Genomic DNA, 130305 nt, shown 5'->3' with positions numbered 1-130305 from the left:
TCAGTTTGCGATGTTTCCTTAAATAAGATTAAACGTAAGGGCACAGAGACGGACTGACGGCTGGCTTGGGAGAAAAGGATGGGAAGATTGCAGACCCATCACAACTTGTGTAACCCGCTTTTAACACATCTTCAGGTTTAATATGCTGAGAACCTCAGAAAATGGAAATGGTCTATGGTTTTTCTAGACGTTTATAGGTCCTGGTCTTGGTCTTCCGTTTGTTTGGAGGCCCAAAGGCTGAATCTTGGGATGGAAAAAAACTAGAATCAGCCGGTGTATCGCTTATCCCAGGAACCAGCATTATTTCCTCCTGCCACTTGGAAGGAGAAAAGAGGAGTCCGAGTTTGGTGTTTGCCTGAGTTTAGTATTCTCCAGTTCTTCAACCCCCAGATCTACGTAAGAGAATTTTACTTATATTTTGAAGGCCACATGTTCCAAACAATGACCTTAAAATGTAGTTATAGGAACGGTATGTGAGCAAAAGAGCTACTCCAATAAAGGTGCTAAAAGGTAAAGAGAAGGGGCGCCTGGGTGGCTCAGTCGGTTAAACGTCTGCCTTCCGCTCAGGTCAGGATCCCAGGGTCCTGGGATGGAGCCCCACCAAGGGCTCCCTGCTCCGCGGGGAGCTTGCTTCTCCCGCTCCTTCAACCCTGCTTGTCCAATGATTGATAGATAGATAGATAGATAGATGGATGATAAATAGATATAGACAGACAGAGAGTAAAGAGAAGGTAATGGAGGGGCGCCGGGGTGGTTCAGTCCCTGGAGTATCTGCCTTCGGCTCAGGTCATGATCTCAGGGGTCCTGGGATCAGCTCCACATGGGGCTCCCTGCTCAGCAGCGAGTCTGCTTCTCCCTCTCCCTGTGATCTCTCTCGCTCTCACTCTCTCTCAAATACATAAAAATCTTTAAAAAAAGAGAGAGGGCAAAGGTAATGGAGCTTTGAGTTAGGAGGAACTGCTTTCATCTAGAATGGACAGGGAAAGAGGTACGACTTGAGCTGGACCTGGTAGATACGCAGGATTTCTATAGTCGGAGAGTTGGAGGAGGGTTGAACGCTTCATTAGCTGAGGGAACAGCATAGGCAAAGACAGGAAAATGGGTAGCGTGTGTTTAGGCTGGAGTGTTTTTAAAGATTTTATTTCTTTGGCTGGAGGAAGGTGTCAAAGAGTGTTTTGGCCAGAGAAAGGTATCTAAGAAAGTGATGGGAGTCAGTTCCAGGGTTGGGTTAGGGGCAGGCCTTGAAGGACGAGCCAAGGAGTCTGCAGGGAGATGGTTTAGATTTTAGATTTGGATTTTAGATTATTTTAGTATTATTCCAGGGAGGTCTGAAAGACAGAGAGACTATGAGGCCGGTTAGGAAGCCACTTCTTGGAGGTGATTTAAGGGCAGGGTTAGGGAATGGCAGCATGTATAGAAACAAAAGCATTAAATGTTGACGCTGAAGAATGGTCCGTTGGACTCAGGAGGCTAGGGAAAGAGAGGAATCAAAGCCAACACTGGGAGTGTGAGCCTGAGTGACTGGAGGTGAACTGTATAGCCCCCCAAAAAAGAGGGAATTCAAACTTGGCTGATCCTGGGGATCCTGTCTGGGCCCAAGACAGGGCAGGACTCGAGATCCTGCTAAGAGTCCTGTTGGGGATTTTTTTCCTAAAGCATAATGTTCTTCAGAGGAGGAAGCAAGGGGCACCTGGGTGGCTCAGTCAGTTAAGATCATGATCCCAGGACCCTGGGCTAGAGCCCCAAGCAGAGCTCCCTGCTCAGCGGGGAGCCTGCTTCTGCCTCTCCCTCTGCCCCTCCCCCTGCTTGTGCTCTCTCTCTCTCTCTCAAAGAAATAAAATCTTTAAAAAAGAAAAAAAAAAAGGAAGCAAAGGACAAACCCCAAGGAGTATCTTTCCCCCCCCAATTTAAAAGCAGTCACTGTTGATTAACTGACCAGATTACAAAAATAATCACTGTAGAGACCTCAGGTCATCCTTCTAATAAGCCCGCCAATCTGGTCTTCCCTGTTGCCAACATCTCCACCTTCTACAAAATGGGTGGTCTTTTTCTTCATTCCACTCCTGGAAATGATCATCTGAAGGGCCCCAGGAAGTTGTTTGCTTCTCTGAAGTATTTTCCAACACTTCCAAGTGAAGATCTCATGAATTAGATCCTTCATGCAGATAATGCCATATTTACCAAGAGATGGAGAAACCCAAGTGTTATCTGTCAGGGCAATTGGCTGCTTGTTGATTCGGCCATAACCACACTTGTGGATTTGTTCATTTTCTAACTTAAGGTTCAGGTACCTCCTGGGCAATATATGGTTCCACAAGTGAAAAGTGAAAAGGAGGCTTTTTAATAACGTGTGTATGTTATGTTTTCAATAAAGAATCACCTAAATGGAGGCACCTGGCTGGCTCAGTTGATAGAGCATGTGCCTCTTGATCTCGGGCTTATGAGTTCAAGCCCCACATTGGGAATAGAGCTTACTTAAAATCACGTAAATGTCCGCTTTGTGTTTAGCTTTAAAAAATAAAATGTTTAAAACTCAACATAGGGGTGCGTGGGATGCTCAGTCATTAAGCAACTGCCTCAGGCTCAGGTCATGGTCCCAGGGTCCTGGGATCGAGCCCCACATCGGGCTCCCTGCTTCTCCCTCTCCCACTACCCCTGCTTGTGTTCCCCCTCTTGCTATGTCTCTGTCAAATAAATAAATAAAATCTTTAAAAAATAAATAAAATGAAAAAAATAAAACTCACCATAAACAAAATTGTTGACCAATCCATCCTTCCTATCCAATTGCTGCTTATAACTTAATTTGCCCCTCCCCCCTTTCTGCAAAGTCACCCTCACCCTTGCTTATCCCCACCTTCCCTTGCTTGAAAGAGAAAGGGGGGGACACAGCCAGAAGGAGCACCCTATGTTCCTATTCAGTTCTTTCTCACTGGTTAGGCTAGTAACCAGCCTCCAACCCGAAGCTCTCTAGGGACCCACCAATAATCACCTTATTAGCATAAACTCAGGTGTGGCTGAAAGGGGCTCCTTATGAACAACAAAAGACACTCCTGGGGCACTTGGGTGGCACAGTTGGTGAAGCGTCTGATTCTTGATTTCGGCTCAGGTTGTGATCTCAGGGTCCTGGGACCAAGCCCAGCATCAGGCTCCGCATTCGGTGTGGCGTGTGCTTGAGATTCTCTCTCTCCCTCTGCCCCGCCCCTGCTCTCGCTCTCTTCCTCTCTCAAAATAAATAAATAAAATCTTTTAAAAAATAAAAAGACGCTCCTATCGCTCATGGAAATTCCAAGGATTTTAAGAGCTGTGGCACCAGGAACCCAGAACAATGACTGATTTTTATTATACTACCATTCCCTCATAGAGATTCCTACCACCAGCCTCAGGCAGAAGCTGACTTTATTTCTGTTACTACAGATTTCTCTTTTCTAGAGCTTCATATAAATAGAACCATATCGTATATAGTGTTTTGTGTCTGGCTTCTTTCTCTGAACAAATTCTTCTGAGATCCTCATTTATACAGTAACATTTATCACGAATTTGTTCCTTTTACTTGCTGAGTAGTATTCCATTGTACGAGCATGCCAGTTTATCCATTCACCAAGGAACAGTTATCTGGGCTGTTTCCAATTTGGGACTGTATGGTATAAAACTGCTATAGACTCTTTGTACAGATATATCTTTTAATGTTCTCTCAATAACCCAACATCCTCCATTTTTCTTGGTTTACTGCCACAGTTGGTAATTTCGTCTTCCTGTTGCTGCCCAAGCTGTGGAATAAGGTTTTGTTGAAATCTTGCACATCAGAAAAATCTCTTGGGGGCGCCTGGGTGGCTCAGTCGGTTGAGTGACTGCCTTCGGCTCAGGTCATGATCCTGGAGTCCCGGGATCAAGTCCCGCATCGGGCTCCCTGCTCGGCGGGGAGTCTGCTTCTCCCTCTGACCCTCCCCCCTCTCATGCTCTCTCTCTCTCTCAAAATAAATAAATAAATAAAATCTTAAAAAAAAAAAAGAAAAATCTCTTGGGGCGCCTGCGTGGCTCAGTCGATTAAGCATCTGTCTTCGGCTCAGGTCATGATCTCAGGGTCCTAGAATCGAGCCCCGCATCAGGCTCCCCATTCAGTGGGGAGTCTGCTTCTCCCTCTCCCTCTGCTGCTGACCCCACTTGTGCTCACTTGCTCTCTCTCAAGTAAATAAATAAAACCTTTTTAAAAAATCTATTTATGGGGCGCCTGGGTTGCTCAGTCAGTGAAGCATCTGCCTTTGGATCGGGTCATGATCCCAGGGTCCTGGGATCAAGCCCCACGTCTGGCTCCTTGCTCAGTGGGGAGCCTGCTTCTCCCTCTCCCCCCTGCTCATGTTCTCTCTCGCAAATAAGTAAATAAAATCTATAAAAATACAAATAATAAATAAATAAATTAAAAAATCTATTTATTCTACCCTCACGTAGGTTTTTTTTTATTTGATCGACATATAATTTACATACCATAAAGTTAGCCCATTGTCAGTAAATGATTCAGTGATTTTTAGCCATTACCACAATCCAAGTTTATGATATATCAGCCTTTGTACGCATTTGCAGTCAACTCCCAGCCAACCCCAGGTAATCGCTGAACAGCTTTCTCCCTTTATTGATCTCCCTTTTCTAGAGAGGTCATATAAGTGGAATCATATTGGAGGGGAATGCGGTAACTGGGTGGTGGGCATTAAGGAGGGCACGTGACGTGATGAGCACTGGGTGTTATAGGCAACTGATAAATTACTGAACACTACATCTGAAACTAATGATGTATTATATGTTGGCTAATTAAGTTTAAATTAAAAAATTAAAATAATAAAAATTTAAAAAAATAAGTGGAATCATACAATATGCAGTCATGGAATCTGACTTCTTTCACAAAGCATAATGTTCTTGCAGTTCATTCATGCAGCAGCATGTATAGGAATTCATCCCTGTTCATTGCTGAATAATATTCCATTGCAAGGATATGCCACAATTTATCTATCCATTGAACAGCTGATGGACCTTTCAACTGTTTCCAGGTTGGGGCTATCATAGGTAATGCTGCTAGGAACATCGGGATATGAGTATTTATACAAACATTTCTATTTCTCTTGGGTACTACGTAGGAGTAGAACCACTGGCTTATGTGGTAAATTTATGTTTAGCTTTAGAAGGAATTGCCCAGTTGTTTTCCAAAGTAGTTGTTCTACTTCACATTCCCACGCCGGAAGGTTTCGGTTCTTCACAGCATCAACAACACTTGCTATGGTCTGTCTTTTTTGTTGCAGCCATTCTAGTGGGTGTGTAGGAGCATCTGGCTGTGGTTTGTTCCAAATTCAGTGAGCCCCCTCTGGCAGCGAAACTGTTGGGTGGTACGGCCTGCCCAGTCGTGGTCGGCTGCCCTGCTGCCCAGGCTGGGGGACCGTGAGCAGCCCCGGGCAAGAATGCCACAGACTCTCTGTTCTCACCCAGAGTTCAGTGGTTTGTCATGGATAAATGCTTCTCAATTTCTCCTTTGCTTTTGGTCAATTTCCAGAACCCTAAATGGTTTTTTGGATTTCTTTTTTCCTCCAACCTTATCATCGTTTTCTGGAGAGAGAATTGTTGATCTCCTCACTTCACCAGGCTGCTATGCTCACATACTTTTAGTTGAAGATTTTTTTCCTCTATGTGTCTTCCCTAGACATTGCTTTTTTTCTGTTTTCTTGCATTGGCCTCTATGTTTTACATTGCACGGGATATTTATTTGCCTTGTCTGCACATTAGAATCACTTGGAAACTTTTAAAAATCCCAGTGCCCAAGCTGTACCCGTGGAACATCACATCAGAATCTCTAGGGGGGAGAGCACAGCCATTTGAAACTCAAAATAATTAAAAGTCAGTGAAAAATGAAAATGTCAACAAGTTTTTAAAAAAGAAAAAAAATAGAAATTAATAAAGTGTAAAGAAAAAAAAAAACCAGGGGCACCTGGCTGGCTCAGCTGGACAGCATGTAACTCTTGATCTCAGGGTCGTGAGTTCAAGTCCCACATTGGGTGTAGAGATTACCTAAAAATAGACAAACCTAAAAAAAAAAAAAAAGCAACCTACGCTCCTGTGTTTCCCCTTTACTCACACCAGTACCATACCCATAACCCTTATGACACCAGATGTGTGGGGGTTTTTCCCACACCAAGCAATTCTATGACACCAGCTGGGTGCCCTACAATTTAACTCAATCCTGACACCATCTACCTGGAGATAGCTAGCGTCAGATCCCACCAGTGAAAGGCTCAGTCTATGAGACTGACCACACTTCAGATGCCAATCACAAGTAGTGGGTCCCCAGGTTACCCACAATGTCTGTCCAACTTGGCTCCAGATCAGAGGCTCTTGCGACCTCCTCTTGGATTTGATTATTTGCTAGAACAGCTCGCAGAACTTGGGGGAGATACTTATTTATGTTTACCAACTTATGAAAAGATATGACCAAGGATACAGATGAACAACCAGATAAAAGGATACATCGGGCAAGGTCTAGGAGGGTCCCAAGCAAAGACACTTCCATCCTGTGGTGTTGGGGGTATGTCATCCTTCCTGCACACAGATGTGTTCACCAACCTGGAAGCTCTCTGAACTCCATACTTTGCAGGTTTTTAGGGAGGCTTCATCAGAAAAGGCATGATCGATGGTTAACTCCATTTCCAGCCCCTCTTCCCTCTCAGGAGAATGGGGGATGGGGCTGAAAGTTCCAAGCTTCTAATCATGGCTTGGTCCTTCTGGGGACCAGCCCCCAGCCAGCAGCCCACCAACACCTACCTCGTTAGAACAAAAGACACTGCTGTTACCGAGGAAATTCCAAGGGACTTGGAAGGTCTGTATCAAAAATAAGGGTCAAAGACCAAATATGACAGCAAAAGATGCACCTAGTACTGTTACCACTTAGTAAATTAGAAGGGTTTTAGAAGTCCTGTGTCCGGAATTGGGGGGTGCAGTAGAGAGAGTATATAGATTTTCTTTTTTTTCTGAAGATTTTATTTATTTGAGAGAGAGAGACAGAGATAGCGACAGAGAGCACAAGCAGGGAGGAGAGAGAGAAGCAGGCTCTCCACCGAGTAGGGAGGCGGACGTGGGGCTCAATCCCAGGACCCTGAGATCATGACCTGATCCAAAGGCAGACGCCCAACCGACTGAGCCACCCAGGTGCCCCTAGAGTATATAGATTTTCTATTATCTCAAGATACTGATAGAGAAGGGAGACTTCTTTTTTTAAGTGGTTTTTTTTTTAAGATTTTATTTATTTATTTGACAGAGAAAGACACAGCGAGAGAGATAACACAAGCACGGGGAGGGAGAGGGAGAAGCAGGCTTCCCGCGGAGCAGGGAGCCCGATGCCGGGCTCGATCCCAGGACCCTGGGATCATGACCTGAGCCGAAGGCAGACGCCTAATGACTGAGCCACCCAGGCGCCCCGAGAATGGAGACCTCTTGCTTATAGTAGAATGTGGAGAGCCAACTCACTAATATGAAGTTAGTGCTAGCATAGGAAAAGCACCACTTTGCAAACATAATGGTAAAGATTGGCTCAGGCAAGAATCACCACCAGAGGGGGCACCTGGGTGGCTCAGTCGTGAAGCATCGCTTCAGCTCAGGTCATGATCCCAGGGTCCTGGGATCAAGCCCCGCATCGGGCTCCCTGCTCGGCCGGAAGCCTGCTTTTCCCTCTCCCACTCCCCCTGCTTGTGTTCCTCTCTCCCTGTGTGTCTCTGTCAAATAAATAAATAAAATCTTAAAAAAAAAAAATCACCACCAGAGGCTAAATCTGGGGGGAAATTTTGACGAGGAACAGGATATTTACGTGGTGTTAGAGTGTCTGCCCACAGTACAGAAGGCTCCCTTGCAAAACTTAAATGTCTCTAGATGGGCTCCTGTACTGAAAAGGCTATTAACAGGCATTATAAGTAGGTGGACAATATTGAAATATGGAGGGTCGATTAAAGTAATTTGTAGTGAAATAAACTCATAAGGGTGATAACTGTACTCTGGTCATATAAGATAATACACACAAGTATTTAGGGGCAAAGGGCCATGATATATGTAAATGGCTCAGAAATGATAAAGGAAATAGGGTAAAATGTTGACTGTAAGGGAATCTGGATAAAGGGTATAGAGGTTGGACACTGGGGAGGGTATGTGCTGTGGGGAGCGCTGTCTATTGTGTAAGACTGTCACAGACCTGTACCCCCAAACAAATAATATGTTATATATTAATAATAAAAATAATAAATAAATAAAATAAAGGGTATACAGGTGTTCCATGTACAATTTTTATTTTATTTTATTACTTTTTCTGAGAGAGGGAGAGCACACACAAGCAGGGGTGAGGGAGGAAGGGCAGATGGAGAGGGAGAGAGAATCTTAAGCAGGCTCCACACCCAGCGAGGAGCTCAACCCAGGGCTTGATCTCACAACCCTAAGATCAGGACCCAAGGTGAAATCAAGAGTCAGTCTCTTAACCGACTGAGCCTCCCAGGTACCGCTCCCTGGACAATTTCCAACTTTACAACTTAAAAAAAAGCCAGGCTTTCACAATCCAACACAATTGTTCAGAGCCTATTTTGGGGGTTGAAAGCCCAGAAAGCTGTTCTGTTTTCTGCAGAAAGCCTCACTTTCATTTAGGTGATAACAGGTACCTGTGTAAAAGAGAACTATTTAGGACAAAAACTATACGGGGCTAAAATTCCAAAATATTAACCCACCTCACCATTTTGTTCAAATGCCTAGAAACATAAACTTAACATACATTCATTGATCTCCAACTTTCAAATATAAAAGCATGATAAACGTATAAGTTACCTATTAATCACAAATATTCAAATTCACATTTAAGTAGGATAACAAAAAAAAATTTTTTTTTTTCTGCTGAACATAAGTGCTATGTGCCCTGTGACCTGGTCCCAGTGCCCCAAGGCAAACGTGCTGGAGCCCAACTGGCACACGCTCAGTCTACTTTTGACTCTTCAGAAAGACTGCGATCTTCCCCTAACCAGCGGAGCTTGGTGTTCTCGTGCCTGCCTGCGCACCTTCCCCTCTCCTTAGCCTCCACCACTCAAGCCCAGATGTAGACTCTCGGGTTCCGTGGTGCTTCCTGGTTACAAGGTGGTTATCTAGGGCAGAGAGATTATGCATGAACATTTTTTTCCAGATCTCTTTATTAAAACAGAGAATTTAAACATGTTTTCGTAGACTACTTACAGATCCCAAAGAACATGCATGGAACTAATTTAAGGTACAATGGTTTTGGAGCAGCATGGGGAAGCGGGGCAGGAATCATAGCCATCTCTAGACCGCTACTGGGGCCAACCTGCGTGCTGCCCCCCACCCCACCGCTGTCACCGCCAAGCCCAAGAGGAAGGCTGGAGGAGAAGCTAAAGAAGAAAAAAGCCCAAGGGAAGGATGAGCCACAGAGCAGGTGGCACCTTTTCCTGTTTAATTTGTGCTTCGTAAAAAGGCAGAGTGAAGCATGTGCATTGTTTATAACTGTGTTCTATGTGTTCTGTACTATCTGAATGACTTTATAAAAAATTATTTATTTATTTATTTACTTATTTATTTTAGAGAGAGAGAGCATGGTGGGGAGGGGCAGAGGCAGAGGGAGAGAGAGAATCTCAAGCAGACTCCCCACCCAGTGCGGAGCCCAACGTGGGGCTCAATCCCACGACCCTGAGATCATGACCTGAGCAGAAACCAAGAGTCAGACGCTCAACCGACTGAGCCACCCCAGGCATCCCGGTACTATCTAAATGACTTCTATCAAATTTTATTATACAAAAGCAGAATTCTTTTTTTTATTCGCTATGTTAGCACAGAGAACGTCTCATTGTTTCAGGGAAGGGCAAATGTCACGAACAGTATCTCAGAAACCAAGTGAAATAGCCTTGGGGCAAAACAAGAGTTCACTTCCTTGGTTTTGGGAGTATTCTAGGTTGCCAAGAGAAGGGATCCAATCCACTGACATTCACAGTTGCTATGGCATTTGCCTGTGGTGTGAGGAAGTGAAAATTCATTTTTAGGTCCTCTTCTCCTTTCCTCTGTGCCCTTAGAATGAACTTTATGTCCTGAAACTCGGACCTGTCGGTACCTGGTTCTCCTTTACTGAAGGGCTCCAGGTCTAGTCTTTTTAGTGAGGACATCGACACAGAGTTTAATTCCTCAGAATCAAGGTCTGCTTGTGAAAGGAGTTAAGATGTTAATTGTTCATCATCTCTAAATTTTTCCCATTCATATCATCAAATAAAGACTTCCTTGGGTTTTATAGCTTTCTCCTTTTTTGTAAGGAAATAGGGGAAATTGAAAGTTACTGTAGACCATGGCCACCCATGACCTGCCTGAAATATTGAGATTATTAATGAAAATTAGCTTTAATAACACAGACAAATTTGGAGAGAGAGAGAATGAATCACTGGCTTGATTAAAATATTCCTGGGCTCTGATTCCGCGTCAATCAGACAACCTTCTGAGGGCTGATCTGAGCTCTCAAGTGTTCTCGTGATAGGAAGAGAGAGATTTGAACAGTGAGCATGAGGGTTTATTTGTGGAAACTGACATTCAAATTCTAAAATTAGGATGGAAATTCAATTATATGGAATTGCAAAGGACCTAGAAAACCAAAGCAATCTTTAAAGAATATTGCTGGAAGATGCACTCTATCAGATATTAAGACTTCCTGTAAGCTACAATAATTAAGAAAATACGATGTGGGGGCAAGAATAGATAAAGAGACCAATGGAAAGGAACAGAAAGCCCAGAAACACTCGGACAGTCACGAATGACAGGACTGAAACTAGGAAGAAGGCCTAGTCTTTTCTATAATTGCTGTTAGGTCAAATTGACATCTATATGGAAAAAAAAATTAACTCTCACCTCACACTAAAAACAAAAATTAACTCAAAAAAGGGGCACCTGGGTGGCACAGTCAGTTAAGAGTCTGACTCTTGGTTTCAGCTTAGGTTGTGATCTCAGGGTTGTGAGATCGAGCCCCGTGTTGGGCTCTGAATTCAGTGCAGAGTCTGCTTGAGACTCTCTCTCCCTCTCCCCCTGCCCCTCCCACTTGTGCCCTCTCTCTAAAATAAATAAATTAATCTTAAAAAAATCAACTCAAGGGGTGCTGGGGTGGCTGAGTTGGTTAAGTGTCTGCCTTCGGCTCAGGTCATGATCTCAAGGGTCCTGGAATTGAGCCCCATGTCAGGTTCCCAGCTCAGCGGGGAGTTTGCCTCTCCGCTCCCTCTGCCCCACCTCTCACCCGCTCATGCCCTCTCTCTCTCAAATAAATAAATAAAATATTTTTTAAAACATTAACTCAAGGGACGCCTGGGTGGCTCAGTCGTTAAGTGTCTGCCTTCGGCTCAGGTCATGATCCCAGGGTCCTGGGATCGAGCCCCGCATCAGGGTCCCTGCTCCACGGGAAGCCTGCTTCTCCCTCTCCCACTTCCCCTGCTTGTGTTCCCTCTCTCGCTCTCTGCCAAATAAATAAATAAATTCTAAAAAATAAAATAAAATAAAAATTAACTCAAAATGTAGCACAGACCTAAATGTAAAGCTAAAACCATAAAACTTCTAGAAGAAAACAGAGGAGAAAATCTTAGTGACCTTAGGTTTGGCAAAGAGTTCTTAAATATGATACAGAAAGCAGGAATTACGGGAGAGAAAACTGATAAGCTGGACTTTGTCAAAATTAAAAACTTTCACTTTGAAAGGCAAAGCCATAGAATGGGAGAAAATATTTGCAAAACATGTCCACCATATCCACATATCCGCTTTTATCTAGCATTACAGAACTCCTTATACTCAATAAGACAAACAATCCAGTTAAAAAAAAAAAGAATGGCAAAAGACCTTAATTTACCAAAGAGGGTAACAAATAAGCACATGAAGACATGGTCAACATCATTAGCCATCACGGAAATGATATTAAAACCACAATTTAGACATACCCACCAGAATGACGAAAATTAAAAAGGTTTACCATACAAGGTGTTGGCAAGTATGTGGAAGAACAGAAACTCTTTCACTGTTGTTGGGGGTGTGGTACAACCATTCCAGAAAAAGTCCGGTAGCGTCATAAAGAGGTAAACACACACCTACCATATGACCCAGCCATTCCACTCCTAGGTGTTTATTCAAGAGAAATGAAAGCATATGGCCACACGAAGACTTATACACACATATTCATAGTAGCTTAATTCGTAAAAGCCCCCAAACTGGAAACAACCCAAATTTCCATCAAATACACGCGAAAACAAACTGTAGTATTTCCATACAATGGGAAATATTCATCAATAAGGAAATTGTTGATGAGTGCGACCACATGGATGAATCTCAAAATAATTATGCTGCAAGAGGCTAGTGCCCAAAAAAGGACATACTAAATTATTCTATTTATATAAAATTCTAGAAAATACAAATGAATATGTAGTGATGAGAGCAAACTTCTGAAGGTAATGGATGTCTTCATTATCTTGATTTGGGTGATGATTTCATACATCAAGTTATACAAACATATCGAATTGTACATTATAAATATGTTATTTTTTTAAGATTTTACTTATTTATTTGATAGAGAGAGAGAGAGCAAGCACAAGTAGGCAGAGAGGCAAGCAGAGGGAGAGGGAGAAGCAGGCTCCCCACTGAGCAGGGAGCCCGACGCGGGGCTCGATCCCAGGACCCTGGGATCCTGACCTGAGCCGAAGGCAGCCGCTTAGCCAACTGAGCCACCCAGGCGCCCAAATAAATAAAATCTTAAAAAACAAAAAACTTTTTTTAAAATTTATTTGACAGAAAGAGCACAAGTAGGCAGAGCGGCAGGCAGAGGGAGAGGGAGAAGTAGGCTCCCCGCTGAGCAAGGAGCCCGAGATGCAGGGCTCGATACCCGGACCCGGAGATCATGACCTGAGCCGAAGGCACACGCTTAACCTGTTGAGCCACCCAGGGGCCCCTTCTATTTATTTTTATTATTTATTCTCTTCCTCCCACCTCTATGCTGTTGGGGCCCAACGGAGCCCCTTTCCTGCTGATGCATTCACCCCATATGTGCCTTAAGTGTTGGCTGACACCTCACAGCTGCCCCTGCCAATAACTGATGGGAAATGAGGGTGTGGGAGAGAAGGGAGAGGGTACAAAAGACTGGCTTTCCTGTGGTGCCTAACTCTGTGGTGCAATTTATGCAGTTACCTGTGGGATGGGGCTGAAGCTAGTTTCCACTTGAGGCCACTCTCCTGCTTACTTTATAGTTTCCCTGCCCTGTTTCTCTCACACCGTTCTCCTGAGAGCACTTCCCCAATAAATCACTCAAACAAGAATTCTCATCTCTGGCTCTGCTTCTGGGAACCTGACCCATAACACCCTAGGAAAGCTTCACGGGGGACTACCTTGTTCGTTCCCTTACATCAGATTCCTATCTCCAGCTCTGCAGAGCTGTGCCTGGAACACAGCAAACACTCTATACATGTGTTGCATGAATACAGGGAGAGCCCAGAGTCCGCTTTATGGCTAGACTGTAGGCACCCCTTCTGTCCTGGGCTAGTCTGGCCTGGAGGCATTGTGAGTCATAGCTGGTGGAGAGCAGCTGAGTGGTTCAGACATGGGGCCAGGCCTGGGACAGCTCAGCACCTCCAACACATCCTCCAGGTGAGGCACAACCTGCAGTGAGGATTACCGGGAAAAGGTCCTCTGGGAAGATGCAGCCTTACACGTGGGCCTGGCTGCACCCTCTTGGGCCCTCTTTGGGCTTTCAGAGATGTCACCCTGAGTCAGATCTAGGGGATAGTACCATCCCCTCGGCCCAGCTGTGTGCAAGAGGAATACGTGGGTATTGGATTGATGTAGGCATGACAGAGGGTTCTTTCCCTTTTCACCCTCCATGTGGGAGAAGAGGGAACATAGAGTCCTTTCCCCATAGAATAGAGTCAGCACTTCCAGGCTTTGGGGGAGACAGAGAATGAGACTTGTTATCTGTACTTCAGCTTCCTTGAGGATGTAGTCTGCTTGGGAGAAAAGTCACGTGTAGTCTGCATAACCCCTATGACCTCAAACCCCAAGCATTGGTCCAAGCCCAGGGCACGTGCCCCCAGAATGTCGCTGAGCATACTGAACTACTGTCATCTACACACACATCTGGGTTCCAAGCTGGACCAGTAGCATCTTGAGGGCGGCCACAGGCTAAGAACCCCTGCCCAGACCAGGCCTGGCCCAGGGCGCATTATGCCATTGGTTAGTTTAGATATCCTACCGAATACTTTTCTGAATCCAGAGCTAGCCCTGGTTTTGTAAACCAGCAGCGCCAGAATGAAGTTTAGGCCCTGGTCCCCTTTCCAGCTTCCTCTTGTATTCCCAGCCGAGTACCATACACCTACCGTACTCCAAGCTCTTCCTCACATCCCGAACATGCAAGCTGTGCCCGGCTCTTCACTCTACCTAGTGGCTCTCTCCCTTATCTACCCCCAATTCACCTAGCAAAGCCCTGCTTAACTTTTAAGTACCTGTCTCTACCAGTCCCAACTCCCGGGCCCCTAACCCCTTCCAGCAGCCCCGCCGAGGCTCAGAAAGCCAGGGTTGCGGTCCTTCATCTGCATATACGTCCCCTGCGCCTGACACAGAGTGGTCTTTGGGGAAGGTAGTTTCAGGAGACTTCTGTCAGCGCCAGTGTGCAGGGACGGGCTCCCCAGCGACCAGCAGCTGGTTAGCCCCTGGCGCCGACCTCAGAGCTAAGCTTTGTCCGCCGGTGTTCGCGGCCTGACGGGCCAGCCTGTCCAAGCAGGCTGCTCACCCGGACTCTTGCTCCCCAGCAGTGTCCCTGGCTCGCCTTCATCATTCCGGACGCCGGGACTCCGGAGGCAAGGGCGCAGCCCCGGTCGTCCACGTCCTCGAGGCTCGGCACCTGGCACCCGCGCACCCGACACGGCCCACTCGGCCCTCGCCCTGGAGGCCTTCAGGTGCCCCGCCTCGGGCCACGCCGGCCGCCTGTGGGAGCAGTTCCGGCAGTTCTGGGCCGACCACGTCTCGCGGCGCTTCTCGCCGCGGCGCCCGCCGCTGCGCCGCATCTCCTCCATGTCCACCTTCTACCTGCTGGACCACAGGACGCGCCAGGCCGAGCTGGGCCTCAGCTACGGCGCGCCGCGCACGCGCCTGAGCGACGAGGCCTTCGTGTTCCGTGGCGGCCGGTGGGCCGCCGAGGGGCTGCCGGTGCGGTCGCGGCCGCCGCTGTCCTCGCCGACCATCTCGGGCTGGAAGCGGCCGGTGCAGCGGGGCAAGAGCCAGGTGCTCCTGGAGGAGAACAACTACCTGAAGCTGCAGCAGGAACTGCTCATGGACATGCTGACTGAGACTACGGCGCGCATGCACCTGCTGGAGAAGAAGCTCGGCACCCAGGCCAGCCCGGCGGCCGCGGCGCGCGCCTGGCAGAGGAAGATGCGTAAACGCGAAGGCGCGAGCGGCGTGCTCATGATCGAGCCGCGCGCTCTGGAGTCGTTCTGACGCAATAAAGCCCGTGCGGCGCACGCGCGCTTCGCTCCTCGCCGCCGGCTCCGGCGCGTTCGTGGCCGGTGAAGTGGGCCGGGCCCCGGCTCCCGACTCGCGGGTAGGGACCGTCACTTAGTGCCCAGTGTGGACGGGTGACTCAGCCAGCAGCCGGTCCCGGGAGGGCGCGATAGGGCCGTGGAGGAAGGTGTTGTGTGTGCGGCCCGCTGGGAACGCGGGATGGGAAGCCAGGCTTGCAACAGGCAGTGCCAGCGGAGCGGGGCGGGGAAGGGGCGCGAGGATGGCAAAAAGGAGCAGGCAGGGGCATTCTTGGCCCAAGGGACCGAGGACCGAGTCTGGGGGCGGGGCAGCGAAACCTTGGGCGCTCAGTGATGGAGGGTGCGATGAGGCGGGCAGGCCGACGGGGCGGGAACCTTGCTCCTGGCTCCCCCCGCCCTGGTTTGGAGGCGCGGAGCGGACCAGAAGGGTTTCAGCCTGAGTCCAGAGTAAGTGTATCTTACTCGTCTTTCTCAAACCTGGGCTCAGCCTCTCCCGCCTGGCTGTGTGGCTTTTGGCGAGTCGCCTCTCTATTACAGGCCTCTCGCTTTTTCTCCTCCGTAGAATAAAGGGTTTGTCTGACCCAGGGTACAAACAAGCACTCTCCGGGACAAATCCTGTACACAGATAGGATTTGCTCCACCCACGTTGCTTAAAAATTTTGCATTCGTGGGCGCCTAGGTGGCTCAGTCGGTTGAGCGTCAGCCTTCGGCTCAGGTCAGGATCCCAGGGTCCTGGGATCGAGTCCCGTCTTGGGCTCCCTGCTCAGCGGGGAGTCTGCTTCTCCCTCTGACCCTCCCCCCTCTCATGCTCTCTCTCTCTCTCTCTCATTCTCTCTCTCAAATAAATAAATAAATAAAATCTTTAAAAAACTTTTTTGCATTCGTTACCAACATTTAAGAATTTGGAGATTTCACAGTAAAAATCCAGATTTCCTGTGTTCTCCTGAAAAAGAGACTTGGCCACCTTCTAGATCCCTTCTGGATCAGTGTTCTTTCCCAGGACGTGGGGAGTCCATTTCCCCAACCCCCATACACACAAGGCACTATATAAGGTGCTTTGGGGAGTGTACTGTACTTGTGGTGACACTGGTCCTTGCAATCTGTAACCTTTTCTTTCCCTGGAATATAGACAGTGCATTTCTGCATCCACTGAAACTTGAGACTGGGGACACATTTCTCAAGGGCCATATGACAGCTGTGAGAGAAGTGGGTGTCCTGACTCAGCCTTTGTTTGAGGCGTAGAGTAGGGATTACTAAACATCTGCTTTGTATAAAAATGTGTCCTTATTCATTCAAGCAGCAAAGCGATACAAAACAGGTCATGAGACACAAAATTGAAAAACATTTGAGCAGTGCTTTTTTGTATTTTAATAATTCTATATTTACATTAACCTAGATTAAACAAAGTATTTAAAATAGTTACGATGGTGAAATAAATTTTCCTTTTAAAATAACTAAGAAAGCGGAGGGCCTCGCTGGCTTAGTCGGAAGAGCAGAGTGACTCTTGATCTCAGGGTCGGGAGTTCGAGCCCCACATTGGGAGTAGAGATTACTTAAAAAATAAAATAAAATCTTGGGGCACCTGAGTGGCTCAGTTGGTTAAGCGTCTGCCTTTGGCTCAGGTCATGATCCCAGGGTCCTGGGATGGAGCCTCCCCCCGACCCTCAGCAGGGAGTCTGCTTCTCCCTCTCCCTCTCCCCCCCATGCTTTCTCTCTATCTCAACTAAATCTTAAAAAGAATAAATAAAAATAAAATCTTTAAATAAGATAACTAAGAAAAAATATATATACAGAAAAGGAAATGAGAAGGGATACACTAGAAAAAAATCAAACCCAAAAGAAGGGACTAATGGAGAAACCATACAAGTGAAAGAAGCTAGACACAAAGGACCATGTATTTTGGGATTCTGTTTATTTATTTATTTTTAAAGATTACACAAGCGGCCGGGGGCGGGGGGGGGGTGGGGAGGTCGGGGAGGGGCAGAGAGAGAAGCAGACTCCCCGCTGAGCAGAGAGCCCAAGACGGGACTCGATCCCAGAACCCTGGGATCATGACCTGAGCCGAAGGCTGATGCTCAACCGACTGAGCCACAGCACCCCTACATAATTCTGTTTATATAAAATATCCATAATAGGCAAATCCGTAGAGACAGGAAGCAGATTGGTGGTTACCAAGGACTGGGGGGAGTGGGAAGGAGCGAGGTACTGCTTGGCAGGTGAAGGGTTCCCCTTTAGACTGAATAAAAATGTTTTGGAACTGTTTGGTAATGGTGGCACAACAATGTGAATGTTCTAAAAGCCACGGAATCGTATACACTTTAGTGAGTTTTATGTTACGCAAATTTTAGACAATAAAAAAATGTAAAGGAAAGTGCTTTATATAAAAACATGGAGTAAAAACTATATGAGGTATGGGAAAATAGCCAAAATCGTAGCAGTGATCCAAGAATGCCTAAAGTTTAGGGAATATTGCTTTGGCCAGACTACTTGAAAATAAACAGTTCTAGAGTAAGGTATCTGTCCTGCTAGACCAGCAGCAGGCAGGCAGGGAGCCCCATGTTTAGGGAAAGGCATCCAAGTGGCTAAAGGGCCCGAAATAAATGGAGCAGGATGATATTTTGAGATATCTGACTTTGTTCTTTCTGCTGTGGAATTTCACCCCCTGACGAGGCAGCCAGGCTCATTGCCCCAGGGAAGGATGTGACAGAGCAGAAAGCAGCAACAAAGGACTCTTTGTGGGTTTCGCCTCCTACAGCTCAGAACTCTCTGGGTATCTAGAGCGCTGCAAAAAGTATTTTTGGGCTTGAAGAGGGAGGTCAAAAAGGTCACAGATTTGTCAACAGCAAGAGGGAAGATGAAGGGAAGTGGGAGTAGAGAACCTGGTAGATCTTCCATCTTGGAAAACCTAGCCTTCCTTGACCTGACCTGACTTTCCAGCTACTGCCCCATTTCTCTGCTTCCCTTTGTAACTAAACTCCAAAAAGTGGCTTGTATTCCCTGTCCTCAATTCCTCCCCTCCCTCTTCACTCTTAATACCCCTCGAGCTTGGGTTTCTCACCGCCCACTCTCCCCAGCCTGCTGTCCTCCCCAGCCCGACGCCATCACCCGCCAGGGTTACTGACTTTGTCCAAATCTCTGTCCTTGTCTTGGCCCATCAGCCGCATTTCTTGCAGTTGACGCCTCCTGCTCCTCCTGGAAACACCGTCTTCACCTGGCTTCCGAGGCACTACGTACGAGCTCCTGGGCACTATTTCCCTCCTCCCTCCCCATTCCTCCTCCTCGGTATCTGGCTGGTCCTGCTCTCACTTCCTTCAGATGTCTGCCTAAATATCACCTCTTCAGCGAGGTTTTTCCTGATGACTGTTTAAAGGAGTCCATCTTCTCCCTGGCCCAACCACAGCAGGACAATGGATCCTCCTTTCCCGTTTTGTTTTCTAGCATCCGTAACCACTTCGCATGCTATTTTATTGTCGGTCTCCTTTGCCCCCACCACTAGGACGTAAGCTCCTCGGGGCTTTTCATTCTGTTCTTTCCTGTATCTCATTGTAGAAAAGTCCTAATCAACACTTAGTAGGCCCTTTCCACATACTTCTAGAATGCACAAAGGTCTACAGCGGCAGGCACCTGAGTCCCAGGGAGCCGATGGTGTGTGGCCTTTGGTATTGTCCCAGATCTCTGATCCCTGCTAAGGCAAGAGAGGTGTACTAGATGTTTTGGAACTTTTGGTTCCATCCAATCAGCCCACCTCTGACTTCAGCCACAGCAAGGGTAGATGGCTCCGTGGACACTGTCAGTGCCTCATTTCCAGCGTCTACTGTGGCTTTCTCCTAAGCCTCAGGAGCTCTCTCAACCCCACAGGCCTAGCCTGGAAGTGCATGCGAGCAAATGCCTTCACCCCATAAGGGACGGGAGCCAAAACAGACTTTGTTGACTTTTCCGTCTGCCCTGTGTCACTCTCCTCACTCCCTCTCTCCCATTTCCTGGATTCATCTACCAAATCAACTGCACCCAAGTTCTAGGCTCAGGCTCAGCTTTTATGGGGATGCAAGCTAAAACAGTAGGGAGTAGCCCTAGAAGGGAGCCTGTGGGGAGAGGACTCTAGAACTATGGCTCATCCACCATTCAGAAGGCAACAGTGACCGCTCACCACCATTGGTCAGTGGTGGTGCTAACCCCTTGGGTCCTGGAGCATGAGACGCTTACCTTCGGTAGATTGGAATAAGGTAGAAGTGGAAGGGAGAGCTTGGCTTATGAAGTAGCTTTGGCACTTGAAAGATGGGAAGGCAGCTGTAGCTACTAGGATTATGGAGGTGGCTAGTTTTTCTAAACCTGCTTTAGAAACTTTGCTGAAAGAACATAAGGCTCAAGTGAACCTCCTTGACAGGGCATGATATGGAAGCCAGAAAGTCTCCTGAGGCAACGTAAGGAAATGCTCACTTTTGCAGCCAGGAAGCAGAGCATGCTGACAGCGAGGCCCACGATGTGATCCTAAGGGCTGCAGAGCTGCAGAGGAGACCTGTCATTCTCAGCAATTTTCCTGTGCTATAAAGTCAGGGTATCGAGGGGGGGTGCTCCTGAGGCCTGGCATGGGGATGTTTGGGTGGATATACCTAAGGATCTTGAGCCCCAGAGCCCCCGAATCCCCCTGGCCAGCAGCTGCTGCTTCCTTACCCCCTTTGATAGAGAAGAATGGCCTCGTTTTGCCCGGAGACCATGCAGAGATCACACCTGAGCCGATTGTCTTATGAAATGATGCTCATCACTCTCGAGATCACCTCCGCCCATTGCCTCCAGACCAACAACTAGAACTGGGTCTCCACTTAGCCTCAGCAGTGAAGTGCAGTCCCTACTCTAGGAGGAAATAGCTCATTTGGCCAAAAAGTTGCAGGAACGGTCTAACCACGGGACCTAAGGGCAGCACATGCAGGAGTGGATCCTAAGGGTACTAGATGGGGGTGGGATATATAATATTGGGTAGCGAGTTGATTGATAATGGGAGCATTTCCCATGACTCAAGACCTAAAGTCCTACCAAGAACACCCAGAGCTTATCCTAATGCCTCCAGAAGTTTGGACACATTGGTGGCCTCAGTCAATGAGCTGGAGATGCCAGAGTTGCCTTGGCTGAGTTTGGAAGAAGGAGCCCGAAGGCTCAGGGGAGTGGGGATCTTAGAGTGGGTTTATTACATAAAACCGGAAGATTCACCATTTGTTCCTTTTTTTTTTTAAGATTTTAAAAATTTATGTGAGAGAGACAGAGAGAGAGCGCGCGCGCGCGCACGAGCAGGGGGGAGGGGCAGAGGGAGAAGCAGGCTCTCCGCTGAGCAGGGAGTCCCACGAGGGGCTCATCCCGGGACCCCCCGGGATCATGACCTGAGCCAAAGTCAGACACTTAGCTGACTGAGCCACCCAGGTGCCCCTATTTGACTGTTCTTCGGCGGCTGCCCAGAGGATGGTCCCTCTGCTAAGGCAGTAGGGGATGAGACAGTGAAGGGGGCATTGAGTCATCTGGAAGCTGTTGGTGGCTGACCCCCATGGGCTAGAGTTGACAGCAGTTGATGCTGCCGTGGAGCTGGGTTTCCTAGTGTCATTGGAAATGAGGGGATTCTCGCATGGCATTAACTGTTCGGGTGACGATGACGTGATACCTAGAAGGGCATTCTTACCATGCCTTGCAGCAAGAAGGGGGTTCTTGCTCCTCAGAGCTCTCTGGCAATGCCATGGTATCCATAGGGGCAAAATACACGGGCAGCCAAAGGAGGCAGAGAGTGAGTGCTAGAATGGGGTTGGGGAGCAAGGACGAGAGACAGGCCTGCAGAGCTCTGACTTGCTGTTAAAATGCCTTTGTATCAGGTCAGTATTTAGACGTGTCCTAGGAAAAGCTCCACCACTGAAGTGAGGTTTCTACCACTGCAGGAGAGCGGCAGGTGTGACATACAAAGTAAGTTACAGAGAAACATTTTAAAACCACATCCCCTGCACCCCTGAAAATGTGGAGTGAGACATGTCCTGCCTACAAAGCCTAACAAGGAGACTGGGCAGCATGAGACGCTGAGAAATGTGACCGTAACGGACCGCCTTTGGCTATGTCTCAGTTCAGGCTGCTATCAAAATTCCATAGACTGGGTGGCTTTTACGCAACAGAAGTTGGCGGGAAGGTCAAGATCGGGGTGGCCCCGTGGCCGGGCAAGGGCTGTCTTGCAGATGACCCACTTCCCCTTGTGTCCTCACATGGTGGAACAGGGAAGCACGCTCTCTCACCACTCCTAATCCCATCATGAGGGCTCCATGTCACGATCTCCTCGAACTCTGATCTCCGGAGGCTCTACCTCTCGATGCCATCACATTGGGAGGTAGGGTTTTGCCATATGAATTTGGGGGAGTGGGGGAGACACAGTCCCTAACAGGAGGCAAATGCCAGAATCAGAAGCAGGCTCAGCCGGCAGCAGCGATGAGCCCCAGGACCTGCCCCTCAACCCACCCCACCGGCCCCGGTGACGGATGGCAGCTGGGCAGTGACTGGTCAACAGAAATGCCCAGGGGTTCCAGCTGAGCCAGAAGAGAAGAGGTCAGGGTATGGATGGTGGTGATGGTGGTACAACAGTGTCAGTGCCATTCACACCACTGAACTGTACACTGGAAAATAGTGGAGACAGTCCATTTTTTGTCCCAGGTATCGTCCCGCAATGAAGAGGAAGAACACATGGCTAGCGGCGACGGTACAGAGACAGGCCCAGAATGGAATAGCGGCAGAGCCGCGCAGAGGGAAAACAGACCGTGTCTGAGAAACAGTATCTGTCCGGAAGACAGCCTGCAATTCCCAGACGGACGTGCTTTCGAGAACATGTGTAGGATCACAGGGAGAGGAACAGAAGTGACTGCTGAGCGAGCGCAGATGCCGGTTCTGTGGGGGGGGGGGGGGGTTGCCCTGTGAGAGGGACTGTGCCTCCCGCTTCCGGAAGGCACCCAGCCGGCCCGGTGTTGCCCACACAACCAGCTGCTTGCCTGGTCTGTCTGGGAGCGAAGCCTCACACCAGCTTTCTACTTGTCCTGCTTCCATCCGGCTCCGTGCCACACAGCTGTCCCCGGTCACTTCACCCTCGCTCCAGCCTCCCCCGTCAGTTCTGACGCAGGCGAGACTCTGCTGCTCCGGGGGCGCTCCTAGCAGGGTGGACGCCCTCCCCCGAGCAGTCTGGGAGGCCCCCCGCGTGCAGCTCCTGGCCTGCCGCCCGTCCTCGGCGTGTCCTGAACCAGAACGAGCACGCTCAGAAGCCTGTGCCCAGGATGTCCCATGTGCACCTGCACACACGTGGCACAGGATTGCCACAGAAGCCTGTGCAGCCACAGGGGACTGCAGAGGGAGCAAAGGCCCACAGGACTCGTGCGGTCAGCAGGAACAGCACCGTCAGGGAGAGAGGAGGCCTCGCGGGGGGAGAGCAGGGTGGCCTAGGGCTGCCACTGGCACTGCTGTCCCTGGAGACACAGAGCAGGAGCCTTGGCCCCTGCCCCCTTGGGAGCCACCACCAGTGGCCCGTCTGTTGCTTTCTGTCCCCTCCTAATATATTTAACAATACTGTAATATCACCTACTCAGTCCGTTTCCAACTGGCCTGTGTGCTAGTTCTGATCAGCCAGGACTGAACAGAAGTCAGGGGACGAAGCCATGTCTCGGGGACTCCGTGGGCTCACCGGGGGTGGGCTGGGTGTGGACCCTTGAGACCCATGTCCTGGGGCTACGCCAGAAGGCGCGCAACTCTCCTGGGGAACGTGCAAGGCCGCTCAGTGGCTTGGGGGTGTGGATGACCATGCGGGGGGGGGGGGCCTTGCGTGGCCGGAGAAGTGAAAACAGATGGCACTGGGGGGCATGAACGCTCACATGCTGGGCAGGCCTCTGAAGACACACATCAACCGGTCACAATGTATGGGCATTAATTGGCTCCTGATTTTCAAACTAACTGAAACAAACAAAACCAAAACCACAAACCCCACCCCCCAACACATAAGACAACTGGGGAAAGATGGAAACAGACTATTTAATATTATAGAACTGTTAAATTTGTGTAGGCATGATGTATAAGGGTTACATTTTGTGTTTTTTAAAAATCCTTATCTTGGCGCCTGGGTGGCTCAGATGGTTAAGCGTCTGCCTTAGGCTCAGGTCATGATCCCAGGGTCCTGGGATCGAGCCCCGCATCGGGCTCCCTGCTCAGTGGGGAGCCTGCCTCTCCCTCTTCCCCTTCCCCTTTCTTGTGCGCTCTCTCAAATAAAATCTTTTTAAAAAATAAAAATAAAATAATAAAATCATTATCTTTTGGAAAGAATTAGTAGAATACTTACGGATGAAATGATAAGGTGTGTGGAATTTGTTTCCATGTGGTCTAGGATGTGGGCAGGGGAAGCGGGTAGGGGTACAGATGAAAAGATGCAGTCATAAGCTGGTACATGAGGGCTCGCCATACTTTTGTGTGGTGGATATTTTCCGTAATAAAATTTTTTTTCAAAAGGAAAAAAGAAGGGGCGCCTGGGTGGCTCAGTCGTGAAGCGTCTGCCTTCGGCTCAGGCCATGGTCCCAGGGTCCTGGAATCGAGCCCCGCATCGGGCTCCCTGCTCCACGGGAAGCCTGCTTCCTCCTCTCCCCCTCCCCCTGCTTGTGTCCCTTTCTCACTGTCTCTCTCTCTCTGTCAAATAAATAAATAAAATCTTTTAAAAAACCAACAACAAAAAAAATGCTGACACACACAAAAAAAAAAGGGAAAAAAGAGAAGCCTGAATTTTCCCTGGAACCATTAAAGAGATTTAATTAGTCATTACAAATCTCCCCGCAAAGAAACTACCAAGTCCAGCTGGCTTCATAGGCAGGCTCCACCAAACTGGCAAGGAACGGATCATCTCAACCATAAAAGAACAGACTCTTCCAGAGAACGGAAGGAGAGAACGTTTGTTCCTCAGCACATGGCCAGCGTAGCTGAGAGCAAACCGTGCGCCCAAGAAAGCCACAGGCCATTCTCACTAGGATGATGGAAGCAATTAAATTAGCTAGTAATAAAAAGATAATTGCAAAAAGCCCTGCAAATTATTAGCAAATCAATTTCAACAGCGTATTAAAATGACGATGTGTCATGATCAAGTTGTGTTTATTCCAGGAATACGGAGATGAATTAATGCTGGAGAATCTATAAACGTATCACACAAACAGATTAAAGAAAGAAAACCCATATAACAGATGCCAAAAAAGTATCTGATAGATATTCCACCTGAAAAAAAATTCTTACTAAAACCTAGAAATAGAAAGGAATTTCTAACTGAATAGAAGATATCGGGATGCCTGGCTGGCTCAGCCAGTGGAGCATGTGACTGTCCATCTTAGGATTGTGAATTTGAGGCCATGTTGGGTGTAGAGATTACTTAAAAATAAATCTTAAAAAAAAGATATTGTCTAAAAGCTTACATTCATTGTTTTAAAAATGTTAAGTATTGTTTTTTTTAAAGTATTTATTCATGAGAGACAGAGGGGGAGAGAGAGAGAGAGAGAGAGAGAGAGAAGCAGAGGGAGAAGCAGCCTCCCAAGGAGCAGGGAGCCCGATGCGGGACTCGATCCCAGGACCCTGGGATCATGACCTGAGCCGAAGGCAGACGCTTAACCGTCTGAGCCATCCAGGTGCCCTAAAAATGTTAAGTATTGTTTATCCTATTTTGTGAACAATTAACTGCCGATACTCAAAGTGTATAATTTACAGGCTCCTGGGTGGCTCAGTTGGTTGAATGTCTGACTCTTGATTTCGGCTCAGGTCTCGATCTCAGGGTCATGCAGTCGAGCCCGGCTTCGGGGTCCACACTCAGCGGGAAGTCTGCCTGAGAATCTCCTTCTCTCTCTCCCTCTGCCCTTCCTCCCGCACCTGTGCTCTCTCTAAAAATAAATAAATCTTAAAAAACAAAAACAAAAAACCAAAGTGTATAATGTGATGAGTTCCTATGTATCTACATACCCATGAGACCATCACCACGATCAAGACAATGAACATATTCATCACACCCCAAAGTTCCCTTATGCCTTAAGGGGCAACCCTGCCCTCCTCCCCCTGCCCCAGGGCACCACTGATCTGCTTTTCATTATTATAGATTAAATGTCATTTTCCAGAATTTTCTGCAAATGGAATCATACAGTATGTACTTTTTGAAAGCCTAATTTCTTTGACTCTGCGAAAGTACTTCAAGATTCATTTATGTTGTTAGGCACATCAGCGTGCCTTTCTACTAGTGAGTAGTAGCCCATCATGTGGAAATACCACAATGTATCCATTCCTCTGCTGTTGGAAATTTGGGTGTTCTCAGTTTGGGGTTATCATTTATTTTATTATTGTATTCTTTATTATAAATAAAGCTGCTATGAACATTTGTGTAAAAGTCTTTGTGTGGACATGTGTTTTCATTTCTCTTGGGTATGCTCCCCTGTTTCAATTTTTGAGGAAGTCAGACTATTTTCCAAAGCAGCCACACCATTTACATTGCCACTAGCAATGTGTGAGGGCTCCATCTTTTTCATAGCCTCATCAACACTTATTACTTTCTGGGGGTTTTTTGTTCATTTTGTTTGTTTTTTAATATACCCATCCTATGGAAGAAATCTCAAAAATCACCAACCCTCTTAGGGGCTCCTGGCTGGCTCAGTAGACTTGCAACTCCTGATCTCAGGGGTTATAAGTTTGAGCCCCACGTTGGGTGTAAAGATTACTTAAAAATAAAATCTTAATGGGGCACCTGGGTGGCGCAGTTGGTTAACTGTCTGACTCTTGGTTTTGGCTCAGGTCATGATCTCATGAGATCAAGCTCTGCATCAGGCTCTGCAATCAGCGTGGAGTCTGCTTGAGATTCTTTTTTTTTTTTTTTAAAGATTTTATTTATTTGACAGAGAGATACACAGCCAAAGAGGGAACACAAGCAGGGGGAGTGGGAGAGGGAGAAGCAGACTCCCTGCCGAGCAGGGAGCCCGATGTGGGGCTCGATCCCAGGATCATGAGATCATGACCTGAGCCGAAGGGAGACGCTTAACGACTGAGCCACCCAGGCGCCCGAGTCTGCTTGAGATTCTTGCTCCCTCTGCCCCTCCCCTCCCCTCCCTCTCTCTCTCAAATAAATAAATAAACCTTTAAAAAAAAAATCACTAGCCCTTCTAAGGCTATGCTTATGGAGATTGCAGAGAAATCAATCCAACAAACTCTATACTAATTAAAGTTTTCAAAAAATTGTGTACACATTTATACATTTCTGAATGCAGAAGTACGAAACAAGAGAGGTAGGGAGATGGGGCTCAGCGGGTTAAGCGTCGGCCTTCGGCTCAGATCATGATCCCCAGGTCCTGGGATTGAGCCCCACGTCACTGGGCTCCCTGCTCAGCAGGGAGTCTGCTTCTCCCTCTCCCTCTGCCTCTCCCCCCTGCTTGTGCGTGCTCTCTCTCTCTCTCTCAAATGAATAAATAAAATCTTAAAAAGAGAAGAAGGTAAGTATGGAGAGGTCCAGCTGCACCCTTGTCCCTTCTAGCCTGATCCTCCCCGCTAGGTAAATGTTTGTATTGATTTATTTATCCTTCCACTGTTTCTATTTGAAAATACAAGCATCTATATCTGTATTTCCTCCTTTTCTTGGATGCTGTAGCATACTGTGAAATCTGTAAAACCCCTTGCTGTCTTCACTTAGCGACATATTCCAGAAGTCACACCTCAGCAGGACCTAGAGATGCCCCTCGTTCTTTATTTTTTATTACAGATTTTACTTATTTTTGCAAGAGAACTTGTGAACAAGCGGGGGCAGGGGGTGGGGGGGTAGGGAGGGACAGGGAGAAGCAGACTCCCCACTGAGTAGGGAGCCCTATGTGGGACTTAATCCCAGGACCCCAGGATCATGACCTGATTCGAAGGCAGACGCTTAACCGACTGAGCCACCCAGGCGCCCCTACACCACATTTTGTTTATCCACTCATCTGTCAATGGACATGTGAGTTGCTTCCATCTTTTGGTTGTTGTGAATGGTGTGGATAGGCACATGGGTGTACAGTGACCCCTTTGAGACCCTGCTTCCAATTCTTTAGGGTATATACCCAATGGGATTGCTGGCTCAGATGGTACTTCCATGTCACACTATTTTAGGAATCCAAACCAAACTTTTCCATGGTGGCGGCATCATTTTACATTCTCATCAACAGTGCACAAGGGTCCCAGTTTCTCCGCATATTTGCCAACACTTGTTATTTTCTGTTTGGGTTTTTTTTTTTTAAGATTTCATTTATTTATTTGACACACAGAGAGAGAAAGCACAAGCAGGGGGAGCAGGAGAGGGAGAGAGAGAAGCAGACTCCCCGCTGAGCAGGGAGCCTGATGCAGGACTCGATCCCAGGATCCTGGGTCACGACCCGAGCCGAAGGCAGACAGTTAACCGACTGTGCCACCCAGGTGCCCTGTTTTGTTGTTTTTTTTTTTAACAGCCATTCTGGTGGGCATGAGGTGGTGATATCTCATTGTGCTTTTGTGTTTCCTGTCTTCTGCTCATATAATTAATACTGCAATAAAAAGCCTTGTGTATAAGGTAGGATGCTTAATCTTGCTCATGATAATAGAAATACAAAATAAAAATGCACTAAGATGTCATGTCTCACCTGTCAGATCAGCACAAACGCAAAGTTTGCAACTTCTCTGCTGGCAAGGCTATGGGGAAGCAGGCGCTCACTAAGTTGTTGGGAAATGCAAAATGGTACAACTGCTTCATACCAGGATCTTACAATATGTAGCAAAATTGCAGGTGCCTTTACCCTTTAACCAAGCAGTCCCACTTCCCAGAATCTATCTCAGACACACACCCTGGTAGAAACAACCCTGAGATGAAGAGTTTGGGTAGTTACTGTGGATGACTTCCTTAGGGTCCCCTTGTCCCCTTTGGGTCCCTTTCTCAGGCGGGCTTCTGAGATCACATGCGCCTCTTCAGCCTATTCATCCTGAGTCGAGCACCTGCAGGGAGAGCATCCTGAGGAGGCTTTGCACCTGTGCAACTGGACAGAATCTCCTGCAAGCCTGTGCTGGAGGAGGGGGGGTCTCAGGAGGCAATGGATAAATCCTTCTCTCCTCCTCGGGAGGATGGTTCTGAGACACAGTCCGTCTGTAAAGTGGCCCAGAATGTCCTGGGAGACAGAACCGGGAAGGACCACCTTGGTAATGCGGAGTGGTGTTAGCCTCTCTCTCCTCTCCTGGCCACACTCCTTACCCTGTCATCTCCTAAAGCCACTCCCCACAGGCTCTGCTTTCTGGGGAACCCAGGCCAAATCAGCTGTAGAACATGCACTCTCAATCAAATTAATACAAGCTTGCAGATGCGTCCAGCAGTATGTTTAGTGTTTAAAGAGCAGGGTTTAAAACGAAAAACAAAAGTCCTTACCCCGCCCCAGTGCAATTCCACAGAGGGAACCGGTGAAAATAGTTTCCAAGCTCTTTTTCAACGCACAAGCCAGCAGAGGACCTCGGCCTGAATCACCTCCCCAGGTGCGGCCCGCCCGCCCGCGTTCTCCGGGTTTCGGGGGGGGAATCGGGCGCCCCCTGCTGGTCACGCGAAGCCGGAGCCGGTGGTGCCTCCTAGAAAGGGCAACACCTTCCTTGACGAGGCTGGGGCGCGGGCGTGCTTTGCACGTTTCCCGCTCGCGAGGCTGCCTTGAGGTTCTCGGCAGCCCCCTCCCTGGAGTGGCTCACCAGCCAGGACCCCAAGCCCTCCCCCCGCAGCTGCCCCCCGTCCGTGAAGTACGCCTTCCACTGCCTTCCCAGGAGCTTGCAACTCTAGCGTTCCGTTTGGCCAGGTGCCCTCGGCTTCCTGACCGGCTGGAGCGCTGGAAGCACTTGGCGCTGGATTTGGACGTGGCCCAGAGTCCAGGTCCGCTCTGCCCACTTGCTGGATCTCTGTGCATCTCTCTGCGCCTGTTCCTTGGAGATTTGGGACTGCTGAGGGTCCCCAGCGGACAGAGATGGTGAAGCAACCAGGAAGGGGAGGAAGGGGGTTCTGACTCGGAAACCGTCCTTGAACCCAGCTGCCTGAACTTGTGTGTGCTCCCCATTCTCTTCCCGAAACCCAGGCCCCCAGCTCCTGACCGTCCCTCCCCACTGTGGTTCTTTCTAATCAGCTGGAAATTTCCCCCAGTGCCCTCCCTCCCACTGAGAGAGCCTGTCCTGCCCTTGGGCTTGACCATGGCCCGGGCTTTATCTTCCATGCTAGCCCAGGGCCACAGCGATGTCTTACGTTACTCAGACTCATTTGACTCAGTAATCACGCAACTCTACAATAATTATCTGTCAAATGCCAGGACCCAACAACTACGTCTTTTTTTTTTTTTTTTTTTTTTTGAGAGAGCAGTTGGGGGGAGGAGGGGCAGAGGGAGAGGGAGAAGCAGACTCCCAGCTGAGCGTGGAGCATGGGGCTCCATCCCAGGACCCTGAGATCATGACCCGAGCTGAAATCAGATGCTTAACAGACTGAGCCACCCAGGCGCCCCGCCAACAACGATGTCTTATCAGTTGGCAGAGTCAGCCCTGACTGAGGAAAACCCAGAGGAAGGATGTGGAAGGCGAGAAGGAAAGGGCTTTGGTGCAGAGTAGGCATTACCAGTGGGGCCAGTCTTTCTGGGGATGCTGCTGCCAGTCCCCTGGCTGACCGATTGATTGATTGGGCAGGTCCTGACCGAGATGAAGCCTTCAAAGGCTAAGTAGAAGGTATCGATGCTACCAAGCAGGTGCCCTATTTTTACTGCAAGAGGCATTTCCTCTTCGATGTGTGTATATAAACACAGACACCCCCTCCCCCCATCTAGGGTGGTCATTCCTATCGTTCATGGCAATTTCCAGGTCTTTTTCGAGGATGTTGGGAAAGTTTCATTCCCTGGCCTCTTGAAGAAAGGTTTCATTTCCTGGCCTCTTGACTTACTTGGTGAATGAGCTATGTGGTCTGAGCAGTGAGAAATCAACTTTGTGAAACCCCTGAGATGTGGGGTTGTTACTGTAGCATCACCTAGCCCATCCTGACTAATGGCATCCTAACTCCTTTCTGGAATAAAACAGAATACAAGCAAACTAGCAAACAGGCAGGCAGGTTATTTCCTTTGAGACCATGCATCCTGAGAATCTAGAATTTATTCTTGAACAACGAATGGCAGGGCAAGGTGTCCTCAAACCGAGGCTGGTCCTCCATGCATTCAGATGGAGCTGACCATGGTGTGAGCTTGTCTGCTATGGCCTGGAGGCCAAGGTCACAACCCTGCCGTTAGGACTGGGCTGTTCATTGTGCACACCTGCACTGCAGCCCTGGGAGTGGTAGGCTGGATATGGACTCTCTGAGCCTTCAGGGCATCTCACACCACTCCGGGGAGAGCCTGCCCCTCCCTGTGGAGCTCTCCCTGCCTCCAGCCCCATTAGTCAGCCTCTTCCCTATCCTGCGTGGTCTTCTGTCTCCTTTTCCCAAGGGGATGGTCAAGAGTCATCTCAGCCTTCGTGAACACTGCCATCTGCACCAACATGTGTGTAAGGGGAGAGGGGTAATGCGATGTGGGGGTAATATGCACACACTTCATAGGACTCAAAAGGGAAGAAAGTAACTTGTGTTTTTGACCCCCTGCTCTGAGCCCTATTTCTATTTTTTTTAAAGATTTTATTTATTTGACAGGAGAGAGAGAGAGAGCAGCAGAGGCAGAGGGAGAAGCAGACTCCCCGCTGAGCAGGGAGCCCGACGTGGGGGGCTCCATCCCAGGACCTACGATCATGACCTGAGCCGATGAAGGCAGACGCTTAATTGACTGAGCCACCCAGGCGCCCCTGAGCCCTGTTTCTACTGATGGCAAATAGCAAACTTGCTCTGTAATGGTGATGATCTCTGGATTTATTTTAGTCTCTTCTGGGTCTTCCATCTTTCAAATGTCCTTCCTTTCCCCCTGCCTCATCCTGCATCATCCCTGTTCCCGGCTTCTCTGCCACCAGAACCCTGAGTGTTTGGGTCCCACCCTTGCGGAGGGAGCCCCTTGCCCAGGTTCAGGGATCAATCCCAACTTGTTTAAGCCAATCCCAGCAGAGCCATCTCCCTGCCCTTGGTTGGCTGGGACTGAGCCCGAGACACAAATTCTGACCTCGAGTCAGAGGGGCGCTGTGGCATGCTGGAAAAAAGAAGCATAGGCAAAGAAATGGAATTTGTTATCCAAACCTTCCCCGAAAGAAAAATCCAGGTCCAGACAATGTCTCATATGAACACAGAGAATAGAAGAGAGGGAGGAACACTGACCATTCAATTCCTTTTCTGAGGCCAGCATAACCCAGGACAGAAAGCTGGCAAAGAGATTACAAAAGAAAGTCCGAGACCACTAGGCCAGGTGAATATGGACTTAAGCATCCTTGTCAAGTATTATTAGCAAATCAAACCCAATGTTATATGAAAAGATAACACGTCGTGACAAAGCAGGATTGATTTATTCCGGGAATGCAAGTTTGTTTTAATATTTGAAAATCGGCCAATGCATGCTTCTCTCACTCCGCATCTCTGCAGATTACAGAGCTGTAAGCACTTACTCAAAATCCTTACATGTATTTCACAAGGCAGTACTTTTTGGACTTTAGGAAATTATATGACACCCCCAGCAGGCTCTGAGGCAGCCCCTCCTAATCAAATGCATTAGTTAATGCTTTGCAGAAGAATAATAAAAATATTCTCTCAAAAACTAATGGTGTGGGGCACCTGGGTGGTGTATGGTGATTAACATAACATAACATAATAATAATAATAATAAAACAATTTGAAAAAAAAATTCTCACCAAGCAAGATGAGCCAAGACTGCAAATAGCCTCGGGGCACCTGGGTGGCTCAGATGGTTGAGCATCTGCCTTCAGCTCAGGTCATGACCCCAGGGTCCTGGGATCGAGCCCTACATCGGGCTCTCTCTCCCTCTCCCTCTACTGTTCCCCCTGCTTGGGCTCTCTCGCTCTCTCTGTCAAATAAATAAATAAAATCTTAAAAAAAAAAAGACTATAAATAGCCTCATATTAGCTCAGGCTAAAGTCCTACTGCTGAATGAATTGGCCTCAGATTTAACAAAGCCAAAACATCTGGTTTTCAAGACTTCGTGAAGTTGGGGTTGAAGATCAGGGATTTTGGATATGAACGGCTCTTTAATTTTAGCCAGCCCTTCTACTACTTTAATTTGCATTTCTCTGACTACTTGTGAGAGCTTTGGGCCGTTTATGTGTCTTGTTTTCTTACTGGTCTGTTAAAACTTACATGTTAGGGTTTTTGACTCTTTTTCTTTCACATTTTTTTTTTTTTTAAGTAGGCTCCACACCCAGCATGGAGCCCAACATGGGGCTTGAAGTCATGACCCTGAGATCAAGACCTGTGCTGATGGGGAACCTGGGTGGCTCAGTCAGTTAAGCATCTTCTTTTGGCTCAGGTCATGATCCCAGGGTCCTGGGATCGAGTCCCACATGGAGCCCCATATGGAACCCTACATTGGGCTCCCTGCTCAGCATGGAGTCTGCTTCTCCCTCTGCCCCTCCCCCTGCTTGTGTGCCATCTCTCTGATAAATAAATAAAAGCTTTAAAAAAAATCTTTCTTTTTTGTTCATCTCTTTTTTTCTTTGTTTCTTCTTTGTTTCTTAAATTCCACGTATGAGTGAAATCATATGGTGTTTGTCTTCCTCTGTCTAGTTTATTTCACTTGGCGTTATGCCCTTTAGGTCCATCCATGTGTTCACAAGTGGCAAGATTTCATCACTTCATACAGCTGAGTAAAATTCCATTATATAGATATATATCTATATATCATGTATAGATAGATAAATAGGTAGGTAGGCATATCTATATATACATCACTCGTCTCTACCCATTTATCTATTGAGAGATGGCTGGGTTGCTTCCATATCTTGGGCTATTGCAAATAAAGCTGCACTAAACATAGAGGAGCACATACCTTATTGAACTAGTGTTTTCGTTTTCCTTGGGATAATACCAAGTAGTGGACTTACTGGGTCATAGGGCAGTTCTATTTTTAACTTTTTGAGGAACCTGCATACTCTCTTCCAGAGGGGCTGCACCAGCTTGCATTCCCACCGACTGTGCACGAGGGTTCCTTTTTCTTCACATCCTCACCAACACTTATTTCTTGTCCTTTTTATTCTGACGGGTGTGAGGTGATAGCTCACTGTGGTTTTGATTTGTAGTTCCCTGATGATGAGTGATATTGAGTTCGTGTGTCTTTTGGCCATTTTTATGTCCTCTTTGGAAAAGTGTCTATTCAGGTCCTCTGCCCAGTTTTTAATTGGATGATGAGATGATGAGGATGATTATTATTACTGGTGTTGGGTTGTATAAATTCTTTATAAATTTTGGATATTGACCCTTTATTGGATATATCGTTTGCAAATATCTTCTTCCATTCAGTAGGTTGCCTTATCATTTTGTTGATGGTTTCTCTCACTGTGCAGAAGCTTTTTTTTTTAAGATCTTTATTTATTTTTTAAGATTTTATTTTTTTAAAAGATTTTATTTATTTATTTATTTGACAGAGAGAGACAGACACAGAGAGAGCACAAGCAGGGGGAGCTGCAGAGGGAGAGGAAGAAGCAGACTTCCCTCCCCCAGCAGGGAGCCCGACATGGGGTTCAATCCCAAGACCCTGGGATCATGACCTGAGCCGAGGGCACATGCTCAACGACTGAGCCACCCAGGCGCCCCTATTTTTTTTTTAAAGAAAACTCTACACCCAACATGGGGCTTGATCTCACAACCCCGAGATGAAGAGTCGCATGTGCCACCAACTGAGCCAGCCAGGCACCCCAGCAAAAGCTTTATATTTGGGTGTAGTTCCAATAATTTAATTTTGCTTTTGTTTCCCTTGCCTGAGGAGACATATCTAGAAAAATGTTTCTCTGGCCAATGTCAAAGAAATTATCACCTATGTTTTCTTGTAAGAATTTTATGGTTTCAGGTCATAATTGCATATTAGGGCTGTTGACTCTTGGTCTTTCACACATTTTATAAATATTTTCTAAGCTTATCATTTGCTTTATATATTTTCTTATTATCTTTTTTTTAGGAAAATTTAAAATTTGTGTGCAGTCAAATATATCTTTTCCTTTTGGCTTTCTGGTTTCTGGACTTACTTAGCAGGTTTTTTTCCACCCTAAAGTAAGGGAAATATTATTTTTTTCTACTAATGTTTTTTTTATTTAAATATTTATAATGAAATATTTAATGCATCAGAAAAGTATTTTGGTGTTTTGTGTTATTTTAAAGATTTTTATTTATGTATTTATTTTAGAGAGAGAGCACAAGCAGGGGGAGGAGCAGAGGGAGAGAGAGAATCTTAGGCAGACTCTGTGCTGAGCAGGGCTTGACGCGGGGCTTGATGCAGGGCTCGATCTCACGACCCCGAGATCATGACCTGAGCCGAAATCAAGAGTTGGACGCTTAACTGACTGAGCCATCTAAGTGCCCCAGGTATTTTGTGTTCTTTTATTTTATTATTTATTTATTTACTCTTATTTTTTTAAAGATTTTATTTATTCATTTGTGAGAGAGACAGAGAGAGAACAAGCAGAGGGAGAGGCAGAGGGAGAGGGAGAAGCAGACTCCCTGCTGAGCAAGGAGCCTGATGCGGGTCTCGATTCCAGGACCCTGGGATCATGACCTGAGCCGAAGGCAGACGCTTAACCATCTGAGCCACCCAGACGCCCACTTTTGTGTTATTTTAGAACATTGATTTCTCAACCACGGCCCAATTGACATTGGGGGACAGATAATTCTTTGCTGTGGGGGCTGTCTTGTGCATTGTTGGATGTTTAGTAGCAGTATCTCTGCCCCTATGCACTAGAGGCCAATAGCACCAACCCCAGTTGTGACAACCAAAATGTCACCAGATATTGCCAAATGTCTAATGGGAGCAAAATCCCCCTAGTTGAGAACCACTGGGTTGGAGTCCAGCTTTTGGGTTTTTTTCCCCATAAGCATGGCCAATAATGTCAGTACCATCCATCAAATTAATCATCGGGGCTCCTGGGTGGCCTAGTAGGTTAAGCATCTGAGTCTTGGTTTCAGCTCAGGTCATGATCTTGGGGTCGTGAGATCAGGTCCTGCGTCCAGCTCCAAGCTTAGTGTGGAGCCTGCTTGAGTTTTTCTCTCCCTCTCCCTCTGCCCCTCCCACTCGTGCTCTCCCTAAAATAGATAAATCTTTAAAAAGAATTAATCATCTCTTTTTTTCACCCAACAGATATGCCATCTTAGCCATATATTAATTTCCCATATATATTTGCAGGCTATTTCTGAGTTCTTGTCTATCTCGTGGCCTGTCCCACTCTACCACCATTCTTCCATTCTGAAAATTCTGGGATGTACCTAGGCATTTGTTCTTCCAGTTGAACTTTAAAATCACTTAAACCAGTTCTTTTTTTTTTTTTCAAAGATTTCATTTAGTTATTTGACAGAGAGACAGCGAGAGAGGGAACACAAGCAGGGGGAGTGGGAGAGGGAGAAGCAGACTCCCGCGGAGCAGGGATCCCGACGCGGGCCTCGATCCCAGGACCCTGGGATCATGACCTGAGCCGAGGGCAGACGCTTAACGACTGAGCCACCCAGGCGCCCCTCCTTTAAACCAGTTCTAGAGGTGCCTGGCCGGCTCAGACGGTAGAGCACGCAATTCTTGGTCTCAGGGTTGTGAGTTTGAGCCCCACATTGGGTGCAGAAACAACTTAAAAAAGAATCACTTAAGCCAATTCTTTTTTTTTTTTAAAGATTTTATTTATTTATTTGAGAGAGAGAGAGAGAGAGAAACAGCATGAGAGGGGAGAAGGTCAGAGGGAGAAGCAGGCTCCCCGCTGAGCCGGGAGCCGGATGTGGGACTCAATCCCGGGACTCCGGGATCATGACCTGAGCCGAAGGCAGTCGCTTAACCAACTGAGCCACCCAGGCGCCCTCACTTAAGCCAGTTCTAATTGCATTGTCTAGCTACACCCTCCAACACAATCTTAAAGAGGAGTGGGAACTCCTGTCTTGATCCAGATTTCAGTAGAAACAGCTTGGATATATCCATTTAGTTTGCTTTATAATTTTGGGTTCCGGTAAATAGTCTTTATCATATTTAAGTATATTCTTCTATTCCTTTTTAGCTTAGGACTTTATTAAGAAGAGATAGAGGATTCTATCAAGTGCTTTTCTCTCTCTTTTTTTTTTAAAGATTTTATTTACTTATTTGACAGAGAGAGACAGTGAGAGCAGGAACACAAGCAGGGGGAGTGGGAGAGGGAGAAGCAGGCTTCCCGCTGAGCAGGGAGCCCGATGCGGGACTCAATCCCAGGCCCTTGGGATCATGACCTGAGCCGAAGGCAGACGCCCAACAACCGAGCCACCCAGGCGCCCTTTTCTTTCTTTTTTTAATCAAGTGCTTTTCTGCGTATCCATGGATATAATCACAAGATTTTTCTCCTTGTTTTGCAAGAAAATGAATTATCCTTTTTATTTCCTGGAATACCACCCTGTATTGTTTTCCTGTTACTGCCATAACCGCAAGCAGCAAAATTACCACATAGTGGCTCAAACCAACACACATTTATTATCTTGTGTTCGAAGAAGAGTGTGCCCTCCCTTACTCTCCTCTGCACCGTGCTCTGCTTTCCACCCCTTCTGCTCCACCTAACCTGCTCTTGCTAAAGGCACTCATGAAGTCTGTGTTGCCAAATTCCAGGGTCTCTGTTTCTCTATCTTCTGAGTCCTCTCACTAGAATTTGATGCTGCGGACCACACTCTTCCACCTGAAACCCTGTGCTTCCATCTCTCTGGCCACTCATTTTCAGCCTCCTTTGCTGTCTTCCTTCCGCCTTTCCTTTCCTTTCCTTCCTCCTTCCTTCCCTCCTTTTTCTTTCTTCTTTTCCTTTCATTGACACAACCACCCAATCTTTAGCTTGTGCGATGCCGGGTGTTGGAATGGAATACCATTCTCAAGGGTAAGTCCCTTTATCCATCCCTAAGGTTTTAAATATCATCTATATCCAGTGACATCCAGATTTTTATATCCAGCCTAGATTACTCTTGTTGGCTTTAAGCTCATAAAACTCCAGCTGTTCATATGATATCTCCCCTTGGATATCTGGGAGGCATCTCGTATTGAATGCGTTCAAAATGGAGCTCCTGACATGGCCGCTCCTTTCTGCCTACCTCCAGGCCTCCTCATCTCGGCGAATGGCGCCTTCATCCACTCCCGGGCACTGACCTTCACATGTCCTTCTCCCTCTTCTTAACCTGTCTCTCCTGCAACACTGACTTGTTGATGCCTCTTACGGGCCAGGCACTCTGTCCCAGTGCTAGTGACGGAACCAACATTCTAGTGTGGGGAGCAGCCAAGGAAGAGTCATCACGTAAACAAATAAGATGATCACAGGGTGTAGAAGAATAGGAATGGTTCAAAGAGAGGAATTCGATGGAGAGAGTCCCAAAGAAGGAGCTGGTGATGGCGGTATCTGGGGGAGAGTGCTCTGGGCAGAGGAATCCCCGTGTGCAAAGGCCTGCCATGGAAAAGAGCAGAAAGGAGGTCAGTGCGGCTGGAGGGTAGGGAAGTGGGTGAAGAGGTCCTGCAAAGATGGGAGGTACGCAGGAGTCCCGTCAAAGACACGACTTAACTTGAAAGGCGTGAGAACCCCTGAAGGATTCAAAGCAGGGGAAGTTCCGTGATCCGATTTGCAGTTTTGGGTGAAAGATGACTCTGGACTGATAATGGGTAAGGGGTTCCTTTTCATGGGCGAGGACAATGTTCTAAACTTAGAAGGTGGTGATGGGGGCAGAACTTTGTGACTACACTAAAAAAATTGTGTGGTATGTGAATTATATCTCAGTAAAGCTGTTAGCAGGGAAAAAAAAAATCACTCTGCGTTGAGAGTGACTAAGCAAAGGACAGGAGAATAGCACAGGAGATCAACTGCCCTCATCAGATGACAGAGGGATGACAGAGACTGGGCCAGAGGGTGCCTGCCTATGGGTGCAAGGCAGGATGTGGTGAATGTCAGGTGGGGTGGGGGAGGAAGGAGGATTCCTTTATCAAACTATTGGCAGCCCAGCAGCAAGACAAATCTTTGAGGACATAAACTGGATCATGCTGCTGTGCAGCATGAGCCTTGAACCATGTCTGGCCTCAGGACTCTCAGGCTCAAAGCTGGGTTGTCTCTGCCAAATCACTCTGCCCTTAAGCAGACCCTCTCATCTGTCAAATCCCAATTTAAGTGCCACTCTCTCAGCAACTTGCTCTAACCCCAAATTACGTCGGGGACTCTTGCTGTCCTGCACAGCATGTGTCAGAATCTATCATCATGGACTGACTTGTAGACTTATTTTTTTTTAAATATTTTATTTATTTATTTGACAGAGAGAGACACAGCGAGAGAGGGAACGCAAACAGGGGGGAGAGCAAGAGGGAGAAGCAGGCTTCCCGCGGAGCAGGGAGCCCGATGTGGGACTCGATCCCAGGACCCTGGGATCATGACCTGAGCCGAAGGCAGATGCTTAACGACTGAGGCACCCAGGCGCTCCTTGTAGACTTATTTTTTTGTTCACCTCCCCCACTCAACTGCAAGCTCCTCCAGGGCAAGGATCTTTTCTCCTGTGATTATGCCTCCAGTGCTCAGCCTGGAGCATGGTGTATGGAATGCGCTGGAACATTTTTTGGGTGAATGAGTGTATGAAATGAATGCATATGTGAGAAGCTAGGGAGCAGTGGGTCAAAGAAACTTCTGAAAAGAGAACGAACATACAAAGACTCAAAAATGTAAGGGACTGGGGTACCCAGGTGGCTCAGTGGTTAAGTGTCTGCCTTCAGTTCGGGTCATGATCTCGGGGTGCTGGGATCGAGTCTCATGTCGGGTTCCCTGCTTGGCAGGGAGTCTGCTTTTCCCTCAACCCCTCTCCCCTCCTCATGCTCTCTCTCTCAAATAAATAAATAAAATCTTTTTTAAAAAATGTAAGAGATGAGGGGCGCCTGGGTGGCTCAGTCGGTGAAGCGACTGCCTTCGGCTCGGGCCAAGATCCTGGAGCCCGGGGATCGAGCCCCGCGTCGGGCTCCCGTCTCAGCGGGGAGCTTGCTTCTCCCTCTGACCCTCTCCCCTCTCACGCTGTTTCTCTCTCGCTTGCTCTCTAATAAATAAATAAATAAAATCTTAAAAAAAAACTGCTTAACATGGTCACTTTTTTGTTATGTATATTTTACCCCATTAAAAAATCTTTTTCAAAGATTTTATGTATTTATTCATTTTTATTTTTTTAAAAGATTTTATTTATTTATTAGAGAGAGAGCACACGAGAGGGGGGAGGTCAGAGGGTGAAGCAGACTCCCCGCTGAGCGGAGAGCCCAAGGCGGGACTCGATCCCCGGGCTCCAGGATCATGGCCCGAGCCGAAGGCAGTCGCTTAACCAACTGAGCCACCCAGGCGCCCACACAATAAAACATTTTTAAATGTTAGGAAGGACATTAACCATCAGTGCATTTTGAACACCTGGCTTAAGGATTCAGCCACAATGAGTGGCCTTCGGCCTTAAATGAGATGCGCCGAGAGAGCCGAAGGGGGCGTATTAGGATCCCGTTTCCGAGTCAGCGTCCGCGGGGCACCCCTACTCCTCCGGGAGAGCCAGGCCCCTCCCCCGGGACGCTCCGCCTCCGCCTTTGTTTCTGCTGCACCAAATACCCGAATGCTGAGCGGCTGGAGAGGTTCCCGAGCCCTCACGGAGCGTGGGAAGAGCGATCTCATTTAACACAACCGTGATCCCGCGGCTGCAGGGGCCTCGCCACGCGGTGTGGGGCCGGGATGCGCTTGGGAGCCGAGGCCCGGGCTCTAACCATTGGGCCGCCGGGGCGTTCGGTCTCCAGCTCCAAAATGGGGTCCCCGCCCCGGAGCGCGTCCGGGAGGCCGCTGGTGCTGAGGTGCTCCGAGGATGGGGAGAAACTCCTGTCCTGACGTTCTGTCCTACCACTCAGAGGACTGTGAAGTTTTCCATCTACAAATAAGTGCTGAGCATTAAAACGATGGAAAATACCGAGAAACAAAACAAGTCAACTCACCCATATGCTCGCACCATCTAAAGTCCCTGTGAGCATTTTGGATTATACCTTACACACACATTCTTTCTTCCTTCCTTCCTTTTCCTTTCTTCTTTCTTTCTTTCTTTTCTTTCTTCTTTCTTTCTTCCTTTCTTTTCTCTTTTCTAAGACTTTATTTGATAGAGAAAGCGAGAGAGCGAACACAAGCAGGGGGAGTGGCAGAGGGGGAGGCAGGCTTCCCGCTGAGCAGGGAGCCCGATGCGGGGCTGGTCCCAGTAGCCTGGGATCATGACCTGAGCAGAAGGCAGACACTCAACCGACTGAGCAACCCGGGCACCCCCACCCACCCACATTCTACACATGTGTGTAATTATACATATTTCAGAAAACTGAGCCATACTATTATTGTTTCATGAATTGGTTTTCACTCAACGAATATTGTAAACAGCTTTTCAAAACTATACCCCCAAATCACCATTTTTATTACTTTAAAAGAAAATTTAAAGATGATGGGGCGCCATTTCATGCTGCGATGAACATTCTTTTAATTTTTTTTTTTTTAAGGTAAAGCTCTATGGTAATGCCTGGGTGGCTCAGACGGTTGAGCGTCTGACTTGGGGTCAGGTCATGATCCCAGGGTTCTGGGATCGAGCCCCACATCGGGCTCCCTGCTCGGCGGGAAGCCTGCTTCTCCCTCTCCCGCTCCCCCTGCTTGTGTTACCTCTCTCACTGTGTCTCTCTCTGTCAAATAAATAAATAAAATCTTAAAAAAAAACAAAACAAAAACATAAAATGTCATAAATTTTTAAAAAATATTTTATTTATTTATTTGAGAGCGAGCATGAGCAGGGGGGATGAGCAAGGGGGAGGAAGAAGCAGACTCCCCGCTGAGCAGGGAGCCGGAAGTGGGACTTGATCCCAGGACCCCAGGATCATGACTTGAGCCAAAGGCAGACACCCAACTGACAGAGCCACCCAGGCGCCCCAGGATGTCATCCATTTTAAGACACATTTAGGTACCATTAAGAAAATAAATGCTGCCAATTAAACTATAACATGCCACTGGTTTTTAAGACACGTCCCTATTTTAGAGAGGTTAAACTGTGAAGAAATGTTATTTTAGAATTGATGAAAGAGATAGATGATGAATAAATACAATACATTATAACTGTATAAAATTTATTCTACCTCGCTAGTAATCAAACAGATGCACAAATTAGAGATACGGTTTTTCTCAGCAAGACATTAGCAAAGATTAGTGGAAAGGAAATTTCCAGTGCCAGGAAAACAAAGGATATGGAACCCTCACTCACCACAGAGAGGGTTGTGAAGTGCTATAAACCTTTATTAGTGGCCTTCAAAAGACTCAGATCCTTTTGTTGAATAATTTTACTTCTAGAAATTTATCCTAAGGAGATGATCTAGTCTTTCTATGATGATCGTACAATTACATTTAGTTTTTTAAGGATTTTATTTTTGAGTAATCTCTACACCCAGTGTGAGGCTAGAACCAACAACCCCAAGATCAAGACTCACATGCTCCACCAACTGAGCCAGCCAGGTGCCCCCATTCTCATTATGGAAGAAAATCCCAGGAAACTATAGAAAAAAATTAGGAAAAATAAACATCTTAGGAGTGTGGCCATATTGTTAAAAGGTCAAAACATGATTTTTTAACGCACTATCAAGGAGATTAGGGTTTTTTCCTCATCCGATCATAAACCAGTGTTCCTTGGTCATTTAATAAGACCAGAACTCTCAAGTGCTGTAACCTATTTTGTTTTTAAGGATTTTATTTATTTATTTGACAGAGATACAGCGAGTGAGGGAGCACAAGCAGGAGGAGTGGGGGAGGGAGAAGCAGGCTTCCCGCCGAGCAGGGCCCTGGGACCACGACCCGAGCCGAAGGCAGACGCTCAACGACTGAGCCACCCAGGCGCCCCTCAAGTGCTGTAACCTATTAAAAAGACACCTCTGAATGTTAATTATACCTCAATTAAAACAAAAAATTAGAAGAAGAAGAAGCCTCCTGGGAGGTGTCTGTGATATCCTGGAGAGAGCATCCAAAAGCAATAAGTGTTCTCCTTACTTTTGAATCACCCAGAGATAGACCTACTGTCTGGAAGATTTGGGAGTCCCACATCTTGGTGACTCCAGCCAAAATGCCATTTCGTCTAGCTCTGTTTTCACCTGAGGGCAGGCAGCATTATTAACCCTGCCTGTTCCTTCTGTGTCCTTCTCTCCCTCCCAGCCACTGAATTTTCCTTTACAAAAACAGCTCCTAGCGCTTCCTGTTGAAGACCCGCTACTGTCTTCCCCTTGCACTTGGAGTTAACCCCCTTGCCAAGACCTAAATGGCAGGTCAAGAGCATTTCAAGATCGGGCCCTTCCCTACCTCTGGGATCCTATCTAGGATCACCGTTACTCTTTACTCCATCGGTGTCTTTCTCTAGTTTTCCCAACCCTGTCAAAACTGTTTTCGGACTCCAGACCATTGCACTTCGGCAGGGACACGCTGCGCCCGCATCTTTCCGTGGCTGCATTCGGAGAGGCCTGCACTCACTTTCCCACGCTCCCTTATTGTTAACGTGTTTATGGCCTGTGTCCGTCAGGCTGGTGCCAGAGAGGACAGGCGGGTCGGTTTTCCGCAGTGCTGGTGGGAATCACGAACCTCACTCATCTCGTGCCACAGGCGCACACGGGGAGACCCGGGGTCATTTTCCCAGTGTCTCCACCTGGGAAATGGGTACAACTTGGCCTTGGAAGAATTGAGCCGGTTCAGACGAGAGGAGTCTGGCGCTCACGAGGCTCAGCGGGACGCGGCATCGGGCCACCCCTTCTCGTGCGAGCGCCCCGTGGCGTTCAGGGCCCGCCTACCCCGGGGCGCCGCAGCTGGGGTCGCGCGGGGTGCGAGTTCGTTAGGGCAAAAGCGGGGTACAGGACTGAGGTACGGGCACGGGGACCCCGCGCGGGCCCGGGCCCCAGGCCCGACGGTGGCAGGTAAAGGGAGTGGAGGCATACACGCCTCGGACGTGCTCCTGGTGTTGCAGCCCCCAGGAGAGACCCAGGTGGTCATGGGCTGGCTCTAGAGAGAAAAGGGGTACAGGAGGCGCCAAGGAGGGAAGCGGCTGTCCCTTCAGGTCGGCCCGGGGCGCGGATAATAGGCTAGGGAAGGGGTAGGAACACGGCCACCTCACCACAACCCAGAGCTCGGGACTGCCTTACATACGGTCCCTACGGGGAATTGATTGCCGCCATTCCCCTCCCCCACTCTGGCGGGTAAGGCGACTGAACGGTTTGGAAGGAAGACGCATGCGCATGAAACTAAATCGTAAACCGCGGAGGCTCCAAGTTCAATAAACGCGGGATGGCGCAGGCGCAAAAAAGCCCAAAGGGTCTATAGAGGTGGGAGGGGGAAGGAGCCCCAAACGCATGCGCATAATAGTGCGCTGGCTAGAGTGGGGGCCGGCTCATGAAATTGCGCATGCGTCTGAGCTCTGTGTGACGCAAGGGGGCGGTGCGGGCACCTAGCTGCGCGTGCGCAGAGCTTGTTCAAAGGGCCTTATTTAGGTTGCGCAGGCGCCTGCTGGCCATTTCTTCTCAGCCACGCCGAAGTCGTGTGTTCAGGTGAGTGTTTGTGGCTCTGTGTTTGCCGCCTAGCGGCCCCCGAGGATGCCATTTTCGGGAGGATTGCTTGCCTCGAGACCTCTGTAGAGCCTGGGGGGCCCTGGCAAGGTGCGGGCTGCCGCCTGGAGCCAGGAATAGTTCGCCGAGTAGCGGCGGGGCCGCCGAGGCCTGCAGGCCGCGTCGACTCTATTGTGTGAGATGTCGGAGGAGGCGGAGCGGAAGCGGCCGCCGCCATTTCCTTGCCTCCACGCTGGCGCTAGGCCAGGGCTCCCTCGGCTTGGGGCAATAGCACCTGGTGTCCAGAGCGGCTTCGGGGGCCTGGGTGCTGGCCGAAGGGGTGGTGAGTGTTGGAATCGCCGGGGTTCGGGCGTCCGCACGGGCTCGGCTCTTACTCGGGCCCCGCAGGCCGGCGGCCGCCTCGAGGGCGGAGGGCCGTTTAATTTGATCATTTCCTGGGTCTGACGCTCGTCTGCCGCCTTGCAGGCTGTCTCGACGCCAGGACCAACTAGGAGACGATGATGTTGGGCACCGAAGGCGGAGAGGGATTCGTGGTGAAGGTCCGGGGCTTGCCCTGGTCTTGCTCGGCAGACGAAGTGCAGCGTTTTTTTTCTGGTGAGTTTGAGGCGGAGGCGGGAGTTCGCCGTCGGGGCCGGCCGGCCGGCCGAGCCGGGAGGCGGGCGTGCCGGGGCGGGGCGGGCCGGGCCCGGGGCGCCCCCTGGTGGGGCGCGGGCGGAAGCCGTTCCCGCTGGGCTGCTCGCGCCTGACCGGCCGCTGTTACGCAATGGAAATTGCGAAAGCCCCGCCCGCCCTCCGAGCCCTCGAGAGGGGGGAAGGGGGCAGTGCGGCCTCTGGAGGGTTGTTTTATCTTCATTTACTCTAAGCACTAGTCTTTCTACGGCTGTCTTTTCGAAATGATAAATGGGATTTCGCTCATCTTGGGAAAATTGTCCAGTTAGCTGGGCAAACGATACGTTTTGCAAATCCTTAAAATAAACCGTTTATTTCCAATTTCGGTATGTCCTTGAAGCGGGGCTTTCCACTTCAGAAAGTTAAAATGTCACTTCTTAATTTCAGAAAATTTTCCTAATGAAGATTTGGTAATTGTGAAGAGTTCTTGCTCATCTAGTTCTTGATCTGGCTCACTTTACAGTTGAGGACACTGAAGCCCAGGGAAGTTCACTTGCCTATGTAGATTTTTTTCCAGTATGCAGGTTTCCTGAATAATTCCTACCAAAATGTCCTTGGTCTTAGTGTGAGTTCAGACTGATACAGATATATTTGGGAGAAATTTGCAGGTTTTGGAAGGACACTTGTAGGATTGACCTACTATCTGAATTTAGCATTGGTAACGGAAAACGACCTGTAAAACGAGAACCAAGTACACTGGAAGCCACCTTGCAGTGAGCAAGACTGGGTTTGGCTTCAGCTGTGCAACTTGGAGCATTTTAGCTTGCTAACATTGATCCCCTTTTAGGTGAGTATTGGCCCTGCAATTTGGATTCGCAGGAGAAATTGTATGTGGCTGCCAGTAAGGTAAAGCTATCAAGTGCCTCAGACCGAAACGTGAAACCAGACTCAGAAAATGGCATAAAATCAGAGTCCAGACTCAGTTTATGAGAGGTTACAAAGGATGTTCAATGGAGAGGACCTGGAGATAATTTTGTTAAGGAATTGCTTTGACTATTGGATTTTCTTGATGCAATGGGAAGGTGTCCAGAGAATAAGAAAGTTTGGGGGAAGATAAGTGCTTAAGTACTAGAAAGTGTCCCTGGGAATTGGTACTATGGGTCATTCTAGGCTTTGCAGAAGTTCTGCCTAGTAGTAGGGGAATACACAGGCGTTTCATCTGTATCACCCAGAGGTGGTTTTTTAGTTTTAAATTCTGTATTAACGGTTGTTTTCTTTCCAGACTGCAAAATTCAAAATGGGGCTCAAGGTATTCGTTTCATCTACACCAGAGAAGGCAGACCGAGTGGCGAGGCTTTTGTTGAACTTGAATCAGAAGATGAAGTCAAATTGGCCCTGAAAAAAGACAGAGAAACTATGGGACACAGATATGTTGAAGGTTTGATTTATGTTGCCCTAGTAACAGTAAATAAAATATTAAACACAGAGAGCTCTATCTTACCCCTTCTGAATTTTAGGTATTTGACCGCATGGAAATGGTCATCTAAGGGAGTTTATGGCAGCTCTTCCTAGATTATCTAAAGACCCAGGAAGTCTGAACTTTGTTCTCTAACTTTCCAAAATTGACTAATTCTAAGCACCTCTTTCAGTATTCAAGTCAAACAACGTTGAAATGGATTGGGTGTTGAAGCATACTGGTCCAAATAGTCCTGACACGGCCAATGATGGCTTTGTACGGCTTAGAGGACTCCCCTTTGGATGTAGCAAGGAAGAAATTGTTCAGTTCTTCTCAGGTATGTAGTTGTGTTTGATGCTGAGCAGTGAGTTCTGGCTAGCTTCTGGCAACATGGGATTTAATAGACCTTAAAGTCCAGTAGCTTAGATACTTAAACAGGTGTGAGTATGTGCAGATGAATTAAATGTTTTCTTCTTCCTGGAGACCTTCAAATAATTTAAGCCCATCTTAAAGGTGGAAATTCAGTCCTTCCAAAATGCTAAGTTTGCCTATATTTAGTTGTAGTTCTTCAGAGTAGATCTTTGAGGATTGTCCTCAACAGCTTAACTACTTTCCTCACAATGCTGTTCAGCAAAGTACCAAGTTAAAGGTAAGATTCTTTAATGTCAGATCAGTATCAGTTAGGTGGTTGTAATTGACGGCAAGTGCCTATGTGGTAAGACACCTTGGGTCATGGGCCCAGAAATGTCTCTAATGGTCTAATTCTCTTTGTGGAAAAAGAAAAAACACCACTTTTATGGTTGGTTTAGCCAGGGAATTATATAAACTTACTAAAAGTCGGTCTAATGTAGGAGTAGTTTGAATGTAGTCTCAGTATCTGAAATACAGAAAGTGTTTTGAAATTGTTTTGGGCCTAAAGTATTTGAATGTTTTTATGCTGAAGAGCTGATAAAATTGCATGTTTAGCAGAATGTTAGATAATATGTTTAAGTAACTTCTATAATTCATGATGCGATAAAGTGGAATTAAGAACAAGAAATCCTTTCATGGTTCAGTGTAGTATGTATTAAAATCTTGACTTAGATATGTTATCAAGTCCTAATATTTTGCCAGAATTTTTGAAATCAAGTCTGTTTTGATTGTTTTTGTCTAAATTGGTGAGAATTGAATGCTTTCTGTCAACGTTAAATATGAACATAATTTCATATCTTCTAGGAAAGTGCTTTAAGCCCTTTTTGTAAGCTTGGGAATGTATCCACGGAAAGGATTTTTCATAGACGGAATTTCCAGAAGTGAATCATACTACTGTTAGAGCATAAGAGTGCATGATTGTGCTGTGTAGATCAGTTGTTTGTTGAAAAGCTTAGATTGTATGTTTGTCAATTATATGACTTAAGCAATGTTTCAATTTGTATATAAAATGTTTAAATGTGTAATTTTTTTAAAAAGTTGAAGTTCCACTAACTTAAAACATTGAAATATAAAATGAGGTAAAAGGTGTGTTGTAAGTTTAGTAACTGTTGTATTTAATGCTTGAAACTTTATTAAATTCTTCTGTAATTCTCAACATTAATTTGCATAGATTAGAGTGTTAATTGTTGAATTCTTAATGCATCCTGTGTTCAAGTGTTTTTTGTTTTGTTTTTGTTTTTTTGTTTTTGTTTTTTTTCTTTTACATACTATGCCATGGGGTGTGTTAAGAATTGAGTTATGCTTTATAATAATGGAACTTCATATTATTACAATGCATATGTAAAGAGTTACTTGTTGAAAGCATACCGTTCACCTAAAGTTAAAATTCTGGTTTATTTAAAGCTATAAGAAGAATCATTTTTGGGCTTGTGATGTTAATATTGCCCCCCTACTGGGGTTATTTGTCCTTGGGTTGAAGGGTTGGAAATCGTGCCAAATGGGATAACATTGCCGGTGGACTTCCAGGGGAGGAGTACGGGGGAGGCCTTCGTGCAGTTTGCTTCACAGGAAATAGCTGAAAAGGCTCTAAAGAAACACAAGGAAAGAATAGGGCACAGGTGGGGATGGATGGTTGGTTGGATTTGTCACTTTTCTTATGGTAAACAATTAAATCCATATTCTCTCTGCTTAGAAGGAAGAAATCTATTTTCTAGTCCCAATTGATTGATGTTTTGCCACAATTTTCAAATTTCCTGTGTTAAAGTCCCATAATGCATTGAGATGAAAGTTTAGGTTTTAAAATTGTCCCCAGTTAATTTGATCTCCCTGACAGTATTGTAAGATTCCTAATTCTAATCACTAGAGTTGAGAGACTATGGCTTTAAAAAAATGTTAATGCAAACCTGGCTTTAGCTGTAATAACACCCACCTAGTAAATTAATATTACCATAAGAAAATGTGATACTTTCTGATCTTGTTTTTAAAGTTGAAATGCAACAAACTTTTTCTTGCTGTATAAATATTCTGCATATGTATTAATAAGCATAGCTTTCAAGAAATTGTCACAAAAGGTTTTATTCTCTTTGCTTGTGACTATTTTTCATTGAAGCATGCGCTTACCTATGCTGATTCCTACTAAAAGCATAGGCCTGGGGTATTATTGGCGAAAGGAAATGTGTAGTGTGGGCTAGACTGTTGGTGGAGGCTGGCTTTTTAGCCCACTTGCTATACATGCTGCCAACGGATTTAAGACATGAAATGTTGAAAGTTGAGTGGAATTCTTTCCCTCCTAAGACATTTATAGTACTCCTCTCTACCCCTAAGGTTGGGCTCTCTGCCTCAGAGGAGTGACTTTTACTCTATAAATTTTACATTAAATCTTACAATTGAGTGAATTTCTGGTCATTGCCTATGCAAATATAAGAAATCTGGCTTTAAATATTAGTCAGTTTCATGGCTATGACTACATTGTTTTCTTGTGTAACTAAATACCTGTATGAAATGGACTAATGTTTTCTCTCCCCTCCCCATCCCCTCCCCTCATGAACAATGCTTTAGGTATATTGAAATCTTTAAGAGCAGTCGTGCTGAAGTTAGAACTCACTATGATCCACCACGAAAGCTGATGGCCATGCAGCGGCCAGGTCCCTATGACAGACCTGGAGCTGGCAGAGGGTACAACAGCATTGGCAGGGGGGCAGGCTTTGAACGGATGAGGCGTGGTGCTTATGGTGGAGGTACGTGAGGCTGTGCAGGCGTCATAAGGTCTGTTCCTCCTGTAACTGTTTTCATTTGGTTGATTGTCCTTAACTGTCTTTCAGGTTACGGAGGCTATGATGATTATAATGGCTATAATGATGGCTATGGATTTGGGTCGGATAGATTTGGAAGAGGTAAGGTAAGAATTGAATTTCTCAGCTGAAGGATACTTACACTCTTGTAAATCTAGACCTCAATTACTGTTTTTCAGGAATGTCTGATCACAGATACGGGGATGGTGGCTCTACTTTCCAGAGCACAACAGGACATTGTGTACACATGCGGGGATTACCTTACAGAGCTACTGAGAATGACATTTATAATGTAAGTGTAGGATAAATTTACGAGTTGTCTGGTTCAGCATAGCAGTAAAAACTTGGTTCTTATTCTAATTAAGTGAAACCAGTGGGTTTAAATTGTGCTTTTTTTGGTAATGGTGGATCTTTGACTTCGTTCTCTGAAATACCTTGTATTTAGTTTTTTTCACCGCTCAATCCTGTGAGAGTACATATTGAAATTGGTCCTGATGGCAGAGTAACTGGTGAAGCAGATGTCGAGTTTGCAACTCATGAAGATGCTGTGGCAGCTATGTCAAAAGACAAAGCAAATATGCGTAAGTGTGGTCTTAAGTATTTTGGGGTCTCTGTAACATATTTTTGAATGACCACCGTTTGTGATAGAGAAATAGTAAGGATGTATGAGAAATTTGTTCTCCCGTAATGGGTTAGTTCCGTGGTGTGTGTTTAGAAAGCGTGTGGGTTTTAAAAATTAGTATGATTGAAAAGGGGTTTGTGGTAACGTGGTCTTGAAGTATATCCTTAATTGACAAACTTAGAACAATTTGGATGAATGTTTAAATCAGAAGGCTGGTGGTTGAAACCAGAGTAATTAGCTGAGAAGCAGCTAGAATTTTTTTTACCAAAAGTATTTGAAGTTCACACATCTACTTGTTTAAGAACTTAAAGTGCTTATCTTTTTTCTTTCACCAACAAACACTTTCAAACCTTTTTTTCTCTCATTTCAGAACACAGATATGTAGAACTCTTCTTGAATTCTACAGCGGGAGCAAGCGGTGGTGCTTACGGTAGCCAAATGCTAGGAGGCATGGGTTTGTGTAAATATCACTTTAGTGTCTTTTTTTAAGCTAACCTTGTATGCCTTTTCTCTCATTTCAGAACACAGATATGTAGAACTCTTCTTGAATTCTACAGCAGGAGCAAGCGGTGGTGCTTATGGTAGCCAAATGATGGGAGGCATGGGCTTGTGTAAATATCGTTAGTTTTTTTAAAAACCAAAACATTTATACTTGTATAAGTCGATTATGTAAGTTAAGTTATATTTTAAGGAGTTTAGCATAATTAAGTTAGGCAAAGAGATTGTGATTTGAATTTTGTGTCTGGCTTATTTAAATCATTGTGAGTTAAAATTGTTTAGATAACTAGTTTTTAGTAGTTTTGGGGGAGGGGACTGCAGAAACTAGTTGAATTGTCTTAAGTATGAAGTAGAACTCTAAAATTAATACCTAGTTAGAAGCACGAGGTCAAAGTTTTGGGCATGGTTAGTTGGGCATAATTAGGTGTTCAGTGATAATCTGTGTATGACATAACCTTACTATTTCAAATTATTGGGGGAAAACCCCACTAAATCCAGTTAAGCAATATCCTAAGGTCTTCTCAGAATGCCTCTACTTATGGAATCATGTGGATTTAGTCCTGCTGACGTGCATACTGTTGGCCTTCGGGTTTATAATTGTCTAGTTCTTAACGATGGATAGAAAGGTAGTTTGGTCACAGGCAATAGGTAGAAGGAGGCAGAGGGTTATAGTGATACGAGATCAAGACTGGAAAATCATAGATTTAGAATTACAAGCCCGGTACCACCAGGTACCACATTACATACGGAACAAGGTCCTAATGTTCTCTTAACTTAACAGCAAACCAGTCCAGTTATGGCGGCCCAGCCAGTCAGCAGCTGAGTGGTGGTTATGGAGGCGGCTATGGCGGCCAGAGCAGCATGAGTGGATATGGTAAGTGTGTTTTTTAATATACTTGAAATAAGTTTTGGGCAGGTTTCTTTAGATGGGGGAATATGCAGGCTCCTTTTTGGTGAAAGTGGGTTAATGTTTGCTTTTGATCCAAACGTAACTTGTTCTTGATAGTTTAATTTTTGGAACCAATCATTGGGAGGGGGAAGTGTTCTGTAAATTAAAACTAGTCATTGCAACTTGGACTAATGTCGAGCCAGAAAACATCTGCCTCCATTTATTAAACAATTAAACTGTTGATTTTTTTTTTTTTCTGTCTTTTGGTAGCATTAAATCCATTTTAGATGGAGGGAGGATTTAAATAGTAGAATGGTGGTTGGGTTTAGGACCGTATTTACTAGTCAGTTTTATCCTAGGATTGTTTTTATTTTTATTTTTTTTCAATTGGTCTAAAGAATGGTGATTTTGGTATTATAGTCTTACCCTACAAAATCCTTTTGCAGACCAAGTTTTACAGGAAAACTCCAGTGATTTTCAATCAAACATTGCATAGGTAAATATTTTCTCAAAAAATATAATTTAAATTCCCGATAGCAAATACTGATATGTTGTAATAACACTATTTCTATAGCAGTCAATGGCTCTGACTTAACTCCATGGAGGCTGCCATTTTGGGCACAGTGAGTTGCCTTTAGTCCCAACTTTTGTCGTCTCACTTCTTGCCCACCATGAATAGGAAAAGCAAGAGACTGCCCCCGTCCTCCCTATTCATACATGCCATTCGATGGACATATTGTGAATGTTTATGGTAAATTTTTTTTTTAAAATGCCTTGCTTAGCTTTAAAAACAAGTAATTTTTGCAATTTTTGAAAAACACTAGTTTTCCTTTAAACTTAATTTTCTATGTTGATCCTGAAGCATCCAATTAAATGGTAGCGCAAGAGTCTGGCAAGTTGGTACTGCAGAGAAAAGGGGTTAATTGAGACTTGTTTGGAGTCGGGAGTCCCCTTTCCCAAACATGCTTCTCGCCACTTGGACAGCAGCCATTTGTACTCGTATACTTTTTAAACTTTTTCTTGGAATGCTCTGTTTTATTTGACTGATGATCTGATGATTCTGCTGACTTGTCACATTGCTCTCTCTGCAGGCAGCCAAGGCGCAGTGAACAGCAGCTACTACAGTAGTGGAAGCCGAGCATCTCTGGGCGTGAACGGAATGGGAGGGATGTCTAGCATGTCCAGTATGAGTGGTGGATGGGGGATGTAACTGATCCTGATCACTGACTCTTGGTCAACGTTTTTTTAAAAAAGTTTAACAGTTTTGCAATACAAGCTTGTGATTGATGCTTACTCTTAAGTGGAAATCAGGATTGTTTTAAAGACTTAAGGTTCAGTATTTTTTGAACACAGACATTCATCTAGGATGTAACAATGGAGTAAACTATAACTGTTAAACAATTTTCAGCTTTTCTCTAGTTCTATTGTAGGATGTACTTAAGCAGCAAGTGTATTTAGGTTAAAGCAGTTGAATTATGTTAAATGTTGCTCTTCTACCACATTACATTGAACACTGTTGGGATGCATGTTGAAAGACATGCTTTTTTGTAAAACTCAATATAGGAGCTGTGTCTACAATTAAAAGTGAACACATTTGGCATGTTTGTTAATTCTAGTTTCATTTAATAACCTAAGGCACGTAAGTTGAAGCTTTTTTTTTTTTAAGTTAATGGGGGACTTTGAGACGCAACACCATACGTTAGGATTTTGGTCTTGGTGTTTGTATGAAATTCTGAGGCCTTGATTTAAATCTTCCCTTGTATCGTGATTTCCTTTTAGGTGTATTGCGCTAAGTGAAACTTGTCAAATAAATCTTCCTTTTAAAAACTGCACTTTGTCTTGTCTGTGCTTCAGTGTCATGTGGACTGTTTCTTGGTGCTCTCTTCCTGCCTGGGGCGTAGGTGACAGTGGCCCACGTCTCTGGCTGTGGCAGAGAGGCTCGGCAGCCTCCTCTTCCCTCCGGTGCAACTGAAGGTAAACAGAGCTTTTGAGGGCCCTTGTGGAAGGGCTGCGTGTTTGGCCTGGCTGCACAGGACCTAACCCCAACTGCCCTTGACTTGCTAAGCGCTTGCACAAAACCCAGGGAGAGGTGGCAGTACTCTGCATGTTCTGCATGTCCCCAGAGGCCTGTGGCAGGCATGGCTGTGAAAAGGCAGTGCCGGAGGTGAGGCGCAAGGGGGTACCCACCAGGAGCTGCCCTTCCCACTCTGGTGGCCTCCCTGAAGTTTTGCTTCCATGGGACATGGGGCGGGGGGCTTGTAGAAGGAGCTAGCTTATAAATGGCTTTCAAAGGGAGTCTTTTGGTCTTTGATTCCTAAAGATCAGGTTCACTTAGGGGCAGAATTCATTCCTTAAGAGTTTTGGAGGTAGAATTCCAAATTGCATTTCTGAGCAAAAAGGACTAGTTTAATTTGGTTAATTGGAATCCACCTGTCTTGGTAGAACTCAGACAACTCTTGAGTAGCTGGCATTAAGCACTTTTTAAAGGGATCATCTCCAAAGTCCCTTCAGTAGATCCTGATCTGAAGCCATTTTCACTCGCTGTGACCGTGCTGTGCTGAAGATTCTGGTCTTGGTTGAGGTTTGCTTAGACTCCCGTTATCTAAGAGTCTGTAGATGGCAGCATTGCACAAATGTGCACAGAAGACCCTGCAGACCCTACCCTGCTCCATGCCCTCCGTCAGGACTGGGTGCACGCACCCTGCGGGCCAGTGCTGTTGCACGTGTGCAGTCGGGCTGGGGTACAGAAGTGTTAGACTTGGCATGTACCCTCTAGCTGGTCTTCTGGTTTAGAGAAAATTGTTTTCGGGGGAGGTCCTGAGCATTTGGTCTCCAGCTGTGTTCTAGACCTAGTCCTGCCCCTAGGATCTTAGCGGAGTCACTCTGGAAGCGACCCGTGTTGAGAAGGCCCCGGGAGGGTGCCTTCCCTGGGTCCTTCAGCTACCTTGTTTAATGTAGGGAACATCTGTGTTGAGAAAAAGCCCGTTGGAAGAAAAGAGACTATAGACGTGGGGAGGAAGGCTAAGTGGGTGCAGAACCGTTTGCAAAAGCCAAAGCGAGGCCTGGGCCATTCTGGTGCTTTGGAACCTTGCATGAGAACCAGCTGGGCACTTGTTAGCCAGGACCAGAACGTCCAGATGCTGTTGGGAGTGGGCGTTCTAACGTGGGACCCTGCTGTGTCCCTGGGTAACGGACCTGTGCGTGTCAGCTTGAGAAGCACTGTCCTAAGCCATCCGTGGCCCCTGTCACCCAGGTCAGGAGGGTTTGCCAGACCACAGCCTGAGAGTTCCACAGGTTCAGGGGCATGTCTGATGCGTGAGGAGAGAAGTTCTGCCTCACGCAGCTAAATACTTGCTAAGTGGCACAGTGATCCAGTGTGAATAATGCCTGTCGAACATCTGTTGCTTGTGGGTGGGGAAGGGAGGTGGGGAAAAGAATCCGTTATGACACGGGGAAGAGCACTGAGGGCCGCGCGGTGGTGGGAGCTGTCAAAACGGTCTAGGATCAGGTATTCTGCTTCCTTTTGTGTGTGTGCAGATGAGCGCTAAGGCCCAGAGGTGAAGTGACCTGCCTCAGGCTCCCCAGCAAGTTGGAGTCCAAATTGGGTGCATTGAAAACAAGGTACCGATCTCTAATGCTAGACCAAGTTGGCCACGCAGCAGCATGTAAGCATTTTTGGAAAAACTGGGCCCTGGAGATGTAAAAAGCTGCTCAGAGGAGGTGACAGAAGGGGAGGCCCCCTGGCAGCCACTCTCGCTGCCACGTACTTCCTGGAAGGAACGTGGCTTTGGAGCTGGGCCCACAGATCCTGGGACTTAACCTCGCTGAGCCACCCAGGTTCCCGTTCGTAAAGGACGGATGTAAGGGCACGGCAGATGCAGGATCAGAGCCCACGAAGGAAAGGGCCAGGGACTGGACAATGAAGGGGCCGAGGGGCGGGGGACTAGGCAGTGAGCAAGGGGAGTCCACCGAGGGCTTCGCGGATGGACGGGCTAGTCTGGACAGTTACTTCACCTGGATATTCGAGACCACGGACCAGTCGGGTGGGGGTGAGCATGCGCGGAGTCCGTTTTCATAGCCGACAAACAGCACCTGTCCTGGCCCTGCTTGGAAAAGTAAAAACTGGTGGCCTGGCAGGTGCTTCCCACAGGTGTGTCCATCGGAGTGCACTAGATCAAGCTATCATCGTCTGTGTCAACTCCCTGGCATAGAGAACGCCTGAGCTTTGGTGACGGGGGTAAGGTCACTTCCCCCATTGCCCATCCGGGCAGGGCCAGCCTGCGCCCCGGGTCCCCCCTCCCTGAGGGTCGGTAGTCCTGGTCCAGACACGGGGACACGGGGGTGGCTCTGAGGCCTCCCTGAGAGGCTGTCCCTGTGATGCCGGCATTTTCTGCACCAGCCTGAAAAATAAAGGCTTTTATTGCGGGTCTAGAGACATATTCACAAGGGTGTGACACGGCCAATCTCTCGACTCTGAAGCAGGAAGACAGTGCGGGGGGGAGAGGAACGGGGTGCTCGCGACACTAGTACAACTGTTGTAAAACCGCTTAATTTTGTGAAAAGTGAAAAGTGACAGTAGCAAAATGATGAAGTTCCGTCGGAACCAAAGCCGGTGATGTAGGGCAAGGCGGAAGGCAGCGCCTGGACCCGGTCAGTGGCCGGAGGACGAGCAGCGCTGCAGGAGCAGGGTGTGGCAGCTGTCGCACACGCGCACGGGCCTGGGGTAGGAGGGCAGGGCCAGCTCGTTGCTGGAGCACGTGCTGCAGAAGATGTGGCCGCAGTGGCGGCAGTGGTGCTGGGGGGCACGAGGGGGTGGTAAGGGCGGGCGCCTTCCGACCCGCCCCCCCCCCCCCCCCGCCCCAGCAGCAGGGGTCCGTTCGGGGGTGGGGGGGGGGGGCGTGTGCACTTGTAGGACTGAGGCTCTGGAACGCACTGGGGCTGCTGGTCGGCTATGGAACATCCCCGCTTCGCTCCCTGGTGTCACGGCGTCTGTTGCAGACGCGAGGTTTCCGAAGCCAGTGCCTCCTGCCTTTGCGCGGAGCTTTTGCCTGCCCGCCACCTCCATCACTCTGGGCCATGGCCAGGCTGGTTGGGGGCTGGGGACCGTGAGGCCCCAGCCTCCAGCAGGCCCTGTGCCCAAGCCTGATCTCAAAGGTAGCCTCAGGAGGGCCGTTTCTACCGCAGGACCTATGCGAGGCACTGGCCAGGATTTGGGATTTCTCCTTCCCCACAGGGCCTGATGATACCGGGACCGGGGAGAATGCACAGCCGCAAGGTGGGGGGTGGGGCACTGTTAGTGGGCTGGGCAGGCTTCCAGTCTTGCTAGGGATCTGTGTCCCGCCCTTGTGCTGCCCAACTGCTCCATCAAAGCCCCAGCAACCCTGGACCAAAGGCTGGTTGCGGGGACCCCCCCCCCCCCAGTCCTGGAAGCGGAAGGCAGAGTCCCTGGGGCACGGGCCCTGCTCAGCTTCTGGGGCTGTGTGGATGCCTGTCTAACCACGGGTTCCCTATAGATGGTTTTTGCCTAATTTAGCCAGATTTTGGTCCTGTTGCTGACCATGAACTTTGAATGATATACTCACCTAGTGTTCTGTACGTGAGCAGCCCTAACTCCCAAAGAAATCTGCCAATCCTTGAAAGGACAGGTGGGGACAAGCTGGGAAGCCATCTGCGGGGGTCAGCACACCAGCGAGCGCTGTTGCATACGGTGGCCCGGGTCCCACGGGAGTGGGTTGAAGGGGAGCCCCTGTGGGAGCTGCTGGAGGGCCACCCCACGTACCTTCCTCCGGGAGATGGAGAACTCCTTTTCACACTGCTTACAGTGCGTTGCCTCATCATCCTTCAGCCATGTATGGCCCTGAGGGGGAAAGACCACAACAGAACCCCATTTTGTGGCTTGGCTCCTGATGGACCTGTAGCTATGTTCCGACTGCCCAACATCAGGGCCTTTCGAGGGACTCCCTCCTTCCCCCCCGCCCCCAGATGCAGCCACGGCCGGAGCTCAGGTGCTGCTGCCCGCACGCCCTCTGGCTCGGGCCTCCCGGCCCCTGCAGGTCACCCCTGGGCCTCCAGGCAGGTTCCCCGGCTTCCTGTCATCCAGACTCAACTGCCCACTTTCAAAAATGCTCTTGGGCCAAGGTAGCCAGAGCCCGGATCTAGTGCTTCCAAACTGACCCTGGCGGAGACCTGCTCCAGATGGAGAGGGGCCAGTCCCGCCAGGGCGGGCCCTGCAGAGGGACAGAAGGCAATGTGCCAGCGCGGGGGCGGGGGGGGGGGGGAGATGGGAGGCCCCTGTCCCCATGCTAAGCCCCCCAACCCGCAGCACGATGTGGTGAGGCAGGATCTGAGGCTTTAAAGCTGCCTTTCTGGAGATCGTTCTAAAGGAAAACAAGGATGTGCCATTTGTGCAGCCAGAGGAACTGAGCGCTCAGTGGGGCCAAACGCCTGAGGAACTGTTCTGGCTCCTTGGCATCTGGCGGTGACAGAGCCACTTCAGGAGCTGCAGCGCGACGCCTGACAGCCTGTCCCCGTGGTGCTGCTGGCCGTCGCTGGCCGGCACATCTGGGCAGGGCAGGGGTGCCCTTCAAGGAGCTTTCCAGGTACAAGGGAGGGAAGCCAGTGCCGCCAAGTTCACGTCCGGGTTGCTAAGATGGCTGGGACAGTTGGCCGCCCCTGACCTGCCAGGCGCCAGGGTCTCCGAACTGGTGGAGGGCTGACTCGCCTGTCCCAGCTGGGCTGTCCCTCTCTCAACTGCCGCCCTCTCCCCCGTCCGCACCCCAGCTGGCCAGCCTGGCGCCCAGACCAGGTCACCTGGGCCCACGCGTTCCCGCCCGCCCTAGGTGGCGGGCATCCTTCGGCCCTCCCGGAGATGCTCCAGAGACGCGGCCCGGCTCGGGGTGGCCTTGGGCCCCTCGCTTGCTCCCTATTTTAAGAAATCCCTGGATCTCTTTCTGCCACTTGTCGTTCCCTTCATCTGGGCTCCTGTGATCTAGGCCTGCTCTTGAACGTCCAGCTGAGGGGCCGGAATCAGGACGGAGGTTGCGGGCTGGGCCCCACTGCCTGCCAGTGTCTCACGTCCCCAGGTCACAGGCCTCTGGGGCACATCCCTCACCTGACTCGGGAGAACCTGAGTGCCCAGGGCAGGAGCGTGAGCTGACTAAGCCGGGGGCAATGATTCTGAGGCTAATAACGTTAACACTCCAGTACCTTCAGCGCCTTATTTACTTCTTTGATGTCTTCCATCTTTAGCTTTGACCTTAAAAAAGAAAAAAAAGATGATTTATAGCTGTGCGAGGCTCTCAAACTCAGCAAGCCCACAGCTACTGTCTGGCTTCAGGAGGGTGACAGCTTAGGAGAGAGCAGCCTCATACAGGAGTTGTTCGAGAACACGCTTTCTGCCTTTTATCATCCCAGTCACCTCATCATGCTGGCTCATGTCTGCTGCGCTCTAGGAGCCTGTGGAACGAACGTGGTCCCAAAACAGACTGTTGAGCCTGCAAGGTTTAAAAAGACTTTGAAGTAGTTGCAACCATTTAAAAATTGGGAGGGCGCCTGGGTGGCCCAGTCCTTAAGTGTCTGCCTTCGGCTCAGGTCACAATCTCAGGGTCCTGGGATCGAGTCCCGCATCGGGCTCCCTGCTCAGTGGGAAGCCTGCTTCTCCCTCTGCTGCTCCCCCTGCTTGTGTTCCCTCTCTCGCTGTCAAATAAATAAAATCAAGAACTGGGAATAATTTCCTAGAAGTCAGGTTCCTGGCTTCTCCCGGCAACCATTCCTGCATGGGACATGCGCCTGAATGGGGGTGCGGGGCCCCCCCACGGTAGGCACCCAAATCCTCATGGCTCCTTTGGCCCCTTTCCTGCTGCCTGCTCCTTCTAGAACAGTCCTGCTCTGAGGACAGGTTCACTTGCTCCACCCTTGTTAGCAGAACAGTTCCTTAGTCGTCCACATAAGAGGACAGGCCTGAATGTGGTCTACACTGGCAGAATTCAACCAGATAAAATGAAACTGTGTATCTGTAATTGCAGGCTGGGGCAGTGGGGGGAGGTCTGAGCCCTTTCTGAAAAGCTGACATTAGCCTAAACTGTCAGTGGATCAACAGAAGGGTCAAAGTGGCAGGGCTCTGAGACATAGACGAGACTTCCAGGGGAGGACTGGGAACTGAGCATCGGGGCCTTCAGTCCCACCTGAGCAGCTCAGAGACAGGCCTGCAGTGTGACAGGACCAGAAGCTGCCCGGGGGGCAGGGGGAACCAGGTCAGGACGGCAGCCTGCACGTGCAAGCATGTCCCCGGGGAACACAACTTGGGAAGGATCCGGAAGTTGCCCAGAGAAAGAAACCGGGCAGCTGTGTCTAGCTGGTGGAGGATCTGAGGAGAACCCTGTCCTCTGTCACCTGGTGTCGGCTTGCAGGATGGAGGGAAGTGGGAGGGAGGGAGGGAGGGAGCACCAAGGATGTTCCTCGGGGATCCCTGCCCACGTCACACGTCCTCGACACAAGCCCAGCGCAGCCTGACTGACACACGTGCTACTACCGTGTGTTTCTAGCTGCTTCTCTGTCTGTCCCCATGTCTGGACCTCTGGTCACAGGCTCCCACGGGGCCCCCATCTCTCTGGTCACTGTGCTTGGGGAAGGAGCCAGAACAGGACCTGGTGGGGACCAGAGCCACTGGTGAGGGAGCAGACAGGACAGCAGACTAGGAGGGAGACACTGATTCCCAATGGCTTTTTGGGCTTGAGATAGTCTGAGCTGGGTTTCTGTCCCTCTGCAACCAGGAGCCCTGACTCCTAAGGAGAATAAAGCTCCCCAGCGGCTCTGCAAACACAATCATCTCACAAATGAACAAATCCTACAATCTGCAGTGTGACCTATCGGACGGGCCAGAGGAACCTGGCGGACGGGGACCCTGCGCGGGAGGGCTGTCAGGTCAAAGGAAGAGACCGAAGTACTAAGGTCTGTGCTCCTTTAGCAGTACCCAGCAGGACAGATAGACAGACAGAGGCTGGTAGATGTGAATGTCCAGAAAGGGAGGTGGTGGTTGTGCTATGCCACAGCAGGTGGAATCCTCAAACCACAGTAGCCCCCTGGTCTGACTGCGGGCCCAGCAAGCACCCCACCCACCGCCCCCGTGGCTTGCTTGGGACGTAGAGGCTGAGCTAGTGAACAGGAGGGCTCACTAGAAGGGATTTCCTAATGCATTAAACCGGCGCTGTGTCTCCAAGTGCTGACTTCCTGGGGGGTCGCCCTTAAACCCCTGGCTGGCCTCCTGCCCGGCCCTCCTCTCCCTGGTTTGGGGCCTGGTGGGCAGGCTGGTGTGACTCCGGAGGAAGGGGGGCAGGCCCAGTTGGGCCACGACACAGGTGGCAGGGGAGGGTGGGGGCGGGCTTCTTACTGGCTGAGGTGCAGGCCCATTTCCTGGAGGGCTTGTTCCTGCTCGTTGCAAACCTTCTGCAACTCCGCCTTCTCGTCTTGGAGCTCCCGCAGCTCCTAAAATGGACCAACCAGAGGCCTGACACACTCATGTAACTACAGCGACAAGCAGGTCAGAATGTTTTTCAAGAGCAAAAAGCAGTTTTGGTGTGTTAATCTCATTTGAGCTGCGATTATTTCATGGATGACTTCTCACTAGCCCGTTTCTCCAGAACAGGCACCTGCAGTGGGGACAGTGATGCGGGACAGGAAAACAGCTACGTGAAAATCAGTCACCCACACAGGGCGAGCAAGGCCTTGCCCATCTGAGTTGCTATTAAAAGGCCGTTGAAACACAGAGAACTGCCTCAAAACACGCACAGATGAGCCTTATGCAGGAGCGGGGGACACCTGCACAGTGAAGGCTCATTTGAATAAAGTTTTTTGGAAAGGGCTGGTCTCAACTTCCTGAAAATGAATGACCAAGGCTGATGGAGGCCAGGATGTGGGATCTCACACCCAGCCCGAGATCATGTGCGTGTGCGGGGTGAAGCTCACACACTGATAACCACTGTCATCCAGGCCCAGGGCCTCTGGAGGACACAGGTTGGCAAGGGCCCTGACAAAGACCCAGGACAGTGATTTGGGGTTCAGGGCTGATGGAGAGCAGCAGGGCTTAGGCCTGAGTGGTGGGCATGTCCCTCCCAGCTGCCCCTGGGCCTTCTGCCCCAGAGCCTGGTGACACCTGCTCTGACATCAGACATGTTCTGTTTGTGTGTGTACGTAAGTGCAGGTGTGGGGCAAGAGGGTATGCAATTCAAATCTTAGACCAAAGGGAATCCAGGGGGGAAGATGCAGAACCTTCTAGGAGTCCTCTTCTGCGCTCTATTTCTTCCCATCCCCTCTTAGAGCCTGAGAGGCTCTTGCGGAACCTCTCCCTCCCCAGTGGTTCCCACCCCTGGCCCAGTGGGCTCCCCCGGGAGGGGCTCTTAGACACTTTCCAACAGAGATCAGAGGACCTTTGTGGGCTCATTCAGACCGTGCAGCAGTACCCATGATCCTGTTCAACACAACGAAATCCCCAAGGATCCTCCGCCAGGGCTGGTGTGTGACCAGTGTGCCCGAGACATCCTTTGCCTGCCTCTGCATGGCTGGCCCTCACTTGTCTTTTGGGTCAGCCTCCCAGGCACACTTCCCGGATCCCGGACTACTGCCGCCACTGCGGGCCGTCTCCCTGTTTTATTTTCCCCACCGCACTGCTCCCCGAGTGGCTGGTGTATGCACCAGCCGCCTGGCGCAGAGGCGCGGCTCTGGCTGTACCAAGGGCTCCGTGGCAGGGGCTCCTGGAGACGGCAGCAGCTCTTCCCCTCCCGGGCCGGCAGCCTTACCTTTTTTAATCCTTCCACTTGCTGTAGCTCTGCTTGGAGTAGAGAGGAAGTGTCCTTCTCCTGTTGTAATTCTCGCTGAAGAGCCTGTCTCTGTTCTTTTTCTGATTTCAACTCTTTCTCTAGACTCGAGCTGTTTTCCCAAAATGAACTTGAGTTAGTCTCAGTGAGAGATGCATGGAAGATGCACAATCTCCAACCCAATTCTCCGCAAAGGAAATGGGGAATTCACAGAAATCAGAAGTGCTGCACCTGCACCTAAACCGGTCACCAGAGCAGGGAAGCCGGGCTCCCTCTCCGGCAGGGCCACCTGCCCCTCCAGAGGGAAGACCAGGACCCCGCCGGGGGAAGCGGGCGCATGCACTGACAGCACTCGAGCGGGCAGAAAGGGAAAGAGCCCCGAGAGACACTTAGGACCGCACGAGTAGGATCCTCTACCCAGAGCCGGCTCCCACCGGAGGACACGGGGTCGAGGCGGGAGAAAGCTACCGCACTCCCCCTCTCACCAGCTGAGTGGCTCTGGGACGTTCCCAAACCCCCCGAGCCGGCGCTCTCGCTTGCGAAAGGGGGGACACCGGGCCTGACACACACCCTGATTCCCGCTCCGGGGGCGTAAACGCAGAAGGGACACTGCCTGCACCCCGTCGGGAGCTGCCCGGCCCCGCCCCCTGGCGGCTGGCCCCGCCCCGCCCCCGGCCCCGCCTACCACTGCTCGTGCAGCTGGGAGAGCTGCTGCTGCAGCGCGCACGTCCGGCCCCCCAGCTCCTGCTGCAGCTTGTGGCTCCGCTCCTCTGCCCCCTGCCGCGCCCTCTCCGAGACCTGTAACCTGCGCCCAAAGAACCAGGTCTCCGTGGGAAAGGAGCTATCCTCAAGGCTGAGGGCAGCGTCTTTCACAGTCTTGTGGCTGGGGTTTTAAATACACACCCAGTAAAACTGTTCCCAGAGTTCTCAGCACGCGTACAGACTCGTGTAACCACCGCGGCGACGAGGAGCTCCGTCACCCTGGAAAGCTCCCTAATGCTGCCCTCTGGAGTCACCCCTAAACCTGGCAACCACTGATGTGCTCTGATGCCATGGCTTTGGCTTTTCGAGAATGTCCTAGAAATGCAATTATTCCTCATATAACCTCTTGAAACTGGCTTCTTTCACTCAGCGCGGTATCTGAGATCATTCCAGGTTCGTGTATCAGTGGCTTGTTCCTTCTGATGGCCAAGTATTATTTCATGGTATAGGCAGTTTGTTTCCCCTTCATCAGATGAAAGACCTCTGAGCTGCTTCTAGTTTTGGCAATTATATGCACAGACCTGCTATAAACATTTGTGTACAGGTTTCTGTGTGAACATCAGTCTTCACTTCTCTTGGGCACATACCCAGGAGTGGGATTGTGGGGTCATATGATAAGAGGATGTTTAGCTTTATTTTAAGAGACTGTTCTCCACGGTGGCTGTACCATTTGGCATCCCCATTGGTAAGGCAGGGGAGTTCTAGTCACTTTGGAGTCTTGTCGGCACTCAGTGCTGTCACTAAAAAGATATTTAGCTGTTCTAATACATGCACAGTGACCCCCACTGTGATTGTAACACGCACGTCCCTGCTGGCTAGTGATACTGAACGTCTTTTTGTGTGCTGCTCTGCCATCCATATGCCCTCTTTGGTCAAGTGTCTTCAAGCCTTTTGTCCATTTTTAAACTGGGTTGTTTGTTGAGTTTTGACAGTTCTTTATACATTCTGGATGCAAGTACTTTGTCAGTTATATGATCTGCAAATTTTGTCCCATTCTGTAACGTGTCTTTTTATTCTCTTAACTGTGTCTTTCATAGAACAAAGGTTTTATATTTTGATAAAGTCCAATTTATCAAATTTTTCTCCCATGGACCCCAGGCTTTCATGTCACGTCTAAGATCTCTTTGACTAACCCAAAGCCACAAAGATTTTCTCCTATGTTTTCTTCTAAAAGTTAGAAATTTTAAGTTTTCCATTTAGATTTATCCATTTCTAGTCAATTTTTGAATAAGATATGAGATGTAGATTGCAATTCATTTTTCTGATTGTTCAAACATCATTAAAAAGACTCCTCGCTCCACTGAACTGCCTTTGCACCCTTGTAAGAAAATCAGTTGCCATATTCTTGTGAGTCTGTTTTCAGACTCTCTTGTGATCCACTACTGACTGATGTAAAAATGTGACCATGTTGCTGACCTCACTGTACCAGTCTGACCCCCTGGGAAGACAATGTGATACAGGAACCCAAAGGTTGATTAAGGGAATACACACTTAGGGCTGGGAATCGGCCCCCTTCAGCAAGACTAGGATCCCAAAGGCCCATCATCCCAAGTTGTCTGTACTTGTGAGAGAAACTCCAGGTCCAGAGAATGTCCCCATCTCCTAAGGAGTATGGGGGGGTTGTGATTACCTTTCTTCCATCTGTTTCATGCTGGACATAACTTGGTTGTTTTTTTCTTCAAAAGATGTGATGGCTTCATTCTTCTGCTGTAAACAGCTCTCGGCATTCTGCCAAGGCAAGGAAAAGGGGTCACACTCTGCCACTCCCTCACCGCCGGGCCTGCTTGGGATTAAGAACAGGTTTGATTGCACCCTCTACTTTCACAGCACTTTCAGGAGCATTTTGTTAATTGCTGCTCTTCCCCACAGCCCTGGAAGACACGTTGGGTTGAAGCGCCCAGTGTTATCAACAGAAAGAAAGGCCCAGAAAGAAGTAAGGAAGTAATGAGCCTTTCCTCTATGAAAGGTCCATGTTCCTTTTCAAAAAGGAACTTCAGAGTGGGATCTGACAATGTTACTGAGCTGTTCCCACGTGCCCAGCACACCTGCGAACTCTCTGGCCCTGGCAAGGGTGGTTAGCCCCCCTTCTCTAGGCAAAGGGAGGCTCAGAGAGAGCGCCGGGGTGGAGACTAGTGCGCATGTGCCAGGACAGCACGCTCACACCCGTGACTATGTGACTTCTGAATCCAGGCTCTGAATCAGAGCCTGGACCGAGGGCGGCGGGGGTGGGGCGTGGCAAAAACACCATGTTCCTGTGTGTCTACAAGAAACTCTTTTAAAATAAAAGGATACAGAAAGGCTGAAGACAGAAGGAAGTCCTAATAAATTCCCAAGAATAATATACAGACTATATTCTTGGACCTTAATGTGATACAATTAGACTTTAACAACACAAGAATGACTAAAAACGCCTCATATCTTGGAAACAAAACTAAATGGCATTATTACTAAAACTACTGAGCTAAAAATATAAACCAGAGGAAGAATTATGAAATACTCAGAGGTAAAAGCTAGTGAAAACACTATGCAATATTGTATAGTACTGAAGATGCACTGAGTGTAAAATGTGTCTTAATTTTACACGCCACTAAGAAAGAAAAACCTGCTACTTGGAACACTCAGGTCACCGACTGTAAGATGCATCTAGGTTTCAGAGATGCTAAGATGTGAAAAATGTGCCTCGTAGATGATATGCTTTTGTTAAATTTTGAGGGCCACAGCTAAAGCAGCACTTGCGGGTAATTTTTAACCTCAAATAGCATTTTTGTTATTTATTTTTATTTTTTTAAGTAAACTCTGCCCCCCAGCGTGGAGCTTGAACTCATGACCCTGAGATCAGGAGTCACACGCTCTACTGAGTCAGCCAGGCACCCCCAAATGACATTTTTTATGAAAAAAAAAAAAAAAGATAAAACAGATAAGCTAAGCATGCATTTCAGCAGCTGAAAATGAACTACAGAGAAAACCCAAAGAAATCAGAAAGAATATAATAAAAGTAAGGGTAGATAGAAGTCAGTGAAAAACATGGGAAGAAAAGACAATGCAGAGTATTAGGGGGAAAAGGTGGTTCTTTGAAAAGATTATTAAAGAAGATACACTTCTGTCAAGAAGGAATATAGAAAATAGAAAATGCAAGTAAGAAAATCCTGAATAAAAGAGAATTAAAAACTGTAAAAGAAAGAACATTATAAACAACTATGAGCTAAAACATTTGAGAACCTAAACAAGATACATTTTGGAAAAAATATACCAAAACTGTCCTGAGAAGAAACAGAAAGCACAAATAGGTCAGTAGCATTTAATAACTTGAAATGGTCATCAAAGTCACCCTGCTTCCAAAGCCTCAGACCCAGGTAAATCCTGTAACATAGGTGGATTCTCTAAATTTTCAGAATAGCCACTTGCTATCTTGTATGAATTATTCCAGAAAAAGAGAGCTTCAAGAGAGCAGGAAAGCATATAGTGCCAACCCAATCTTGATTCTGAAGGCAAATAAGGTCAGTAAGAGGAAAGATAACTAGAGGTCCATCTCAAATATAAACACATATATTATATATAAAATATTAGCTAATGGTATCAAGAGTATATATAAATATATCATAATTAAGTAGAATTCCAAGAATGTTAATCAGTATAAATTACAACACAAATAAAGGAAAAAAAAGAATATGATTATCAAAATAGATAAAACAGGGGGGCGCCTGGGTGGCTCAGTCGCTTAAGCATCTACCTTTGGTTCAGGTCAGAATCTCAGGGTCCTGGGATCCAGCCCTGCACCAGGCTCCCTGCTTAGCAGGGAGTCTGCTTCTCCCTCTCCCTCTGCCACAACTTGTGCTCTAATAAATAAATAAAATCTATAAAAAAAAAAAACAAAACCAACAAAATAGATAAAATATAGGGGAAAAAAGCATTTAATAAATTCAACACATATTCATGGTAAAACTAAGCAAACAAGAAACAGAAGTGAACTTCCTTAACTGAGGATCACATAGCAAACATCTAGCAAGATTATAGCTAATGGAGAAACTTTTAGATGCAATCCTTTTAAGAGCAGGACCACAAGTTTGCTCACTGTTTCTGCTGTGTAATGTAGTATTGGAAAGCCTGGCCAATGCTCTAAAAAACAAAAATTGAGGGTAAAGAGATTAAACTCTCTCTATTTGCCAATGATGTGATCACTTACACATAAAGCCAACAGGATCAAGCGAGGAACTGTCTGCCCCCTGGCGGTGTGCAAGGCTGCTAACAGGATATCAGGCCTGCAAACACACGAGCTCTTTCCTGTACCAGTAAGACCTAACCAGATGATGTAGCCAAAGTAAGGCACCGGTCACATGGGCAACAAGAAATACAATCCAGGAACTCACCTGGAGAAAATGCAAGACTCTTACCCAGTAAAAAGGACAAAAAAAGAGAAAAAAGAATTATCTGACTAAATGAAAATCTACCCCATGCTCTTGGATGAAATGGCTTTATACACTACAGAGGTCAATTTTTTCTCAAGTTAACCTATAAATCCAATGTAATCCCCATTTATGAAATTCAGTTGGATTTTTTTTTTAAATAAATTTAGCCTGGGACCTCCAACCTCGATCCTGGCTCTGCTCCAGTCCTGCCTGCCCCCACAGCTCATACTGCCCCTGCCTGGCGCCCGATCCCAGCTCAGTTCACCTGGATTTTTATTAAAAAAAATTTTTTTAAAGATTTATTTTAGAGAACGAGAGCTCACGTGTGCAAGTGGGGGAGGAGTGAGGGAGAGAGAGAATCCCAAGCCGACTCCCCGCCCAGCGTGGGGCTTGATCCCACGACCCTGAGATCACAACCTGAGCCGAAACTAAAAGTCAGACGCTCAACCAACTGAGCCACCCAGGCGCCCCTCAGCTGGATTTCTAAAAGGAACTTTATAAATTGTTCTAAATTTTTGGTCAAGAATAAAGGTTTACAAATAGATATGTCAATCTTAAAAAGAGGGGAAAAATTAGGGGGCAAGGAGGGCAGGCTTGACCTCTGTAATGGGTTGCGTTCCATCCCTCCCAAATCCATAGGTGGAAGCCCTGGCCCCTAGTACCACATGATGTGACCTTATTTGGGAAGTGGGCCATTGCTGACATAATTAGTTAAGATGAGGTCAAAGTGGAGTAGGGGGGGCCCTTAATCCAGTATCACTTGTGTCCTTATCAAAGGGGGAAATCTGGACATAGTCATGCACACAGGGAGCACACCAAGTGATGGATCGCCAATGGTGGCCAATAGCCACCAGAAGCCCTTAGGACACAGGGACGCTACAATCTTCCTCACAGCCCTCAGAGGAAAGCAACTGTGCGGACTCCCAATCTCAGACTCCTGGCCTCCAGACTGTGAGACAATGAAGCTCTGTCAAGCCACTCTGTGGTCCTTTGTTACAGCCAACTTAGACATAAAACATACTACAAAGCTATGGTGATTAGGTAACTCAGATAGACACACAGAACAGAGACCTCAGGGACAGTTGCACCTTATGTATGAACTTGATCTATGATCAGGGTGGCACCACATATGGAGGGAGAAAAGACTGGACTAGTTTTTTTTTTTTTTTAAAGATTTTATTTATTTGACAAAGAGAAACATAGCGAGAGAGGGAACACAAGCAGGGGGAGTGGGAGAGGGAGAAGCAGGCTTCCCGCGGAGCAGGGAGCCCGATGTGGGACTCGATCCCAGGACCCCAGGATCATGACCTGAGCCGAAGGCAGACGCCCAATGACTGAGCCACCCAGGCGCCCAAGACTGGACTAGTTTTAAAGTGGCTAACGATATGGAGAAAACCACACCTGGATCCCTCAGTAAGGCTGTAAATGAAAGTCAACTCTAGACATTAAAAACCTGTGTCAGGTTTATAAAACTAGTGTAGAATGTCTTTGACACCTAGGCTTGAGAAAGGGCTTCTTAAAATCCCCAAACTGGGCGCCTGGGTGGCTCAGTTGGTTGGGCGACTGCCTTTGGCTCAGGTCATGATCCTGGAGTCCCGGGATCGAGTCCCGCATCGGGCTCCCTGCTCAGCAGGGAGTCTGCTTCTCCCTCTGACCCTCCCCCCTCTCATGTGCTCTCTCTCCATTCTCTCTCAAATAAATAAAATCTTAAAAAAAAAAATAAAATCTCCAAACTGCAGCCTATAACGTGAAAAATCAGCACATTTGACTACACCAAAAATAAGGACTTAAGGATACCAGAGAAGAGAGTAGAGGAGATCTACCACAGGTGAACCAATAAAGGACTAATATTCAGACTACACAGAATGACCGCTAATCAACAAGGACAAGACAAGGGGAGGGTCTAAGATGGTGACGTAGGAAGACCCTGAATTCTCCCCCTCCAGACACACCAAACCTATACCTACACCTACGGTGATTCCCCCTAAGAACGGAAGGCAGTTTCCACCCCAACAGAGGGACCACACGGAGAAGGGCAGGAGAGGTGGAGACATAGTTAGGACGGGAACCCACCCCTGATGCTGCCTGTGCAGTGGGGTGGGCTAGCAACTGCGGGTGATCTAAACCCAGAGTGTCTGCCAGGCGCTGGAGGAGTTGCTGGAATGCTCCCCAAGTAGGGAGGTGCCGGTGAGGACCACTGCTGATGGTCCCCCTCCACCCTGACAGCACAGACAGGAGCGTGGCCATTCTAGCCAGCCCGACACCTCAGTGAGCCCCAGTTCCCTCGCTTAGTAGCCCCAGGCAAGCCCCCGAGGCGGCCCTCCCATCTGAGCTCACCCAAGCTCCAGCTGTCCCACCAAGGTGGACCCAGTGCAGCACAACAGGGATACCCTGGATGGTGCCCGCTCCAGCTCCAGCTGTCTTGCCAACACAGTATAGGTGCAAAGCACCTTGGGACACCCCAGGCCCACACCGGCTTCAGCTCTACACGACTTGCTAGGACACCCACTGCCCAGAGCACCCTAGGACCCCCCCACCCCGAGTCTGTGCCCACTTCAGGTATCCCATCAGGCCCTCTACCCCATGTGGAGCACCTTGGGACCTCCTGGCCTATACCCACGTAAGCTCCGGCCATCCCACCAGGGCCTCGGCTATGCAGAACATCCTGGGACCCCCTAGTCTGCACCTACTTCTCCAGCTGCCCTGCCAGGAACCCCCTGCTTCATGGAGTACATTGGGATCCCCTGGCCCCTGCCCCGCCTCAGCTCCAGACTTCCATGGAGTGCCCTGGGAACTTCAGCGCATGCCTGCCACAGCTCCAGCCAAAGACAACAGGCACATGCAGACTACACAGTCCTACACTCCTTTAAGACTGGCAGACGTAGCTGTTCTGCCTAATACAAGAAACAAGCACAGAAAGTCAAGCAAAATGAGGAAACAAAGGAATATGCTCCAAATGAAAGAACAAGACAAAACATTAGAAAAAGAACTAAATGAAACGAAGGTACGTGATCCACCCCAGAAAGAGTTCAAAGTAATGGTCATAAAGATGTTCACCAGACTTGACAGAAGAGTGGATGAACTCAGTAAGAACTTCAACAAAGAGAAATTATAGAAAAGAAACAATGAGAGTTGAGGAACACAAGAATTGAAATGAAAAATACACCAGAGAGAGTCAACAGCAGATTAGAGGATGCAGAAGATCTGGATCAGCGATCTGGAAAACAGATGGAAAATGGAAAGCACCCAAGCAGAATAGCAAAAAGAAAAAAGAATTGGGCGCCTGGGTGGCTCAGTTGGTTAAGCAACTGCCTTCGGCTCAGGTCATGATCCTGGAGTCCTGGGATCGAGTCCCACATCGGGCTCCCTGCTCAACAGGGAGTCTGCTTCTCCCTCTGACCCTCTTCCCTCTCGTGCTCTGTGTCTCTCATTCTCTCTCTAATAAGTAAATAAAATCTTAAAAAAAAAAAAAAGAAAAAAGAAAAAAAAAAGAGGCTAGTTTAAGGAACATTTGGGACAGCATTAAGCATGCTAACATCTGCATTGTAGGTATCCCAGAGGGAGAAGAGAGACAGAAGGGGGCAGAAAACTTATTTGAAGAAATAATAGCTGAAAACTTCCCTAACCTAACCTGGGGGAAGGGCACACAGAGAGCCTCAAACACGGTGAAACCATGACACATAATAATTAAAATGGCAAAGATAAAAGAGAAGGAGAGAATCTATTTTTTTTTTTTTGAAGATTTTATTTATTTATTTGACAGAGAGAGAGATAGCAAAAGAGGAAACACAAGCCGGGGGAGTGGGAGAGGGAGAAGCAGACTTAGCGCAGAGCAGGGAGCCCGATGCGGGGCTCGATCCCAGGACCCTGGGATCATGACCTGAGCCAAAGGCAGATGCTTAACGACTGAGCCACCCAGGTGCCCTGAGAAAGAATCTTAAAAGCAGCAAGAGAAAGGCAAATAGTTACATACAAGGGAAACCCTGTAAGGCCATCAGCAGATTTTTCAGCAGAAACTTTGCAGGCCAGAAGGGAGTGGTATGATGCATCCAAAGCACTGAAAATTAGAATCCTATGACCAAGAGTACTCTACCTGGCAGGAGAGATAAGGAGTTTCCCAGACAAACAAAAGTGAAAGGAGTTCACATCCCTAAACCAGCCTTACAAGAAATATTAAAGGGGCTTCTTTAGTGGAAAAGCGGAGGCCATAACTATAGTAAGATACTTATGAAAGGGAAAAACTTCACTGGTAAAAGCAAACATAAAATAAAGGTAGGAGATCAATCACTTACAATGCTAGTAAGAAGGGTAAAAGACAAAAACAGTAAAATTAATTCTATCAAAAAGTAGTTAAGGAGTACACAAAATAAAAACATATAAGATATGACATTATATACATAAAAAGGGAGTAAAAACCTAGTGCCTTTATTTACTTATTTTTAAATATTTTATTTATTTATTTGACAGAGAAAGAGAGTGAGAGAGAGGGCGCAAGCAGGGGGAGCTGTAGGCAGAGGGAGAGGGAGAAGCAGGCTTCCCACAGAGCAGGGAACCCAAAGTGGGGCTCAATTCCAGGACCCTGGGATCATGACCTGAGCCGAAGGCAGATCCTTAACTGACTGAGCCACCCAGGTGCCCCAAAATGTAGTGTTTTTAGAATGTGTTCAAACTTAAGAGACCCTCAACTTAATATAAACTGTTATATACTCAGAATGTTATATATGAACCTCATGGTAACCATAAATCAAAAACCTACAATGGATACACAAAAAGTAAAGAGAAAGGAACCTAAGCACAACACTACAGAAAGCCATCAATCACAAGGGAAGAGAGCAAGAGAAGGAACAGAGAAGAACTACAAAAACAACCACACAACAATGAACAAAAAGGCAGTAAGTACATACCTGTCAGTAATAGCTTTATTCTTTCTTTCTTTCTTTATTTATTTTTAAAAGATTTTATTTGACAGAGAGACAGCGAGAGAGGGAACACAAGCAGGGGGAGTGGGAGAGGGAGAAGCAGGCTTCCTGCTGAGCAGGGAGCCCGATGAGGGGCTCGATCCCAGGACCCTGGGATCGTGACCTGAGCCGAAGGCAGACGCTTAACAACTGAGCCACCCAGGCGCCCCTTTTATTTTTAAGTTTTATTTATTTATTAATTTATTTATTAAATAAAAGAGAGCACACACGCGTGCAAGTGTGCAAGTGAGAGGAGGGGCAGAGGGAGAGAAGACTCTGTGCTGAGCAGGGAGAGTGACTTGGGGCTCATTCTCACAACTCTGAGATCATGACCTGAGCTGAAACCAAGAGTCGGATGCTCCACTGACTGAACCACCCAGGCACCCCGTCAGTAGTAACTTTAAATGTAAATGGTCTAAACGTTCCAATCAAAAGACACAGGGTGACAGATAAAAAAACAAGACCCATCTATATGCTGCCTCCAAGAGACTCACTTCAGACCTAAAAACATATAGACTGAAAGTGAAGGAAGGGATAGAAAAACATATTGCATGCAAATGGAGGCAAACAAACAAACAAAAAAAACTGGGGTAGTAGTACCTATGTCAGACAAAATAGCATTATATAATGATAAAGGGATCAATCCAGCAAGAAGATGTAGCAATTGTAAATATCTGTGCAACTGACACCAGAGCACCTGAATACATAAAGAAACTACTAACAAACATTAAGATAGAAACTGACAGTAATACAATAGTAGGGGACTTTAACACCCCACTTACATCAATGGGTAGATCATCCAAGCAGAAAATCTATAAGGAAACAGAGGCTTTGAGTGATACACTGGAGCAGATGGACTTATCCATACAGAACATTCCTTCCTAAAGCAGCAGAATACACATTCTCTTCATGTGCACATGAGACATTCTCTAGGATAGATCACGGTAGGCCATAAAAGGAATCTCAATAAATTTAAGAAGACTGAAATCGTATCAAGCATCTTTACCCACCACAACAGTATGTAACTTGAAATCAACTACAGGGAAGAAAAACAATAAAACACAGAAGAAACACAAACATGTGGAAGCTAAACAACATGCTACTAAACAACAAAATGGTCAAACCAAGAAATCAAAGGAGAAATTTAAAAAAGTACCTGGAGACAAATGAAAATGGAAACACAATGGTCCAAAATCTTTGGGATGCAGCAAATGCAGTTCTAAGAAGGAAGTTTAAAGTGATACAGGCCTCCCTCCAGAACAAGAAAAATCTCAAAGGAACAATCTAACCTTAAACCTAAAGCAGCTAGAAAAAGAAGAGCAAAAGCCCAAAATCAGTCCTAGGAATGAAATAATAGAGATAAGAGTAGATTAAGGGAAACAGAGACTTAAAAAACAATAGAAAAGATCACATGAAACCAAGAGCTGGTTGTTTGAAAAGATAAACAAAACTTTGATAAACTTTTACCCAAACTCATCAAGAAAGGACTCAAATAAATCAATTCAGAAATGAAAGAGGAAAAGTAATAATTGACACCACAGAAATATGAAGGACTATAAGATACAACTATGAAAAATCATATGCCAACACATTGGACAACCTAAAAGAAATGAGAAACCTATGAAATTCCAAAACTGAATCAGGAAGAAATAACCAGTTCCTAGTGGTGAAACTAAATTTGTAATAAAAAAAACTCCCAATGAACAAAAGTCCAGGACCAGATGGCTTCACAGGGGAATTCTACCAAATATTTATTTAAACAGAGTTAATAATTAATCTTCTCAAACTATTCCAAAAAAAAACTGAAGAGGAAGGAAAACTTCCAAATTCATTCTGTGAGGCCAGCAGTGCCCTGATACCAAAACCAGAACAAAGGCACTACAGAGAAAACTACAGGTGAACATCTCTGATGAAGACCGATGCAAGAATCCTTAATAAAATATTGGTGAACTGAATGCAATGATCCATTAGAAGGATCACTCACCACAGTCAAACAGGATTTATTCCAGGATGCAGAGCTGGCCTAATATCTGCGAATCAATCAACGTGATACAACATATTAACAAAATGAAGGGTAAAAACCATATGATCATCTTAATAGATGCAGAAAAAATATTTGACAAAATATAACATCCATTTGTGATAAGAACTCTCAACAAAGTGGGTTCAGGGCGCCTGGGTGGCTCAGTTGGTTGGGCGACTGCCTTCGGCTCAGGTCATGATCCTGGAGTCCCCGGATCGAGTCCCACATCGGGCTCCCTGCTCAGCAGGGAGTCTGCTTCTCCCTCTGACCCTCCCTCCTCTCATGTGCTCTCTCTCTCTCATTCTCTCCTCAAATAAATAAAATCTTTAAAAAACAAAACAAAACAAAACAAAGTGGGTTCAGAGGGAACATACTTCAACATCATAAAGGCCATATATGATAAACCCACAGCTAGCATCAGACTTGATGGGGAGACACTGAGAGCTTTTCCTCTAAGGTCAGGAACAAGACAAGGATGTCCACTCTCCCCACTTTTATTCAACATAGAACTGGACGTCCTAGCCACAGTAATTAGACAACAAAAGGAAATAAAAGGAATCCAGGTTGGTAAGAATGGTAAAAAGAAGTAAAACTGTCACTATGTGCAAATACATGATACTCTATACAGAAAACCTGAAAGACTCTACCAAAAAAATTTTAGAACAGATAAATGAATTCAGTAAGTTTGCAGATACAAAATTAATATACAGAAGTCTGTCGTATTTCTATACACTAATAAAGTAGCACAAAGAAATTAAGAAAAAAAACCCCATTTATCATTGCATCAAAAATAATAAAATATCTAAGAATAAACTTCACCAAGGGGGTCAAAGACCTATACTATGAAGACTATAAGACATGGATTGAAAAAAACTGAAGATGATAGAAAGCCAGACCACGCTCACAGGTTGCAAGAATTAATACGGTACTTGTACAGGAACAGATGCCTAGATCGATGGAACAGGACGAGAGAGCCCAGAAGTAAACCCAAGCTCATACTGTCAATCTGCCATAAAGGTGGCAAGAATATACGAATATACGATGTCTTCAACAAATGGTGTTGAGAAAACTGGACAGCTACATAGAAAGGAATGAAACTGGACCACTTTCATACACCACACACAAAAATAAACTCAAAATGGATTAAGGACCTAAATGTGAGAACTGAAACCATAAAAATCCAAAAAGAAAGCATAGTGCAATCTCCTGGGATATTTGGCCTTAGCAACATTTTTCTGGCAAGGCAAACAAAAGTAAAAATAAACTATCGGGACAACATCAAACTAAAAAGTTTTTGCATACTGAAGGAAACCATCAACAAAATGAAATGGTAACCTCCTGAATGGGAGAAGACATTTGTAAATGAGATGTCCGATAAGGGGCTGGTATCCGAAATATACAAAGAACTCCTACAATAAACCACGGCTAAAAATAATCTGATTAAAAATGGAGAGGACCCATATACGTGTTTTCCTACAGAAGACATCCAGATGGCCAACAGACAGGTGACTGGTGCAGCCACTGTGGAAAGCAGACTGGAGGTTCCTCAAAAAAGTAAAAACAGAAGTATTATATGATCCAGTAATTTCACCGAAGAAAATGAAAATACAAATTTGAAAAGATACCTGCACCCGTTTACTGCAGCATTATTTCCAAAGGGCCAAGATATGGAAGCAGCCCAAGTGTCCATCAACGGATGAATGGATAAAGAAGATGTGGTGTGTACACACAATGGAGTATTACTCAGCCATAGAAAAGAATGGGATCTTGCCATTTGCAACAACATGGATGGATCTAGAGGGCATCATGCTAAGTGAAATAAGTCAGAAAGTGAAAGACAAAAACTATATGATTTCACTTATATGTGGAATCCAGAAAACAAACCAGAAAAAGACAAGAAAATACAGAGAACAAACTGGTGGCTTCTAGAGGGGTGAGGGATGAAAGAAATAGGTAAAGGAGATTAAGAGGTAAAATTTCCACTTACAAATTAAAGAAGTCATGGGGATGAAAATATAGGACAGGCAATACAGTCAATAACACTGTAATGATATTGTGTGGTGATAGATGGGGACTGCACTTTTCACGATGAGCTCTGTGTAACTGAACTTGATTCACTATGTTGTACACCTGCAACTAATGTCAACTAAATTTCAATTTAAAGAAGAAAACAAGGACTAGGGGCCTGGGTGGCTTAGTTGGTGAAGCGTCTGCCTTCAGCTCAGGTCATGATCCCAGGGTCCTGGGATCAGGCCCAGCGTCAGGCTCCTTGCTCAGCGGGGAGTCTCCCTCTCCCCTCCTGCTTGTGCTGTCTCTCTCTAATAAAAAAAAATAAATAAATAAAAATAAATAAATAAAATAAATAAAATAAAATAAATAAAATAAAATAAAATAAAATAAAAAAAGAAAGAAAACCAGGACAAAAAGTATGAACAGACAAGAAAGGGAAACAAAAGGCTAAAAAACATACAAAGGGATGCTGCTGACACTCACTAGGCGAACAAATGCATATAAAACAAGCACACAGAATACAGATGTCAGCAGAGCGCGCTGGAGGGGGCGGCGCGTGCTCGTGCAGCCCTTCTGGAAAGCGATGCAGCTGGGCTTCCACAAACCAAGGACCCAAAGCATGGGCCAGAGAGATGCCCCCCCTGCACCCCTCCAGAGCCCCTGGGGGGGACGTATAGACCAGCCACTACAGGGGTGTTCGTGCCGGTGGAGTGGCAGGAAGTGTCCACCACCGCGGGGATGGGCAAGAAGCAGTGACCGCATACACCAGGACTAACCCCTTCAAAGCCCAAACCAGGTGCACCCCCAGCTGCATGTAGCTCTGAGGGGGGAAAAGGAAGAGAGCCATGCACAATATCACCCATGTAAATTAAAATTCACATCCTCAAGATGATGTGCATTTTAGAATGACAACTATCCATACAAAAATAAACACTCTAGAACGTGGGCCCAGAGGAACAAGGATGGGAGTGGGCATGAGGAGAAAAGAAAACAAGGGATGTTTTATGACAGCGGACCCCACACCGAGGGACACTCACGAAGCCCCTGAGCCAGGAAATGTACAGTACGCAGCACTGACTCAGCAGACCAGGGCCGGGCGCTGTCAAAGCAGGGGTGACAAGCCGGGGAGCTGGTGACCCTTGTTAATTGTGGCAAACAATGAGCAAAACTGCCACTTGCCCCAGCCCGGGCGTGGAAGCCACGCCAACCACGCCAGGGCTCCAGAGGCTGTGGCTGTGAAGAGCCGGAGGGCAGCCATGGGGGCCGTGAGCGAGGGGGCTGCGGAGACAGGAGCGGAGTCCAAGGGTAGGGGACGGACGTGTTAGAAAAGCTACCCACTTCTGCGCCTGAAGGAAGTGAGAGAAACTGGCAAGTGAGGCCCGGAGGCCCCACGGCATCCTGCAGCAGGTCAGGGGTGCGGGCTGCTGAGGGGAGGAAGGGAGCGAGGGAGGGAGAGACTGAGGCAGGCACGAGAACTGCGCTTAATAAATGGGCCACTAAACTGTGGGCACTGACACAGGGACTGAGGGGAAACACACACACACAATGACCGAGGGGACTGCACTGTCAAAAACCCACAGTCAGGCCCGAAGAACATCTGTGACTGTTTGATCCTTCAGACAACCTCCAGGCCAGCAAACTGATGCCAGGAACAAGCCGGCTGCAACAGGTGCACGGCCACTGGGAAGGCCCCGCGCCCCTTGGGAGCCCGCTTCCCATGGGCCATGGAGACGGTGGACGTCTCAGGGACCACGGCGGTCCGCGGACAAGTTCTTCAGCTGACAGAGGGAGGGGAGCCTTCACAGTTCCTGCCCAGAAACACAGCGAGGGCTGCGGCCGGCCGGGGTCTGCTCTGTGTGTCCCTAATTTCCCTTGGCAAATAGGCATTTGGCAATCGTGTTTTGGCCCCACCATTCTATGCTGGGTGGGATGGGTCAACGTGAAAGACAGTTGGTCTTGTGGTTCAAACACAGGCCTGGTGGGATCCGTGCAGAGTGCTGCCCGACACCCAGGGTTTGCGGACAGTGAGGACTCTGGGACTGGACGGGACTTCCAGGAGCTCGTGGGGCCGATGGGGGAGAGCGACAACACATCAATTAACCCCTGTGCTCCCCTTCATCGGGCTGGCAGCCCAGGCACGCCGGCCCCAGGCTCCGCTCGCAGCCATGCCTGGCCGTGCTGCCTCGCCCTTTGCTGTGGAATCCAGTGGAATGACGTGTGCAACTTCTCTGTCTGTGAGGAAATCCTGCCTCTGGACTTCTGCTTTTCTCTCCCCTTCTGCCGGCAAGCATGGCAGCTGGAGCCTGGGTCCCTGAGGGACCACTGGTCTGGAATGCTATTTTAGGGTCTGCTAAGTTATTATGGCAGGATGGCTTCCCCTAATGTGCATTAAGATTACCTTTACAGCCGGACCCAAAGCAGAAGAAAACACAAACAAATTAAAACAGAGCATGTACAGGAGGGAAAACAGCAAAACTACTTTCCATTTTCTCCCTATACTTTAATTTCCAACTGCTGCTACTATGTATAATGTCAGTTACATAAGAGTTTAAAAAAGGCAGGACAAAAGAACACACGTGTCTGCCCTCACGCCATCTCTCACACAGATGCATGACAGGGAAGAGGAAGTGGGGCAGTGTGGGCATTAAAAACAGAAAACAGAACTTCAAAAAAAAGTTTTGAGAAGGACAGAGGATGGTCCTAGGCACTGCCGTAGCTTCTGGACAAGAAAGATTTGCAATTTTATTTTTTATTTTAAAGATTTTTTATTTGAGAAAGAGCGAGCGTGAGCAGGGGGAGGGGAAGAGGGAGAAGCAGGCTTCCTGCAGAGAGCCCCACGCAGGGCTCGATCCCAGGACCCTGGATCATGACCTGAGCCAAAGGCAGACACTTAACGACTGAGCCACCCAGGCGCCCAAGCTGTGTGATTTTCGATGCTAGCTTTCAAACCGTGGCACAATCGCCCCTTTCTGGGCCAGCTCCCCTGGACCTCCAGCACGACAGGAGAGACGGGCCGCTAGCTGTGTGGCGGGAGACTCGGCAAGATAAGCGTCTCGGCAAAGCTTGAAAAGACCATCCTAACTTATATTGCTCCTTACTCTGCTTCTCCATCTCCTGGGGGCAGACAACTAGTCACTGAAGCAGAAGGGAACAGACACTAGGGAGACAGTGGAGGGAACAACAGGCTGAGTACGGGTTTGGATGCAGAAGACACAGCTGCGTTGTCAGCTCTACTTAGGTGCTGGGCCAGCCCAGGCATGTGATGCAGTCACTGGGTTCTGCCCTGTCACTTACGTTCCCCCCACATTATAAACTTTTCTTGGGGACTGCTGGGAGGCCCAAATAAAATAAGCACAGGAACGCGTGATAGGGCCTAAGGACCGGGCCCACCGCATGCGAACGCCTCACAGATGTGTCCTCCCTCTCCTGCAGGAAGAGCGGAGACAGAACAAGAGGCAGTGTGCAACAAGCAGCAGGAAGCCAGGCTGTGGGGCTGTGGGACGGACACAAAGCCAACTCCCACCTGAACTTTGTGGAACATCTGTAAATTAATCGCTTTGACTTCTTCCAGCTGCTGGCGGAGGGCGACCAGGGTGTCCTGCTTCTCGTGGGTGTCCTTTTCTAGAAGCTTCATGGCAATTTCCATTTCTGTCTTCATTCCAATCTGTAACTCCAGTTCTTTTTCTAGTTCCTTAAGAGAGTATTGATAACAAAAGTGTTACTGAAGTAGACACAGAGGTGTGTTTACCTGAGGCTGTATTCTGGGAACTGCCAGAAATAAAAAACCCAAAGTCAGAATAGGTTAGGGAGATTTATGAGAGTCTGTGTGGAGCACTACTAGATTAAGTTTTTCCCTTTTTCTCTTTGTATAACGAATACTGGCTCTGTATGCGGACAACAGAAAGCTGGTAGGTGGCACTCAGCCTCGGGTTCTAGCAACCACGTTCTTTAATTTTTTTTTAAGATTTTATTTATTTGAGAGAGAGAATGAGAGATAGGGAACACGAGAGGGAAGAGGGTCAGAGGGAGAAACACACTCCCTGCTGAGCAGGGAGCCCGATGCGGGACTCGATCCCAGGACTCCAGGATCATGACCTGAGCCGAAGGCAGTCGCTTAACCAACTGAGCCACCCAGGCGCCCGCAACCATGTTCTTTAAACCTGAAGACTAGAATGCACAGCCTGAAAAAATGTCTGCTCAGCAATGTGATGTTGCCATGTCAGAGTTTTTGGAATGGGTTGCTAGATTAAGGCCAACAAGGGTGCAACCATGCTGAACTAGTTCTGTCCTGGGTAACTCAGGACACATGTCTCTACATCGGTGCAAAGAAACAAAGCAGATCCAAGAGCTGGGTCTAATAAAAAACACTGGCTGGGGGGCGCCTGGGTGGCTCAGTCGTTAAGTGACTCAGGTCATGAAACCAGGGTCCTGGGACTGAGCCCAGCATCGGGCTCCCCACTCAGCGGGAAGCCTGTTTCTCCCTCTCCCTCTGCCTGCTACTCCCTCTGCTTGTGTGCTCTGTGTCAAATAAATAAATAAAAATCTTTAAAAAAAAAAACAAAAACAAAATAAACACTGGCTGGGGCGCCTGGCTGGCTCAGTTGGTAGCACCTGCAACTCCTGATCAGGGTTGTGAGTTCAAGCCCCATGATGGGTGTGGAGCCTACTAAAATAACATAAAAAACAAAATACTGGTCGCTGGCATGGAGATTAGGTGGAAAGAAACAGACTAGAGGCTGTGACTGAGGGAGCTGTACTGGCAAAGCAACCATGAATCTGGTCTCACGGTAATCCCTGACAAAGGTTTATAAAATTGGAAAAAATGCAGAGCTTAGTGGTAAACTAAGTAACCCCTTAAAAAAAATTTTTTTTTAAAAGGGACAATTTCTGCTTCCCCATGAATATATTTTTTCACACTTTAAAAACTTTATATAGGGCGTCTGGGTGGCTCAGATGGTTAAGCGTCTGCTTTTGCCTCAGGTCATGATCCCAGGGTTCTGGGATCGAATCCCGAATCGGGCTCCCTGCTCAGCAGGAAGCCTGCTTCTTCCTCTCCCTCTGCTGCTCCCCCTGCTTGTGCTTTTTCGTTCTCTCTCAAATAAATAGAGTTTTTAAAGAAAAATTAAAAAACAAAACTTTATATGAAAAATTATTATTTTTTTAAAGATTTTATTTATTTGAGAGAGCGAGAGAAAGGAGAGCATGAGTTGGGGAGAGGCAGAGGGAGGAGACTGTCCTCTGAGCAGGTAGTCCGACTCCCGGCTGGATCCCACCACCCTGAGATCATGACCCCAGCCAAAGGCAGATGCTTAATGGACTGAACCACCAAGGTGTCCCAAAAAACTCATTTGTTTTTAAAAGCAGATCTAACCACGTGCGTGAAACGTGCATACGAAGAACCTGGCGGGCTACTGGGGAATACCTTCTAAAGACACTCAGTCCTGCACACTCACCAAACGGACTTTCTTCTCTTCTTTTAGCTGCTTCCACACATCACTATACATTTCATCCAGACCTTGCCGAGTTTGCTTGTAAGTCTCCAGCTCAACTTTTGTGTCTTGTTTTGTTATCTGTATCAAACAAGAACACCCAGAGGAATGGTTTGCTTATGGAAACGAACTACAAGTATTTTAAAATATGCCATAGGGATGCCCGGCTGGCTGAGTCGGTAAAGCATGTGACCCTTCATCTCAGGGTCATGAGTTCAAAGCCCCGCCTTGGGCATGGAGCCAATTTAAACTAAGAGAAAAAAAAATAAAAAAAAAAAGCCATAATTTTTAAAGATGTAGGATAATTCCTATTTTTTAAGCATACTAGAGAAAGGTTAAAAGACATCTCAAAAAATTCTTTGAACTTGAAGGATGAAAGCAAGCCAACAGACTTTTGAAAAGTTAGGTTCGGAAAATGATTTGTATTTAGTTTTCTTTAAAGCAGAGCAGTTGTTCCTAGTGGGAAAGGCCCTCATTCAGCACGGATTCATTCAACCGGCATGTTCTCCAGCACTGGGTGGGTTTGGAGATGAACCAGCTACGGCCTCTCTGTTCTCCGGTCATCAGGTAAGACGGTGCCAGCCAGCAGCTCTGCAGCACAGCAAAGCGGGTCTCTCACGTCGGGAGGCGCAAAGAGCTGGGACAGCAGGGCGGAGGGGAGGGCCCACCGAAGGGCGCCGGGGGGGGGGGTGGCATCACACAGCCCCCCGGCACCAGAGCCAAGGCTCCGAGTGCGAGGGCCCACAGGTGGGGGAGCAGCGGGCCATGCGGCCCGCGAGCCGGGTAGGATGGCGCAGGGGCACCAAACACGGCAGCCGGGCACTGCGTGCGGCCTGCGTCACCGCCTCACAGGGAGCTTGAGGTCGGCCGGGAACGCGCGCGTGTGTGACGTGTACGTGCGTGCGGCCTGCGTCACCGCCGCACAGGGAGCTTGAGGTCGGCCGGGAACGCGCGCGTGCGTGACGTGCGTGTGGGTGCGGCAGGCGCGTGTGTATGACGTGTGCGTCCGTGCGGCGCACCACCCTGCCGTGGGGCCAGCGTCTCACCTCCACGCTCTTCTCACTTCTTTCGCGAATTAACTCGTTTTGTTCTCTTAATTGTTGCTGCTCTTCTTGAAGCGAACAAATCCGGTCTGTTGCAGCTGAAAGCTGATAAAGAAAGATTTTTATGTTTCTTAACGTCAAAATTAATCTTACTGTTCCAAATTTAAAAGCTGACGTCTGGCACCTTCGCAAGTGACGATGGATTTCCACGTATTTGATATTTTGTTTTTTATTTTATTTCTTGGTTTTGAATAGGTAATATATTGACACAGTTTTAAAAAAATGAGAGCCAACTAGTTAATGTAAAAAATTTACGGACACAAATTATGACAGACACTTGAATGTCCAATACTAGAATAAAGGTTTAACGAATGGCAGTGGGAGCATCAGACAAACATGTAGTTATGAGAATGTCTGCAAAGGCTTTTAATGACTTGAGAACATACTTAGGGTGGAATATCAATACGGAAAAAAGGCAGGTTTATAAAGGATGTTCTCATCTCTAATCAAAAAAAAAAAATCACCTAGGTTAAAAATGGGTGGGAAAAGTTGGGGACTATGTAAACACCAATGATAACAGTAGCTCTTACTTAGTAAAGGGATTATGGGCTTTTGTTCTGATTCTTCATTCTTTTCAGTTTTTCCAGCCAAGAAGCAAAAGGATATTTTATCCCTAGAGGGAGAGTGAAAGCCTTCTGGGGGAGGAATCACAACCAAACCACTGAAGACAGGCCCTGGAGAGCATCTTCCTGTCCTTGAGTTACCACAGTTTAGGGCAAAATGTATACAAACAGGACACCTTCACAGACCTGCTGAGGGGAGGCTCTCAGGAGAGGCAGGCAGAGGCGTGAGCACACCCACCAACCTCTCCTTATCCAGCCTCCGAACACAGCCTGGAGAGAGAAGCGAAGGCTGGGGAAGGGGAAAGAAGACCGGAACTTGGCTGTGCTCTTGGCGTCACTCACTGAGGGGGGCCCTGAACCACTGAACTCCTTGCTCCTCTTCATCAACAGCATCTAAGTCCAAGGGGACTCAGAACTCACGACTAACCATAAACTGCTGCACCTAAATAAGAAACTTTAAGGCTCTAGGAGGTGCTAGTTGCTACAAGGGAAGAAGCAGGCAAAAGCTGGACGCTAATTCCCATCCGCTCTCTGAAGACGGAGAGAGCACACCCTGAAGAGAGGGACTTTTCTCTAAAGCATGTTTTCTATTACAATTGTTGGCCTTTAAAGGAAAAAATAACCCAGCTGTTTAGTTCCAAAAGCTAAAATTAGACCGTCACTGAAAGTATGCCACCTCGCCAGGGAGAACAAAAGATCAATCTGTTTGATCTAAAATCAGCTAATGTCTCCACGTGCCAAGTGTTGTATTAGGCACATTTATATAACACTTACCTAATTTCTACAACAACATTGTAAGGTATGGGTTATCATCTAATCTGGGGATGAGAACATGAAGCCCAAAGACCTGCCTACCTAAACTGAGGCTCAGAGGCTCAGACCCACCCAAGGGAAACGGGGTCCTCCAATTCTAAGTGTGGTGAAGCTGCTCCCGGGGAGCCCATCTATGAATGCCACCTTTGAATTTCCTTCTCCTCACACAAATCTGAGCTCCTCTCCTTAAAGCTTTTCAGGGCTGGCCCCGTGGGAGAGAGTGGTCAGTTTAAAGGATGCCTTAAACTGGGCCCTCCATACAGAGGCATGCTCTGCGTCTCTCCTTTGGCCATAACCTGCCTCCACACCAAGGTGGGGGTCACGCCCTGGCCCCTGTCACAGCCCTCTTCCTCCCCAGGGAGACCTGGTGGGGAGGCCCGAGTAGCCAGGGACCGCTACCTGTGGAAAGCCTCAGAAAGGCTGAGCAACCCCCCTCCTGCTAACAGGAGACAAGATGTGTCCACCAAGGAGACTGCCGGGCAGCTGGCAGCAAGCTTTCTTCCTCGGCCTCAGCCCTCCTTCTTCCTGTCCTTTCATTCTCTCTCTTCCTAGTGAGAAAGCAGAGAAAGACCACACTGTGGGGAGACTGGTTCCATGCTCCTGAGAGGCCGAAACACGGAAGGGGTGGGCGAGGGTTACTTTTACCTCATAACAGAGTCTGTGCCTTCTGGGCAGCAAGGGGACAGACTACATCAGAGGAAGGTGGGTAAAGAGGAAGAGAGAAGCACATTCACCACAGGAGCTGGGCTTTCCCAAGGACGCCTGGTCTTCCCCGGGTGCACTGTGAGGTGGTAAAACCTAAGTCCCTTAGAACTGGCTCATGATCAGCTGCACTGGCTCACAGGAAGCCCCAGACAGCGCTGAACACGGACATTCTGAGGATGCAGAACTCTGAGAACGCCTGACCCCCCCATGCAGTTTAATCCAAACTTAGCAATTCCCATTCCGACCAGCGAGAAGCTCTGGTCGGATACACCAACCATACCGTCTCTTCACCTTGGGCCATTGTGTTCTAAGAACTTCAGTAAGTTACAAACCTCTTCTTGAAGTTTTGAATTCGTCTTTTCCAAGCCATCTATCTTGCTTTGAAGATCCCCAACTGTGCAGCTAGAGAAAACAACACATTAAGTAACAGTGAGCTTATAAAGGCTGTTTCCCCAGGCTGTGAACAATGAGAACAGATTCCTAGGTTTCCTGTGGGATGGATGGAGAGCCAAGGGTCTCCAACGAACTCAGAGATGAGAATTCTAAATATGTATGTATGGGTGCGTGTGTATACATTTACTACAAAGATTTCAATGTCTTTCCCCCAAAATATGCTATCCATTTCTTTTTTAGCCAACTGGAAAGGAAATAGTTTTTTTCTCCCTAACATGATACATGGGAACCAAAATGTGCTGGCGGCCACGTATACAGATCAATATCTGTAAGAAGATATTGGTACTTTGGGGTTGTAGGAGCAAAGGTGGTTTTTTAATTTTTTTTTTATACTTTGCCTCATTTTTCAAATACTCTTTAATCCGTACTACTTTTCTACTGAAAAACATGTCAAACGAATGTAAATTTGATAAACAAAAATACAGCAACATTAACAAGCAATAACTTCCTTTTTGGATGATGTGCCAGGCCCTGTTTGTTCTAAGCACTTTCAATGCATCAGCTCATGTGACCCTCCCCACGACACTGTGGGCAAATCTTACTGTTACCTATTTCACAGATGAGGAAACCGTAACTTTACACTAGAAAACTCACTCACGTTCATCCCCCTCTGGAGGGGCGCCAGGATCTGAACCCAGGTGGTCTGGCTCCAGAACCTGTACTTTTAGGCAACAGGCCCTACTGCCGCAAACTGGTGCGTTTTGCCAGTGAGGGGAGGACAAAGAAACAAACCTGGCGAGGCTAATGAATCAAGGTTCGAGCATTGAAGTGGGGAGAAAAATTAAAACACAGTGACACAAAATGAGAAAGGGAACACAAAAGATGTGGAGGGAATTACAGGGTTTTTGCTTTTGTTTTTTTAAGTAGGTGCCAAACTCAGGGTGAAGCCCAACGGGGGGTGGGGTGGGGCCTTGAAGTCATGACTGAGATCGAGCCCTGATCCAAAATCAAGCATCAGATGCTTAACTGACTGAACCACCCAGGCTCCCTGGGAATTACAGATTTTAAAAGTATACAATTTTCAGTTTTTTTTTTTAAGGATTTTATTTATTTATTTGACAGAGAGGCACAGCAAGAGAGGGAACACAAGCAGGGGGAGTGGGAGGAGAAGCAGGCTTCCTGCTGAGCAGGGAGCCCAATGCAGGGCTTGATCCCAGGACCCTGAGATCATGACCTGAGCTGAAGGCAGACGCTTAACGACTGAGCCACCCAGGCGCCCCACAATTTTCAGTTCTATTCCAACTATATAACTTAGAAAATGTCACTAAAATTTATGCTTTTCTTAGAAAATCTAAATGACCAAAAGAGACATATCCTCAGAAGGAAAAAATCCAGATAACCAAACTTAGGAAAAACTGAGAAGTTGGCAAAGTACTGCCTCAATAAAGGCTTTGAGCTTCACATTTTCTGTTTTAAGAAAAAATTTTTTAAAGTCATTTCTACACCCAATATGGGGCTCAAACTCACAACCTTGGGATCAAGAGTCGCATGCTCCACCCACTAAGCCAGCCAGGCTCCCCGAGCTTTGTGTTTTCAAGGAGCAAATAATGCTCATGAACCAAAACTCTTCCTAATTCATTTTGTGAAGCTGCATAAACCTGACACCATGCCAGAGAGGAAAAACTACAGAATAATTAGGTCAGTTTACATATTAAAAATGATTATTAAAACTACTCTAAAGGCATGCCTGGGTGGCTCAGTTGGTTAAGCGTCTGCCTCCCCGTCAGGTCATGATCCCAAGGAGGGTCCTGGGATCGGGCTCTGAGGTAGGCGCCCAGCTCAGAAGGGTATCTGCTTCTCCCTCTCCCTCTGGCTCTCCCCCCACTCATGCTATCTCACAAATGAATAAAATCTTTAAAAAATAAAACTACAATCAAGTAGAATTTATCCCTGTGATACAGAAATGGCTCAGTATGAAGACGTCTACTAATCAAATACAGATTAAGGGATAAAAGTCATGATTATCTTAATGATACGAAAGAGCATTTGCTAAAATCTGACATCTGTTCCTTATAAAAACGCTCCATAAATGAGGGACCTATCAAGAATCTCTCACAATAGCAGCCAACATCATACCTAAGGAGACCGTGGAGCAGCTTTCCCCATTCTGCAACGACGTGCCAGCTCCCTGAGTGGTCTCACGGGTGCTTGGGGCAGCCGGGCTGCTCCTGTGGAGCGGAGCTACCGTGCACCGCACACTCTCGGAGGGGATTCAGAGACATAGTGACAACAGGTCTCCCCACCAATCAGACTGAGCATCTCTGCCCACTCGCTACCAACACCGCCATCAGCTAGTGCTTCATGAAAGAGAGCAGCAGCTTTCCAATAAAATGAAAAATCAAGGTACAGACGCCTGCTATTTGCTACTGAACTGTTGTCAAAGGTCTAGCCTGGTGGTTTTCCAACCCTTTTATCATCCTGCCCTGGCACCCCAGAGGGATGTGTGCTGATTCCCATCAGGAACAGTGAGTGCTTCCCAACTTCCAACTGGGTGGCTGAGGGGCGAGGGGTGGAGATTCAAGGTGTAATCTGTTTGCTTTCTACATTGTCTCACTGCACAAAACAAAAAACCCAAGAATTCCCAAAGCTCCTTATCAAGAAATCATACTTCTCCAGTCTGTACACACAAGCATGATAACCTTCTTTCTTGGATTGGGAAAAAAGTCAGTTATGAATATATATGGCGATTCAAAAATGTTCCATGAAACGATTATCAGGTATTGAGAAGGAACTGTAACCCTGGAAAAAGGACCGAGTCCTACCTTAAGTGCCGGTTAAGTTCTTCCACATAATTTTTTTGATCAAGGACATCAGTAATTCTTTCGTGCCTTTTAAAAAGAGCATAAAAAGAGAGAAATTCCATTAATTCGTGGCTAATACTTTGTAACCATCCCCCAATGTGCCGATCACCTTGAAGAAGTACCAGTATCATCAGGAAACCAAGGGACAGTCAGACCTCAGTAATAATGTCTGCCTGGTCCCGGTCCCAGAGTGAACAGAGAGCAAAGCTGGCCAAGGGGTGGGGTGTGGTGGAGACAGCAGCCAGGGCTTTGGGAGATGCAGAAACGTGAGCAGGCCTCGGGCAGACACCCTCCTGCCCTGGCAGGCCAGGCATTTGGGAAGAGGAGAGAAAGCCATCTGGCACGCAAGATGCAAACACCGATGGCCATGGCAAATGGACCTCCCTCGAGGTGGCAAATGAAGTAGCCCTTGTCGTGCTGAGGGAAAGAGGGTGGCTCAGAAAAGGAGACCAGAGGCTTTCAAAACATAAAGCTGACCGGTCTGGCTAAAAAAAAAGAAAAGGCTTGAACATTTTAAAGTTAGACTCCCCCCCAGCCCCCAATTTCTTTACATACATACATACATACGTATGTTCACACAGGTGCTGCGTTATTCAGCATGGTCGATTTTTTTCTTTTACCTGTTCTGCCCTTCACATAGCTCTGCAGGTAACCCACATGAATAGTCTGTTGAGCCTATATGCATATGATCATAATATCCATCTGTTTTATATAGATAGGATATGTAATTGAAACACAAAAAATATATTAGGGATTTCTTAGGTTTGTTTACAAAAATGATATATGGTTGACCCTTGAATAATGCAAGGGTAGGGGTGCCAACCCCCGCATATAGCTTTTGACTCCTCAAAAACTTTACTAATAGCCTACTATTGACTGGAGGCCTTACCAATTACATAATCAATTAACACGCATTTTGTGTGTTATTGTGCATTATATACTGCAGTCTTACAATGAAATAAGTTAAAGAAAATGTTATTAAGAATATCATAAGGTGGAGGGGGGGGTGCCTGGATGGTGCAGTTGGTTAAGTGGCTGACTTTTTTTTTTTTTTTTTAAGATTTTTATTTATTTATTTGAGGGAGAGAGAGAGAACGAGAGAGAGAGAAAGCACATGGGAGGGGGGAGGGTCAGAGGGAGAAGCAGACTTTCCGCCGAGCAGGGAGCCCGATGCAGGACTCGATCCCGGGACTCCAGGATCATGACCTGAGCCGAAGGCAGTCGCTTAACCGACTGAGCCACCCAGGCGCCCCTAAGTGGCTGACTCTTGATTTCAGCTTAGGTCTGATCTCAGGTTTGCGAGATCGAGTCCCGAGCCAGGCTCCACACTCAGCGCAGCGTCTGCTTGGGATTCTCTGTCCCTCTCCTTCTGCCCCTCCCTCCCCTTCTCTAAAATAAATAAATCTAAAAAAAAAAAATCGTAAGGAAAACACATTTACAGTGCTGTAGTATTTATTGAAAAAAAAATCTGTGTATCTTGCCATTTGCAACGACGTGGATGGAACTGGAGGGTGTTATGCTGAGTGAAATAAGTCAATCAGAGAAAGACATGTATCACATGACCTCACTGATATGAGGAATTCTTAATCTCAGGAAACAAACTGAGTGTTACTGGAGTGGTAGGGGGTGGGAGGGATGGGGTGGCTGGGTGATAGACATTGGGGAGGGTATGTGCTACGGTGAGCACTGTGAATTGTGCAAGACTGTTGAATCACAGTTCTGTACTTCTGAAACAAATAACGCAACACATTTTAAGAAAAAGGAAAAAGAAGAAGGTAACAGGAGAGGAAGAAAAGGGGAGTATGTCAGAGGGGGAGACGAACCATGAGAGATGATGGACTCTGAAAAACAAACTGAGGGTTCTAGAGGGGAGGGGGGTAGGGGGATGGGTTAGCCTGGTGATGGGTATTGAGGAGGGCACGTTCTGCATGGAGCACTGGGTGTTATGAACAAACAATGAATCATGGAACACTGCACCAAAAACTAGTGATGTAATATATGGTGATTAACATAACAGTAAAAAAATTAAAAAAAAAATCTGTGTATAAGTAGACTTGTGCAGTTTGCACCTGTGTTGTTCAGGGGGCAACTGTATACACTTCTCAGTATCATACTTTCCTCACTCGATAATACCTTGTGGAAATCCCTGTAAGTCTACCCTACCCTGTCGGTCAAATTTGTTATGTCTGCATAATATATCACAGAGTGGAATATTTTGAATGTTCCATAATTTATTCAATTATCTCCTTATTGATAATCAGTTTATTTCCATTTCTTTACATTAACTATATATAAATTTTATTTTTAAGTAATCTTTACACCCAACATGGGGCTCAAACTTGCAATCCCAAGATCAAGAGTTGCATGCTCTACCGACTGAGCCTGCCAGGCACCCCAAGAATGTATTTTTGTTTAAGTCTCAAGTGGGTGAATCCTTGTACTCAAGATGCCTGAAGCATTAATGGGGTTCCCACTGCCAGATAAGGTGTGCTGCTGGGACAGAGACTGTGAAAATCCTTATGGGAACATGTTGGAAAGACAGGTGGTAAAAGTGTCAAACACAACCCAAGGGTTTACAGTGAAACTACCCCCCATGCCGGCCTCCCGGCCAATTCCTCTCCACGCAGCCAGTGTGAGCAGGTCTATCTGCTCCTCTAGAAGTGGGCCATGCGCATGGAAGTGCAACATATGAATACGGATGTATATTCTTTATCATAATTCAAATGGTAGCATGTTATACACACTGTTTGCTTTGTTTCTCTTTTTTCCCAGAATAGCTCCTTTAAAAGAATGCTCTTGTTAGCAGCATGAAGGAGAGCTACACGTGGCATGAAGAGACACCCAAGACACACCAGGGTCAAAGAACAAGTCAGTCCAAGGGCAACTTATGTCTACATAATAGTACCGTCCCATTTATATTCAAACAAACCACAAGGCAAATTATACTACCAACAAATATATCCCCGCAAGGCATTTAGAAAAGCCGTGGGAGGAGACACGAGCAGCTTCCTCTGAGGGGACTGAGCTGGAGATGGGGGGGCAGTGTGAATGGGGACGTTTCACTTGTCCTCTCTATTCTGCAGAGCTCAATTCCTTGCACATGGGAATATTAATGTATTACTTCTGTAACTAAAAACGCCCAATGAAAATGAAAATGGCCCACAAAGCAAACACAAATGTAGCATTCTTTGCCGAGAATTTCATGAAACATGTGAGCGCAGCATGCAGCATGGTACTTACTCTTTGCCACCATCAAGATCCTGCACATCCTTAAGGTAGAGGGAGAAATCAATCACTCCAACCTGATTGACATAAAATGTACAAGTTTAAGTAAGAGAAACTTGTCCCGTTTTCCACAAACCTTACATCTTTAAAATTCAGGGTATTTACATTCCTGTCTCTTTCCTACAAACATCTAGTTGGGCTAAATAGCTGTATAAAATAGCAATCAACTGAACAAACAAACCAAGAGAAAAATAACCCTACCACCTTCTAGAAGAAAAACGTATTAAAAATCAGAAATTAGAGGGGAGTGCCTGGGTGGCTCAGTCGGTTAAGCAACTGACTCTTGATTTCGGCTCAGGTCATGATCTCAGGGGCGTGAGATCAAGCCCCGCATCGGGCGCCATGTTCAGTAGGGAGTCTGCTTGAGATTCTCTCTCTCTAAATAAATAAATACATCTTAAAAAAAAATCAGAATTTAAAGGACTATTCCGAAATTGTACTCCCTTGTCAAGGTTAGTTTTGTGTATTTATTCAACAATCAAGTTGCTGACAAAGATCAACAAAGTTCTTCAGGTACAAAGTATTAAAAAAAAAAAAAAAGAGGCCTGGATCACTAGACCAAGATGGTACGTAACCTTAACTGACATCTCTGCCTCCTTCCTTCCCTAAATTGTGGGTGAAATGGTCCCATCCCATTTTCCAGGGGACGTTCTCTGCTGCTGTGGAGAACGAGGGAGGACCCAAACCTCTCCCATCTGAATGTCAAGGGCTTTGTCCAGAAATAAAGCACTCGGGAGAGAATGAGGGGCTGGTCTGCCACTGTCTACTCCAGTGTGAGTAAATGAAGCCACTCCTATTTGAAAAAAGGGAAAACTGCGTCCATCAATAGAGAGATATTTATCACTCATTTAACAGGTGAATCACAGATACCTATGCAACTGTAACAAAGAATGCTGTGGATGGATGTATAATGACATGAAGAAAGCTCCAGGAGAAAATGTTAAATCCCAGGACGATAGGTATAGCATTAACTCTTTATAGTATCACCATTTTTTTTAAAAAAGATTTATTTATTTGAGAGAGAGAGCATGAGCACGGGGCGGGGGGCGGGGGGGGAAGGAGCAGAGCAAGAAGGAGAAAGAGAAATCTCAAGCCGACTCTGTGCTGAGCCCAAGCGGGGCTTGATCCCACGACCCTGATATCATGACTGGAGCTGAAACCAAGGGTCGGATGTTCAACCGACTCAGCCACCCAGGTGTCCCTATAGTAACACCATTTATGTTAAAGCCAGAGCCACGTGTGATGGTTTCTATAACTTCCCTGCCACACCTCCCACCAATCTACATTCCCGACCCTTGAACCTGGGCAGCCTCACGGTCTGTCTTGAGTAAAAAGCAGCAGAAATGTTGCTGTGATTTCTGCAGCAGCCACGTTAATAAAGGCAACAAAAGCTTTTTCCTGGCTCTCCCTAGAGGCGCATATACCTTTGAAGTTCTGAGCTTCCACGGAGGAATTCTGGCTACCCTGGAGCCAAGAACACGAGGACAGAGGTGCCTAAGAAGCCTCTGCTGTTCCAGTCCCAACTCACTGAGTCCCTTCTCAGCCCCAAGACAGACAAGCAAGACAGGAAGCCTCAGTGATTGCTGCCCCTGCCACCAACCTGCCTGCAATCACAGGGCCCTTAGTCAAGAAGTGCCTGCCTCTCTCAGCCCAGTCAACCCCCAACCGTGAGATACAGTGATGACTACCGGTTACCTGGCTGGTGATTCCTTACCCAGAAATAGGAGTGAGAAAGGATTTAATCTGAAACAAAACCTATGTATACATAAATGCATAGAAAAAGTAGAACTGGTTCTAGAAAGACTTTCCCCTCAGGTTTTACCGTCATCCATGGGGATGAGTGGGATTGACGGGGGAGGGGAGAAGGGGAGTTTCAATTTTACTTTTCACTTGATATGCTTCTGTATAAACTTTTTTCAACAAGGATGCATTTCTTTTGCAATAAATAATAAAAATAAATAAAGGGCGCCTGGCTGGCTCAGTGGGTGGAGCATGAGACTCATGATCTCGAGGTTGTGAGTTCAAGCCCCACGATGGATGTAGAGATTACTCAAAAATAAGATCTTAAAAAAAAAATTAAATAGGGGCGCCTGGGTGGCTCAGTCGTTAAGCGTCTGCCTTCAGCTCAGGTCATGATCCCAGGGTCCTGGGATCGAGTCCCACATCAGGCTCTCTGCTCTGCGGGAAGCCTGCTTCTCCCTCTCCCACTCCCCCTGCTTGTGTTCCCTCTCTCGCTGTATCTCTCTCTGTCGAATAAATAAATAAAATCTTTTAAAAAAATTTAAATAATAAAATTTTAAAAAATTAAGTAAAAAAGAAATACATTTTCAACTGCGAAAAAACCCAACAATAGAAAGAAGGAGAGAGGGACGCCTGGGCGGCTCAGTCGGTGGAACATCTGCCTTCGGCTCAGGTCATGGTCCCGGGGTCCTGCGATCTAGTCCCACATCAGGCTCCCTGCTCTGCGGGGAGCCTGTTTCTTGCTCTCTCCTTGCTCCTCCCCCCAACTCATGCTCTGTCAAATAAAATCTTTCAAAAAAAAAAGAAAGAAAGAAGGAGCGTTAGCACTCAAAGTAGACATTAATGGATCAGGAAGCAAATAAAGCCCTTCTCCCAAGGCAGAACTGGTCCGTAAAAGTAAGAACTGGTTCTTCAAATTCAACACAGTAGACAAATTCTATCCAGTACGATCAGTATTTAGTAGCAAGTGCACAGTATGCAAATGTGAAGAGTGAGATTTTAAGAAGCTGTGAGGGAACACTCTCATGTAACTAATAGATCTGAATGAAATAAATGACTTCTGGAAAAATACAAATGACTAAAAAATTGTCCCAAGACAAAGGAAACCCACAAACCGACCAAAAGCTAAGTAAAAAATTAAAGTGGTCAAAAAACTAGGACCAAAAAAAAAAAGCATAAAGCCGAAGAGATCACACCAGGAAGAAACCTTCAGATAGAAAAATAATTCCTGCTCTTATAAACAGTTCCGGAAAACAAGAAAAAAACATTATCCAGCTTATTTTATGAGATTAACACAATTCTGACACCACAAAGGGACAAAGACCTATTAAATCTAGGCACACACTAGAAGAATCACACACGATGGCCACTCTGGGTTTATTTTAGGAATGCAGGGGTGATGATATCACAACAGGAAACCTCTGAATGAATTCACTTAAATTTATGGGTTAAAAGATATGACATTTCAAAAGATGCCAAAAAAGGGTATGTGATGGCCCTGCACGCTCATTTTTAATAAAAACGTAAAATAAATTAGACTGGAATAGTACTTTCTGAACATGAGGAAGAAGACCCCTGAGACATCAGCAGCAAGCATTCACGCATCATGGTGGCATATGAGAGGCACTGAGCTGAAGAACAGACCAGGGAAATGTACAGAGGCCTGGAATCACTATACTGTACACCTGCAACTCATATGATGCTATATGTTTACTAGAATTAAAAAAAAAAATTCTACCGTGAGCACAGACACACATACAGAAATTCTATTTAAAACTTAAAACGAATGAAACAGCTGACTACTGTCATTTCAGATGACTCTTCAAAGGTTCCCTCAGACTGTCTCTTAAATAATGGTAATAACGATAAATAACAGTACAGGGACGCCTAGGTGGCTCAGTCAAGCTCTGCCTTCGGCTCGGGTCATGATCTCAGGGTCCTGGGATCCAGCCCCGCGTCGGGCTCCCTGCTCCGTGGGGAGCCCTCTCCCTCTCCCTCTGCCCCTCCACCCCCACTTGTGCTCACTCTAATAAATAAAATCTTAAAAAAAAAAAAAAAAAGACTGTTGCTGACATAGGATAAAGAGATTCAGAGACTAGGCTTCTGAGTCCAGAAATAAACCTCATTGGATTATGGATATTTCACACATAAAGGTGTGAAATAAAGGTGAAATTTCAAATTAGTAGAAAAATGTACTCGATACATGATATTGAGAAATCGGGTTTACTGTTTGTAAATGAAACCTAGACTCCCATTTCACACTATGTCAAAAGAAATGACAGGCATTATTTAAATGTAAAAAATACAGTTGACTTAAAAAATCAGGTTAATTTTTAGATGGGAAAGGACTTTCTAAGCATAATACCTTAGATGGTATAAAGAAAAAGTCCATTAAGCGTGACTGCTGGGGCGCCTGGTTGGCTCAGATCATAGAGCATGTGACTCTTGATCTCAGGGTTGTGAGTTCAAGCCCCACACTGGGCATGGAGCCTACTTTAAAAAATAAATAGGGGTGCCTGGGTGGCTCAGTTAAGTGACTTTTTTTTTAAATTAAATATTTATTTATTTACTTATTTAAAGATTTTTATTTATTCATTTGAGACAGAGAGATACAGAGAGAGAGAAAGCATGAGCAGGGGGAGCGGCAGAGGGAGAAGGAGAAGCACACTTCCTGCTGAGCAGGGAGCCCGACATAGAACTTGGTCCCAGGACCCTGGGATCCTGACCTGAGCCGAAAGCAGACGCTTAACCATCTGAGCCACCCAGGCGCCCTAAAAAAAATTTTTTTTTAAAGATTTTATTTGTCAGAGAGAGAGAGAGACAGCGAGAGAGGGAACACAAGCAGGGGGAGTGGGAGAGGGAGAAGCAGGCTTCCCGGTGAGCAGGGAGCCTGACGTGGGGCTTGATCCCAGGACTCTGGGATCATGACCTGAGCCGAAGGCAGTCGCCCAACGGACTGAGCCACCCAGGCATCCCTAATTAAACTTTTTTAAGAAGATTTTATTTATTTATTTGAAAGAGCACACTCGTATGAACAGGGGGAGGGGCAGAGAGAGAAGGAGAAGCAGACTCCCCACTGAGCGGAGAGCCCAACTCAGGGCTCAATCCCAGGACCCTAAGATCATGATTGAAAGGAGATGCTTAAAGCGACTGAGCCACTCAGGCATCCTTCGACTGATTCTTGATTTTGGCTCAAGTCATGATCTCAAGGTTGTGAGATCAAGTCCTGCCTCGGGCTCTGCGCTCAGCGGGGAACCTACTTGAGATTCTCTCCCTCTCCTTTGGTGGTGCATGCTCTAAGATAAATCTTTAAAAAAAAACACATTAAACATGCTTTTAAAAAAATGTAAATCTGAGGAGTTGTTTTGGTCTATGAGATTGAAAAAGATCAAGAATGCACATCATGATGTCGTAATACTAATGTAGAATGTTTACTTTAACACAGAAATCCCAAAATTTATTCTAAGGAAGTCAATGGACAACAGTACGAAGACATATGAGGATGTGGTAATACAGTACTGTGGTAATACAGAATCAACCTTAGTTAAGTAAGGTACTGGTTAAATAAATTACAGTATGCTCATAAAATGAATACAGGCATACATCGTTTTATTGCCCTTTGCTTTACTGCACTTCCCAGATACTGCATTTTTACAAGTTGAAGGTATGTGGCAGCTCCATGTTGGACAAGTCTATCAGCACCGTTTTCCCAACAGCATTTGCTCCCCTCATGTCTCTGTGTCACATTTTGGTAATCACATATTTCAAACTTTTCCTATTTCTACCTTTGTTATGATGATCTGTGATCAGTGATTATGACTCACTGAAAGCTCAGAGGATGGTTAGAATTTTTTAGCAAGAAAGTATTTTAAAATTAAGGTATGGGGGCGCCTGGGGGCTCAGTCGGTTAAGCATCTGCCTTCAGCTCCGGTCATGATCCCAGGGTCCTGGGATCGAGCCCCACATCGGGCTCCCTGCTCTGCGGGAGGCCTTCTTCTCCCTCTCTCTCTGACATTCTACCCTTGCTCGTGCTCGCTCTCTCTCTCAAATAAGTAAAATCTTAAAAAAACACAAAACTTTATATTGACTTTTTAATTTACTTAGCTTAAGTTTTATTTTTATTATTTATTTACACATTGTTTTTTTAAAGATGTGGTGCTATCCCACACTTGACAGGCTACAGGACAGTGTAAACATAACTTTTACATGCACCGGGAAACCAAAGAGTCATGACTCACTTTATTGAGATATTTGCTTAATTGCAGTGGTCTGGGACCAAATCCACAGTCTCTCTGAGGTAATGTTTCTGCTGTGCAGCCGTTTAAATGGCTCATATCTCTACTGACATTGAGAGCCATGTGGGACATAGTGTCAAATAAAAAAAAAATTACAAAATGGTGTGTGCCTGGAATAATTATATTTTGGTTTGAAAAAAAAAGTCCAAATACCTCTAAAATATAAAAACACACACACACCCTTATTCATGTGTTGAAAGGACAGATATCAAAATGTAGGATTAAATTAATTAGCTCTCTCTGAGTAATGGGATTCAGTGTGAGGTTTTGGTTCTTTTCAAAAATACTTCTCTTTATTTTTTGAAACATCTTCAACATGCAAAAACAACAAAACTATCAGGGGGAAAAAGTGAGGAGAGATTATAACCAAAAGAAAAAAAGAAAAAAGAAAAACCGCTGCCTTGGGTAGGGAGGGACTAGGGGAAGCTTTAGATTCTTTGTACCCAAACTTGCGGTGGGAAGCAGGCCAGGCAGTCGCTCAGCCACAGCCACTCGTGCCCTGACGGGGGTGGAGGTGGGGAGGTGTCTCTCCCCCTCACTCACTTACCGTCCCCACCACCAGGAATTTAGGCCTCAGCCCTGGTCACCTGCTCCCGGGCAGGAAGAAAGGAGGGTGGTCCTGCCCCCCTCAGGGTGCTCTGCTCCTGGCCGCCCGCTTTCATTTCATGCCCCCTGCATCATCTCCCTTCCCCAATCTCTCCCAACTCTTATCTTCCAGTCCCCACCCAACCTTTGGGACTTGTCTGCTCCATGTTTCTGCGGTCTCCACTCTTGGCTGCGTCTAACTCATAACCTCGATGGTTGCTAGATTGATCTTTCTCAAACCCGGGCCTGATTATGCCAGCACACTGCTTAAAAACCTCCAATGGCTTCTCGAAGCTCCACGGACAAAAGCATGGCCGTTAGCATGGTACAGATGGCCTGCAAACTGAGCCCAGCCTCCACCACCGTGTGCCTCCGTGCCCTGGCCCGGACTTCCCTTCCCCAGCATAGCACCTGGCACAGCCCTGGAGCAGATACCCTCTGCCCTTTGCCCATAAGAAGGCCCGGCACATGTCCACAGCCCTGTGCAAAATCCCGGGCCCAAGATTCCCATCCTACCTGAGAATCCAAGTCTTCTCCTTTTAAGCAGAGATTGGCATCAAGAACATTGAGTCCCACCAGCAGACCGACAATCACCATCCCTTCTTCCTCCATCATTAATGCTTCGGGCTCATAGAACTCACTGGAAGAGATTGACACAACAGGTGGCCGGCCGCTCAGGAAGGGATGTTCACCACCTTCTCCCCAACCTGCCCTGTCCTTTCACCTCTCAATAGATGGGCCAGGCTGCCAGCTTCCCCAGGTGCCCAGAAACCCCCTGGTGCCAGTTTCCTTCTGCCTTTCATTTCCCGCCCCCACTTCAAGTGCTGCTGCCTCTTCTCTTCCCGTGGTTGAGGACAGGCTCCTCCTGCCTCCAATCTGAGGCTGACTCCTCTGTGGACCCTGGACCCCAGTCCTTCCCGTCTCCTCTTGGCTTCTGTGTTCCCGACCATCAGTCTGCCCCTCCTGTCCCCATTGGCGCCTTCTTAAGCACTGCTATGCGCTATTTCTACACTCATGCCAACAGGAAGCAGGACCCCATAGCCCCCCACATCCAAGAATAAACCCCCCCTTCCACACTGGCTGCTTTTACTTCCTCACCTCCCAGTCACCTCAGCCATTCACAGGGGGCTCCATCTACTACAGCTCCTGGGCACCAATGATGTGCTCGTTTACGAACTGTGTGTATGTGTGAGTGTGCGTGAGACCTCAGTGTCTTAAGAATTAGGTCATGAGGTCATGGGGATGAAAGGTACAGCACAGGGAACACAGTCAATGGTACTGTCATCACTTTGTATGGCGACAGATAGTAGCTACACTTGTGAACACAACATAATAGTGTAGACTTGTGGAATCACTCTGTTGCATGCCTGAAACTGATGTAACATTATGTATCAACTATATTTCAATTAAAAAAAGAATTAGTTCATTAGAACAAAATCCACACCTCAAAGTTACTCAGTGTGATTGTACTGAAAACACAAAGTAGGTGAAGTATTTGAAAAAGTATTTTGAAATCCCTATTTATCATATAAAGATATGCTCAATAATAAGCCATAACTTGAAAACAATGAAAAATTTTGAGTGGCAGGCCATACTATAAAAGATATTTTTAACTCAATCAGACAAATTAACTCTAGAGAGATTCTTCCCTTATAAATTCCCATGTTCTAGAGAAAATTCCTTTTGTGAGGATTATTTTTGCTTATATGTAAGTATCAAAAATGAACCAGTCATAAATTTCAGGGACAGCTAGTCAGTCATTACGGATGCTAAGAAATATAAACTTTTACAAGATGGATATGGAATCCTAAAATAGGCAATATAGCTATGTTCTCTTATAAAAGGTAGGTTTTTATACTTTAAAATTGTTCACTGCATCTAGTTTTAAAGTCATTTTTTCCTGTTATCAAGAAATCTAATAAGTGCTATTTTGTTGAAGCCTAATCGAGTAGGTTGTCAGTTACTTAATCTTAGGTATTTTTGAAGAATTATCTTTGAAAGGACTTTTCAAAATGAAAAGCAATATGAATCTTCATTCATAATGACTTTCAGATACCCGTGCTCGAAAAATGAAATACTCTTTAAAGCTGTGTACATCGCACACTCTTGTTTTAATTCCAAACCATCTCTAGAACGATGTTCCAAGTATTTTAGGAGCAAAAGACAGCAAAGATAGGAGGTAAAATACCTTAAGAGATGTTTATTGTCTATGAGCACTTTCAGATAATCTGCCAGTTTCTTTTGCATGAGTGCAAGATACAGCCAGGCTCTGCCTCTTCCCACAGCTGTCCTGGAATTCAGAGAACCAAACTGTTAAGGCATAACACCAAAACCCCCCAAGCCCCCAATTTAGCTAAAGAGATACACATCTTCCTGAACGTACGTGCATGTGAACACAGGGAATGGCAGCTTTGGAGCTTGGGTGGGAAGGCCCAGAAAACCACTCTCTGCAAACCTTTGGGTACTATTTGAATTTTGTATCAAGGACATGTATTTTTTTTTTAATTTTTTTTTAAGATTTTATTTATTTATTTGAGAGAGAGAGACAGCGAGAGAGGGAACACAGTGGGGGGCGGGGGTTGGAGAGGGAGAAGCAGGCTCCCCGCAGAGCAGGGAGCCCGATGCGGGGCTCGATCCCAGGACCCTGGGACCATGACCTGAGCCGAAGGCAGAAGCCTAACTGACTGAGTCACCCAGGGTCCCCTGGTTTGTTTGTTTTGACAAGAGAAAAAAACTCTTAGGGATGCCTGGGTGGCTTGGTCAGTGAAAGCATCTGCCTTCAGCTCAGGTCATAATCCCAGGGTCCTGGGATCGAGTCCCCCATCGGGCTACTTCCTCAGCGGGGAGTCTCCTTTTCTCTCTCCTTCTGTGTGTGCTCTCTCTCTCTCTAGCTCTCTCTCTCAAATAAATAAAATCTTTTTAAAAAAACAAAAAAAACCTCTTAAGCCACAAAAAAAATCTGATTTCTGGAACAAATACAATTAGATAAAACTTTGCATATATTCATAAAATTTCACAGGGGGCCAGGAAATATCAGGTTAGGTTTGTATACTGGATAAACATTTCTTCAACGGATTAATGTATCTCATTAATAAATCTATTATATATCTAATATATCTATTATATATCTAATATATCTCTATTTCTATTAATATATCCAACACGTTTTGAGGCATTAGCTCAAAGGTGCAATTTTATTTTTAATTGTCGCAAAACACACAGAACATAAAATTTACCTTTTTACGTGTACACTTCGTTAGCGTTTAGTACATTCGTGCTGTTGTGGAACCAATCTCAAAGAGGCAATTTTGAAAAGGCCTGCTCTAAACATCAGAAGAAAACAGAAAGCCTCCCAACTGTAGACCTAACAGTGCTTGAAGAGAAAGATTCTGTTCTAGGCAGAGTGACAGCATTTGTGATCTCTACGAAAGTAGTCGAGGTGCTCCTGCAATCAGTATCTGCACCAAAGGGAGCTGTGGGGGCTGAGTGCTTCCAAGAGCCAGGCCCGTAGGGGTTAATCCAACCCATCAGTACAAAAGGCTTTGAAACCCTCCCTCCCCTAAATAAATGAGGTTAAACCAGAGCACAAAGGAAAGGAAATAAAGTAGAAAAAAAAAATACTGAATACTGGCATGATGTGGCAAAGGGACACGGACATGTGTGGCCTGTCAGGCACATAAACCCGCACTACACTTCCAGCCAGTGATTTGATCGGGTTATCAAAGCTCTAATAATGTGTGGTAAGGAAGTAATTTAGGATGCACATAAAAACATATGTGTGGAGATGGTCTGCCGCACTCTTCGGATAATGAAAAACCGAAGACAAGCACAAAGTCCAAAGGGGAGTTATTTTTTCTGAATGCTCTGTGGCCATTGCAAAAATGATGTTGTGGGGAAGCTTGGGTGGCTCAGTCGGCAAGTGTCTGCCTTCAGCTCAGGTCATGATCTCAGGATCCTGGATTCGAGTCTGGTTCTTCCTCTCCCTCTGCCTTCCCCCTCACCCCCGCAACTTGTGCCCTCTCAAATAAATAAATAAAAATCTTAAAACAACAACAAACAAGCGAACAAAGAAACCCACCAGTGACCTGAGAACAATGAAAAATTTTGGGTGACAGGGTCATACTGCAAAAGGTATTTTCATTTCAATTAGATAGGGGAACTAAACTCAAGACTCCTCAGGATACAAAATGCATCCTGCAAAAGTTTCAAACTACCCTTCCACCCCCCAAAACAGTAGTCACAAACCTCCAAAATGTGAAAATTTTAGAACTTTTATAACAATTTAATGAAATAGTAAAAAAAAAGGTCCTCTCCCACACGGCCCCCAGTGAGGCTACTCCTCTGGAGCCATCAAGAGAAGGGAACTATTGTGTCTTTCCTTTTCAGGAGACGGGAGGATTTCGACAGGCCAAGCCTGTCACTTGTTCACAGCCACAAACTAAGAAGGGAAGGAGGTGGTGGGTTTAGCGGACAGTGAGCTCTTTGTTAGCACAAGACTTCAAAACTGCCTCCCATGCACAACTGGAAACAGAGGTCTGAGTGTTGGAGGAGGGACAGCCCCAGTCTGCTCCGATCTGAACGCACCAGGCCTCCGTCTCGCGTCTTCCCTCATGAGGGAGTGAGCTGGTCGGAAGGGATGGGCAGCAGGACCACAAAAGGAACTGCTGAAACAAACCAGACATGGGAAGCTCCTGAGAGCTCACTAAATACGTATTTGAAAGTTGTCACAGTGCAAAAGGATTTGCCTTCTGTGGGACAGGCCCAAGGGCTGAACTAGCGACAGGGACCGAGGCTTCAGTTTCATCTTGAGAAGACCGCACAGGGCTCCACAGCAAGGAACGTAGTGGGACTTAGAGGGTTCTAGAATCCCTTAGACCTGTGTTCCCTTCCTGGCTGCACCACTCACTTGCTAAGGGCCCTCGGGCAGGTTACTTAGCTGCTCTGTCTCAGTTTCTGTACTTAATCATGCGTGGATCCCAACAGCTCTCCTGGAGGCTTCGTTGTGGGGAATTAAATGAGATCCTGAAATGTCCTTAGCAGAATGCCTGGCACACGGCAGGCCCTTGGTAAATGCTGGCGATTATTATCTGAAAATGGAACAGGCTGGTTCCTCAGAAGTGTGTGAGGCTGGAAAGTGGTGTCCCCCTGTGGGAGAGGCAGGGTGTTTTGCATGGGCCCAAGGCTCTCTAGGTCCCCTTCTAAATGCAGATTTCATGATGACCCCTTGTTTGTATTATTTTAATTTTTTTATTGTAAGGTTACTCACCCTACATTACATCATTAGTTTTTGATGCCTTGTTTGTATTCTGTCCAGTTTTTTTATTTTGAGCCAATGCATGGATATCCCAAGGTGCCAACCCAGACATGGTAAATGATATGTCTCACCTTTTCACAAATGTCCCATGTCCTACAATCTAAAATCTGGCCCGAACTATATTATTCTGAAAACTGCCCAGATGCATCCAAAGCATGGATTCCAGGAGCATAACAATGACCCCCTTTACTCTTGTAACTGCTCCTCAGGTAACAACATCTTTTCTCTCTCTCTCTCTCTTTTTAAAATCTCTATGCCCAACATGGGGCCGGAACTCACGACCTGAGATCAAGAGTCAAGTGCCCTACTGACTGAGCCAGCCAGGTTCCCACAACACCTTTTCAAACTACATGACCTCGTGTGACCTATAGGAATCGCTGTCCCCATCTTAAAGATAAGGAAACAGGCTCAGGGAGGGGCAAATCTTGCTCAAGATTTTGAGTATAATGAGCAGCAGAGCTGAGACTAAAGTTTAAGTGGAGTGTCCCTCATGTTACAATTTGTTCTAAATTAGAAAAAGTTTATCAGCAAGGAATTGAGAAATGGGTAAATACGAGGGAGTTTTTTTTCAAACATTAAATCAGTGTTAGCTACTTCTCACTCACTTTAATTCTGGCAGATTTCTGACACTAGTGGCTATATCTGATGCTTCTGGACAAAGTTTCTCCACCAGCTCCAAAGGACCAAAGAAAGATTTATTTTGGCCAATAAAACTCTTCTTAACTAAAAGGGAAAACAAAAGTGTTATTCATAAGAACAGGTTGCAAAATGTCCTCAGGCGCCCACAGTCTCTCTCCCAAAAGCCAAATGGACAATGCACAGCTCTACTGCTTAATCCTGATTTAGTCTTGGGGACTCGGAGACGTCAGGTAACAAACGAGCTCTCCCTTCCTCTGGTGACAGGGCTTCTGTGACACCCGACTATGCTCTTACTCCAAGTATTTACTGCCCGTGAAATAAAACAAGTGTGTGCGTGTACATATGTACATATATACGTATATATGGCTTGTAGAAATCCTTCCCCTTTCTCCCTCCTACCTGATGCCAACATCAACGCCAGATTTCAAATCGTCACCACCATCCCTCATCTAAATTGCTGCCAGTAACATTCTCATGGGTCTCCTTGCTCCTAATATGGCCACCTCCTCACCACCCCCCCCCCCGCCCTTACAATCTCTTCACACACATGGAAGTTCTTTTAAAAACGTTAAGTCAGGTCATGTTTTCCCCTTTGCTTAAAATCCTCCAGATACACCTACAATACAATCCAACTCTTCACATGACCTGTAAAGGCCTACATGATCCAGCCTTCCCCCACCCCCCAATCCATTTCCCTGACTTCATCTCCTCCCACTCTCCCTCGGAGCCCACTGGCATCTTCCTCAAACCAAGCCTGGTCTCACCCAGGACTTCTGCCCACCTGTTTCTTCCCCCACTAAGGAATGCTCTTGTCCCAAATCTTGGCACAGCTAACTTTTTCTCCTTTAGGTCTCAGCTCACAGTTCACCTCCCCAGCAAGACCTCCCCTCTCATCTAGCTGAAACCCTTGCTGCTTCCTTGAATTTGTAGCATTTTGTAATTAAGTCTGTTTCTGCATTTATTGTCTGGTCCCTAGAACTGTGCTCCAAGCACGTGAAATGTAGCTGGTGCAATTGAGATGTGGTATAAAACACACAGTGGGTTTTTAAGCCTTAGTAGAATGAAGAATGTAAAATACCTCATCAATAAGGCTTTTAAATACTGATTATGTGTCAAAATCGTAATATTTAGGATATACTGGGGTCAATAAAATGTGTTCTTAAAATTAATTTCACCTGTTTCTTTTTACTTTTTTTTTTTTTTAACGTGGCTACCAAAACACTAAAAATTGCACAAGTAGCTTGCCTGGCATTTCCCCTGACAGTGCTGCTCTCGATGTGGGGTCTGGCGTGCAGGGACCGCGTCTGTTTTGTACCCTGCTGTTATCCCAGCACCCAGAACAATGCTCAGCACTGATGAATACATACTGAGCAAACAGCTGGCCCGACTTCCCGCCCCCGAACGCCCCCTCCAGCTCACCTTTAAGCCCGTGTTTGAGGCAGTGCTCCATCACTACAAAGAACTGCTGCAAGGGGGCATGGTCCGCATCCAGGCTGCGGCCCAGGCTCAGGGCAGACTGGAGCAAGACTTTGACGCTGAGTTTCATCATGTGCATCAAGTTGGCACGCTCCTCCATCATCTGGCACCTGGAAGCTGTTGGGGCGGAAACAGGGACAGCCTCGTTAGTGGACTGAGGGTGGTCCGGGGTGAGGAGGATGGAAGATCGGCCTGGCGGGGGGCCAGGCGATCAGTTCCGAGCGCGGACGTGCGGCTGGACGGATAACTGGGCTTCGGAGTCAACCGGCCTCTGATCCCTGGAGGTCACGGCTGCACCTGGGCAGCCTGAGCCGCGCGGGTCAGTCTCGAGAGACCTCTCCCAGGCGGCTCCGCGCGTTGCTAAGGCGACGGCTCTACTAAGGCTTGCCGCGATTGGCCTTTCCCACAGCCAGTAATTCCACTTTTGACCAATGGAAGGGGACAAACTCCAGGAAGCCCCGCCCCAAGCTGGAAGACGAGCTGGGCAAAGTGTTCCGCCCTTGGACATTCCGATTGGACGGGCCCAGCCGGAGGCCACGCCCACGAAGCTAAAGGGCGCCATTTTGTATTCTCCGCGCGGGTGGCCCTGTCCTCGGCCTCCTCAGATGACTCTCTGAGCCTGTTCTTTTGTCCGACGGTGTCAACCCAAGTGCCTTTAGAAAAGTCTCTGCTCCTGAGTTCCAGGCTCAAATTCTCGTTGTCCATCTTCAGTCTACAGTTAGTGGGCAGTACGAGTCTTACCCTTTTGTATGGAAAACCGCTAGAATCAGAAAAACGCAGCTCCGTTTCCATTTCCAACTCCCATTAATGCTTTCGCTTTGTTTTAAGAGTAAAAAAAAGTCTGTGGGCCGTCAGTATCAGATACCCATGACAAATGTTTACCAAGTGTCCCCCTCATACCCAGTAAGCAGGCAGCCTAGAAATTAAAAATGCAGACTCCACGCGATTAACCGAGTCCTGGCGGGAAAAAATAAGCCCGCGTGCGCCCCTCTGAACTCCCGCCAACGTTTAGTCCGAAACATTTGCCGACCGGACCGTGGTGGTGGTGGTGGTGGGGGGGGGTCGTATTGTTTCAGTCGGCAGCTGTCTGATCACTACTGAGGTTAAGTAGCTTTTCACGTTTATCGTCTCCTAGGATTCTGTAAATAGCATGTTAAATCAACTTCCTTGCTGAATTGTCTAGTGATCTGTATATTCTGTATAAATTAATATTGATATTAATCCTTTATGGATGTTTGATTTCATGGTCATTAATTAATATGAACATAGAGATAGTTAAAAGAGCGAACACATGGATAGCTAAATGGAAAAGAAATGAATTATGACTGAATTTATAATAAAGGTATTAAGTCAAGATTATTGAGACTTAAGACAGCCTGGGACTAAAAATTCTAAAGTCTCAGACACCCACGAAGACAGCTGCTGGCAAAGAAAAATCGGTCTAAACATTTGACCAGAGAAAAATGGGTTGATTAAATGGGTGGGGGTGGTATAATTATTTTTAAATTTCGAGAGAATCCTATATATTGTATTTATAATTTGAAAGCGTTAATGAGCTGGATGATTGGCAAAGAAAATAAAAATTGTAAAGCTTCATCAAGAGAGGGAGAAACTCTGAATGGACCAATAAACACAGAAGCAATTTGCAAAGATTTACTGCTGACGAAGACACCACGCCCAGGTCTGTAAACCAGCTCTTCTCAGGAGAACGCAGAGCCAGGATTCTGGCGCAGCGCCAGGCAAGCCCAGATGTTTGCAGATCCGTTTCCAGCCCCTCGAGTTTCACAGCTCCACAGGACAGCCCCATGTGAAGCGGAGGGCTTCAACCACCTCCATTTTCACCTCAATCTGTACTTTTCTAATTGATTAAGTTCTTTCCAGCTTATGCGGGCGAGGCATCCCCTGATGGGAACCCAAACTTACAGTAAGGACTGCCCTGAACCAGCGAAGACTCCGTGTGACCAACTGCAAGACGAGGGACGAGGCCTTTACTGCCCACCTGCCTGTACCCACCAACTGTCCCACGTTTTCCTTATACAAATCTAGGGTATTTTCAACACTGGTAGACCGCCTTTGAGATGCTACTCCCGTCTTCCCAGTACTGGCCTCACTGCAATAAATTCCTTTCTTGGTTCACCACCACTCATCTCTCTGCCATTGGATCCTATCAGTGGCAAGTGGCTGAACCTGGTCTGTTTGGGAGCCTGGGAGCCAGGTGCCCTTGCACTCCTGCCGCCTGGTTATAGATTTACTCCCTATCCCACATCTGGATAGGTGCATCTGGATGCACCTGATGAGGGAGCAGAGAGCAAGCTGAGGACAAAGCACAAGCTGACACCTGCACCCCCCCCCAACAGGTGGGCTATGTGTGACATTCCTCAGGCACTCCTGGCTGCTCTAAAACTAAAGAAAGGGAAAAACAAATGGTTAACTGACAAAGATCACAGTCCCATAGGACAGGAGTCTCCATCAGTTTACCAATGTCCTAGAGATTTACAAGGCAAAAGCATCCTGTTACCAAGTTACCAACCTGTTACCAACAGCCTGACGTCTAGAGACCCACAGACTCAATTTCCTGGAGCCCTAACATCACCCGCCCCTCCACAGTGATATGGGAAACAAAGGCAAAAGGGAATGTAAATAAAATTAAATTTCCTTCTATCCTGTAGCCCCACTGACAAATACTTGAGGCAGGCAGAGTATAACACTCCTCCCAACTGTCTTAACGCTAATGCTTTCCCAGAGGGAAAAGCAACCTTAGTTTGACAATAGCAAGGCCTGCAGTATCCAGAGACTTTAGCGTATGGACGTCCTTTTGGACACCTCCCTTTGTCCTTACCTCCCCCAACTCCCACACATATAATCAGCCATTCCTCACAGCCCCAGTGCAGCAGCTCTTTCTGCCCACTGGTCCTATCCCATTAAAAATCACCTTTTTGCACCACAGACGTCTCAGGAATTCTTTCCTGGCTGTTGACTCCGGACCTCACCAACAATGCTAGTCAAAACTACACTACACCGACCTGGGGTCCAGAGAGTCCCACACACCAAGTGGAGGTGAAGCCTCCTTTGATGATTCAAGTTACCCAAAGCATGAAGGGCTTTCAACCTCTCATTGCTTTATTGTACTTAGTTAAGGAAACTGGTCTTGGGGGAGGGGGACGGTCTCTAGTTCTCTGCCGGCTAGCCTGAATTCAGAAAATTAAACATTTTTTTCTCCCACAGATATATGTAATTATTCTCAGCCTGTCTCAATACTCCTTCCTAGGATGTACCATTAATTTGAGGAACATGTTCCATACATTAGATGGGCCAATACTATAGCTCCATGTTTTTGAAGAAAATGGATTTGAAGTACACATAAACTAAGTCTTTTTGTGTTGGCAAATAATACTGTGTTGACAAAGGTGTAATGAAATAAGCAACATTCAGGTGTCCCCAACTATTCTGAGTGTTCTGGGTTAAGTAACTATTGAAAGAATTACAGGTATAATTTTCATTTAATAAGTCTGGGTAAAGGCTTTTTTGGGGGAACCTTCTGAGGCTGGGAAATTTAAGATGATTGGGTTGCATCCTTTTGCAAGTCAGGTGATTTTCATTTTTATTAAACAAAAATAAAGAAACAAAAAATAAATTTTGACAAAAGATCAATGCGACTTGGGGCATATAATTGGAAGGAATTCAAAAGTATGACCTTACTATAACAAAACTGTCCATTTCTATTTCCTGTTTATATGAACCAGGTTTCTCAAGGCTCGCATCTATTAAAAAACCAAAAAATGGGAATAAAATTGATGCTGAGTCCCATCATATTTTATGAGTAAACCATATATTTTCATTTGTGGATACATGCTAATAAAAAAACCAAACAAGCCCATTAAGAGAAACAATAACAAGAAAAGTTTATAGTAATTATGTATAAAAATAAACCCTTTTGTCAACTTAGCATTTCTTATTATTTTAATGGTAATTCATTCCACAAGAAAAATATTTTATACACTTAGAGCTTTAGTCACAAAAAAGTTTATTGAATTTTAATTTACTTTTTTTCCCTGAGATGTATGACAGGATGATAAATAAAATTTTTTAAAATAATAATTTTTGGGGCGCCTGGGGGCTCAGACGGTTAAGTGCCTGCCTTCGGCTCGGGTTGTGATCCTGGGGTCCTGGGATCGAGCCCCACGTCAGGCTCCCTGCTGAGCAGGGCGCCTACGTCTCCCTCTCCCTCTGCCTGCCACTCCCCCTGCTTGCACTCTAATAAAAAATAAAAAAAACCTAAAAAAAATAATTTTTTAAAAATAATAAAAAAATTTAAAACATATGGAAATGGAATAGAAATTCAAGTTCAAGGAATAAAAGGGAAAATATACAGTTTTCAGGGGCGCCTGGTTGGCTCAGTTGGTAGAGCATGCGACTCTTGATCTTGGGGTTGGTTCGAGCCACACGTTGGGTGTAGAGATTACTCAAAAAGAAGTATCTTTAAAAAAATGGTAAAGTTTTCAAATAACTTAAAAGATGAATGGTAGTGCTTATCAAATCATTTAGGTATTTACATACCACTTAAAGAATAATGTAACACTTTTATTTTAAAAAGTTAATATTTGGGGCACCTGGGTGGCTCAGTCTGTTGAGCGTCTGCCTTCAGCTCAGGTCTATGGTCCCAAGGTCCTGGGATCGAGCCCCGAGTTAGGCTCCCTGCTCAGCGGGAAGCCTGCTTCTCCCTCTCCCACTCCCCCTGCTTGTGTTCCCTCTCTTGCTGTCTCTGTCAAATAAATAAATAAAATCTTTAAAAAAAAAAACTAATGTTTACAATATGCCAGAAAACATGTCAACCTTAAAAGCTGAAGATTTTTTTTAGGGGGTCATGTGAGCAAAACAACATGAAGACTAGTGTTTTAGGTGATTAGCGATGGGTGGCAGTGGCTTCTATTGATGTAGGAAAGATGTTGGGGTTCAGAGCCGACAGCCAAGAAAGAATTCCTGATCCGTTTTTGGTGCAAAAAGGTGGTTTTATTAAAGCATGGGACAGGACCTGTGGGCACTGGTGTCGTAAGGAGTGGCCCATTATGTACTTTCAAGTTGGGAGGGGGTCAGGGATAGTGTAAGTCTCTAAGGAATTTGGAAACAAGGTTTCCAGGACCTTGAAGGGGCTCCTGTTGTTGGGAAAAGGCCATTTTTACCATCTAATAAAAACTTAGTAATGAGACCCTTCAGATGTATATCGGTAGGGATGATTGCCAACATCTATCTTGGCGGGGAGGTTTAGAGATAAAGTAAGTTTCCAAATGAAGTTTTGTATGTTAAAGTAGATTTACAGGACCTGGGGGTTGGGGTAAGATTGCCTTTTGCCCTTAGCAAAGTATCAACATGGAGACAGCAGAGTTCCTAGAAGAATGTCACTTGGCCTGTTTCAAGGACTTGCCAATGGGCTGCAGGTAGTATAGATGTTTAATTTTTCTTTGGCCTTTGTTTCCCACATCACTATCACCCTTCCTGGGTACATGGCTGTGCTCTGCAGCCATCCCATCCATCCTTCTGCTCCATGACTCACCTGTTCCCATTCATGCTCAATTTACAGCTTCGGAAAATGTGAAGTGGATTTTTAAGCCATTCCATCTCTCAAATTTACTGGCTTTGTGACTTTGGCCAAGCTATTCAATCTCTAAGCTTCATTAATAAGAGTTCAGCACAGGGCGCCTGGGTGGCTCGTTAAGCATCTGCCTTTGGCTTAGGTCATGATCCCAAGTTCCTGGGATCGATTCCCACATCGGGCTCCTTGCTCAGCAGGGAGTCTGCTTCTCCCTCTCCTACCCACTTGTGCTCTCTCTCATCTCTCTCAAATAAATAAAATCTTAAAAAAAAAAAAGTTCAGCACATCAGCAAAACACAGAGGATGTCACCAAGTTCTATACTTCCTGAATTGCCAAATAAATGGTCTGTTCAGGGATCTCCATCTTGACTGTTGCGCAGGGGCCAGGCTGGGACAGAAATGAGTGCTGCTATGGGAGGATGAGCTGGAGGGGACCTGGGGCCCCATGGACATCCAGGGAGCAACCCCGCTGAGCACCACCCTCTGGCGGGAAGAATGCTGGTCAACAGGATCAGACGCAGAGTTTTCAGAAGCTGGACATCTGGATTTTTATGTAAAGCCAGCTCACTGGCTAAAAAAAAAAAAAAAAAATTGCTTTATTTTTTATTTTATTTTTAAAAAATATTTCATTTATTTATTTGTCAGAGAGAGAGCACAAGCAAGGGGAGCGGTAGGCAGAGGGAGAAGTAGGCTCCATGTGGGACTTGATCCCAGGACTGAGATCATGACCTGAGCCAAAAGCAGACGTTTCACTGACTGAGCCACCCAGGTGTCCCAGAACTTTTTTAATTCTTTTATACTATGCAGCATATAAAATGCAACTACCAGACACAAACAGCTCACAGCTGGTTGTCACCTTTGGTATAGAGAGTGAGTATGCAGGATGGGGAGTGGGCCCTATGGGTTTTTTTTGTTGTTGTTGTCGTTGGGTTCTCAGTTATAGAGGAGTAAGTAGATTCTTGATAAATTTGAGTTTTAGTTGTGAGTAGCCCTTTGGTGTCTTGAAGGATCTTATAACACAGTACAGTGTTGCCCTCTATTGACAAGGAGGAAAACTTTAACACTTTCCCAGCTGTCAAGAATTTTCACTTAGCATCTTGGGGCTAACTCGAGTTCAGCAACGTAACTAGGAAAACGTTACTGTGATTCATTGTGAAAGGAGCTGCACCAGCTGTGGAGGGCCACTTGGACATTTCCCATGGAAGAAGAATAGAGAAAAGCATAATACATACCACATGTCTGATGGCAAATATGTACCTAAATAATTCTAAAATGTAAGAATGCCCTTGGGACGCCTGGGTGGCTCAGTCAGTTAAAGTCTCTGCCTTCCGCTCAGGTCATGATCCCAGAGTCCTCGGACGAAGTCCCACATGGGGCTCCCTGCTCAGCGGGGATTCTGCTTCTCCCTCTGCCTGCTGCTCCCCCTGCTTGTGCTTTCTCTCTCCCTCTCTCTGGCAGAGACAGACAGCGAGAGAGGGAACACAAGCAGGGGGAGTGGAAGAGGGAGAAGCAGGCTTCCTGCTGAGCAGGGAGCCCAATGTGGGGCTCGATCCCAGGACCCCGGGATCATGACCTGAGCGGAAGGCAGACGCTTAACTACTGAGCCACCCAGGCGTCCCAAATAAATAAAATCTTCAAGCGAGCAAGCAAACAAGCCCTCTTTAGTGAGCACCCGAGTGCAAGCCATTGTGCTGAGCACGTTAACGCTTAGGAACACACGCTTGGTCACCCATCCTTTAGGAGAAGACACATGAACAAGCAAGATGTACAGCCTGCTGTGTGTGTTGTGGTTTGTGTGAAAACTGCGTGGGGGAGATGATGGCTCTCTGAAAGATACGATAGGACTGGGGGCAGTTTCTGCACAGGAGGACATACTCTACACTGAATGATCTTTTGTACGGTTTGGTTTCTTCTCTTTTTTACCACCTGCCTTTATTACTTAAAACAACAAGAAAAAAACAAGAGAGTTAACTATAGAGTACAGGATCACTGTGGCACGCTGTGCTAACAGGGCCCACGTGAAATAGCATTTTAAAACAAGTATTCAGGGGCGCCTGGGTGGCTCAGTTGGTTAAGCATCTGCCTTCGGCTCAGGTTATGATCCCAGGGTCCTGGCTCGCCCCGAGTCGGGCTCTCTGCTCAGCGGGGAGCCTGCTTCTCCCTCTGCCTGCCGCTCCCCCTGCTTGTGTTCTCTGTCAAATGAATAAATAAAATCTTAAAAAACAAAAAAATAACAAAGATAATAAGGATTTAAAGTGTGGGCACCTCTGAGTACCCGGGTGACCACAGGGATCAAAGCCTGCACTGATGCACACCAGGAAGACTGCTATCACCTGGGGTTATTTTGAGGGTTAAATGAATTAACATAGGTACAAATCTAAGACTAATACCTGGCACCTAGTAAGTAAGCAAATATTTATTATTATTATTTTAAAGATTTCATTTATTTGACAGAGAGAGACACAGCGAGAGAGGGAACACAAGCAGGGGGAGTGGCAGAAGGAGAGGGAGAAGCGGGCTTCCCGCGGAGCAGGGAGCCCGATGCGGGGTTCGATTCCAGGACCCTGGTTTCATGACCTGAGCTGAAGGCAGACGCTTAATGATTGAGCCACCCAGGCGCCCCAGCAAATATTTACTATTAAGTATTCTGTGCTAGGTGCTATTTTAGGCACTGGCACATGGCATTTATCAGTGAACAGCTAACATTTATTATTTGCTTGCTACATGATCTCAGAGGCCTCCAGAACGCCTCATATGCCTTGACTTTTGGGACTCACCGCCAACGGCTGGCTCACAATCAAACACCCAGAGGTGTGTGCAAAGGCTGTGCACAGGTTTCTTCATTACCTTCCAGTCCTACTTGCCACAGCCAGAATCTCAAAACAAGTCTGTTGGTAAACTTTTCTCTACTCGTTACTCTTTTTTTTTTTAAGATTTTATTTATTTATTCGACACACAGAGAGAGAGCGAGAGATAGCAAGAGAGTGAGAGAGAACGAGCACAAGCAGGGGGAGTGGCAGGCAGAGGGAGAAGCAGGCTTCCCGCTGAGCAGGGAGCCCGATGTGGGGCTCGATCCCAGGACCCTGGGATCACGACCTGAGCTGAAGGCAGCGGTTTAACCAACTGAGCCACCCAGGCGCCCCTCGTTACTCTTTCTTAACCACTGGAATTCTCACAATTCACTCTGCTGGGTCAGCGATGACTTCTAAGCAGCAACTTTACCGGTGGGTAGAAGGGAATCAAGAAACCTCAAAGGCATATTATGATTCTTAGCACTACGGTCTTCCATCAACTCTGCCCCACAACACTTTCTATGAAGACAGAACTGAATTTTTAATTTTAACATTTAAACATCACACGTGTGTCGTGGCTACTCTATTGGTGAACACAGCTCTCAATATCTGGCTTTATAGGGCTTTCCAAGTCACACCCTTTTTATCATCACCATTTAGTATTCCCATTATTTCCATTCTTCTAACATGCTGAAACTCTATTCCAGATAACAAGGGCTGAAGAGGACTAGAAGAGCTCACTGTGTGAATCAAAAAACCCCTACTGCACAGCCTGGGAAACGCGGTGACTTGCGCGCGTCACACAACGGAGTTGGCCTCGGCGCAGCACGGCCTGCCTGGAACCATCGCCTCCTGAATTCCACCTCGCAGCTCGCACTCCTAGGTGCGTCGGTACAGCCGAGGCGTGAGCCGGGTTGGCATTTGGGAGATTCGCGGCACATAGCGGAACCGGATTCAGTTCTTGAGTACTTTTAAGCTTAATACCGACTACCTAAGCTTAAACTCGTACATTTTCTTCAAGTCTGCCACGGGGGTCAGGATGTTGTCTAGGGCACACAATTAGAAGGGTTTGCTAGGGGAGTCGCCCAATCTCAGGCCGTCCAAACCCGCGCATTTATCTTGGCTTGCACGGCATCAAGAAAAACAGACGAGGAGTTATGCGTGCTAACAGGTTGGTTCTGAACAACCCGTCTGACAGGCTGCGGAGGTTCGGCACCCTCGCCAGCTCGGTTCCGACCGCCAAACGGCCCCCTGTCCCGCGGGCGCGCGCGGGGCGTGCCCGGCCGCAGCCTACCTGTGCGCGCCGCGCCGTCCGCGCCGCCGTCCGCGCCGCCCAGCCCCGCGGCCGCGCGCAGCGCGCTCCCGCAGCTCGCCGACAGGTTGCCCGTGGCCTTTCGCGCCAGGGTCAGGATGGGCGCCGACCAGCCCTCCGGCCCGGTCCGCGACTTGGCCGCGCTCCGCAGTTCGCCAGGGCTAGGCAGCTGGCTCCGGTCCACGATCTCGAACTCTTCTCCCGACTCCGGTTCCGGCTCCCGCCCCGCCAGGGAACCGTCTTCCCCGTCGGCCATCTTGGCCGTGTCACGTGGCCGCGACGGGCGGAGGACGCGGCGCGGGCGGGCGCGCGGGTGGGCGGCGGGCTAGGCGAGGGCGGGCAGAGATTTTTTTTTTCCCGTTCGCTAAGTTCTCCTTCCTCTTCACCCGCCTTCCCTCTCCTTTCTTTAACCTCAGAAAGGTTCAGCAAAGTACCATTCATAACCTAAGCACCCATATTCCCACCAGTCGGGAGGACTCGTCCGGAAAATTACTCTTGGGCTTGCCGCCCCAACCGGAGGTGCCCCCAGCTTGGCTTAGAACACAGCCCCCAGGGCTTTAGTTTCGTCGTGACTCTATTTCCTCTTTCTGATTTTCATTTCATGATTTACTTTTCCTACTTCGCCACTTTTCTGCAGCACTCTTCAGAACAAGCCCCCAGAAGGGCGGGTAAGGAAACTGGGACAGGTGAGGCAGGAAATCAGGATTTTTTTATTTAAAAGAAAACCCTACATACGACAGATTGGCAGGACTGGGAATCAGAAGGTCCGGATTCTCTTAATTAGTTAAATGGGGATAATAAGAGAACCTGCCTCATCAAGAAAGAAGATTTTGCAGTAAGGAGGCATGGCAGACGTTAGCAATGTGAGGACTGTTAGCCCCACTGTGTGGCTTCCACAAGGCATGATCCACTTGCACTGAATCACTCCCTGTCTGTTTCCTCACTTGGAAGAGAAGGGAATTTGACTAAATGGAAACTCACATTGCATTAGCATTGGATACTTTGTTTGCAAAGTGCCACACAGGGGCCTCGTCAAACTAGGAGAACGTTTGTATTTGGCTCCCAGAGCGTTTCAATCTTAAAAAAAAAAAAAAAAAAGGTTGTTGCAGATATTTAGAAATCAAAAGATTTGGCATGAAAATCTGGATTTTGGGGGCGCCTGGGTGACTCAGTCGTTAAGCGTCTGCCTTCGGCTCAGGTCATGATCCCAGGGTCCTGGGATCAAGCCCCGCATCCGGCTCCCTGCTCAGCGGAAGCCTGCTTCTTCCTCTCCCACTCCCCCTGCTGTGTTCCTTCTCTCGCTGTGTCTCTCTCTGTCAAATAAATATATAAAATCTTAAAAAAGAAATCTGGATTTTGGCCCTCTCGAAAGATCAGAAGCTTTGGCAGCTCCGAGTCTATTCCATGGTGTCAACAAATTGGTAAAGCAGGCGATGGCTGTCCCTTTAGAAGCCCCGTGGTTCTCCTGGCATTTTGGTCCAGCTATCTCCATTGGGTGTTTATGATCTGTCTGGGCGCTGAAGGCCAGCTCTTTTCTATGGGGAGAGTGGGGTGCAGAGATAGTGGGGAAGCTGTGGGGATGGTGTTTGAGCTGTCACGGTGATGGAGGGGTTTGCTGCTAGTCTTTGCTGGAGTGCGGTGAACAGGGGAGTTAGATGCTCTGCAATTACCAAGCAGTAGACCCAGATCCTTCATGACCTTTCAATACCAGTGGACTTTCATGTAAGGTGAAGAGCTTGTTTATAATGCCCAGAGCCTGGACCAAATTCCACTTTGCAAAGAAACATAAATTCCTTTTAGAAAAATAGTTTTTATTTATTTATTTTTAAAAGATTTTATTTGACAGAGAGTGAGAGAGCAGGAGAGAGTGAGCATGAGCAGGGGGAACAGCAGAGGGAGAGGGAGAAGCAGACTCCCTGCTGAGCAGGGAGCCTGATGCGGGGCTTGATCCTAGGACCCTGGGATCATGACCTGAGCTGAAGGCAGATGCTTAACAGACTGAGACACCCAGGCGCCCCAAAATTTGTGTTTTTTTTTAAAGATTTTATTTGAGAGAGAGAGAACACAAGCAGGGGAGCGGCAGAGGGAGAGGGAAAAGCAGGCTCACCGCTGAGCAGGGAGCCCAATGCGGGACTCGATTCCAGGACCCTGAGATTGTGACCTGAGCCGAAGGCAGATGTTTAACCAACTGAGCCAATCAGGAGTCCCCACTTATATAATTTTAATTGACCAAAGCAAGTATATGCCACCTCTAACTTCAAGGGAGTTCAAAAGTTCAATCCTACCAGTGTCCCGGGAAAGGGGAGCAGGGAATACTGGTGAGCAATATGACTACCATAAATGTACTCTGAATCTTCCCAGAATGCAGCTAAATTGATTTGTTCAGAACCGAAGAGCTATTAACCATTTCAGAAGATCACATCACCTACAACAATGTTGCTTTTGGTATTAAGATGAAACCTGTGCTGTTTGTCACAATCATGGGGATTTTAGGCTACCTTATTTTAGTGTTAGTGATGACTTATTTACATATTGAAATACATTGTATAGATTTATTTCTCTTTTATATGATAGGACTTTATATTAATTTTTTTGAAATTTTGAGTGTTGGTAGGTTTATTATGAATTGCATTTCATAATAGACAGTGAGGCATTGTAAAATAGGTATTATCTAAAGGGTGTGATGGGCCCAATAGGGTAGGCAACTGAGTTTGCATGTAACTCAAGTCTAGCTACAGACATGATAGTTCTGAATTCTTTCCAATTTTACTGTATATGAGGCCAACTTTGGAGAAAACTTGGTAAGAATTATCTGTGATTTGGAGCACACTTGGTGAAGAGAATGTGTATGATTAGCTTCTGTACAAATAGTAAAATTTAAAAGACATCTTAACATTTTGTTATTTTCTGTAGTTTTTCATATGCTTGAAATGTTCTATAATGATTAGAAAGTCCCACTCCCAAACATGTAGCCCAATCCGCCCTCCCCGTGTTCTTCCCTACTCCCCCACATCCTGCCTGTCCTTTTCTTCAATCTTCTCCCGACCTGTTGTTGTTTTTTCTATGCCTTGAGTTTCAGCTGCCTGCTCCCTCCTCCTGAGCATGATTCTACTCTCTGCCCATTGCCTGCCTCATTTTCCTTTCTAATCGTCTGAAGGCTTCTCCCTACATTTCTCAGACTCTGTGTCTGACATCTGGCCTTGCCCTTCTTTGCCCGCTTGGTGCCCCTGCCTGGATGGCCCCTCGCCTTGTTTTGCAGACACTCTCCAGGACAGCTTGTATCTTGGGACGTTCCTTCCTCCCTTCTGTTCTAGAAGGGAGGACTTCCCAAGGCCCAGCGCTGATCCCTTCATCTTCCTGCTTGCAGATCTCTCCTTGCTTCCCCCTGCAGGACACTTTGTCTTGTCTGCGTGCCATGGTTGCAGATGGATCATTTTCTCCTTGATGTGCACTTTAAATTGAGTTAAGCAGCATCCCGGGGTGGGTTCAGTGAACTGCCTGATCCCAAAGTGGTATCCAAAGAGGTGGAACCTCAAGGTTTCATGGGTTTTGTGTGTTGGCCCATCAGCCGACACATTTCCCATCACAAGTACACATTTCCCACTTTTGTTGGCATTTTATAATCTTTAGTATTTGGACATAGTTGGTACTCTGCTGCCAGGAATGGCCAGTTAAAGCCAAATTACTCGAGATGCCTGGGTGGCTCAGTTGGTTAAGCATCTGCCTTGGGCTCAGGTCATGATCCCAGAGTCCTGGGATCAAGTCCCACACTGGGCTCCTTGCTCAGCGGGGATCCTGCTTCTGCCTCTGCTTGCCGCTCCCCCTGCTGGTGCTCTCTCTCTCTCTCTCTCTTTCTCTAACAAATAAATAAAATCTTAAAAAAAAAAAAAAAATCCAGATCACTCTCTTGAATGATGCAATGTGAAGCACACAACATTCTCTAAGGCTGCACCTCCTAACTTTTTTTTACATCATGACCCGCCTAGAACATGATAATGTTTGCTGTATAACACAGCATTGTGAATGGACAGAGGTAACACTTGGGGAATCTGGCTTCCTTAGACTTTACTAGGTCACTCCAGGGCCAAGGGCATCCGTATCTCTGCACAGCTAACAGCCCAGTAGCCTCACTAGTCGAGAAGCTCTCCTGTGCTCTAAGGAGATTTGAAGCCTGTCAGCTTCCCCAGGGAGGAATATCATGTTAGACAGAAATATTAATTTCTGCAAAAGACGGGAACAACTAAGTAACAAATATCAATGTTTGGCTCCATCTAGTGGTATAAAGTGGATTTGGGTTTCTAACCCTCCAGGATTTGACAATTTCCATCCATCCATCCACCCATCCACCCATCCTCCCAGCCTCTTCTGACCCTATTTCGTATCATTATCTGTAGCTTTCTTCCTTTTTTTTTTTTTTAAAGATTTTATTTATTTATTTGACAGAGAGAGAGAGAGGGGGAGGGAGGCAGGGAGAGGGAGAAGCAGGCTTCCCGCACGAGCAGGGAGTCCTGCATGGGGTTTGATCCCAGGACCCTGAGAACATGACCTGAGCTGAAGGCAGACGTTTAACCGACTGAGCCACCCAGGCAAATCTGTAGATTTGTTAAGTCCCACATGATTTCTTTCTGTTTCTTAAACACTCCACACTTATTCTTTGCATATGCTTTCCCATCTTTGCTTGGAATAATTTTCTCCTAGTCTTAGTCTGATCAACCTTTTTTTTTTTAAGAGTTTTATTTATTTATTTGACAGAGAGAGAGAGAGAACAAGCAGGAGGAGCGGCAGAGGGAGAGGGAGAAGCAGACTCCCCGCTGAGCAGGAAGCCTGCGGGACTCAATCCCAGGACCCTGGGATCCGAAGGCAGATGCTTAACCAACTGAGCCACCCAGGTGCCCCCTGATGGACATTTTGATCAACATCTTTCATATTCAAGCTCAATTCGACTTTCCAGAGACACAGTCCCCAACTGCTCTAAAATACACACCCCTCCCAGCCTCCAGTCCTTCTTGGTCGCTTCACCCAGTTTAATTTCCTCCATGGTACTTATCAGTTCCTGACGTTTTCCTGTTGCAGTTTTATTTAGTACGGTTGCCTCCCCTCCCTGGAATGGAGCTCAGAGGGAAACTTGTCCCTGTGGTTCACTGCTGTGTTCCCAGGGCTCAGAACCGCATCCACGTGTCAGTGACTTGAAACAACAAAAGTTTATTTCGTGATCACACCGCATAGCTGCCTTCATTGCCAGAGTTCCTCCCCATTCTTCCCAGTTAGAGCCTGGGCTAGCAGAGCCCCCATCCTGTGGACCTTCTTCATCATCCCAGCAGAGGGAAGGAGCGTTGAGGGGGGGTTGCATAGTGATCTCTGCTCCTAAAGGCTTCCTCATAGAGGTGACCCAGGTTCTTCTGCTCACGTTTTGTTGACCAGAGTGGACACATGGTCATGCCTCACTTCATGGGGATGGCATGCAATCCCCACCATGTGCCTAGGAGAAGAACCAGAACTGCTTTAAGAGCTGATAATTCCAACACCTGGGTCATCATGAAGTCGGTGTGTTATTTGTCATTTCTCTTGAAAATTGATCACAATGGCCTGGTTCTTTGTATATTAAAGAGCCACGAGTCCCAGTTGCTTGGCTAACGTGTCATTCAGTCCTCAAAGCCTTTGGGGTCAGATCCATGCATGTGCATGTTGGGGGTGAGGCCAGGAGTCCAAAGATTTTATTTATTTGTCAGAGAGAGAGAGAGCACGAGCAGGGGGACTGGCTGGCAGAGGGAGAAGCAGGATCCCAGCTGAGGAAGGAGCCCGAAGCAGCACTGGATCCCAGGACCCTGGAATCATGACCTGAGCCGAAGGCAGACACTTAACAACTGAGCCACCCAGGTGTCCCCTTTCATGTTCTTTAAACGTGTTGACGTTTTCTCTGTAGTGGCCTTGTACAAATGGGTTAACCTATAAATAATTTTTATATTTGCATATTTATATTTGCCATTGTGTCCGGTATCTTATTTAAATTAATTTTGTGTTGGTTCACGCCAGTGTGCACCAATGTCATTAATTTTGATATTTTCATAGGAAATACATGGTGTGTATTTAGATTTCATAAATTTACAGTTGAAAAAGTAGATCTGCATCCCCGAGTCGTTTCAAACATCTGGAAAAGTTTTTGCATAGGTACATCCATAGAGTGCACCCTTAGGATTCTGTTTATAATGACATTCTGGAAAAAGCAAAACTATGTGGACAGAGAATAGATTGGTGGTTGATGGGGTGAGGGGTGGAGGAAATGTTTTGCTAAAAAGGAGAAGTATGAAGGACAGTTGTGGGGCTAGGGCACTGTTTTGCCTCCCAAGTGTCCCAAGCATGATGTTGGTCACATGGTCCTATGCATTTCATCAAAACTCACAGAACTGCACACCAAAAGTAGTGAATTACAATTTACTTCATGCAAATTAAAAAAAATTAAAAGATTTCATGACTGAATAAGTTTAGGAAGTACTGAACCGAACAGCATTAAAAAAGTTTTCCAGGGGCATCTGGGTGGCTCAGGTCATGGTCCCAGGTCAGGGTTGGGCTCTCTGCTCAGCGGGGAATCTACTTCTGCCTCTTCCTCTGCCCCTCCCCCTTTCTCGTGCGCTCTTTCTCTCTCTCTGTCAAATAAATAAAATCTTGGGGCACCTGGGTGGCTCAGTCGTTAGGTGTCTGCCTTCGGCTCAGGTCATGATCCCAGGGTCCTGGGATCGAGACCTGCATCAGGCTCCCTGCTCAGTGGGAAGCCTGCTTCTCCCTCTCCCACTCCCCCTGCTTGTGTTCCCTCTCTCGCTGTGTCTCTCTCTGTCAAATAAATAAATACAGTCTTTAAAAAAAAAAAATCTTAAAATTTTTTTCCAATAATGGAATTCAGTATGGATTGTTCAGTTAAACTTAAAATTAATGAAGGTGAACTAAAAATAAGCATTTGCTTTCCCATTCTTTTTGACCGCATTTCAAGGGCTGCTAGCTGCTGGGGGCTAGTGGGTATTGTATTAGATGGTGCAGTTCCAGAGAAGAGCTAGTATAGGAGAACTAATTCTTGCTTGTAAGTCTGGAAGGATTCACGTGTAAAATAACTGGGCCAGAGCCAGGCTTTTTTCTTTTCGTCTAGTTGTGGGTGGGAGTTGACTACATTTCAACGAAGACACAATTATTAATCTAGTCAAATTATCTTTCCTTCTTGTGCAATTTTGGTCTTTTATGTTTTGTCTGTGAATGTATCCATTTTGTCTAGGTTTAAAAGTTATTAGCATTTTATGATTTATGAGTATCTGTCATCTTTACTAGTCTTTCCTATTATGTTTTTATCTGTAATTCTCTTCATTCTGTTTCCCTTTCTTGTCTGTTGTTCTTCTTCCAGTTTTTTTTTTTTGAGTTGAATGCTTATTTCATTTATTTTTAATATTTCTTGTTTCCCAATAAATGCCTAGAGAGATATAGATTTTCTTTCAAATACTGTTAGTTGCATCCACAAATTTTGACATCTCTCAGTTTTAAATATTTCTTAATTTGCTTTCTGCTAAGGGTTATTGAGTAATACATTATTTACTTTCTAAACTTTCGTAGTTCCTCCCCTCCCTCTCCTGTTCCTTTTTTTTTTTAAAGATTTTATTTATTTGTCAGAGAGAGAGAGAGAGCACAAGCAGGGGAAGCAACAAGGGGAGAGGGAGAAGCGGGCTCCCCGCTGGGTGGGGAGCCCGATGTGGGGCTCGATCCCAGGACCCTGAGATCATGACCTGAGCCGAAATCAAGAGTCTGACACCTTTTTTTTTTTTTTAAATTATGTTCAGTTAAGTAGTAAGGCTCTTAATCGACTGAGCCACGCAGGTGCCCCTCTACTATTATATTTTTGACACCTAATATTTCCACTTACCTTTAAAAATTGTTGTTGTTGTTCTTATTTCCGGTGTGGCTGTCCACTGCAGGCTGGTGCTGGCAAGTTGTGCTTTTCCCCTCTTCATTTCGTGGTCCTAGGGAATCCTCCTGAGGCCATGGGGGGATGGCAGCCAAGTGGTATGGGCTGGTCATATAAAATCTGATCCCAAGTCATTTATTTGGACTTTCTGGACCTGCTCAGGCCCATCTCCTATATCCCATCTCCATGTTATAATGGCAAGCTGCGAATTTCCTGATTTGGTGGAGAGGTAGCATCCAGCTCCTAACGCACAGTTTGATGTAGTTAATTCATAAAGCAGGTTACATTTTTATTAGATTTATCATTCACCAATATTTCCTGTACACTTTGATTTCCTATCTCGAGGTCATTGTTCTTATTTAATTTTCATGTTGATGAGAATATCCTTGAATAATTTCTTCAGAAAGGATATCTTTATGGTGGACTTTCTGAGAAATATATTGGAAATGTGATTTTCTTTGGTGAGGATCTTGTTCTTTCTTTCTGGAAGGCTGTAGGATTTTCTTTTGATTACTGTATTTTTTTTAAATATTTATTTATTTATTTTAGAGAGAGAGAGAGCGCGCAAGGGGGAGGCACAGAGGGAGAGAAAGAGAGAATCTCAAGCAGACTCCCCGCGGAGCACGGAGCCCGACATGGGGCTCAATCTCAGGACCCTGAGATCATGACCTGGGCCGAAATCAAGAGTGGGACACTTAACTGACTGAGCCACCCAGGCGCCCCAAAAATTAAATCTTTAAAAAATAAATAAATAGGGGCGCCTGGGTGGCTCAGTTGTTAAGCGTCTGCCTTCGGTTCAGGTCATGATCTCAGGGTCCTGGGATCCGGCCCCACATCGGGCTCCCTGCTCCGCAGGAAGCCTGCTTCTCCCTCTCCCACTCCCCCTGCTTGTGTTCCCTCTCTCGCTGTGTCTCTCTCTGTCAAATAAATAAATAAAATCTTAAAAAAAATAAATAAAATGAACTCTTCCTGGTACTTAGCTTGACATTTTCAGTTGGAAAATTAAAATTTTTTTTTCAGATAGGGGAAGATTTCATGGGTTGTATCTTGCATTATTCCTTTTCTTTGCTTATTTCTTTCATTTTGGGGCTACTATTCACTGTTTGTTGTCCAAGTTGCTTTTCTTCTCATGAATGATTTCTTTATCTTTTATGGTGTTTGGGGAGTTCTTTATTTACATATTTATTTGACAAACACGTGAGGACCCCTTCTGTGCCTGAATATAAGCACTTGGGTTATATCAATGAGCGATACAAAGAACCCTACCTTCATGGAACTTATATTTTAGCATGAGGAGACATAATAAATAAAGAAGTAGATTTTTAAATATAAATGAAAGTGATAAATATTAAGGAAGAAAAAGACAAGTAGATGGGGCACCTGGGTGGCTCAGTCAGTTGGGCGTCTGACTCTTGGTTTTGGTTCAGGTCCTCTTGGGATCGTGGGGTCGAGCCCTTCATCAGGCTCCTTGCTCAGTGGGAAGTCTACTGGAGATTCTCCTTCTTCTCCTCCCTCTGCACCTCCCCTGACATGCTCGCTCACTCTCTCTCAAATAAATGAATAAATCTTAAAAAAAGAAATAAAAAATGTTAAGAAAAAAGAAAAAGACAAGTAGAGTAGGGTCAGAAGGATTGGGAGTGTTGAGATGGGAACCTTCTTTAATTTTAAGGAGATGTTCAGGGTAGGCTTCTTGGGAAGGTGAGATTTAAGAAAATAAGGCGAGGGAGTGACATTTTCAGGACCCGAAGGAGGAATGTTCTAGGCAGCAGCTATTACAAAGGTCCTCAGAAAGGAGTGTGCCCTACATGTTGGAGGAAGAGCAAGGAAGCTGGTGTGACTGGCCCAGAGTGGTTGTGGGGATTCTGACGGCTAACAGATCTAGACCCTGTAGGGTCTTTTTTTTTTTTTTAAGATTGTATTTATTTATTTGAGAGAGAAAGAATGAGACAGAGAGAGCATGAGATGGGGGAGGGTCAGAGGGAGAAGCAGACTCCCCACAGAGCAGGGAGTCCAATGGGGGACTCAATCCCGGGACTTCAGGATCATGACCTGAGCCGAAGGCAGTCACTTAGCCAACTGAGCCATCCATGCGCCCCTAGACCCTGTAGGGTCTTGCAGGCACAGTAAAGACTTTGGTTTTACTCTACCTACAATGGGAGGCCATTATAGGGTTTTGAGAAAGAAGAATGACTTGATTTGACTTAGGTTGTAAAGGCTCTTTCTTACTAAGCTGCTAGGAAGAGATCGTACAGGTGTAGAGTGTGTAGAAATAGATCGTAAAGGTAGAGGCGGGATCAGGGTGGTAGCAGTGGAGGTTGGTCCCTATAGACTATGGTGGTTGGTAGAGTTGCCGCCAGCTGAAATGAGAAATGCTCTGGGGGTAAAATCAAGAATTTGGTTCTGGATCTGTTACGTGTGAGATGTTTCACAACTCAGGTGGAGTGTTGAGTAAGCAGTTGTATATTTGAGTCTGGAGTCTAGGAGACAAATTTGTCTGGATCTATAAACCTGTGAGTTATGGGCATATGCATCGTACTGAAAGCTGTAATAATGGATAAGGTGACTGTATTGGTCAGGATAGGTTAGCGTTCTGCCTCGGTAACAAATAGCCCCCAAATCCCAGTGGCAGGACACACAGAAGCCTATTGCTCAATCATATGAAGCCTGACGCAGGTCTGGGCTCATTTCCAGGACATCTGTCTTTCATAGAGTGTCTCAGCAATCAGGCGGCTTTGGTGTTTCGGTTCCACACGTCAACATGAGGATTCTTCCAAAGACCTGCAGCAGAAGAAAAGACAGCTGGAGAGTCATGTGGCAGGCTTTGCTGGGAAGTGACCTGTGTCTTCTGCTCACAGCTCATTGGCAAGAGTCAGTCACATATGGTCTTCCACTTGCCAGAAGGACTTGGGAGGAGCTCTGGATGAGCAGTCACCAAGGGAGCCAGGGTAGGTAGAGGGGAAAAGAAGGTCATGGAGAAGAGGAGTAGCCAGCAAGGTGCCAGAGAAGGAACCTTTAGGTAGGCAGAATGAGGACCAGGAGATAGTATGAAACTTTGGAGGAAAATGTTACAAGGAGAAAAGGGTGGCCAAGATGGGGTGGTGGGTGGTGACTGAGGACTGGCCATGGGATCTAGGTGGAAATGATCTGTAACCTTGAGAAGAGCCATCAGTCAGATCCATGTGCAAAAAGCCTGGCTGAAGTAAGCTAAAGAGAGATGGTGAATGGGGAAGAATGAGAGACAAGTATAGACCAGAAATGGGGCAGATTCTGGCAGGGGAAGTAGGTGCAAGCCAAGGGTGTTTTCATTTGTTCTTCTTGGCTGGGAGAGATAACAACCTTTTTATATGCTGTTGAAGAAGATCTTGTAGAGTGAGAACTGATGATGTAGGAGAGAGGGGAGAGAGCTGTCGGAGCTGAACCTCGAGGAGGTGAGGAGGGACCACTCGGGATCTCCGGTAGCAGGTGGGTCTCCTGTAGCAGGTAGGAGGTAGAGAAGGCAGGGCAGATTCTGGGGGAGGGTGGAGGAAGTGTGAAATGGCCTTCTGCACACGGGGTAGCGGACAGAAGAGGGAAGCACAGTGTGGCCTGGGCAGGAATTGCTCCTCGAGGTTCACAGTCAGGGACAGAAGTGGGGCCCCTCAGCTCCATGTGGCTTGTGATTTTCCCAGCCCCCTTCTGCAGGTGAGTTGGATTTAACCAAGTTGCGGTTTCATCAAGAGAGTTCAAGGAAGCGAGGGGGCAGGAATTTGGAGTTGTGGGCAGGGGGTGATAATAGGGATAATGTTAGCTCTTCTTTTTGACCTTTTGGATCATGAATTACGTTACCAGCAACATCCAATTTATTTTTTTTTACCACCTCTACTGAATTTTATTACCTGAATGTATGTTTGTGTATGTAACATATGGATGGGTGTGTATGAAATAAATAACCATAATAAAAATAAATACAAATAGAATATAAGTATAAAATAGAGAGATACATAAAAATGTATAGGTAAATGACAAAGTTAAAATTGTTTTTTTTAAAGATTTTATTTATTTATTTGAGAGAGAATGAGAGATAGAGAGCACGAGAGGGAAGAAGGTCAGAGGGAGAAGCAGACACCCCGCTGAGCAGGGAGCCCGATGCGGGACTCGATCCCGGGACTCCAGGATCATGACCTGAGCTGAAGGCAGTCGTGTAAGCAACTGAGCCACCCAGGCGCCCCAAAGTTAAAATTGTAATAAAAATTTAGAAGTAATTGTAATGAGAACTCTTTTTTTAAGGATTTTATTTATTTGAGAGAGTGAGCACGCATACGCCTGCGCGTGAGTTGGGGGAAGGGGCAGAAGGAGAGGGAGAAACAGATGTCTCCCCCACCTGCGCTGAGCAGGGAGCCCACCACGGCAGGGCTCAATCCTCGAGATTGAGAATGACCTGAGCCAAAGGCAGATTCTTAACCAACTGAGCCACGCAGGTGCTCCCGTAATGAGAACTCTTAAGGAGAGTCAAGAAGATATTACCAAGAACCAATAAGAAAAAACAAGGATTTTTGGAATGTATCTATATCCACATCTATAACTCTATCTAATCTGTCTCTAAAATCTATACGTATATCTATTCCATGTGTGTATGTCAATGTGTATCTATCCGTCCATATCCATCTATATTGGTACCTCTATCTCGTTCCAGGTTCTCATTACACTTGCTTCTCTCAATGCTATCTTTTCTTTCTTCTCTGAAGTCGGCCCCTCCAGGAGTCTCTGTCCCCCTCCCTCAAGCCACTGGGTCCTTTGCACCAATGTGGTCCTGGGCCAGTGGCAATGGAGTTTTTTGGAAATGCAGATTTTCAGGCTTTGCCGCAGACCTCCTGGACACAGAGCTCTGGGGTAGGGCCCAGGAATGTGCATATACCCTAGCTTCCCAGGGATTCTGTTGAGAACCTCTGCTTATATCTCCTGTGACCTTTGCTTTCCTATTCATGTCAGGGATGTGGGTCCCTCCAGACCCGCACTGGTCAGGATCTCAGGAGCTGGCATGAGGCATGGAAGAAGTCCTTCCTTCCTTCAGGGCTGGGGGAGGACAGTGGTGAGCAAGCTGGCCAGCAAGGATCTGGCTCCCTGTTTCTTGGGCTCTCCAAATATACATTTTGGGTCATATTGGCATCCAGTTGGTCCCACGCATGTTAATTACTGGTCTTACCTTCACGGTGGACCCTGTGGACTTTCTCAGGGCCCTTCCTGGGCCCAGATAAGGGAGGACACTGAGATCTCAGACCCAGAGAGAATAAAAAGCCAGCAAGTTTCTGAATGGATTTTAGGGACTCACCACAGAGGGAACATTAGTTTGAAAATCAAGATCTTTTTAACTTGGTTTGACTCTCAAGAGACAAATCCTGAAGGACTCTGTGTAAATGATTTTTTTAAAAGATTTTATCTATTTATCTGAGAGAGAGAGAATGTACGGGGGGGGGGAGGGGCAGAGGGAGAAGCAGACTCCCTGCTCAGCGGGAGTGGGACTCGATCCCAGGACCCTGAGATCATGACCTGAGCTGAAGACAGATGCTTAACTGCCTGAGCCACCCAGGCGTGCCTGCCTAAATGTTTTTCTGCATGAAGAACAGAGCGGGGAGGAATGGAGGTTGATGTAGGAACTGGGAGAGGTGTCTGCTGGCTGGAGGAACCCCCAGGGCTGGGCAGTGAATATGTTGAGAAGGGCCCTTGGCCCAGAGAGCAGGCTGGCCACAAGGTTGAAGGACTCCAGAGGCTGAGAAGGGGAGAGCAGTTGCGTGTCCCTGGATCTCTCTCTCTCTCTGGAGAACCTCGGGAGTCCTCAGCATTGACAAAAGCATGCAGAGTGCTTTCCCTTCCAGCAGGTGGCCGTGGCTGGGGTGGGCTGGATTTCAGTGGATGATGGTGGGCACAGGTGCAGGAGGATGCTGCGGACTGGGAGCAGGCATCCCTCTCTCGGAAGCCTGACTCCACCCGAGGAAAAGGGCGAGGACAGGGTAGGATGACTCTGCTCGAATTGCTGAGTGACCATAGACGGGGCTGAGTGTTACCTGGGAAGGACTAGATTATGCTTACAGAAATTGGAATCCGACATTAAAAGTGAGTGATGAAAAATAGAGTTGCATTTTGTGCACCTGCCTTTTGAGATTGAGAACGTGTACGTGTTCAGTTTATACTTGAATGTGAAAGTATCTTGCACAGTGCCGGGCATCTCGTCAGTGCCCCATGGGTGACAGTTCATGTCTTTCCAAATCTGCACATAGCCTAAGCATATGCACACACACCAAGTGTAATGGAGCAGAGAGGATGCCAAGGTGATGCTGTCTTATTATTTTTATTCAGAAGTTTGTCTGCCTTTTAACACATTGTTTGATCATACCATATCAACGACTTTTCTAATTTAGAGGTAATCCTCAGTATAATATACTGACTGAATGCCACAGTGATCAGAAGAGCCAGGTCTGAGTCCTGGGCCCACCACTTTCAAGTTGTGAAACCTTGAACGAGGTACTGCACCTCCAAAAGTCTTCCTTGTCGAGGGAGGTTAAGCCCGATTCACGAGGCTGGTGGAGAAGTGTGAGCGTCTCCTGAGGATGGACTTACACCTGCCTGGCCCCGTGCTGGGCTGTGCCATAGATGTTTCACTAACAGTAAAACACTTGGTGCAGGCCAGGCACGTGCGCAAAAGGTGGTGAAGCAATCATTCCATTCTCCTAGGTACAAGTCCTGAGCACACGCACACCCACACCACCCACAGACGCACGTATCACATGTACACATCACACTACATTGCACACATGACTCACATGACCACACACACCACAAACACACTACACCACAAACATACAAACACTATACCACAAATGCACACATACACTACATCACAAACGCGCGCGCA

General features: G+C 46.7%; 3 protein-coding genes and 1 non-coding gene across 14 annotated transcripts; 2 read left to right on the top strand and 2 right to left on the bottom strand.

Annotated features, from left to right (window-relative positions):
- The first annotated feature begins 12892 nt into the window (after positions 1-12892).
- Positions 12893-15676, top strand: CBY3 (chibby family member 3). 2 transcript variants are annotated; one of them, XM_027604232.2, is made up of 2 exons: positions 12893-13665; positions 14826-15676. In XM_027604232.2, exons 1-2 carry the CDS (start codon positions 13619-13621, stop codon positions 15508-15510), a joined length of 732 nt encoding a protein of 243 aa, XP_027460033.1. In that variant the 5' UTR covers positions 12893-13618; the 3' UTR covers positions 15511-15676. The 2 variants fall into 2 exon arrangements, with proteins under 2 accessions (XP_027460033.1, XP_027460032.1); XM_027604231.2 differs by having other exon boundaries at positions 14823-15676.
- A 28508-nt stretch (positions 15677-44184) lies between these two features.
- Positions 44185-53381, top strand: HNRNPH1 (heterogeneous nuclear ribonucleoprotein H1). Of its 7 annotated transcripts, XM_027607092.1 has the most exons (14): positions 44185-44254; positions 44738-44866; positions 46164-46319; positions 46531-46674; positions 48229-48367; positions 49308-49486; positions 49571-49642; positions 49699-49832; positions 49986-50121; positions 50533-50592; positions 50684-50773; positions 51442-51534; positions 51996-52045; positions 52641-53381. In XM_027607092.1, exons 2-13 carry the CDS (start codon positions 44770-44772, stop codon positions 52043-52045), a joined length of 1350 nt encoding a protein of 449 aa, XP_027462893.1. In that variant the 5' UTR covers positions 44185-44254; positions 44738-44769; the 3' UTR covers positions 52641-53381. The 7 variants fall into 7 exon arrangements, with proteins under 7 accessions (XP_027462893.1, XP_027462891.1, XP_027462894.1 ...); XM_027607090.1 differs by lacking the exon at positions 51996-52045; XM_027607093.1 differs by lacking the exon at positions 50684-50773 and having other exon boundaries at positions 50533-50622; positions 52641-52954.
- RUFY1 (RUN and FYVE domain containing 1) lies at positions 53171-115751 on the bottom strand. Of its 4 annotated transcripts, none has more exons than XM_027607085.1 (19): positions 115457-115751; positions 105724-105897; positions 104271-104388; positions 100540-100641; positions 98868-98991; positions 91687-91748; positions 88408-88473; positions 85525-85594; positions 83055-83156; positions 81973-82089; positions 80043-80210; positions 64753-64850; positions 63046-63165; positions 62343-62472; positions 60938-61032; positions 58756-58804; positions 57329-57406; positions 55564-55652; positions 53171-53517 (listed from the first exon to the last, which is right to left on the bottom strand). In XM_027607085.1, exons 1-19 carry the CDS (start codon positions 115728-115730, stop codon positions 53406-53408), a joined length of 2148 nt encoding a protein of 715 aa, XP_027462886.1. In that variant the 5' UTR covers positions 115731-115751; the 3' UTR covers positions 53171-53405. The 4 variants fall into 4 exon arrangements, with proteins under 4 accessions (XP_027462886.1, XP_027462889.1, XP_027462888.1 ...); XM_027607087.1 differs by lacking the exon at positions 53171-53517 and adding an exon at positions 57132-57217 and having other exon boundaries at positions 55607-55652; XM_027607088.1 differs by lacking the exon at positions 63046-63165.
- TRNAK-UUU lies at positions 67904-67994 on the bottom strand. Its single transcript is given in 2 exon segments — positions 67904-67939; positions 67958-67994. It is a non-coding gene; the product is annotated as a tRNA-Lys (tRNA).
- Positions 115752-130305: the final 14554 nt, after the last annotated feature.

This window comes from Zalophus californianus, chromosome 5 (assembly GCF_009762305.2).
Source record: "Zalophus californianus isolate mZalCal1 chromosome 5, mZalCal1.pri.v2, whole genome shotgun sequence".
Taxonomy (NCBI): domain Eukaryota; kingdom Metazoa; phylum Chordata; class Mammalia; order Carnivora; family Otariidae; genus Zalophus; species Zalophus californianus.
The sequence above is the reverse complement of the archived record's forward strand: the minus strand, read 5'-3'. Positions and strand labels throughout refer to the sequence as shown.

Excerpts from the sequence above, each read along its gene's own strand:
- CBY3 (XM_027604231.2), top strand. The coding sequence starts at position 13,619 with ATGGGGCCAGGCCTGGGACAGCTCAGCACCTCCAACACATCCTCCAG. Across the intron at positions 13,666-14,822 it reads ACCTCCAACACATCCTCCAG|CAGTGTCCCTGGCTCGCCTT; the intron begins GTGAGGCACAAC and ends CTTGCTCCCCAG.
- HNRNPH1 (XM_027607090.1), top strand. The coding sequence starts at position 44,770 with ATGATGTTGGGCACCGAAGGCGGAGAGGGATTCGTGGTGAAGGTCCGG. Across the intron at positions 48,368-49,307 it reads AAGGAAAGAATAGGGCACAG|GTATATTGAAATCTTTAAGA; the intron begins GTGGGGATGGAT and ends ACAATGCTTTAG. Across the intron at positions 50,774-51,441 it reads GATGGGAGGCATGGGCTTGT|CAAACCAGTCCAGTTATGGC; the intron begins GTAAATATCGTT and ends TTAACTTAACAG.
- RUFY1 (XM_027607085.1), bottom strand. The coding sequence starts at position 115,730 with ATGGCCGACGGGGAAGACGGTTCCCTGGCGGGGCGGGAGCCGGAACCG. Across the intron at positions 91,749-98,867 it reads GAGAAGACTTGGATTCTCAG|GTTGGAGTGATTGATTTCTC; the intron begins GTAGGATGGGAA and ends TATGTCAATCAG. Across the intron at positions 53,518-55,563 it reads CCGTGGTCTCGAATATCCAG|TTGCACCGGAGGGAAGAGGA; the intron begins GTGAAGTAACTG and ends GTTTACCTTCAG.